Genomic DNA, 122,915 nt, shown 5'->3' on the forward strand with positions numbered 1-122,915 from the left:
TGACCTCATTCTTCTCACCTTCACTCTGACGCCTCGCAGCACTGCTGCAGAAGTCAATGCTGGCTTTAGCCCTGGGTGCAGGCACTCTGAGCGCTAGGTGAAAAGCCGCATTGCTCCCAATCTAATGTTCTCTTTTCTCCTCTGTGTACAGGACAGTTCATTAACAGCAGCAGTGGTCCTGTAACTTGCTTCGATCAAAAAATATTAGATCCCAATCTAAACCAATAAATGTTCTGATAATATGCAATTTATTGCATACGTGCATATATAAGCACAAATTATGTGTAAATAAGATTTCATAAATGTTAGCATGCATGCATGCATGCTCCTTGGTTCTTAATTGCATTTGGCATTCAAGTTCTCTCAAATTTTTGGGATGGGCAATCGTCTTGGTAGGTTTGTTTGTTGGGTGGTTGAAACTTCAATTTGGACTTCTGGCTTGCTGCCTTGTCTAAATGACTAAATGTTAAAATGATTGTTGATGCTTGTGGAGTAGGTTTTGGGATAGTTTAAGACTCGTTGGTTCACAAAAAGAGGATTGAGAAGAATGTGGTCAACAAAAAAAATAAAGAAATGCCTGATCTTTGGCTAGAGTTTTCAAATAAGAGACCTTTTTTTATAGAAATAAGATTTCCGCATTTCATAGAAAAGAAAAGTCCATATGAGATATAAAAAAGTTCAATTTGCAGAAAGTTAGAGATTTTTTTTTTTCAAAAATGCCCTTAAGCTTTTAGATGAAATAGGATAAGATTTTTTTCTTTATTAAGAGCATAGCAGTTATTTTACATAATTTTTCTTAAAAAGTAGATGCTCAACCAAAGTTAAGCCATTCTAGATTATGCTACTTTTTTACGGTCAACCAAATATGTAAAAAAAACTAGTTAGGCATCATATACCAAGTATCAATATCTTAGGTAAAATATTTTAGTGAGAGAATTCTTCTGGCAAACCAAATAAGTTCTTAATAGTTATGGACTACTTTAATCACTGAGAGAGTGCAATAAAATTTTAAAAAAAAGTTTAAAAACAAATAGTTGTACAAAAGACCATGATAATTGATTTTGAATATTAATTATATAATTAGATGGAAACTATATACAATTATGTCAGAAGAAATAAAAATGAACTACTAATAGATTATATTCTTGTGAAAAAATTGATTAGCTTCACTAATACCGGTCTAGTATATATTGATAAGAGAAATATCAGAGTTAGATGTTGAAGATTCGGATCTAATATCAATGAATAATAATTTTTTTGAAGTATATCGTAAATATATCGAATCATAACAAATTAAAACTAGAATGAGTACACAAGAAAAAACTTGCATCAACAAATCCAAGAAAACAATAAATTTATTGGGATTTGGATTCAATATTTGCTATAGCCGACCAAATCTGATCGGGCCGATTTGCACCCTAACCCGGGGAAAACACAACCAGAACTTGACAAGGTAGGAACCAAGATCGAAAACGACCAATCAAAGGCCGGTATGCTATTTTTGCTCACGGAGGAGGCCGGGTGGCAGAGGAGGGGATAATAACCGCAAGTAGATAAAGGTGGCATGCATGCAGTACTGGTATCTAATTGTCAGCTTCTGGTGCGCTGCGAGGATAGGAACTTTTCATTGAATACATATATTGGCACATATCTATAGGTATAAAAGTTTTAGGCTTTTTATCGAGCCAGATCTAAAAATGGTTTTAGACCCCCCCCCCCCCTCTTATTATTATTATTATTATTATTATTTTTTTTTTTTGAGAGAGAGAGAGAGAGAGAGAGGGAGGGAGGGATGGAGTGACAGAGGAGAGAGAATTCGGTACCAGCGGGAGGCCATATTAAGAAAATCTAGGAGAAAGAAAATTCCTTTCGTGCATGCATTAATATGCGAAGCATCTGTGTGTATCTAGTGGGTTGGTGCAGGGGAGATTTAATGGAAGGGATCGATGCTTGGCCAGACATCCCATCAAACAGCCCTCTTTCGCTTCTGTTTCTGTTACCTTCCTCTCGTATCACCTCGGTTCCTGAGCTATTTCAAAAGGACCTCTCTCTCTCTCTCTCTTATATGAGTGAATGTATGATAGTATTTTGGCGGTAACCGTCGTGTCTGATGCTATTCTGGCGTCTGTTGGCGCTACGCAGAGGCATTGAAAGCGATCTATGGAGCTCTTCGGGAGCTATGATGTATGGTTTCTTTGGATCTGGTGCGGTTAGCGCAGTTCAAATTGAACATGCGGGATTCCAGTATGTTATAAGATGGTTTAAACCAATACTCAGTTGAATTGGTACCGAGATCCACAGGAATTGATGTTTAGTACATATCAATATCGATTCGAATCAAGTTGAATCGGTCGGAACCATTCAGTTTCTTCCGATTTTAGCCGAAACCAAACAGATTTTCGATTCGGACTGAACCAGCCGGTTTGGCTCAGTTCGGCTTTTTTTGGTTTAGACCATATTGCTAGAGAGGTATGGGCTTCGTCCTAGATCAATTAATAACTATGAAGCTCTGTTGTGGTATCTTACATATCTGCAATGCAGGCGGGAAGAGGGGCATGCATTTTTTTTTTCCTCTTCGTTCTTCTATATAAAAGGTTAACCATGAAACGCATGTTAATGCACTTGGTGTAAGTTTTTGATTAGCTCTGCTGTAAATCATTAATAGTGCCTGGGCTTCAGTATATCGAGCAGTAAACTGCTAGCTATATGCCATTGTGAACCAAAGTAATGACAGCCAAACAGTTGCTTTGGATCATCATACAAGAAAGTTGCATCCATTTGCCAGCGAGCGGACTCTTAGTGCTTGGGCTTCGGGGGCGCTTGCACTCTTCAACAATGATTTTGGGCCCAAATTCTGAATTCTTAGCATTCAAAATCTGTGCCTTCATAGTAAGAGATACCCCCCCTCCCAACTTGGAAGAATTAAAGTTGAATAGAGTAACTACAAAAAAAATTGAACATTGCCGATGCTTTTTATTATGTACACCAAAGCGTTAATTTTATTTGCAATGCTTTAAAAAGCATCGGCAATGTGAACATTAGAAAAAGAAATTGCCAACGTTTGGAGCCAAAATCACTGACACTTCTATCTAGCGTCGGCATGTATATGTTGCCATTGTCCCCATTTCTTGTAGTGAGTATGGAGAGGTTCCCACGTCTAACCTAGAAGAAGAAAGCCATGCTCTCTATATGCATAGTGAAGCACATTTCTCGATCAACTGGCTATCTAAAAGATCTCAATTTTATCCCAGTTTGGATTGTATGCTGAGTTTAGAATATGCCTATGGAGCTCCTAATTGACCTAATAGTTTTGCATTTGAGGACACGTTTAGTCGTGTTTAAACACCTAAAGTAATTAGTTAACTTAAGCTGTAACCAGGCACAGGGTTATTAGATGGAATAATGTTGGTTATATAGATAAAATCTTATAATATATTGTCAATCAAACTGAACTAAGGATGACTACAATCATCGTTCTTCACCTTCATCGGTCTGCAATTCTCGGTGTGGTATTAAGAACCATAGGTAGCCGACTACCCTTGGCTGGTAGCCCGGTCCATTTGCATCCCAAGTTCCGAGATAAGGTTGTCAAGAGACCAGGCCTAATTCCAGCCCAGCCCAATTTTTTTAGAGAACAGGCCAGGCCGAGGGCATAACGCGAGTCAACGTCGGCCAGCCAGCTCAGACCTCTCTGGGGTCTGACTTCAAATTCAAAGTCACCGCCTCCCGTTGGTGGCCATCTTGCTGGGTTCGTCTGTAATAATTTATAATTTTTTTTACATACATATCTCTCTAAATATTAAAATTTACATAAAATTTTTCTTAAAATTTATATTTACATATATATTCTTATCAAACACATGCTTGTATATATATTTTTTGTGTGTATGTATGTAGCCATACCATCTAATACTGTTAAGAAGTTAGTGGCTTAAAATTAAAATGACAAAAATATTAATAATGGGTAAACATGCAAAAAAAAAATGTTTATAAGGGTACACTTGCAAATAACAATTTTGGAGGATATTCATATAATTTCATATATTTAGGAAGGTATACACATAAAAATTTTTTGGATTTTTGCACAAATATCCTTCTAAATATTGAAATTTGTATGAATGCCCTCTATGTTAGTATTTACATGCATGTCCTTATAAAACATTATTTTTATATGAATACTTTTGATATAGCGATTCAGTTAACGTAATTAACCAAAATCATATTTATTTAAATTAAAATTTAATTAAAATTATGAAAGTAACTTTTTATTCTTGAAGTGGGTAACAAGTTAACAAGTCTCATTAGAATTAATATATTTACCTCTTTTAAGAAATTTTTCGATTTCTCTTTACCTTTTATTTACTTCTATGTTTGAAATCAAAATCATTTCTTCGACTCTTTCCTTCATCATAGACAACCCTTTATTGTATTTTTTTAATATGAAGATGGTTAGGTCCTGCTTTAGTTTTATGAATTATTTAAAAAATAGTATTGTGTGAGATCAACATTTATCTTTTAGTATATGAGATTTGCAACGTTTATCTTTTAGAGTCAGAAAATTTCTTATGTGCAGGCTAGTGGCTGATTAAAAATTACGGTGACAAGATGGACTTTATACACTAGATCTTTTCTTCTTCTAAAAAATTGAAGCTAAAAAAAAATAGCTTAAGGTACACAACGTAAGGAGTAATCTTCTACCACATAGCCACGGAGGTTGTTAATAAGTCTATAAAGGGTTTGAAGTCCTTTAATAAATTTGCTTATGAATGATTGATGCTGTTCTTCCACCCATGAGCATAGCAATAGCAAGGAAACTTCATCATTGTAATCTATCGCGTGTCTTTAAGAAACTCTAATCATTTCTTATATTCTAATGCATGCCTTCGTATATGCATCCATAACAATAAATATTATAAGCTATGTTTCGATGTGGTTGCTATAAATAAAGAAGAATAAAGTAGAATAATCTCATGGTTAGTAAAAGAATTTTCATAATTCTTTTTGTTATTTAATTGCCGAATCAATTATTTTCTTAAATAATATTTTAATGAAAAATACTAAGAAGCAGACACTAGTCAAATAAAACTTTCTAAATATAAAAAATTATATAAATATCCTCATAAAGTATTATTTACATATATATATCTTTATGAAATATTTTTTTATATATCTGTCTATTAAGAGTAGTCCAATTATTTGAAATTTTAAACCGTTAATTTTTTAGCAGCGCTGCTGCTAGTATGGGCATATATGTAAAAACACAGACACAAAAAATAAATATTATATATATAGATTAATTTCATTAAAAAGATATTTATGCAAATTTCATTAGAAGGATGTGTACGCCAAAAAAACCTAATTTATATACCGCGTTCGCCGACGCCTTTCTTTCTCTCCAGTTTCTCCTCTATTTCTTCATTTGTCTGGTTGCTGGTTGATCGGTCTGGGCCGTATGGGAACGCCGGAGACGTCGCGCGAGCCGTGCCCGGACCGGATCCTGGACGACGTCGGCGGGGCGTTCGGGATGGGGGCGGTGGGAGGGTCGGCCTTCCACTTCATCAAGGGCCTCTACAACTCCCCCAACGGCGAGCGGCTCGCCGGCGGCGCCCAGGCCGTCCGCATGAACGCCCCCCGCGTCGGCGGCAGCTTCGCCGTCTGGGGTGGCCTCTTCTCCGCCTTCGACTGCTCCATGGTCTACCTCCGCCAGAAGGAGGACCCCTGGAACTCCATTGTCGCCGGCGCCGCCACCGGCGGGTTCCTCCAGATGCGCCAGGGTGCCGGCCCCGCCGCCCGCTCCGCCCTCTTCGGAGGCATCCTACTCGCCCTCATCGAGGGCGCCGGCATCATGCTCAACCGATTCGTCAGCGCCCCCCAGAACATCCCCGACCCTGCCCTCATGATGCCGCCGCCCAACGTCCCCGCCATGGCCGGCGCTGGAGGCGGCATCCCCCAGATGGGATACCAATCTACTGTCTCGATGGCTGACGATACCACCGGCTCCTTTTCCTCCTCCTCCTCTTCTTGGTTTGGAGGGTGGTTTGGAGACGGGAAGAAGCAGGATGATGGGAAGAGTGGACGTGGAGGAAGCAAAACGGAGATTCTGGAGAGTTTTGATACGCCGAGCACTCCGATCCCGACTTTCGAGTACAAGTAGAACAAAGGAACGGGAATTATATTTGTGTATGAGGTAAAATTGAGATCTTTGTTGATACGAAGTTCTATTAGGCATATCTAATCAGTTGGTGGTAAACTTATTTTAATCCTATAAATCACTGTACGTGCAAAGCTTATCGAAGACTGAATGATGTCTTCAATTTCCGTTTCTGGCCGATGAGTTCTTTTCTTGCAATCATCTGACTGATTTGCTTTATTAAGAAGTGATGTATGTTGGAGTTGAGTACAAATATTTATCTTATGCTTTCATTTTTGCTTTTTGTTTATTCTGAACAATTTCTCATATGCGTACTGTATTGTGCTACACAAATTGTTTGCTTAACTAACATTGAAGTAATAACAATGATCAGTTGTGGCCATTGCATTTTAAGCATCCTAAAAGGCATTTATCACAGAACGAGATTAGATTCTTGGCCTCTGCAAACAATTAGTATAAATTCTTGACTATAGGATGAAACAAGTCACATAAGCTATTAGCCTGTCTTGCAAATTAGCAATAGTGGATAGACTGCTTTACGAAAAGCTTATTTTAAATATAAGGATGGGCTATTATCCCCAGAGAGCTTATCAAATAAGCTTGTCAGTGGATCGAGGTTTTTCTACATTGAAACATAGATTAGAAGACTTGAACACACTTTAGAAGGTTGCTTAGACTTGAAAAAAATAATGAACTGATGCAACTAACAAAGACATCAGCTAGGGGCATGCTTGGAACTAGTACATATTGATCTAATGCTTTATTCACATGCAGCACTAGGATGCTGTTGACCATGCGCCAACATTTGGCATGTTTCTGTGCTAGTGCATGCCAAGTGCTAGCATGACGCAATATGTATTGTGTCAGATGTGGGTCGGCACACTAGAACATGAGACTGAAATCTTTTCTTTGCCTTGCCTTTTTCATGTCATACGCGTTTTACATGGGAGTTTAGCATTAGTTCGATAACATTTTTAGGCCTTTTTGGTTACCTTAGTGTGAAGCAGGAATAGATGGATGTGAATTCAAGGGTCCAGATCTAGAAGGCTTTTTGCTCTGTAGTTTCTTCTCCTTGCAATCTCTATATAAGGAGTATTACATGGTTGGAGAGTAGGTTTAGATTTAGAAGGCCTTTTGCTCTGTAGTTTCTTCTCCTTGCAATCTCTTTATAAGGACTATTACATGGTTGGAGTAAGGAAGTAAAAAAACATTAGGCTGTGTCATTCTACCTTCTCCATGTTTTCATAGCTCAAGAGGAAAAAAATGTGTTAGCTCTTATCATTCATAATGATCTTAATTTAAAGAGGACCCATGTCCATCAAGATGAATTATTCTTCCATGCATCATAAAGTCTTCATTGGAAGAATTGCAGAAAGATGCAAGTTTCTGAGGAACATATTACAGACTTACACTGGAGAATTTCTTCAAATTTGTAGATCTATGGCAAGATTCCAAACTTGTGGTTGATGATGTCTCTTTTATGCCTTGAGACCCTTACCTTAAACTCGTATATTCCTCCTCATCGTCTAGAAGAATATAAAGACCCTTTTGATGAGGGGAATATAATGCAAGTCTCCCGTGCATCATAGACATGATCCCTTGCAAGATAACATGGTTTAATAAAGTGATGCAACTTAAAAGAGGTGTGGTGGAGGCGTAATAAATTTGTCTGATCTTCACAATGAAATGACATCAGCAAGGATCTTGGTTGTTGGAGATTAGGCCTGTCAAAGTACTGAGTTTTGACAAGATTGGATTAATACTTTTAACCTACATGATCTGATAATGACCCGATACGATAACCCAAATATTAATTTGACTGTATTTGAGTTGCAGTCAACTCGATCTAGTAATGACCCTACTTGATTTATGGTATGATTTAACAACTGCATATAATATTATTTACAAAAGGTGAAAACCCTAGTTGTCTAGTATCCACCGTCACTAGCACTCTCAAATCCCAACTAACCCTCATTTCTTTCACCTTTACCCCTCTACCCTTGGCCTCCTCTGCTGACCACTAACCACCTATATCGCCCTTTTTCTCTCACACATACATTACTTCTCTTTACCCTCACCCCAACCTTTCACCCATCCCCATTCTGCTGTAAACTCCATATGTTGCCTTCTTCTGTCTCATTCCCATCACTTACTTCTGAATCTTAAGCCTAATATGAAGTTGGATTGTCTTGGGTTTCCAAATTGATCATTCGAATCTTTAATCTAGTTGGATTTCGGTTATTCTTTAGTTGATTGGTTATCTGATTAAATTGGGTCAAGTTATCAGGAGACAATGGGTTATACTTATCGTACTCCTTAATTTTGACAAATCATTCTTTAGTTATTGTTTAGGTTGAGAAGTTATTTAGTATGGAATATGATTTTTATTTTGTTGATTCTAGGGTCTTGCAATTTCAAGGTTAGCTCGAGGCTTTTGAGGTTCTGTAGCATATTATGCAACTTTGAATACAAGAAAAATAAGCTGAGGTGAAGAAGAAGTCGCATATTAGTCTTAGGAACAACCAGCGAAAGTAGGTCATAGTTTGTCCTTAAACAAGAACTGTTGCTTCATCAAGAAGTGAATGTTTAGATATGCTGAAGATTCTAGCATTATTGGTAGCTAAAATGCTTTTCAAATTGGCTTTCCAACGTTGAATCATTTGAATCAGAGTTTAAGGAAGTATGGGAAGATTACTAAAGGTTGCATGCACCTAGACATCTACCCCAAATTCACACAAAATTTCTCTCATCTTTTAATCATCTTGCTTCCATAATGAAAAATTAAGGAAAGTTTTAAACTTTTCAGCCTTCACTAGTCCTGAGATTTTGCACATTCTCTTATAGAGTTGCAGTCCAATTAAATCCAAGAATTGATTACCTGCTTTCAGCCCTAATTCATCCATCATCTCTAGATAAGATTTATTTGAAAAATATAATAAGGTAGAAGATATTTATTTTTCCATACAATTAGGTTCTGCTACAATAATCTAAACCTCAGGCTTATCTCGGACTATACAAAATGGTTCCAAATCTTCTTGAAAATAAATACAAATATAGAGTATGCAATAATCTTTCCACGATCAGAAGATAAAAGATTGAAGGCTATGCATATTATTGTTTCCCTAGGCTTCTACTGGACACAATATGTTCCCTAAGCTTCTACTAGATAAATTCACCAAGTTGTCATTCTCTGCTGAACCTCATCTGTCTAGAAATATCTGGAACCAGAATTAGTAAGGGTCTAACAATATCATCTTTGAAGAAAAGTCTTTTTGATCTGGTATATGGAGGGGTGGGTTTGGTTTGGGTTGGTTAATGGACTTGAAAAATAAATGCAACCTCAGAGTATTTAAGAACCTTTTCCATGATTAAAAGATAACATGATTTGAAACTTGAAAGCTATGCATATAATTGTTTGCTTAAGCTTCTACTGCATGTATTTCACCAACTTGCCATGCTTTGCTAAACCTTATTTGTCTAGGAATATATGGAACTAAAATACATAAGGGTCCAATATATCTCCTTTCAAGAAAGGATCTTCACAATCTGGTATATAGAAGGGTGGGTTAATGGCACTTGAGATTTCAGAATCATATTAGAACCGTAATCTGCTGCAAATTTTAGGTTCTTACTGCCAGTTTATAAGGAAATCCCTTCACCTTTTTTTTATGGTTTTTGTAAAATTCATTAAGAAGCTCACTTTTTTTTGTGTGCAAGATTTCTACAATAATAACATTTAACAATACTTAACCCCATAAGATGTTTGATGTACTAATATAAAATTCATCAGCATCATGTTAATTCTCTTCGAGGTCATCAATGTTGGAATCTCAAGGTTTTCATATGAAGGAGGTAAGACAGTTATATCTCCATTTCTTATACAAGTCTGTAGGACTACTAAATCTTCAGGAAGAAGCCTTTTAATCATGGGAGATTGAGAAAAAGATGGCCGCACCTCATTGTTATGTGAAGAACTTTCAGAAGGCTCTGTAGCACCTCCTTACATATGAAGAGGGCTTCTTTATACAAGACTATTGATTAGCATTATTTATGATATGGTGAAATGCTTTCCAAACTACCTATCCAAATATTCTTTTTCACTTTGGCTCTATGTGTGTAGTTTGTAGAAAACATCTCTGCTTGAGCCTAATAGAACAAATTTCCATTGCTCAAAGAAACCAGATTGCTCGCCCATCCAGAAAAAAAGGCGACTTGTTCTAATAATGCAAACCATGGGATAGCAATTGTACACTTCGTAATGATAAGCTTCACGGTTCAGTATTAGTAAGTAGAAGATGATAATTAGAGAGAGAGAGAGAGAGAGAAAAAAAAGAAGAATCTGGAATGAGAACAGTGGAGGAATGATATGGAGTCTACAATTTTTTCTTATAAAAAATTTCACTCTACTTGAACCCATATTCAAGAGTCAAGACACTATGAGGAAAACAGATATTTCTTAATCCTAAAACACTTGTCAACCATCTTGCATTAATATTCAGGCACTTTGAACATGATTCAGGACTCCTAGTCACTTTAAAACATGACTAAGATTTGACCTTACACATTAATTTGACTGTAAACAAACAATATAATAGCATTTAAAAATATCAAGAGTCCAATCTGATAATAATTCTGAAACAGTAAATCTAAGAAAATGATGGATAGTGACCCATCCCTCCTCTCTCTCTCTCCCCCCCCCCCCCCCCTCTCTTCCTAATGCTTCTTTGTACTAGGCATTTGTCTAGCAAAAGAACTTGGGTTGAGTGGTTTTATTGTTTATACTCTCTCATCTCCCTTCTGGAGATGATATTCTCATCCTTTTTAAGGCTAAAAATGAATATCTCTGGAAGTTTTGATTCTGAAGCAGTTTTGGTTATGTATGTTACTGAATGCATTTTTTTCATAGGGGTTGCATGTTGAGCAGAAGCATATCCATCATCCTGGTAATTAATTGTTTTGCTTTGTCTGTACTTCTCCATGGCCTTTAATTCGTCATTCAAATGCATCAACTTTACACATGAAATAAAAGATGCCCATTAAATACTTCTTTTTTTTGATCTGCAATTAAAACTTCTCATGGGGTCAATTTAAAAACTTCTTTTTTTTTCTTTTATCTGCAATTCTTCTTTAGTGGTAGAAAAAAATCCCATTCAAAGCTTTCCCATTAAATGGGGCCTGTTGTGGGCTCCAAGTTAAGAAAGGTCCAGGGAAGGACTGAGGAGATCCTTGCAACTGGATGTCAACAAAAAGTTAGCCCCCAAACTATGTTCTGCCCTTTGAGAAAGAATATCTTGCTCTATCTTGTCCAGCAAAAATTAGTAAGGAGGGGGCATGGCAGGTTTGCTTTCTCAATTGTAGGTATCTTCAAAAGTTATATTTTGTTCATGTGGGTGGTACACGAGTTCGAGATATGCCTCTATGTGTCCCTTTTCCAGCTGGCCCTGATACCTTTGATAGAGCAAAAGGAAATCACTTGGAATTTGTTTTTAAGAACTGTTTTGAAATTGAATATAGGGGTATGCCTTCTCATTGGAAGTCCCTTCACCTTTGGGTACTTTTAAGTCTAAATTTGTTTGCTGATCTTCTAGTAAACGCCCTTTCAGCTTTAGGGGGATGATTCTGAAGCATAATTTTGGCAAATTGTGGAGATTTTAGGATGTGCTGAAGCCTCTTGTTTTGAGCCTATTATTGTAACTGGGACATGCTAAAGATGGTATACCACATTGAAACTTCATCCTGATTCTTGATTGTGGGATATTTTTAACATGGGCATGTATTTCATTTACTCATAAGGGAGGTACTGGTGTACTCCCTTGGAGCAGCAAGAGATGACGCTAACATGAGAAACACTTTATTTACTTATTGAGGTTCAACTGTCCTTACACCTATTGATACTGTCATTTGGCTTATTCATACACATCATCAAAAAGAATAATGAGACAGGCTTGACAATATAGGCCATGACTATGATTCACAAGACTGTAGAAACAAGCAGTTAATCTTGGTTAGTTAAAGCTCAAGTATTGAAAGCTTTCCCACTTTTGATTAAACTATTTTTTCAGGAGCATATATTCAAATGACAAAATTTGAACTTGCCTCCAGTATTTTTTTCTTGATATACATTTCATCTTGATATAATGCTTTCAATCAGCTAAGTGTTTTAGTTCATTACTTTCATGTCATAAAAATTTTCAATTTTAGCAACATCGGTGTAGATCTGGTTTACAAGTGCAAATAAGGGATAGTGATGACCTATTTACTGCATGTTTTTTGAGGGTTGGTTCTGCAATCTCTCTCTCTCTCTCTCGGGCAACTTCCATGAATCTCTATGATTTAGCCTTGCATTTTATTGGAATTCAAGAAACATTTTGGGATTCTGGTGGTTTAGCACAGGGCCAATAACATTCATGGTTCAAGTAATTACTAGAGCATATATATTGATGTAGATGTCTGTATTTCTTGTGGTAATTTTTTATTTCAGTTTCTGTAAGAGGAGGATTAATTGTCCTCCTGATTTCATTTATGTTGGTTTTGTAGGGCATCTGATCCAAGATAATGAAACAGCTGTATTTGTCGAGGATCAGGCATCTGAAAAGAGATATTAGAACCAGATTAACTTAATATTACATAAACTATCCAAAAACAGATAATAGAAGCACTTTAACTTAATATTAAATTACATAAAATGAGCTGCCTCCTGCATCTCTACCTCTTAATATTTGTTTGTATGGTGGCTACATTTTTAATGTCCTTAGATACTCTTTAGGTTTAGCATATGTACAACAGTTTGTTATTTGTGTTGTATACTGGGAGGATAAACTAAAATTGAAGCTTTGTTTTTGCCTGTATCTGGATCCTATATAGTTAATATTCATTAAGGGCGAGTTTGCAAGTTCATAAGAGTGGCTCTGTTGTGTTCTGACCCCTCAAGTTCAATGGAAGTACCACTGCTGCTGCAACACCAAGAAGTTGTGAGATTCATCACTATTCTTGAGCTAACTTTCTTAGTGAGCAGGGACCCTTCGCCATTGGCATCAAATCGTGGGAAACCAAAATCTTGAAGAGCTAGCCTTTGAGCATGTGTGGTTTGTTCAAAAATAAAGGCGAATCTCACTGTACTATTTATATGCTTTGCACCTTTGTTTTGCATTGAATTGCCTATATGACTTGGGAGCAGAAATCTCTATCTGAAATGATAGTGGAGTCCTGTGTCACACTTTGAGATGCTTGGGTGATGAGCTACTTTGTTCGTCTATTATTAGAAGCAATATTCAAGGGTTGAAACCTAAGTTGTACAAAGTGGTAGTGGAATCCTGAGGCAGAACTGCTATGATAGTCTCAGAAATCTTTATTAGAATGACAAGGTGATCTAAATGAGCGGATGGTTCCTGAAAATATCTTGTGTTTCTTGTGGAGATGATCTTTCAACAAGAAGTCTGGCTCTTATCATTGCTTCTTTACCTACCCTACCGTCCTTAAAAAGGTTGGCCTTAATGAGGGGCATCCAACAAAAGTTCATGGAGGATTTTGGAATGAAGTTGATTTGGTGTATTATGACCATATTGAAACCCATGTCCACCGTTTCTTTTTCATGTTGCTGAGAGGCTGACATAGCTCTAGTATACGTAACTTCATTGGAACTGTCAAATCGCATGGGTTGATGCGAATTTCTGGAAATATCTTGACACAATGGCGTTGAAGGATGCTGAAGTAGGGCCTGACTCTGTTTTTGAGACCTTGATACAGTTGGTTTGCTTGCATGCGGCGTGAGAGTTTGAAGTAAGCCATCATCTGGTATCTTCTGGAAATTTATTAACAAGAATGATTTTTATCTCTGTCATTTTTTAATTTTTTTCTTGTTTAAGAGGTCATCACTCATCAGTGACCAAACAATTACATTCATCTAGTCACTGTCATGAAAAAAAATTGCAAGAGAAGCAGGAATTGATTGAAGGTGTTGGACTGAAGGATTTGAAATCTGCATTATTGTTTATGCGAGGTATAAGCATATTAATTACTAGATCTAGATGTATCGGTTGCCTTGATTTGTCAAGATCTATGGAAGAGGCTTCTATGGCCTAAAATGATGTGATAGATATACTGGAGGCAAGCAAAATTCTAGGCTTAGATGTTCATCATGAACTTGGTTGTGTTTATGGATACTGGACATAATCAGATTAAACCAGAACTCTTAAAGAAAGATTTTTTTTTTGATATAAAACTCTTAAACAAAGATAGACCAAATGAATTATCTCATTAACATCAATGTTCTTCCGACCAGTGATTGCTTACTGGTGTCCTCATTCGAGCGAAGCTCGGCACTAACAATTCTATTAGGACATCTATGTCACACCTTTTTTTCTTCTTCTTTTTCCAATTTTTGGGCAAATATGAGGTCTGTGCCTGTAGCCGAATCTAGTTCTAAAGAATGGAAGCCTCACCTAGACAACTTTTGCACCGAAGGACAAGCAGCTAGTATCAGCTGCTGGATCTAACCACCCCATACTTTGATATGCTTGTCTCTCCATAATCTTTTGTCAGGCTACATCTCACCGCTGGGCTTATATTTTGGCCCCCGAAACTCAATCTCCACTAGCTCTTGGAATCTTCTCAGACCTCTGCCATGAGGAGGATAACACCGACCTGCTACACTTTGTCCGCATCCAACTTGTTCCATGCTACTTAGCATGCAGAGTCGGCATTTATGCTGCATGAATCATGGTTGCTGGAACCTATGCTAAATTATGGCTGAGGCACCCATTAGAGAGAAGCATATAGGTTGGATGATCTCCTTTGTAGCAACTGTGAAGATTCACATAGACTTGTGTTTAGTCCCACATCTGCTATGTACTGAATAGATTTTGGATATTTATACAGAATCAAAAAATCCAAATAACATTTTCTAGCTACTTTTTTTTGGGCGAGATTCTGTACTATTACAAATGATATTAGAGAAAACCAAACCCATGACCTGATGATACTGCAATTCATGTTTATGTGGGCTTTAAGGCTTAAATGCATGTCTATGGGGGCTTTAAGGCTTCAATGCATAGAGTACGTGAGAACTCATGCGGGTGTGTGTTTAGATATCTAAGTTCGTTTTTTTTTGTTGCACGCATGCTCGGATAGGAGAAGCAGTTGTTAGTCGCCACATATGGTAGCTATCGGTGCTCCGAACCAAGAAAGTTTGTTAGATCGATCTGTAACCTAACTGAAGCTCCTTTTTATAAGCTGATTTCCATTTCTTAATTCCATCTGGTTTAAAAAGCGAATTTAGAAGATGTTGGTACAGAGATGCTCTAGCATTCATGAGATGTCAGCATCTTCTCCTTCAATGACAAATGAAACCTAAAGTGCTACCAGAATCGGTTAATAAAGAAATGTACACTTGCACGCATGGTCCTTGAACTAGTCACTAGTCCAGTACCTACACTCACCTTTCAACATGACCTCCTTTGATCTAAAAAGGACTAATATCTGTTACTGGTCTTCTAGGCTATTGACCAAGCTAGTACTTCAAAACTTGAGATCGACGAACTGGAATTAGAATCAGACACTACTACAAATTACATGAACTCCAAGCTTGAAAAAAAAAAAAGTCTATGAAAGAACGGTTTTACAGGTAATGCCCATTAAGCAACCTCATGTTTGCTCTCATCTCTCTATAATCATTGAGATCTACAAAAAAATAATTGTACTGGTAGTACATATTTGACAACCTAGCCAGGTATGTATACTTTTATTTCTCCATAATTATTGAGAACCATTTCCACACTTGCATTCTCTACAATTATGGATTCTTTTTCTCATATATTTATTAGGGACGAGCATTTTCATCTCTCCATAATCATCATTGGCTTCTATCATTGTATAGATCTTATAGCTATTTCTAAAATTATAAGATTTGTATTTCTATCTATCACATAAATTATGGAATTTGTGTTCTATAAAATTATATATATCCAGGGAAAAACAATAGAGATGGTCGAGCAATTATTTCTCTTTGCCACTCTTAGAATTTCTTGATTATTCTATATCTATTTAATCTCTTTCTTTATCCTCTTAGTTCCATTACAATAAACGGACCTGATAGAATGACGTCAGTAAAGTCAGGACAACGTAACCATCCCCTTTGGGCCTGCCCACTGCCGACATAACCATGTCTGTGAGTCCTGATGTCATGCAAGACATCATGCCAAGGGAAGTCCTTGCAAGATGCCTACGTGGTCTGATCCATGGGGCAGAAATTTGAAGTGATTCCCGTCTGAAACCACTTAAAGGCAAGCTACTTTCTCATCATACTTTATGGGGAAGTCGTTTCTCTTTAAGGGCTACTTCCCCATCAAAAAAAAAATTATCAACCATTTCAACTAACACACTACATTATTTTGTAATTGAAGCAATTCATGATTCCATATATTCTTCTTGTTAACTTTGGATTGCTCTCAGGAAAAAAAAAATGAAAAATAGAAGGGAAGAAAAACTTCTTTGTTCTGGTGGCGATGAAGTCTATTTTAATTTCCAATGCATTCTCGCTCCAATGAAATAGATTATTTTGGTTTCCTTTCAGCCAAAGATTCTTGGGCGGACGCCTGTGGTGTTTGCATGCGCACTAACCTCCCTTCACACGAAAGCCATTACATATGCATCGATCTAAATCCCGCCCTTTGTAGTAGTTATTCTTTACGTGGCCATTTATATTTTGCTATAGTGGGATGGAGAGGTGCCAACCCTCTCCCACCATCTTAGTTTTAATTTCCTAGATATCTAAAGTTAGACTAACTTCTACCTAACAATGCTTTATTTTTATTTCGATCAATTGGAGCCTAATAGGTTCTTCCATCCTCTCATTCCACATCTAGAAGGAACCGCCTAAATCAAAATTAGTACAAGTGGAGTTGTTTTATTGTTTATCAGGTGTCTTTTATGGAGGAAGTACAAGTAGAATGTTCTCTGATTTTAGTGCTATACTTCCTCCTTAATTTTGCATCATGAAAAGGATATTGCCACAAAGCAGAAGCACTTACAAATCATGGAAAAGTCATGCCCCCCCATGACTCTAATCGTCCTTTCAATTCCTGTATTATAAGAACTTGACCCTCCGGGATCTACTCCTCTCGATCTCTTCCTTGCAAAAAGCTCACGAGAAGTGGAAGAAATGATGCAGAATGAATTCTATGTCCTACTTTTGCCATGAGGAGATATAAGAAGGGGGGGCAGAGAGAGAGAGGTAGGGATAAGAACGTTAGATTCTACTTTAAGTTTATCTGAATCTTTTCAGAATTCAGGCTCAACTTTATAAAGACTCCACACAGCTTGGTGATGTTTTACTACAACATAGCTTTCTCAACTTGACACATTGTTGAGAACAATTGATGTTCAAGGAACCTTGAAGTAATTTGATATTAGGAAAAGGTTTTAAGAAAGCTAACTTTCCACTGACTATATTGAAAGATATAACAATCATTGAAGTGATTACAGAACAATGCTTTCCTATGCATAAAACAAAAATTATTAATACAAAGGTGGGATTAGGATTTGAGGAATAATATATTTTAAATTTAACTAATGATTTCCTTAGGATAAGTGCTATAAAAAGAGATCTCCATTTAAGAAAGAGAAGGATCATTACTACTGATAATAATATTTTTCTTAATCTGTTGGGCTTGAATTGAAGTTATATTGCTTCACAAGTGGATCTAAGCATGGATAATTAATGGACTAAAGAATATGATGGCGCATTCTTGCTTCGCACCCATAGCATTCCAGTTTGGAAAGATCTGAAATTTTTTAACCTATACATATCCGACGATGAGGCAGATCAACTGCAGGGCACACTCATTTCGAGGAATGCTCATAGGGTCCTTCCAAAGAGCTTTGTTAAATCCCCTAGTAAGGCCACCTATTTATTGGTGAACATATAGATCACCACTTCTTGAGTTATATGATCAGTCCTAGTGTTAGGGGAAGAAGAATAATGCAGAGAAAAGAAGATAAGTTGGTGATTTTGAAAATTTGATAGTAATTGTTTCAACAAAAAAAATTTGATGTCTCTTTGTAAATATGAAGGTTTTTAAGTTTGCTTAATTAGGTGCTAGTCAACTTTGGGAATTGTAACTGCATGATACACCATGCAATTTTCAATTGATGCGCACATCTGCATGCGATTTTGCTTCAGTTATAAGAGTTTATGCGAGAATTCTTTTTCTGAAATCTACAGTGAGGAATTTATTTTTTTTCACTTTGCTTAGATCTCCTAAAACTGTTCCACATTCTCTTTTATCTAGAAGAGATGGAACCAAAAATTGGCTTTTGATTGAGATTAAAAATTATACATACTAATCTAGTTGAGTTTGATGTTAGCAAGAGCTATTTATTATTTGCATGTACCTATCTTATTATTATTATTATTATTTTGAAAGTTTGATGTGCATTGTTTCTTCCCTTCAAGTTTCTTTTCTTTTTTTTAATTTATTCCACGCCCATGTAAGTGCATACATACATATATAAAAGAGTAGGTCCAAATCCAATAGTTCAAATAAACATATTGCCAAATAAATATTTTGTCGTCTATATCTCGACCAAAAATGAATGCTCCAATGTCTAATATAGAATCAAACATCGACTTTTATTATTATTATTATTATTATTATTATTATTATTATTATTATGCTTTTTAATTTAAAAACATTGTCTACGGCCAACTAACTTATTGTACTTACAAAGGTCACCCACCCTATATATCCTGCAAACTAGGCCGTATACTAGCTTTGAGCTTAGCATCGGCCTCCATTTTTTAAAAAAAACTAAAGTTGGCTTCCATTACATACACGTATCATGCGTTTCACTTTTTTTAAGTGTACCGTACGAGCCTTTCTTCCAGCCAAGCAAGCACTTAAATCACCACTCTCTTATGAAACTGCATCATATCACAATATTTAAGTTCTTAGATCACGATATGGGCGATTGAGTTAATCTCTGGTTTCTGGCTACGCGATTTTATTTCAAGTTACCTCATTCTCCAGGCTACTTTGCCTGCGACTTATGTCAAGAGACGTTTAAGGAGATTGCCAGTAGTGAAAAGTACAAAAGCAAAATATGGAAGTTTGTTCAATGCAGAAAAGATAACAACTTGTTTCCAGCTGTGGTGATTTCTGCTTGTTGGCTAATTCCAATTAAGAATTTATGTTTTTATTCTATTGATGAGGCTTGGAGCAAATACTTATCTCTCTTGAATTTCCTTTGATTAGAAGATTAGTCATGTCTTTGGCGTTTAAGTCTTTCCCATCCCAATTTGAAAAGTGATAAACATTATATAATAATATCAATGTCAATTATATCACTACTGGAGGTATATTTTTGAAGTGTTGGTGTACAATAATAGTATTAATATGCTAAATAATGGCATTGTTAAATAGGGAGTATTGAGAGAATTATATAGTATAGTTTTTTCTCAAAAGCCACACACACACACACACAAATCGGCTATATTCATCGGTCAATCATTCTTGATCAGCAAATCATTTGCAGCCCATTATCTACCATCCAGACACTTTGTAAGAAAATTGACATCAAGATATGACATGTTTTCTCGATCTCACCCGGACCACTCAGTTTAAACTGCAAGAACTTTCTAAAGCTCTAGTAGTAAAAGATAAGGACTCTCTTCGATGTAAGTAAAACAAGTTTAATTTTTTTTTTAGTATAGCATTGCTACACAACTATTGTTGCTACTGCTGCTTTTATTGCTATTATTGTTACTGCTGCTGCTGCTATTGTTAAAAAAAAAAGACATTTAGATATCACCGTAAGACTTTGAATCCATTTAGATAAAGACATCAGAAGTGCACCCATCGCCGTATGAGCATGTCATTTAATGATCACTTTATGTTGTAGAAAAAAAATGGTACAACAGCAAAGTTGAAGCACCCTGCTGCAAAAGAACATACTAGCGATCCATAAGCTCCTTGAAACTTCTCTTAGCTACGAAGCACCCACCATGTCACCCGATCGGACGTGGCAATGAGATGGCATGGATGGACTCCAACGTGGCATAATCATGTCTCCATGGATTGGACCGGACGTCGGACAGGTAATTAAGTGAAGGGCGACCTGGTACGTGGGTCCTCCATAGTTTTACTTATGCAGACATGCCGGGAACAAGGATAAAGGACTCATCGGCACATCCCGCTCCGAGATGACATGCCATGCATCGCCGAGGGCTACGCTGCGGGCCACGCTTACGCCTCTGTACCTAACGCACTTGGTGCGGCTCCCCGGTAGTCCCAAAGAATGTTTTCGCTTTTGGGTAGATGCAGGGTATCTTCAAAGTTGGTCGCTTTCTTCATGCTTAAACTCGAGCATTCTAAAGCTCAAAGATTTCAAATTTTTTTGAGTTCACCCTGAACCTGAGGTTAAAAGAGAGAGAGAGAGAAAAAGGACAGACATTCTTTGGTTCGTGGTTCATCCAACCCACTCAGCCAAGTAGACAAAGGGAGTAGGCTTTTCCAAAAACCGTATATAGGTGTGGAAAGGTGCTCACTAGCCACTTCACCCTTCTATTTTACATTTCTTAGGCCACGAAGATGCTGTTGTTTAAGTCAAACATGATAACTTAGTTTGGTGGGGAGGAATGAAGAATTTGCTTTGTGATCACAGGGTGCAAAGGGGCATCTAACAAAACCCCAATAGCTCGTGGAAGTTCCTATCATAATCTAAACAAGCGCAGCTCATAGGTTGTTCAGCCTTTTCAGTCGTGGTGGCTTCTACTTCTTAAGGAGAGGGGGTGGCATTTTATAGTTGGGGAGCTTCATAGCAGATACTACCTTTTCCACTAGTGTCGGTATATCTTTGAGGGCCGGTTCAGTGCTGTCTTAGTTAAATGTTATCATATCAGTATGGCCTACACTCTTTAGTTAGGATTCGCTTTATTTGCGTAATTATTTAAATTGGTCTGAATAGTATATAAGTAAGCTTTGTTCGCTCTAGATAACTATCAATAGGGTAATGGAATGCGACTTTTTTCATCATCATCTCTCTGAAATTCACCATTTCATTCAATGAACTTACAATCTTTGGTGCTATATTTTTCACTAAACTAGTAAAAATCTAAGAAGCGCCGGACGTGCTTTAATGTGGCTGGGAACTTTTAAGCATCCAAATGGCTTTTTTTTTTTCGTTTTTTTCTTTACCTTCATTGTTTTAAACAAGATATGCAGCACCATTCTAATTTTAAAGGTTGACGTAGTGCAATTAAAAATAAAAACAATACTGGCCGATGGCCACAGATATTCTTATCAACATGATGATTATGACCCTGAAAAGCCGGCCAGGTTCCAGTTGGTGTGACAATATAAATTGAGGTTAATATTCAACTATTTAGAACTGAAGCAAGAATTTGAAGTTAATTTTACATAGAAATTGATTGTTATGCAAAAATTCGTGCAGATGTGTGTTTAGTTCCATATCAACTATATACTACATATATCTTATGTACTTATACAGGGCTAAGAAATTTAAATAATATTTTCTAGCTAGCTTTTTGAGAAGAGAACCTGCATTGTAATAAATGGTATCAGAGCAGACTTGGACCATGGCCCATGTCAACTGGGGATATTCCAACATGGATCTATTTAGGTTCACCACAAGCTGATCATGGTATTTAATTAGAATTATGCATGTACTTGTAATTGGATTTGAATAGATTTGGATTCTTAATTTGACAAGGATGCCATGGCTTAAAAAAGGAAAATATATGAGAATCAGGCATGTGTTTAGATCCACAATGGTTGTGCAGTGGATAGACTTACTTACAGTTTGGGGAAACCTGAATATCACTTTAAAAATCATGCATATACTGTAGAATGAAATGCTTAGTTCTAAGAAAAAGATGGTAACATGGAATTCTGAAAATGAGTGATGTGGCTGGAGACAAAACTAAAGAAACTCTTCTCAAAGAAATCCCTCAATCATGGATTATCTAAATTTCCAAAGTATCTCGAAACATCAAAATTCATATAATCATACACGAGATTCTAAAAAATCATGCTTTGCAATAGAGAGAAAATTGTGATTTTGCACTAGATATAAATATTGCATTTTTGGGGTCACTTTTGTGATCTATTTGCTTTTGTGGCATATTCAAAAAACCATAAATCAACATAAATAATTGACAGCTCATTTCAATGTTTCAAAACCATACTCGTTATTTAGATGGTCGCAAGATATATTTGGCTGAGATTAAAATGATGAAGGTTTTGCTTCTAGGCTCTCTTTTTTTTTTTTGATGGAAGTGGGAGGTGTGACCCACCCGGTAGTTTATTGGTGATGTAATTGTATTTGCAGAAGTTGGTAGTAGGCCATTTGACAAGGGTGGCCCCTGATATTTACAAAGGTGGTGTGACGTTACTCATGTAACATAATGAAGTTTGAGATGCATGTTTACATGCAAAGTTCTGGGTTTTTTTCTGTTTCTGTGTGAGGACTTCAGCTTCTTCTTGATTTCAGCTTGGGCTCTTTTGGTTTGTGTCTCAGCATCTCTTGTCCCCCTCTTTTTTTTTTTCATTCTTTCAGTGCATTTAGGACCTCTGATCGAAATCGGTTTCTTGCTTGCTCTGGAGTAGAGTTGTGTCCAACTCGAGAAGAGAAACAGTGCTTCCTCTAGAGCTATCATGGGAGCCCTAGCTTGGAATTGAAAAACTCTTTTGTTTCTTTCTATCCATATGCTTCAGTTTATCACGAGAATCAAGTAGTCATAAGTTGTTCTTAGTTCTTTCTCTTTTATTTGTTAATTTGATTTTTCAAAATTCTTTCTATACAGTTAGTGTCGCTCAATTCCGTTCGTGTTAGCTTTCTCGAGAGTCAATTGCATCAAAATGTCTCAAATTGTATGTCCGCGTGCGCGCGTGCAAAGAGCAAAATAATTTTTTGCTCTTATATAATAAACAACTAAAAGATCAAATAACAATACATATGGCGGCCATTCCAAGTTGAGAATTTTGCCAAAAAAAATTTGCAACTTTAGTTATAGAATGACGAGCAAATTCCAATCGTCATTAATTCTAATGCCTGTTATACATACAACTGTTATGAATTTATTAATTCAAGCCATGTTCACAATCCTAATCCAATCGTTTTCCTAAACAAAAATGAAATTCAAAATTCTGATCCGGTTGTATTGATCGTATGCCTTAGAGCAAGCGTTTATTTTGTGTGTATGTATGTGCATGAGAGAGAGAGAGAGAGAGAGAGAGAGAGAGAGAGAGAGAGAGAGAGAGAGAAACCTGCGCAAGGTGGGGTGTGACCGTGTGGGCGAGGCGCCGAGGGAGTTGGCGAGGAATTGGGGAGAAGTCGTCGAGGCCAACGGCTCTTGAAAAAAGTGCACATGCGCGCTATTAATTAGATCACGATGATCCTCTGGTGATTTATCGAGTCGTCCGTTGCTGCTTTCATGGATTTAGAGATTTTAGTTAGTTATGTCAGGCGTCTGTCTTCGCATAATAACGATCATCTGCTTCCATCCATCTTGCTCTTAATGCAATGCCATCATTGGTGACCCTTCCCATCTCTCTCTCTCTCTCTCTCTCTCCATATCTTTCTTATTAGAACTCATATCATTTGGTGGACCGCATGAATCTCCCGGACGATAGGACTCTCTCTTTTTCTCTCTCTATCCATTTCTACTGTTTCGGGGATTGGACAACTATTTCAAACTTGCTTGATTTATTTGATTTGCCAGTTTGTTGCCAAAGATTAGGGGAACAGTTTTACATGTCCCACTACTAGGGCACATAAGCATTGTGTGCACTCTAATCAAAGGACAATATTCATCAAAATTAATAGTGTTCATATATATGTAACCAACCAGAAAGAAATCTGAACATTAAAGGAAAAAATAAAGAGCAAAGATTCTCTCGGAACTCTCTTTCTCTCTCTGTCCGGCAACAAAAAAAACTTTAAAGGAATGGTTCCCGCATATGCTCGATTTTATTCATCATATAATAATAATAAGAAGAAGAATAATAGATGTCACACCTACAACTCCACTTAGTACCCATGTGTATAAAGCTAGCAGGAGGAATAATATAACTAACCCAATCCCAGTACTCACTCACTCTCGGTTGCCCCCGCGCTTTCCCTCACTTTCCCCCACCCTTGGGGCTTGGCTCGCCCCCCTCTCCGCTTCCTCCTCCGCCGGAAATCACCCAAAAGGATAAGGCTTTCTATTCCCCTCCCGTTTCCCGCAAAACTAGGAGAACTTCCATGCTTCTCTCGTACCAGCCTAATCCACTTGTGGATAAGTGTCAACCAGGAGACCAAAGAGAACATTAAAAAAAAGAAGAAGAAAGGCAATGATTTCGGGATCTCTTCCCTCTTCCTTATCCACCCTCCCGATTAATACTGCTGCAACTACTAGTGCTCCATTCTAAAGAGATTAGGAGGTACTCGAAATTGATATTTCTTCATGGACTGCTGGAGGGAGGCAGAAGGCAAGCGAGTCCATGACCCCTTGTTCTACCAATACTACTCCGCGGGCGACTCTTACTGCGTGACGATGAAGCCCGCCGCCGCCGCCAAGGTCGAGAGGTGCGTCTGGGTCCCGGTTCCCATCATCGTCGGCGCCGGGCCGTCCGGGCTGGCCGTGGCCGCCTGCCTCAAAGAGAAGGGAGTCCCCAGCCTGATCCTGGAGCGCGCCAACTGCATCGCCTCCCTGTGGCAGCTCAAGTCGTACGACCGCCTCCGCCTCCACCTCCCCAAGCAGTTCTGCGAGCTCCCGCTGATGCCGTTCCCCAGGTGGTTCCCGACGTACCCCACCAAGCAGCAGTTCATCGCCTACCTCGAGGACTACGCGAAGCGATTCGACATCCGGCCGGCCTTCAATGAGACGGTGGTCAGCGCCGAGTACGACGCCGTGCTCGGGTTTTGGAGGGTGAGGACGGCGGCGACCAACAACAAGGAGGAGAGGACGGAGTACGTGTGCCGGTGGCTGGTGGTTGCCACCGGGGAGAATGCAGAAGCCGTCCTGCCGGAGATTGACGGCGTGCGGGAGTTTAAGGGGTCCATCATGCACACAAGCATGTACAGAAGTGGCGACGTGTTCCGGGGGAAGAGGGTGCTCGTCGTCGGGTGCGGCAACTCGGGGATGGAGGTCTGCTTGGACCTCTGCAATCACAATGCCTACCCTTCCATCGTCGTAAGAGATACGGTGAGCTCTTCTTCTCTGCATCGATATACATCAATTAATACACTTTTTCTTCCTCTTTCTTTCACACATTTAGACAAATATGATTAGAAACGCAATGCGGTTTTATCCGCAAATCATTCAAAAGTGCATTCTCCTAGTGGAAGTCGGATGTAGCTTTCATTGCATGTCATTTTCGGAACCATGAGAAGAGCCCTCTATTGTTATTCTTCGATACTAGTCAAACAAAATTTTCTTTGGGTCCTAATTGCTTTCTTTTTATTTCTTTCGGGCGTAGGTAACTAACTGGATTTGCTTTTGGTCCCTGATTAGTGTCATTTGTTTAAAAAATCATCATGGTGTTATAGTTGTGATTGCTGTTTTTAGTGCTAGTGCCATGACCACTCGTTAGGAGCAAAGCAAAACGATAGGTCGGCTCACGTGTTGCACTTCCCCTTGTATTTAAACTTGAAACGCAGTATTTTAAAATTTAAGGGAGAAAGCAAGGTTTTGGCATGCGAGGAAAGATAGATTCGCCATGGAAGTTGTCTTTTTCTTGTGAAAATGTCCACTACCATTCATTTCCAAGCCACAAATTCCAGTCGACCTTCCCTTTCTTGGGACTCATTCCCCGCGAGGAGCACTATTCCTCGATCAGAAACCACTCTATCTGCTCTCATCTTTTTCTTTCCGAAAGTTGATGCAAAAGCTGTACAAAATATCATGAAACATATATGCACAAATGCATGGGCCCCCATTGCCACAAGCAAAGCAACCTTTGTCATTTCAAATCCTAATAAATAAGAAGAACAAATTTCAAGCCATCATACTGGGTATCATAAAGAATGTGTTGGAGATAAGGGCATGAGTAGGCTGCACCAAAGTTGCATCCCAAAGATGTGCTACTGCTAGCAATAAGACCAGGCCAGAGGTTGAGGTCAGGGTCCAGTTCATGCCCCAACTCTGATCTGTCCATCATATATATCCTTCGACAGCTCATTCGATCTCATCTCCATGCCCCTTTTTTGATCTCTTTCCCGTTATTTTATTGCCGCCAGGTGCACGTTCTCCCTCGGGAGATGCTCGGCGGCTCCACCTTCGGGTTGTCCATGCGGCTTCTCAAGTGGTTCCCAGTGCAGATGGTGGATCGCTTGCTCCTGCTCGTCGCCCGCCTCATGCTCGGCAACACAGCTCGCTTCGGTCTTGAGCGGCCCCAGGTTGGACCCCTCGAACTCAAGTCGCTCTCCGGCAAGACTCCCGTCCTCGACGTCGGCACCCTCGGGAAGATCAAATCCGGAGATGTCAAGGTCCATAGCAATGCCTCTCATGGGTTACTGATCCCTCCCCTCCAATTACATCATTGGCTTTTGCTCACGATTGCCGGGACTTCTCTTTCTTGCACCACAGGTCTGCCCTGCGATAAAGAGATTCACAGGACATGGAGTGGAATTTGTAGATGGGAGATCGTCGGAGTTCGATGCTGTCGTCTTAGCCACCGGCTACAAGAGCAATGTGCCATCTTGGTTAAAGGTATACATCACAACGTCCTGCTGCATTTTATCGGCCTGGGTTACCCCTTTCTTTATAAAAGGAAGGATTTAAGATTTAGTTTATCATGAGGATACCGAAGGCTAATTTCCCTTTAAAAAATATTTTTAGATCAAGACTTTGGTGCTTTTTAACTTACAGTGTGATTGATATACCTGTGCCGCAGTTGATATTCACTGTTCTATTGATCAAAATTTCTATGGCTGTTTCTTTTATCAAATTCAGTATTGCTGTTTTATCTCGTATACTGGCCTAATTAGTTTGGTTCGGTCGGTTAAAATCAGTAGGCTTGTGCTGATGAACCTGCTATAAGTTTCTACTGTATATCTGCTCACTTGGGATATTGGTTTGGTTCGGCAGGAGAGGGAGTTCTTCTCGGAGAAGGATGGGCTACCGAGGAGGCCCTTTCCTAATGGATGGAAAGGGGAACGTGGGCTGTATGCTGTGGGGTTCACAAAACGTGGAATTCTTGGGGCGTCAATGGACGCAATGAGGATTGCTCAAGACGTTGAACAAAGGTGGAAAACAGAGGCTAAGCAGCTCATGGCTTTCCATCGCCCCTCGGAACCGAAGTGACGGCAGGAGAGTCTTATAGATTGAAGGAGAACACTGGGCGCCATTTCCTTTTTCCCCATCAAATCACCTTGGAGACATAGTGTCTCATCTCTGATGATGAGACAAGCAAGCTGGCTAGCCGCAGAATGGGAGTGAGTGGGGTTTGGCTTTTTTACTAGTAATTTGTATATGCTGTATATTGCCATTTTCCTAATTGGATTGACTGACGTAGAGAGAGAGAGAGAGAGAGAGAGAGAGAGAGAGAGAGAGAGAGAGAGAGGTGGGGCGTGCTTGTGGCTGGGGTTTGACACACTATCTATCAAAGCGAGAGTTATCTCAAATTTGTTCGTTTTCTAAGTGGTGATGCACCAAGTTAGGTGTGGGGGTGAGGGCGAGGAGCGAGCACAAGTTTGATCTCTTCCTTGCCCTCTCTCTATTTTGTTGTCTTCTTCTCATTTCTTATTGAAAGGGTCATGTGATACATTTTCTCCATTTGACATTGACCATTTGATAATGCTGCTTTTAGTCTAAGAGATAAATTGGAATGGAACAATGCTCCGATGACAAATTAATATTTGGCACTTGCTAACAAGGCATATCCGGTGGAATTCATGACATCCTTATCAATTCCAAATCAGTCTCTTGTCCATATCCGCCACTAAGGACCGCCACTACTCTCCTCGAGGATGATAGAAGGATCTATAGCCCACCTTTGAATCAATTCAAACGATAAGATTATAGCTCAAATGGTCAATTTCAATGACTACATGCATACACACTTGCAACTCTCTCTCTCCATGCCGATGAGTTGCCTGCTCCATTGAAAGCCTCTCGATTCCTCGTTCCTAGAAGCACTTTCTTCGGTGGCGAGGAAGGCAAGGAGACAAGCCTGGAAAAAGGAAAAGGACTGTTGCCCGCCATGTGCCACCTTTCCGAAGTTTTGTGTGCGCGAGGTGGGTGTTGTATTCTCTACCAAACGACACTTTGGACTCTTCCATGCCGGAGTTTGAGACAGGAATAGTCAGTCCCATACTTGGAGTTGGAGTCTTGGAGATGGAGAGAGAGAGCTAGGTTTGAAAATTTAATCTTGGTTTCATATTTTTTTCGTCATGTTTTTTCTTTATTAATTAGTTTTGAGAGAGAAAAAGAGAGAGACGTATCTTGACCTGCTGCATCCGCCATGGAATCAATTAATACCGCGTGAGCACAGGAAGCTGAATGATTGAGGAAAGAAGCTGGCATGGTCAAGTTGCGAGTGGCGGTCCCAAAGTACATGATATGTCACCCTTGGCTTGATGTTTATGCACATGCGTCCACTACACCATGAATTGGGTTACCTGACTCAGTTTGGGTGGGATCACGTTGTCAATTGGGTCCATGAGTGGTCCAATGGGCCCGTCAGGTTGTCTACGTTAACACGACTTTGTTGATCCTGTGACCCTCGTGGAAGCTATTCGTACATAGGACAAACCTAGGAACATAATGCATAGGAATTAACAGATATATAGGAAGGAATGACCACATAGGGGAATCCATCTAGGGGCCTTCTTGCATCGTAACCTAACGTTTCCATCTTCACCTCCACATGGAGAGAAGATCATCAAGCAGCTACAAGTTTGCTATAGAACCCCATTATTACCCATTAATTAGCAACAAAGTATCTCCGCGAACAGCGGCAAAATAGCCCTGACAGCCACGTAACACACACTAAGCCATGCAATGACTCGAGAGTGCGCACATGTGGCTGCATTAAGCCAAAAGTTTAGCCCAATAACCTCCATCTTTTTTAAATGGCCGGGTGGAATCATAATGTCCTCCATCCTTTTTCTAATGCGTGGAATCATGAGGCGGCTTGTCTTCTTTCTTGATCTCCTCTGATGAGGAAAAGAGTGTTTGGAAGTTTCTCTCCACTCCCAGTCACTCTCACCGCTTATCATTGCCCATCACTTCCCACATTCCTTGCTTTCCCTGTTCAACTATTATAACAATAGTTCAAGGTATGACCGAGGCCTAAAGTTTAGCGATGCCTGTGGAAGCCCACGGGGCCCGACCAGTGCAATTATTCGTGGCATCCTTGGTTGCCCTGATTGAGAGATCGGGCGGTCTCTCTCTTCTAACTCGTGCTCTCATCGCAACCAAGGAAGAAAGAAAGGAGAGTAGCCACTTTCATCTATTATTGTCTTTAGCCACTTTAGCTGTTTCCCATCTTATTCCCCCTTCCCCGGAGATGGAGGAATCTCGAAGGAATCCAGGATCTTCCCAATGATGAAGCCCTGCCGCCCATTGATTTGCACTCGGTTGTCCTGGATCTTACGCTTGGCCTTTTTCTCTCCCTCCCCGGTCTTTCACTATATCAGTCACTATCTGGCGACAAAAACCAAGCCCAACGGCTATCTACTTGATTTGCTGAAGAAAGCAAGCCAAGCTTTCGGAGTCTCCATGGCTTTCTCCCCTCCACTGGAATTGGCTTGGATCTTTTGGGGGTCCGACTCCGGATGAGGGACATGTGTCCGCATCCAGTGGTAGATCCTTGGGCCACTTTTGGCTTCGGCTTTCCCATTTTGGGGGTGTCACCAACCCCTGGTGGTCGGGCCAGAGCTCACTTAGGTGGAGATGGATAGGTCATGGGCTCTTGCCCGCTTTAAACATCATTTTGGGCCCCCTTACATGATCACGATGTTTTATATTATGCTGTCACAAAGTTTTGGTTGGCCTCCTGATGCTTTGAGAATTTTTGCATGAGGTCACGAACTTTAGGCTCTATTCCTTGCTTCTTGATCATGAACAATTGTATTATTGATAATCTTATGTTATTTATGGTTGCTATCATTGTTGGTTACTGCTATCATGCCTTTTGTATGAGGATCCGTGCGAGCATATGTTTAGTCCCATATTGGTTATTCGCTAATGCTAGGAGATTTTGGGTACTTATTATACGACTAAGAAACCTAAAAATTAAATACCTTCCAAGAAACATTTTTGGATGAAGTTTTGATCAGTTATGACATTTTGTATATTTGCATTTAGCACATTAATAATACATATTTTTCTTTTACTTTGTTGGTATTTTTTTTTTCATTAGTTTTCAATCTTTTGTCACGTTTTTTAAATTTAAACATTCAATCTTATAGCAGATCCGATACAGAGTTGATGGCATCCATGTAGACTCTAGGTTATTAATATGTAAATTTCATTGGACGAACTTAGGATAAGAAGAGGGGTTTCCCTCGATCTACCTCGACCCAACAAGGTAACTGTTGCTGGAAATTGGACCCGGGGGCCGTCACGAAGCCAGGGGAAGGAGGGGCTCCGCCGCAGGGACGGTGGATGACCGTGCGCCGGCTGGTGGCGTCCTCCTGGAGGGGTGCAAGTCCGCCGTAGGAGCGGTGGTCGATGGCGTGCCGGCGGGTGGCGTCCTCCTGGGAGGCGTAAGTCCTGCAAGAAAATCGGTGGCCGGGCTCCCCGGCGCCGGCCCTCCGATGCTTAAGTCAGAGGGGGGCTTAACTTTGAAAAAGAGAGAGGGATTGTATGTAGAAGTCCGAAAAAATCTCCTTGGGAGGAAGAGGCCTCTTTCCTTTTAGAGGGAGAAGCTCCCCTTTTATAGGGAGAGTGGCAGGGTTACCTGTGATGTGACTGGGCGAATTAATGGATTACCGTCACTGTCAGGGAGCTGTCACGATTGATCGGACCCGTTGGGGTGGTTGAACCGCCGGCCGTGGTGGGCCTGGGGTCCGTAGATGACAAGTGCATTGATTGCTGAGTGAACCGGTGGTCAGAAAGAGCCATACGCTTTGATGGTTCAGTGATCCGGAGATCATCTTGAGCCGTGTTCATTTAATGACTGAGTGCATCGGAGGCCTGAGGGTGTGCCGAATGCCTGCGGAGATCTTGTGCCTTAATGACTTGGGAATGGTGGCAGATTGAAGTGGAGTCATATATTTAGTTGTCAGATCCTTTGGAGGGTTAGGCGGAGATTGGATATTTGGCTAAGGCATGGGCTCGGCGGGGTTGCCTTTCTGGTCGGCGCTCTCTGGTCTCGGCCTTCTGGCCTCGGCTCTCTGGTCTCGGCTCTCTGGTCTCGGCCTTCTGTGCTCGGCCTTAGTCATATATTTAGTTGTCAGATCCTTTGGAGGGTTAGGCGGAGATTGGATATTTGGCTAAGGCATGGGCTCGGCGGGGTTGCCTTTCTGGTCGGCGCTCTCTGGTCTCGGCCTTCTGGCCTCGGCTCTCTAGTCTCGGCTCTCTGGTCTCGGCCTTCTGTGCTCGGCCTTCTGTGCTCGGCAGCCTTCTGTGCTCGGCAGCCTTCTGTGCTCGGCCTTCTGTGCTCGGCTCGGCCTATGAACTCGATCACTTAGATGAGCTCGAGAGCGGAAGAGCTCGATCACTTGGATGAGCTCGAGAGCGGAAGAGCCCGATCACTTGATGAGCTCGAGAGCGGAAGAGCTCGATCACTTGGATGAGCTCGAGAGCGGAAGAGCCCGATCACTTGATGAGCTCGAGAGCGGAAGAGCCCGATCACTTGGATGAGCTCGAGAGCGGAAGAGCCCGATCACTTGATGAGCTCGAGAGCGGAAGAGCTCGATCACTTGGATGAGCTCGAGAGCGGAAGAGCCCGATCACTTGGATGAGCTCGAGAGCGGACGGATTTGGGTGCTATAATTGCATTTGTGGGGTGGTCCATTTTTCCACCAACACTACCCCCCGACTTCCGAGTTCGAGCTGCCTTTTGGCTCGGATGAAGGAAGTAGTCCAGTCGTCAATCATCCTGCAATATAGCCAAATATATATGGAGATGTGCGTGCCAAGCAGGATGTACCTTTCATGCAGTTAGAGTTATAGTGCTTTAGGTCGACTCAGCGGCCTTCTTTGGCTTGTGGTCAACTCAGCAGGGTGCCCCCACTCAGATCGGGGCGTGTTGTCGTAGGAGGCGTCGAATGGCGTTGAAAGGCGTCGAATGGCGTTGAATGTCGTCGAGTGGCGTCGAAGTGTCGTCGAATGGCGTCGAAGTGTCGTCGAAGTGTCGTCGAATGGCGTCGAAGTGTCGTCGAATGGCGTCGAATGGCGTCGAATGGCGTCGAAGTGTCGTCGAATGTCGTCGAATGTCGTCGAATGGCGTCGAATGGCGTCAAATCGGCGTCCCGAGCTTAGCTAGAGCATCATTGGAGACGCATACAGGAGACGGACTTCGTCCGTTGGCGATCGTGCGCCCTTTTGGAGATATTTTGATGGCTTCCGAGCTTCGAAGTCCCTTAGGACTTAGCTTGGCACTAGCTTTCTTTGGCTCGATTTTCTGGGGGAGGTGTTCTGCATTCGGGCTTCTGAGCTCGGGCTTCGGAGCTTGGCAGCCTTCTAAGCTCGGCGGCCTTTGGTGCTCGGCCTTCTGAGCTCGGCGGCCTTCGGAGCTCGGCCTTCTGAGCTCGGCAGCCTTCTGGACCATGAAAGGATTTAGCTTCATAGTACTTTCTTGGGGTAGAATCTCCTATGAATCTAGCCAGAGGAGCGCTCATCCTTTGGAAGGCAGACAAAATAAGGTATCAGCCGAGCTTTCATGATGTACTAAAATCCTTTTTTAAAACCTTGCAATGATGAGGGAAATAGCTACAGCGTCGTCATAAAGAGGGCTCAACACCCTTTTGGTCTTCATCAGAAAAGGAGATGTGACTTTCACAGAGCACGGATGCTTTGAGGAAGCTCTTTTTTCCGAGCTCGGAGCTTCTGGTGCCTCTAGTTGCCCGCCCTCTGATGGTATTGATGATGCCCGTGAGAGGTCAGTTGTCATTCTGCTCCTTATGCGGCACTGGATTTTGTTCCTCGGGCTCTCTCCTGTAGGCATGATCACGGACAAAATAACTCAACCGACCTCGGCGGACAAGTGCCTCGATCCCATCACGAAGCTCGTAGCAATCCTCCGTATCATTGCCGCGATCTCGGTGGAAGCGGCATTACTTTTTCGAGTGCTTCCGCGACTCTGTCGGACGCATTCTCAATGGAGGTCGGAGGTAGCCCCGACCCTCAATCTCCATGAGAATTTCTGCTCGGGTGGATGTGAGAGGAGTGTACGTCTGAAATTTTTGGAGGGGAGACCCCGGGCGAGCTAGGCTCTTGGGCCAAGGAGGCTCTTTCTCATGCCAGGGGAATCTGCTACTTGGCTGGGAGTGCTCCTGGTGCTTCTTCTGCATCTTGGCAGGTTGTTCGGCTTCCTCCCGCCGAGAGGCCATGGCTTCCTCAGCCTTGGCGTACTTGCGAGCTCGGGCCAACATTTCGGTGAGGTCCGCAGGGAAGTTCTTCTCGATAGAGAAGAGGAACCTGTAAGACCGGGCTCCCGTCTTTAGTGCCGACATGGCGATTGACTGGTCCAGCTCCCGGACTTCCCATGTTGCGGCAGTAAACCGATCCAAGTACTCCTTGAAGGACTCTCCCTCCTCTTGTTTGATGTCAAGGAGGGAGTCCGACGTCCGCCGCTGGGGCTGGCTAGCGGCAAAATTACTGGCAAACTGCCTGCCGAGCTGCTCAAAGGAGGAGACAGTACTCGGCTTCAGCCCGGTGAACCAAAGCCGGGCCGGTCCTCGGAGCGTTGCTGGAAAGGCTTTGCACATCATGGCCTCCGAGGCTCCTTGTAGGGCCATTAAGACCCGATAACTTTCCAAGTGGTCAAGGGGGTCGGCCCTGCCGTTGTAAGGCTCCACCTGGGGCATCTTGAACCGCGGCGGGACTAGTTCGTCATCAATTTGCTGGGAGAAGGGGGACTTTGTGGTGAACTCAAAGTCACCATCACGTCCCGGTTTCCTTCCATGGAGTGCCTGGATCTGGCGCTCCAGCTCCTCGACCTTCTTGTCGAGTTCATCATTCTGGGGGATCGCTGCAGCGGTCCGTTCTGGTACAAGTTGCCCTGGAACTGACTCGGCCTCTGAGGGTTGGGGCCAGCCACTAGGGCCTCTAGCTGGGTGTTCTCTCCAGAGGGAGGCCTGGACTTGAGAGTCCTGACCTCGAAAGGGAAGTCCGCTTGTAGGAGGCTCCGGTTAAACTGGGGCCGGAGGGGGCGGTACCGTCGGGGCGCCCCTAGGTTGCAAGCCTTGGACAACGGTAGCCAAGGCCTGCACCTGTTGCACCAGGGCATGAAACTGCTCCGGTCGAACTTGAGGCGCTGACTCGGCCGGAGGTGGTGAGTTCCGAATGGAACGTTCTGGACTTGGTGGAGGACGTCGGGAGGCGTTGGAAGCCCCTTTGCTTCTTAGCTTCATGGCAGCGAACTCGGTCCCTTCCTCTAGCGCCAACTGTTGCTGGAAATTGGACCCGGGGGCCGTCACGAAGCCAGGGGAAGGAGGGGCTCCGCCGCAGGGACGGTGGATGACCGTGCGCCGGCTGGTGGCGTCCTCCTGGAGGGGTGCAAGTCCGCCGTAGGAGCGGTGGTCGATGGCGTGCCGGCGGGTGGCGTCCTCCTGGGAGGCGTAAGTCCTGCAAGAAAATCGGTGGCCGGGCTCTCCGGCGCCGGCCCTCCGATGCTTAAGTCAGAGGGGGGCTTAACTTTGAAAAAGAGAGAGGGATTGTATGTAGAAGTCCGAAAAAATCTCCTTGGGAGGAAGAGGCCTCTTTCCTTTTAGAGGGAGAAGCTCCCCTTTTATAGGGAGAGTGGCAGGGTTACCTGTGATGTGACTGGGCGAATTAATGGGTTACCGTCACTGTCAGGGAGCTGTCACGATTGATCGGACCCGTTGGGGTGGTTGAACCGCCGGCCGTGGTGGGCCTGGGGTCCGTAGATGACAAGTGCATTGATTGCTGAGTGAACCGGTGGTCAGAAAGAGCCATACGCTTTGATGGTTCAGTGATCCGGAGATCATCTTGAGCCGTGTTCATTTAATGACTGAGTGCATCGGAGGCCTGAGGGTGTGCCGAATGCCTGCGGAGATCTTGTGCCTTAATGACTTGGGAATGGTGGCAGATTGAAGTGGAGTCATATATTTAGTTGTCAGATCCTTTGGAGGGTTAGGCGGAGATTGGATATTTGGCTAAGGCATGGGCTCGGCGGGGTTGCCTTTCTGGTCGGCGCTCTCTGGTCTCGGCCTTCTGGCCTCGGCTCTCTGGTCTCGGCTCTCTGGTCTCGGCCTTCTATGCTCGGCCTTAGTCATATATTTAGTTGTCAGATCCTTTGGAGGGTTAAGCGGAGATTGGATATTTGGCTAAGGCATGGGCTCGGCGGGGTTGCCTTTCTGGTCGGCGCTCTCTGGTCTCGGCCTTCTGGCCTCGGCTCTCTAGTCTCGGCTCTCTGGTCTCGGCCTTCTGTGCTCGGCCTTCTGTGCTCGGCCTTCTGTGCTCGGCAGCCTTCTGTGCTCGGCCTTCTGTGCTCGGCTCGGCCTATGAACTCGATCACTTAGATGAGCTCGAGAGCGGAAGAGCCCGATCACTTGATGAGCTCGAGAGCGGAAGAGCTCGATCACTTGGATGAGCTCGAGAGCGGAAGAGCCCGATCACTTGGATGAGCTCGAGAGCGGAAGAGCCCGATCACTTGATGAGCTCGAGAGCGGAAGAGCTCGATCACTTGGATGAGCTCGAGAGCGGAAGAGCCCGATCACTTGGATGAGCTCGAGAGCGGACGGATTTGGGTGCTATAATTGCATTTGTGGGGTGGTCCATTTTTCCACCAACAGTAACCTTTCCTCCTACCCAACCCTCAATGGTGTCTGACCCCCACGCCACACCTAGATGATTATTGGCCCATCGAGTTTGCTGAACTAGCTGGGTCAGTTCAAGTGTCCTCCAGACGTGATCAAACTAGGACTGGACTACTAGAGAAAATCTTTTTTTTTTTTTTTTTTGAGAAGTAATGGTAGATGTGAAGAAACACTTCCCCCAAAATTTATTAATGATAAAGATTATGTACTAGGTACGTATAAAAAGTACAATAGGATGATTAATTAAGGAGAAAACGTCAGTAGCGAGAGAGTGGATATGAGCTTCTTGTGGCCGGCCATATATCCCGCCACTTGACTTGGTCGATATTTTTCAAAGCCTAGAAGTGCGGAAATCTTCCAACAAAATGCAATCATTAGCTGATCCCAAGCTCTTCTGGTTGAGAGCTAGATTTTTCTTAATTCTCTAAGATCACCAAAGAGATTGAAGGCTAGCTGACCATCCTCTTAATTTGAGATAGATTTTAAGGAAGTAAAGAAATATTTGAGGAATAAATGATTTGTATTCTCCGTTTTGTGCTCCATGCTATGGGCATCCTGTGCTTAATTACTACCCAACTTCCTTGCTAATATTCTTCGGCATGTAATCTATTTTTTCAGAGCCAACCATATGAAGACTCTAGCCTTTTCGGTACTTCAACTTTCTAAATAAGATCATAAAATGGACGTAAATGCCTCCATTTTTAATGAATTTGTAATATTATTTCAGTGTAAAGGCTCTAGCTCTACTTTTAGTGAGCTTCACACCGGCTGATCTGCATTCTTGTCCCACTAGAGAAAATCACACAATAGGTTTAGAAATCATTATGACCTGGTCCACGGGCCCGTTCTAGAATCTAAATGATATATATATATATATATATATATCGTTGAGAGACAGGCCTGATTTCTCAAGTCAAACGGTAGGATGTCAGGTCAAGCAACACAAAGAACTTCCAATTATAAAAGAAACGGTAAAATAAAATGATACCGGTATTGTAGGCTAGATTCTGTAAAATTTGATCTCGGTAGGAGCCTGACAGAATCGACATAGACACAAACCGGATCCTGATTTGCAAAGTCTATATATAATATATATGAGTGACGCGGCTCTCACGACGCATGCGATTAGGACGAGTAAATCCTTATCCAACCTGTACTAAACAACTCCACTCCTGAGTCATGCATGAAGTGAAGACCCTTGCGTCATGCTGTGCTCTCAAATGAAGACTTGACTTCCAATAAGCCTTCTTTCTTGAGCTGCCTGCTCGCCCAACCGAAAGGAGACTCGGCTTGACTAAACCTGCCAAGTGAAGGACCAGCTCTAACTTCAACCATGAGCTCTAGAGCCAACTTTAGAGGCCCACTTGTGGCCCTGCCATTTCCTTCCCCGAGGAGGAACTGTGCCATGAGGTCGGACCCTCGTGCCAAAGACCTTTTATAACCCGCCAGCATGACAAGTGGCACCAGGTACGAGAGTTGGGCCACGCAGCACTACGCTGATATTTAGTTCCTCTTCAACCGCCACATGATTGTTTTGTTTGGTAATCGAGTGAAAAGTGCCGGGTGCCACATTGTCCTTGTCCCGAAACAATGGTATCCAAAAGCCTCCAATCTGATACGGTATTGGATTGAAACCTTTTAGTATATTCCATTTTCCAGGATCTCATTCTTCCAGTCGATCGAGACAGTAGTACAATGTTGGAGATCTGCACTAATGATGGGGCTCATTCATTCGAATCCACTGGCCATTTGGCTTTCACTCTCCATGGCAAAGGTGGCGACGCATAGCTTTCCAACACCAACAGTCCCTCCAGTTGCTTCCAAGTTGCACCCGGCTGTAGTCTTGGAGGACAGCATGCTTGCCTCTGCCCACATGACCAGGTACCCCAGCTATTATGATGGCTTCACTTCAGTATTGCTCTTCCTCTCTCAGCCACTGCCACTCCCACTCCCAGCCTGTATTCCACAGCCATCAATAAGAGGGAATGGAATCTTTGGACATGGGAGCTCCATTGACCACCCGGGATCCCAAAGATCATCCACAAAAGGTGTTCTTCTTCTTGCCATGCATGTGGGCTGCTCCAGCTGCAAGCTCACACATGGGGGCCGTGTGCCAATGCCGGCCCTTGCTGGAATCCCGAAAAGCTAGCGTTGGATCTCGGATGGTGGTCGAGGACGAATCTTGGTGCCTGGATTTGCTTCTCCAGGATTGGAAGACACGGGACTTTTCAGAAGGGGAGGGATGACTTCTCCTCCTCGGGGGGATGTCATCACTTCCAACTCTCCGGAATCTCAGGGGCTCGTGGAAATGTTTCAGTGGCGATGCCACTCCCGTTGCTTTCGATCCATAATGGTGAATCACCGCCCGGACCGGAAGGAAACCATGTGGGTCGCCAGGCCCCACCAGGGTTCTGAAATCGAACGAGCGAACAGTGATGCAGGGGTCGTTTTGCTCGCGGATGCTTTGTCCTAGGTCAACCCAGCCGGTGGGTGGGCGGCTCGGGTAGGTCGGGACCGGGGAAGACTGGGTGGACCCATCGCCGGACGATTCGTTGGAGCAGGCCTGGGCCTTGTAGTATCTGGCCCATAGCATATAGGCATTGTGGGCCTTGTCCTTGGGCGGATCCTAATGTGTTCCGAGGAGGGTACCATGGGGGCATACCTAGCCTACCATATATGGTTGGATAGGAATGCCCGTCTCTTCAAGGATAGTGGGTTGGCTCCGAAGACAGTGGTGGACACGGCCTTTCGCCATGCTGTTGAGGTCACCACAACAGTTGCGTTAAGTTCCTCTGGGATGGCTTGGAACATGTAGGACACCCGCTCCGCTATTTTAGCGCTCAGATTTACCCTTTTCTCTTGGGTGCCCCCACCCCTCGGTCATCTCAAAGTTAACTTCGATGACAGCATGTCGGCGGATGGAGCATATGGAGGAGTGGAATTTGTAATCAGAGACCACCACGGCAAAGTGCAAACTGATTGGGGTAGGAGGTCGGTGATCCCCCGGCTTGACTATCATTGAGACAGAGCTTTGGGAAGCATAGGAGGGTACTTGATGTAGACATGATATACCTCGAGGGGGATTCTTCTACGGTGATCGATTGGATAAGGGGAGTTGGTCGATATGGAGATGGTTATTCACTTATTCTTAAGATTTATAGACTGGTTAGAAGGTTGGCTTCCTTCCAAGCAGCATATGTGTATCGGAAGACGAGCAGAGTCGCAGACTGAGTCGCCTCCTATGTTGCTTGGCACACTAGAGAGTTTTTTTGCATAGTGCCTCAGGAATTTCCTCTCCTTTGTATCATTTTATAGTTTCTAACTTGACAGGCTGTACTCGTGTAAGAGCTATATGAATACTGTTTTTTAACCACACAAAAAAAAAAAAAAAATGTTCCAACTTCTAAGGCGCATCGATGCTGTTTTGACCTGGATTGTTTTGTTAGGTGGGGCAGTGGTATTATAAGCTTAGATGCAAAATTCTTGGTCTTAAATGTCGCATATAGACATTGACAATTTTCAGAGAAAGACAGTAGACAATCATTTGTAACCTTGTCTCTTTATAAATCGTTTGTAGCCTGGAGTACGGTTGCTTGTAAAACAGCCAGTGGGAACTCCAAGCATGCTTTATTAACTTGATTCTTAGGGACTCCAATACGACCCTGAATGGCTCGGCAAAAGCCGGCCAAGTCGTCGGTGCGGTTTTATAGTTTGGATTAGGTATTCAGGATCCAAACTGTTATCAGTATAACCTATAAGACCTGTTTATGATCAAATGAAGGAAAAACTACGATTCTCCTGCTTCTATGGGAAAGGTCGGTCGGCATCCACGGTGGTGGGGCAAGTCAAGGATGAAGAGTGCAACAGTTGACTAGGTGGGAGCTAGATGTGTATACTGGCTGCAACTTGCTATGACTCCTGGTAGTCGGTCATTCTTGCTTCTTGATCAAGGATATTTTATATGGGCCAAAAACCCGGCTAAATTTTGAAACAGCTATGGGCCAGCCCGTTTACATTGCTGTTCTCAAGGATGGATAGTTGCAACAGCTAAAGCCCAGATGAGAGTTGCCCTGTTTTTAGCCCAGTTGTTGCATTTGGCTACTTGGCCTACTCTGCCCAGATGGGCTTGAATCGGAGCTTCCGAGGCTAGAAAACAGTAGATTATAAAATATAAAATTTGAGCCGAGAGAGAACTCAACAAATACCCATATAACACAGGCCAGATTTAGGATGGATTCCGGAGGCAAGTTGAATGCTCCAAGCCCATAAAATAATCAAGTTTAGTGTCAAGTTTTCCATATATATCTTTTGACCTATCAATATATATGCCGAATCAGCTGGAAATAGTAGATCATATCCAATGACTTGAATTATTAACATCAGATCTTTATTGTTCTAATAAGATTGACTATATCCGACTTTAAATATGGTTGGCTGAATTTAATTAAATCCTAGCTAGACAGTGGGAGTCCAATATCGACGATCCAATTATCGGATGTGATTAATAATTTCTATGCTTCTTACAGACTAAAATTCATACAGTCTAGAACCCTAGTCAATATATTAAGTGGTCAACAAATGGTAGTTTAATCAGATTTTATACCTCTGTAATAAGTATGAGAAGGATCAATGAGCTTTCAATTTGTAAATTATTGATATTTATCATTAGCATGAAGCAACAAAACTTTGGGATGGTGGTCTCTCAAATTATTCTTTTTAAGGGGTTAGGGTTCAATAAAAAATTTACTACGTTGCGTTGAAGTCAGGTGTATGAAGCGGTCCATCCGTCCGGTCTGAGAACAGAATTTGCTCTCTTGCAAAGATAATATGGGTTACTTTGTTGCTCAACTGATTGCAGGAATGAATACAAATTTGGTGGAGCCCAATTGCCTGGTCATTTAAAGAACCTAACCCTACCAAGTCATGGTTGATAGAATCAGTGCCTCATGATTAAAGCTAAGACACGCCATTCTTGTTCCAGAAAACAAAGACTTGCACTCTAGCTCACGGGGCTTGTCCCAATTGACGTTAAAATATGGTTGCCTATAGTTTCATGAGGAGCGGTCATGCAGTAAAGAAAATTCAAATTAACAAAAAGGTTGCACAGCTGACTGCTACCCTCTCATTGTCACCATTTTAGTTGGCACCAAAAGATCAACACATTAGCTATAGTTGATAGGGAAGAGAATCAATAACAAGGTCGGCATGCCATCGGTCCATCCTCGAGATAGGCAAGTTTAACTTTGAAATGGGCAACATGTCGCCCATTCAAGCAGCACTGGCTTTGGTGGTGCACGTGTTTAGAAGGGCTCAAGTTGTATCTCTCGTGAGAAAGAATAATTAATTGATCTTCTTTTACAACATCATTAACATTGAATCAATATTTTATGCCAGAAAGAAGGTGCATGATTCTTTTGCGTGAGTATACAACCCGAACACTATTTAGGATCTCGACTCGAATAAATAATTAGATGGAGAGAATTCGATCGAGCTTGCAATCTCCCCACAGTTGAACTTTGTTACCGTGCTGAGTAACCAATTTACCCCAAAAATTGATGAGGAAAGGATCAAAAATATATGTACCAAACTTGACACTAACTTTGTACGTGAGATCGTGTGTTATGCCGACACTGCTCGTTCAGGAAATAGACGTGGCATGGGGAAGAAGAAGATATCCATGTGATAACCCAAGCCACCTAACACTAAACGCTATCCACAACCAGCAGCGATTGTGGGGGCCGGCAAGGGCAGCCGGGCAGCAGAATAATTGGATCTCGGGCCATACAATGCTCGCCACGTAACGCTCCATGCTATCCAGAAGCGGCAGCAACTGTGGGAGCAAGGGCAGTCGGGCAGCAGAATAATTGGATCTCAGCAGTGTAATTGGATCTCCTCCATGCCCTTGGATAGTTGGATCTCCTCCATAAATCCTTGCCAAAACTGCCGTTTCATGTGCACCAGCCTTCTCTACCTTCTCAGCTTTAGTGTTCAACTACTCTTGGTTTCCTCATCGATACATGCATGGCTCGCCTCCTAGTTTTTCTTTCTTTCTTTTTGGTGAGCGTAGCAGCTTTGGTTTCGTAGCTATCCGTTCCCTTGTTATCTATTTCTTACTTTATCCATGGTGTTCTAATCCAGGGAACAAAATTTTGTTTCAGCTTGCAGTTGGAGCATGTCATGCTGCTTTGCCCGCAGATCTCTACTGGAACGTAGTCTTTCCCAGCACTCCCATGCCAAGTGCCATCCGCGACGTGCTACGTCCTGGTCTCGATCTCTCATAATTCTACTCATCATAGTAGGATTGCCATTGATGACAAGAGCCTCATTAATGAACTAATGAAACTAAGATCGTGGCTCAAAATAATTTCAGCTGAGATGAAGAAATGTCTAACTGAAGCCTAACCTGACTAACTCCTTTATATTTATTTTTATAAAACTCAATTTTATTTATCAGTTAGCAAAAGTTTATTATGTCGTAGCTAGTTTTTTCATATCTCTACCAATCTAACAATTATGGAGTGTTTATTAACGATTTTCCTAGGACAGAAATATAAAGGAAGCGCTTAAACAACTAGTACATATTATGACAGCCCTTAAACTGGTATCTTATAATGGTTGATATTGATTAGAATCACATATCTAGAGAGAAGGGCAATGGATTATCCCAGCATAATCCCTTTCATTAAGTACATGAAAGTACAGCAGCAAAACATCACATACGCACAAAAGACAGATACTAGACAAAAGGAGACGAGAGAAGAAAAAGAGATAAGAAAAGAAACAGGGGAGATAGGACTGATTAGGAAGTGTGAAACAATACCAACCATATTTTAAAGAGGCTCAATCTTCAACTTAACAGCATCCAAGCATTGATAAGTCCAGTCCTTGAGCAAAAAGAGAATAGAGTTCAGGAGCATATCTGCTTCACTATCAAAATGGTGCATGGTTGAAGAGCCTGCACTTTCTGCAACCCCAAAAACCAACATATCACGAACATCCCAATCGCCACTCTGCTTTCATTATGGAGAAAGACCGATCGAACCGTATTTGCTGAACAGAAATAACAAGTTTCTCCAATATTTATTCTTGCTAAAAACAAAACATACGTGTCATTAATTTAATCTGTGGGGCAGGTTATGTTTCATTTAATTTTTAGTTCCAGTTGCGTATATTTTAGAGACGCTCTTACCTGTTTGGTCTATGTTCTTTCTTTCTTGCTTTATACATGGGCAGCGACTCGAAATTAAATGACCATGGACCATAAAATTTTGGTTAAATTAGAAGTCCTTTTTTGGCTAAATTAAAAGTCAGGCCAGGTAATAGAAATTAATCTCCCCTTTAAAAAGAAGAAGAAAAAAATTCTGGGTACCTCATACTCTTGTCCGACCATCTAATCTAGTCGTTCACGAGCAGCTTAAGCTCAGCTGAAAGCCTGAAATCTAGTTTAGCTAAGCTCAAATTTTGCTCCAAATGTACACTTAATTAACAATTTCTACGTACTAACTGCATGCAGATGTGATAGCTAATGAAAAGAACGCTGCTGCGGAGCCCCAAGTCCAAGATGACCCTGCCGCTGCCCTCTTCTTCATAGAGAAGGACTTGCGCCCCGGAGCCAGGATGACGTTGCACTTCACCCGAACCACCTCGGCCGCCAACTTTCTTCCTCGCAAAGCAGCTGACTCCATCCCTTTCTCCTCCGCCAAGCTCCCGGCGGTCCTTGCCCGCCTCTCCATCGACCCCAACTCCGAGAAAGCCCAGGCGATGAAGAAGACCCTCCAAGAGTGCGAGGAGCAGGCCATCGACGGGGAGACCAAGCGCTGCGCCACCTCGCTCGAGTCCATGGTGGAATTCAGCACGTCGAGCCTCGGGACTCAAGATGTCCGGGCCCTGTCAACGACGGTGGAGAAGAAGAGCACGCCGAAGCAGCAGTACACCATCGCCAGCGTACAGAAGGTGGCCGGGCCTACTCTGGTGGCCTGCCATGCCGAGAGCTATGCGTATGCCGTGTTCCTCTGCCACACCACCGACGCTCGGGCATACACGGTGTCGATGGTGGGGAAGGACGGGACGAAGGTGGAGGCGGTGGCCGCATGCCATGCCGATGCTGCAGCACTCAGCCCGAAGGCCTTCGAGGTGCTCAAGGTGAAGCCCGGCACTGTTCCGGTCTGCCACTTCCTGCCCCAGAACGACCTCGTCTGGGGACCCAACAAGTAGAGGGCATGGCAGTCCTTTGGGTCGATGAAGCTTTGGTGGCCTACACAAAGCTTCTGCGATGGACATCCATGGCTAGCCTACACTATTCCAGTATTATCCTTGCATGCTTTTGTCTGGTGTGCTATAATAATGAGGTCGCTGTCCTTGTTTAGTGGCACCTTCCTGATGTTATGGCGATCTAAGCCAAATAAGCTACTCTGTTCTCCGGTTAAATCTCGTGCTTGTCCGAGTTTTTTTCATTTTGAGAACCAGGATGGGAAGAAAGTCTGCCAAAATTTAGGATGAGGATAGGATCCTTGGTACCCAACACCCAGAGACATATGGAAAAGGTAGTGGCAGCCACAAAATTGCCATGGCCTAAACAAATTAACAATCTTAGAAGAGTGGACCGGCAAAATCAAGCATCTATGTATGCATGCAGGAAAAGGGAGCATAGTTAAGAATGAAGGAAGAAGTTTTTATTATTAATCACGGAATAAATACTGTAAAATTTATTTCTCACTGAATTTTATTTTTTGACTATATGATCAAATAATCAAATTAATGCACAAAAAGGCCCATAAACAGCAAGTGTACCGAGCCTGACACAATAGCAACGGACAAGGTGAGAATAAAATACCCATCAATGGACTATAATATAACTTGAGCTGTCATCTTACCTCTGCATGACACTATTAGGATTTTGAATAGAAATGCAGACAATCTGTTATATGTTTCCGTTTTATTTGCACTTCAGAAGAAGGAAACAGGACAGCCAAAATAGAGTCATGAGTCTTGATTCCAACAAGCATTATAACAAGAAAAAAGAGGAAAGATTAATTGAACCAATCCCAAGTCCTAGAGCTTCCTCTAGACAGCAGAGTATATTTCACAGGTGACAGAAATTTGATCCAACTGAATTCAAAGTCCTTCTTTTGTAAAATTGAAGTCCGGATACCTGAATCTCTTCAATTTTGTGCTACGGTAGGACATGCAGGAAGGCAGTTTGACCCACATATTGGAAGTAGAGCACGTGCAACCTTGACCTAACCTCATGCCTGCACTTATCAACATGATTCATGGTTCATGATTCAGGACTAGAGCCTATCTAAGTAGCCATAGGTCTCATTTGGCATTGCTTTTTGGAAGGCCAAAATATATTTCTTGGAAAGCTGGAAGTTCTTTTGGATAATTTTGATGTGTTTGATAAAAATTTTGAAATAAATTTTTAGCTTCTCCAAAAGTTTGAAAAATGTCTGGTAGAAAAAAGCTCTACTTAACATGCCATAAACTAATAGCTATTGATAGTTAAATATTATAATAATATAATATAATAATATTTTAATATAATATTATATTATTATAGTATAATAATTATATTATTTTTATCATATAATACTAGTACAACAATATTATATTATTATATTTTTATAATAGATTTAAAATTTATTATCTATTATGTTATTTGGGTTAAATAATACTTTATAAATTAGGAATACAATAATAATATTTTCGGTAACACAAACAGTCGGACAATTGAAAGCACTATATAATTTTATAATAATAGTTTTCGATAATACAAACAGTCGGACAATTGGAAGCACTATATAATGTTCTTTATTATATTTTCTAATACTAAAAGCATTTTTTCATCTGGTCATCATTGACGGATGTTAAGTTCTAGTTACAAAATTAAAAAAATATATATATATCAAAAGCTCTACTTAGGGGACTTTGAACAGTCTAAAATTTATAGATAAAAATTTTGCTACTTATAACAATGCCAAACAGAATCTTACAACAGAGAATGGGCCTGGATCAGCTCAGCTATGTCTGCTCACCCATCTTGGATGCAAGGAGGCCCGCACCAAGCAATCCATGATGTAAGGTGCGAATGGCATCAGTCAGATAAGACGTTCTAAAAGACTTAGAAAATTCTTATCATGCTTGCATGCAACTAATCTAATGTCAGTCCATGCGGATCGCACGAATGGACATAGATTCAAACTGATTGCCTTCGTATCGCCCCCATGACTAGCTTCAGTGTGGCAAGTGATCACACTCCAGTCTGGGGACGAACCTCTTCCAGTTTGCTCCGGCCTCGTTCCACACGCTTCCATAGCCCAATTAAATCTTCTTATTCCTTCTTTCAGAAATGCTGAGCCAATTAACATTAAACGTACCATACTATGAAAATGATGAACCCGTGGCTCTACCAGCCAGTTAGCTCCTACCACGTCCAACCCTAGAACGATGCTGACGACACGAGATAGCAGAGCCGCCAGCATACCAGTTTCAGAGACCAAGACATTAATTTGATCGATCGATGTAAACTTTATGATCCATTAGATTGTAACCACGTTTTCGGTCATTCGAGCAGAGTAATGAGAGAGCGAACCGATAATGCTCGTTAGCAGCAGCGGTGTACATCGAATGACAGCACCGGATAACCAAAACACTGTGACAGGTGCGACCAACATTTAATAGTGGAAGGATGGGCAGTTGGGCAGTGACTTCCGTGCCCATTTTCGTGTCAGAATCCGAATCCATCATGGTACTAAGAAAAATTTAAATGTTCAATATATGTTCAAATTTATAAAAAAATAAATATAAATATGAAACTATCTTGATTTATCATCAACTTAATAATATTTTTGATTCTATGACCGTAAATTTTATTAAATCTGATTTATATCCGTATTTATATATATAATTTTAGTATCTGTGTTGTATCTGTTTCTATTTAAAATAAATATGGATATATTTTTTTACATCAAAATAATATCCTAATCTACATGTACATTCGTCAAATAAAATAAATATAGATACAGCTACTTTTATTTGTTTTGGTTTCAGTTGTACGGAGCAGTAGAGGCAATGTGGGTCCTCCTAAGCCCACCGCCCATCTTCTATAAATACACTTGTTTGTATTGTTGCTTTGTGCAACTGAGTTCTAACCCCTCGAGATCCGAATATCCAACTCTCTGGTTCTTGCATCCATGGGACCTTTCCTGCCTCTCCTCCTCTTTGCGGTGAGAAAATTATTAGCCAATTTCAGATTCTTTTAAGTCTATCATATTGCGGGCTCTTAGGTTATATATATATATATATATATATATATATATATATATATATATCTATCTCTGACCCAAATAGGTATTTTGTTTCAGCTTGCACTTGGAGCAAGCCATGCGTCTTCGCCTGCCGAGGACTACTGGCACAAAGTGCTGCCCAACACTCCCATGCCAAGCGCCGTCACTGACCTCTTGCTCCATGGTCTCTCTCTCTCTCTCTCTCACATACATCTCTAACAGTAGGGTTGTCAATAGAGCAAGGCAACAAGCCCTCGATGACGGCTTCTTTTCAGCTTAAATGACTTTTAAGATCTCATCTCAAGATAGCTCAGATCTGAGCCTAAGAAGTCTCTGCTCAACTCACCGTGCATGGAATATTGCTTGAGCTCGATATAATAATTAACTAATAAATTTATTATTCATGAGTAAGAAATCCCTTTTTTATAGTTATTTGTTTGATCCGTTACTTATCTAGTCGAACTGATGTCTAACAATTGAGAGCAACTTAAAGTTCATTATTTTCATGAAAATGAGTTAATCACCTTGTGCCTAGATTTCCCTAATAATAAAGAGAGGAGTTCAAATTATATACGTAGAAGATCTCGTGGGAACACGACCTCCCTGCAATTTCTCAAGCTAATTAAGCCATTCTAAAAACAACATGAGCTCTGCTTGAAATTAACAAGGCTGGCTCAAGCTCTGGAATTATAATCCAACCAAGCCTAACCATGATTGCATGCCTCCTTAACAATTCCTGCTGGCTGTGCCCTTCTTTTACTTAAATAATTTGATAATGGATTACCCATGCATCGTCGCGTACTAACATGAATGATTACAATAATTCCTACTTAATTGTAGCTGTGGTGGCTGATGAGAAGTCGGGCACAGCCGCGAACGTCGGGAAGGGAGGGGTCAACGTTACGGGCAAGGACACCAGCGTGAGTGTCGGCTACCATGGGAGGCCGGTGAACGTCAACGTAAATCCCTACTACTCCGGCCCCTTCCTCTACAACTACGCCGCCACGAAGAGCCAAATCCAGGATCCCTCCGTAACCCTCTTCTTCCTGGAGGAGGACTTGCACCCGGGTGCCAAGATGACGTTGCACTTCATCCGGACCACCATCGGCGCTACCCTTCTTCCACGCCGAGCGGCCGACTCCATCCCGTTCTCCTCCGCGAAGCTCCCGGCGATCCTCTCCCGCCTCTCCATCGCGCCCAACTCCATCGAAGCCAAGGTCATGAACAAGACCCTTCACGAGTGCGAGGAGCCGGCGATTGACGGAGAGACCAAATACTGCGCCACCTCGGTCGAGTCCATGGTGGATTTCAGCACGTCGAGCCTTGGGACTCGTAACGTCCGAGCCCTGTCGACGGCAGTCGGTAGGGAGGGTACACCGAAACAAGTTTACGCCATATCCGACGTGCAGGAGCTGCCTAGCTCCAAGTTGGTGGTTTGCCACGGTGAGAATTACGCATACGCGGTGTTCTACTGCCACACGACGAGCGCAGTGGCGTACAAGGTGTCGCTGGTCGGGAAGGATGGGACCAAGGTGGAGGCGGTGGCTACGTGCCACACCAACACCACCGGATTCAACCCCGAGCACGTTGCCTTCAAGGTGCTCGACGTCAAGCCCGGGACGGTGCCGGTCTGCCACTTCCTACCGCAGAACGATATTGTTTGGTCCCGCAACAAATAGAAGCATCTCGCCGTCGGAGATGAAGGTGCGATCGCCCCTAGAAAGCTTCTGTAGAAGATTTCTTTGCCTAGCCTATCCTACGTACATTCCTACTACAGTTTCCAGTTTCCAGTTTCCGTTGTCCGGTGGCGCCTATCAGATGTTATGGTGATGTATAAAGTATCCATGTTGTATAAATAGAAGTAGAATTTTCTTTGTATATCGAGGCGCCGAACTCTTTCTGTGCCTTCTATCGTGATGTATATGTATGCCTCTTATATAAATAAAAGTAGAATTTGCATTGTAAGTATGTTAAGGGTGAACTTCTTTTTTATGGCTTTTATTTATTTGATGGAGCTCAAGTCGTTAGCATTTGGACAGAGGCGGACTCGCGTTGGCATAAACTTCTGCCGATCGTAAATGAACTTTGCCCACGCTTTCGAAGCTTGCTGGGCTTTGCGAGGGCTTTCCAACTACCTTTTTTTTTTTGGGACGAGGTCTTGAATTGTTACATGAATGGTCATAGATAACTACTGTATTCTTTATTCTTAAAAAAAACAGAAAGCCAAATTTTGAGAGGAGGTTGCCGCATGAGTTCAGCGGATCAGATTATATATTATTATACTTTTTCTGAATCAGCACACTGCTTAAACACGCCTGGTTAGTGGGGTGCAATGGATGAAAGTCACTTTTCCAAGCTTCACAAGGCAGGCCTTTGCCACAAATTTCGCACTTGTGTCTAATAGCCTATCTTATCTCTCTGCGTCACACAATTTGGGAGAGCAACCGACAAACATATTGCATGCTAGCCTCTCGCCTATCACTCTCCTTTGATTATCCCTCTTCTTCTTCTTTTAGTTCGTTGTTTTTTGCTTACTCTTGTGGTTGCACTTACGAAAGACTTTGAGGTCTCCCTCCCATTTATCCAAAAAAAGTCACTTTCCTAAAAGTGTTTTTGGTCCCATTGCGAGCATTTCACTAAAAGATGAAAGATGATATCTAATTAATCCCTAAAGAGACTTTATTTCAAAAAAAAAAAAAAACCAAGAAAGAGTTAAAGCAATGACTTTAAAACCACTCGAATCCAAAGTCACATGAAAGTGGAAAGGTCGATAAAAAAAAAAAGTCTTTCACTTTGTCCCTCCTTTTTTTCATATTCTCAATTACATTTACAGTTTTAATAACAATAATATTAATATCCATTATCTACTTTTAATAATATATAATATTCAATGATTAATAATATTTACATGTAAATATTATTCAATTTTAATAATGCAATTTTATTCAATCATAGCTAATATTACTAATAATATATTATTATTTGTTATCTATGTACTATTACCAAGCAATCTATTAATGGTGGTATTACTAATTATTCAAATATTGTAATTAATAAAAAACAATATTATACACTTAACAATAAAATAAATATTATATTAAATAATGATTAGAACTTGATAAAAAATAATAAGTTATTAAGAAAAGTAGTAATGCTATATATGTAATAACAGGTATTATTCATCTACTGCCATGTGAGGTTATCATGAGGTTGATAGGAGATAAAATTATTGCAATGATTTTCAGCATTTTGTAAAAATGGTTGCTTTAAACTTTGATGTATGTGAAAAATGTTTTAAACTTTGATATGGCTAAATAGTCGAAGAATAAATTATCTATTTATTTGCAAAATAAACTTTGAACTATATTTATAAAATAGAAATAATTTATGCATACATGATTTGCTTTTGACTTGTTGATTATACTGTATTATGAAATACTTATTTTAAAATATCTATTATTTTTCTAAAATGATGCATTAACATAAAAACACTTATACTTGATTTAGTAAAGTATTAAAAGATTTACTTACTGAGCTATCTCACTCATTAACCTTTCTTTTTATTTTTCTCTCTCCAAACAAATAAAGTCGATAAAAACAAAAAATAGTCTAGACATAAAATTCGCACTAGCAAGCTTGGTGATCTATGTAACAGAACAAAATTTTAGTTCTACAAATGATTATGAAATTATAATTAGGGATTTTTCTGAATAGTAAGAATTATGGATTTTTGGTATTTAAATTTGGATTTAGATGCTCTGAACCAAAATTAATTTTTATTTAATAAATAATAAAATTAGACTCATATTTATTTTATTATATTTGAGATAGATTTGAAAACTAAATGTAATATTAGCTTCGTATTATCTTGGGTTGTACCTCTTGATAGTACGGCCATATCATGCTTCGAATCTAGAACACTCGGTCGTGAAATTTTTAATTCTATTGTATGCTCCACCATATTGCAAGCATTTCAACCAATATAGTAATTCTAAACAGAACCCATGCTCCAGTATCAACCACCAACATGTAGTTTATGCCAGCAGTTTCCATCTTTTCCAGAAAACCCAGTCAAATGGTTTTCCAAACTGCTTCAATATCTCTGCTTATGAAAAACGAAGTTTGTTAAGAGTTCATGTCTCAATTAGAACTTCTCCAAGCCACAAGTTTTCTGCAGCTACCATCGCAATCCCAAAAACGTTCTGACCAACTTCCCTCAAAATATGAAGCCGCTTCTTTTCTCTGTCCAGCATAACCAACAGCTAAGCGGTAAAGTGTTACTACAGGCATTGACATCCATGAAACACTAGCCATTTTTACATCTATCATAAGGCATTACTCGTCACTGCTACAAAAACAATTAAATGGAGCTAGAGCATCACAGCAATTATGCCAAAAAAAAAAAAAATCCCACAAGTTGCACACTGCTGATTGTCAAACACAATATCATTTTCGCTGCTAGCTTGCTATTGAGTGCACTTTGCCGTGCAACCAAAGTTTGTTTAGTTTTGGCTTCTCTACAATTTCTGATGTAGCCCGAGATCTTTCCCTATTCCCATTCAAACTACCTATAAACTTCAGCAGTCTTCCCTACACTCAACATGCAGAATTCAACTAGCTTGGATTTGGTTGCAAACACTTGAATACTGAAGACAATCAACTGAAAAGAACCTATGTCCATGAACATGCATCCATAAGATATAAACTTTTGCAAAATTCAGTTCTCCACACACATGAAACAAAATGGTTGGAGCTATATCTTGATTTCTTTCTTCATCAACTTGCCCTTTTGGCCCAAGTCTCACAATGATCTGCAATATCTGATTATATGATCCAACCTGGTTACCTCCCTCCCACACCACTACCCGATCAGTCATCTGTTTTGACATGGCGCACAGAATGGCTGAACGATGCTCAGGCCCACCTGAGAACCACCCACCCCGCATCCATTGCACCAATCATGGCTGCCACATGGGCCTCAGTAAACAAACAGGGAGGAGCAGTATTCTTATCAAAATTGCATGATGAAACACTTGTAGGCCCGTCAAAGAGAGTATTAAATTCACTAACCTTTTACCTCTCCTGTAAAACAGTATTGGGATGTGCTGCAGTGTGGCTCTTTGACTGATAGTCTGTGACTCAACATGAACGCAATTCCTATATCAGACCTTGCCTTCTTCCATCTTCCGGTAGGCACTTTCCAAGTGTAGGGAAAATTGGACCATTGTCTCCCAACATGAGCTTATGGGTAGGTCTACCTACCTGCCAACCAGTCTTATACGTTTCATGGCAGAACCTTTCTTAACCACAGCATTCCTTTGCCACAAAATTCAGAACCATTTAGAAGGTTGATGTCAGAATAAGAGCCAATTGCAGCACTTCCTTAAATTATGGTATAGCATATCTTGAAATTTGAAGCAAAGCACCCAGACAGATGGTCTAAGTGAGATGAGATTGTACCATGAGATAAGGCTGCAGGAGAAATCATCGACAATAAAACTATGGTCTCTACAAAATCCGAGGGGCGAAAAAAGGAGCTTTATGAGGTTATAATGTTTCAAGGGATATACCTTGAAATATAAACAGAATGCACATACATTTTATTGAAATTGATTTAGCCCAGATGGAAGCTTTTGTCGACATCTGAAAGCTCACAGGATCTTGTAGAAATGAGGTCAGTGGAACTTCTCCTGGACCAGGCATATAACATTCTGATGATCAGAACAAGTGTATGAGCCTTTCTTGCAAAGGTTACAATAATCATATCACTCAAAACATACTAAAGCATGTGAGCTCTAAAATAAATATAAGCAGTTAGAATAAAAGACAGAAGAAGAATTTAGTATACTTTCCATTGATAAACAACCTGTAAAATGATATAGCACTGTCCTTTAATGTAGAAAAATTTTGCTGGAATTCCAGTGTCCAGATTAAGTGGCTCATTTCCTTAGGCAATCACAGAATGGATGATTATCGTAGTGAGTCGGCAGCAGAGCCCTAGGAAAGCGCCATGTGATTCTTTTAAATCATGGAAAGCACAATTAAAATGCAAACTAAATGCTCTTCTGCTAGCTGACAAATTGAGTTTACAGCTCGCCTCTGACATTTAGCCTCCTATTTGCGGTTTCCAAACTCTATTTTTGATAAAAAGGCATTTCTTCCCATCAATGTTTCCATGTACCTGTAGTTAATATGTCAATGTAAAATAAAATTTATCTAATTCATGGCAAGCAAAGAAACATAAGTATAACAATTTGATGAAAGATGCTTGTAGTTCTGATAGGATATAATGAAAATGATGCCATAATAATACAAATAATAATAATAACTATTGTTATTTAAAAACATCGAGCAATATGTTATTAATAATTATTTATGTAAAATATAACAATAACAATATTAAATGCCATGTACACAAATTTCACCTTGAAAAAGCAAAAATGAAAAAACAAGTAGCAACGGATATCGAGGAGGCAGTCAAAAAATAATATTTAATAGGAAAGCAAAATAATCTACAAATAAAGCTTCCCATGAGTTAGAATGAGATGCTATCAAAGGCTTATAGCCCATATTTACTTCAGAAACCAACTCATGTTTTTTGTTATTGCAACAAATTTCTAGCTTCTTCATGGTCCATATTCAGAATTTCATAAATCATTTGTTGCATGACGAACTCCATCTAAGAAGGATAAATATAAGTTCCACCCCATGACCAAACTTGAGATCATATTTTTTATTTTCCTTATGGGTTCAACCTAGCTTGGTTTTGTTTTTCATTCATAAGTTGTTTTTCATTTCTTAATAAAGAACTATAAATATGATAAATCATGGCTCCCTACATTGTTAAGTCTGGAGGAGCACAATATTTTATCGTAATTTTTAAATTTTATAGCTATCTTATGGTGAAGCCAAGAGAATTCAATTTCTAGATTAGACTATTGAACATATTCATAAATATACAGTGCTGATATACTTAATAGTGACCAGTGTGAAAGTGGAATACCACAAGCTAACAATGACAAGAAAATATTGAATGACTAGCACCAACAGAAGTGCAGATGAGCTAACACTTTAGGGTGACAAGATGCAACTGCTTCATGGAGCCAAGCAGAAACGCTAGGAAAAGATGCTTTGAGGCTTTGATTTTTCTTCTGCAGCTTCTTGTGAGCTGCATTCTAGTTGCCTCGCAAGGGATTTAGCTCCCATCCCGTACATGTTGCCATATATTGACCCTTTCATGTGCACCATCTCCTGAGAGCTAATGGCAGACTCCAGCTTACTTGTCCCTCTTGCAGCTATCATGATGAAAACATCACCATCTGGCTTGCTTAGAGGTTCAAGCAATGCAGAATCTTTGGAGAAATGAATCATCAATTGCAGTTCTATTTGGGAGTAGTCAGCTGTTAGCAGCAACCAGTTGTTCTGCCACAATGTAACAAAATATAATCCATACTTGTCCCATAGATTGATATAAATAGAAGTGGTGCTGATAAAAAAAAGTAAAGGAAGCATTACTTTTGTAGGGATAAAGAAGTGATGAGCATTAATCTGATGACGACTGACATCCAATACACTCAAGCTGTTTCCATCATAATGTTGGGTTGTGAAGATTACTAAATGCTCAACGTACTACAGAATCATCAATAAAAGATAAATATACATTTTAATCAATAAATTATTCATGTAGAACAGCAAAATAAACATATAAAACTATTAATAGAACAACCTGGAAAAAGGACGTCCTGTAGCTGTTGAGGTCTGAAAACAATGCCACTGTATTGTATGTTTTGGAACTTCATACACAACTGAGCCAGCTAACAAATTGATCCTGGTGTCCTGTTTAAAAGCTTTGTGAAGGTTCTGTGCTCTTTGATTACTGAAACGATTGAAACGATAAGCATATCTTAAGTTTGATAATAGTCAGGAAGGAGGATCAAAAGAGAGTTAAATACTGCGAATATCATTATTTTTCTGACCCCATCTTGTCCCATAATTTTAGCTATCCTTTTCCATTACTTGTAGCAACCACCCAGATGTCACATATATTTAGTTTGCCAGAAGTCCCCAGATCCTCTAAAAAATTGACATGGTGAATTTTCACAAAAGATGGCCAAGCCAACAACTCAGAACATGATGGAAGGTTGCAGTTCCAGTCATTTAAAGAAATGATCATCAAAACAAAATTCTCCAACAGCACCGCATTGACCTAAAAAGGAATCAAATCCTCCAGTAAAATTACTGGCATTAGCAGGGCCTTTATCAGATGTCTCCACTATTGTAGTTGGATTCATTTACTCTGCCCTTGTCTGCTCCCTCTGGATCATAACCTAAAGCTGCATCAGGAGCACCATTTTCACGGCCAGCTGCTGATTCTCGAATTGGAGAATCTCCTGACGTTCCCATATCATGTTGACTTAATTTATGAGAACCACTGGTTGCAGCAGAAGCTTTTACTAACTCTCAGGATCAATGCTGCTACAGTTATGTACAATCACAACTAATACTTGTGTTATCTGCATCTGGCTAAGCAGCAAGATGAGTGTCCCTCTCAGCTTCTGTTCCATCAAAGCATGATAAAGCATCTTAACCAGAAGAGGTAAAGTTATCTTGTCCAAAACTATCCTCATGATGGTAGAAATTAGAGGTCATGAAAACTAGGAAACATGAACTCCAAGTGATTTGAAAACAGAAAAGGCAGCAACTCTTGCTTCTTCTGCTTGATCAAGAATAATTTTACATGCACCATTTTTTATCTTCTTAGCTACTCCCAAATGCATGCGACGAAAGGCTGAATCATCTAGACATCCATCAGCAAATACTTAATTAGCCAAACAAGCTTATACAGGAACAAGCAAATGAGAAACTAAAATGAAACAACAGTACTGTCACTAAGGAAAACACAAATAAACTAAGATACTATCATGCAGAAAAGCAGAAAGCTTTAAAATCAATATTAGCTAGCACAGAAGGCTTCAGAATCAATTGTAGTTCGTCTATGTTGATAGCAATAATGTGCCTGCATAGAATAAATCAAGAAATATATATATGCACTAAAAAACATAAAAACGTCTGTCTAACTCACAATCCAAAGCCATGTGCTCGGATATTTCCAAATCTTTATGCCCGAGAGTTGGGCATGTTGCTGCAAATGTTAAATACCTAACTACAAAGTATTAACATATAAACGAAAACTATCATAACCTACATTATCAAGATACAAATATGAAGGAAAGCACCATACAAGAGCTGTCATATTCATTGATAGACTCACACAACAAGTAGGATTTAATGTCAAGATAGATTGAACCATTGGAGTGGAGTTTTTTCCCAGAACACCCAGTATTACCTCTCACTTTAGACCTCCCTTCCCGACCAAACTCGACACCATTCCACTCCCCTCTTTCTTCAATATCCTCCTTCCCCTCCCAACATTCCTCCTCCCTTCTTACCCACCATTCTTGTTGTCTCAAACATGGAGGAAGAGGGCAACAATGGAAGCAAGAGAGAGAGAAAGAGAGGGGCAGGATGTGAAAGATTGTAAGGAGAGGGGTGACTGAGAAGCATTGTTTTGGTTAAGAGATCCAACAAATTTGACCTTTTTAGACCCTGTAGGGCAATATGAAAAGATTTCTTCTCCACTAAAGAGAAGCACAGTTTCTCTCTCCCTCTCTCACTCACATAACCCTAGTAAATAATTCAGGATTTCGTCAAAAAAAAAAATATGCATCGATTAATTAGCATATTATGCATTGACAGCTATTGATGATGAGAAGAAAGAAAGAAAAGAACATAAGTGATGTAAATCAGAGAGAGAGAGAACCTTGACCAGCTATTGATAAATGAGAAGAATGAAAGAAAAAAATATAAGTCATGTAAATCACAGAGAGAGAGAACCTTGACCAGCCCATGCAGATGATTCAAAAAGAGCTTTTGCAATCTCAGAAATAGTTGCTTCAGCAATGGCAAGAGGAGTGCGCAAACCAGCCTTATAAAGTGCCCTTGCCCGTGAACCCTGTATCACAAGAAAGGCAAAAAAATGGCAAATTGCAAATATCAGCCAAACTGACGATCTAAAGTAAACATCAATCTGCAATGACATAAACCATACAATGAAACAATGGGAGGCAATATTACCTTAACATATGGAATCATAGTAAGCTCCGCAATCTCTGCTCTCACTCCAAATGAGACCCGATTTTGAAACTTGGCAACAAGGCCTTCTAAATCATACCAACCAAGTCTTTCGCAAAATAATGACACCATCAAAGCAAACCTGCCAGCATTTTCTTGTAAGGCCTGAATCATGCCTCTAGCAACTTTGAAAGCTTCACAAACATCAGGAATGGGGACCTCCTACAAAGAATAAGCATCAGAAATCCATATATAACTGTACAAATCAAAACAATGTACAATAAAAAATCAACAAGCTTGTATATAACTATAGTAAGCAGCAATGCAATAATATAAATTAATAACAAGACCAATAACAACAGCACAAATAAGACAGGAGAATTTGAAAGCATTCCGAAACCCACCAGCTGAGAGCATACACGCAGTTACACAAGTATTTCAGCTTAGATGATTTTCATAACCCTAAAGCAACCAACTCCTGAGTCTATTCAGTAATATATAGACTAAGTTTCCACCTGCTAACGCTTCATTAGCACACCCTTAAACATAGTATCCCCGACACTCCTCACTGCTATGATAACATAAGCCAGACTTCTTTCTTGTCTATTTTCATCGGCCTACTTCCCATCTTTGTAAGCTCTTTCAAATTAGTGAAATGTTATCCCGTTATTTCATCAATCAATTGGAAAAAAAAGAGATAAGATTTAAAATTTAAAAAGAGAAGGCCAGAAGTTTTCTTTACACATGAGGACACAAAGGTAATCTACATGCCATGATTGGCAGCAAGGTGAAATATTTGAATAGTATAGTACTTGCAGAGAAGAACTAATACTATCAATCAGCAAATAAATGATTTCACAAAAGCAGGAAAAAAGACACCAGGTTATATAGTCAGTCCAAACTTACAAATTAAGATAACCAAAAAAACAAACATATTTGGTTCATGTACTAAAATCACAGCATCATATGAACAAAAAATATTTTAGCGGTATTATTTAGAACAAGATGACCAAAAGTGTTAGCTGAGCAGAGTATCTGCTTTTTTATAGCTAAAAAATAACTGAATATGGACGCATCCCTCACGTGTAAAGTGGAAAAAGAAGAGAGAGAGGAACAGGGAGAGAGAAAAGTAGAACAGTAAGCAAAACTATATATAGCTAGAAGATAAGGATGACACCTGCACAAGTCTTGACAACATTAGCGCAACATAAAAGCGTTTGGAGACACGAAGTGTCTGTTCATTCAAAATTATGCTTGTGTCAGCGGCTACAGTCTGCGTTTGCCTTCTGCCATGCAGCACACTCTTTCTCCCCCTCAGTTTTTCTTGAAAAGCCATAGGTGCACCATGGGCCATGCGCATCAAGAAAGGTTCCACTACCCCAACTCGATTGCCAACTGACTGCAATTATCAGGTTTTAGAGAAAGTGTTAATGTCTCTTAGAAACACTGTGGACTTAGCAGTTATTAAAATCAACCAAATCAAATCAAATGCTAACACACATGTTTTAAGCTCAATAGAAGTCAGATTTGTGCTTCTGTCACGTGATAACAAGTAACAGGGACCAAATATTCCTCCTTGATCAAGAGTTTCAAAAATTTTCTTGGTCATTTAATGGTTTTTAGGGTAATTTGTAGATTGGTGGTACATCAGAATTCATCCTTAAAAGTTGAATATTTATAAAATTTAAGAATGATATGTTGCAGCATGATAACAAAACAAACAGCAAGTTAAATGCACTTCTACAATAACTCCACACATTATGGCCCTGTTTGGGATTGCTATTAGCAGTAAAACTTTCAGAAAATAGAGCTTTTAGAAGTAAAGTTTTTATTAAAAGCCACTTGCTGTTTGGTAACTACATTTCTAAAGTACTGTAAAACTTTAATATATGTTTGGTAACCAAAATGAGAAAATGCTTTTGGTATGATAAAATGATAATAAAAAATATTACATAATAGAGTATAATACAATATAATATTATATATTATTATATTATTATATATTAAAATATTATTATTTTGTATATTATTATTATAATATAGTGTAATATAATATTGAATACTACAGCATAATAATATAACATAATATGATATGATATGATATCGTAATGTATTATTAGTAGAACAATATTACTACAATGTAATACAATATTATTATAATTATAACATAATATATAATATAATATTATTATAATAAAGCATATAATAGAATATAATATAATGTGTTATAATCTAATATATTGTTTTTATATTATTAGTCGTATTATAATATTATTATTATAACAATATCGTATATTAACATAATATAACTATTATTATTATTATATAAAATTATGATTGTAATAATATATATATATGTCCATATATACATATATGGACATATATGTATATAAATATATATATATATATATATATAAATATACATCCATACATAGATATATATCTATACATATATATAGATATATGTATGTACAAATATATTGATATATATATATATATATATCTATGTATAATACCTATATATACGTATATATATCTATGTATAATACATATATATACGTATATATATCTGTATATATATATGTATGTATGTGTATATATATATGCGCGCGCGCACAGAAAGATATCTATATGGACACACACATATATATAAATATTATTACTATTATTAGTATTATTACTATTATTAGTATTATTATTATTTTTAGTATTATTTAATTTTTTAGTAATATTACTAATATTAGTATTAATACAATTATTAGTATTATTAGTATGATTACTATTTTTAGTATTATATAATTTTTTTAAATTATTATAATTTTTAGTATTATTACTACTTTTAGAACTATTACTATTATTAGTATTATTACTATTTTGTCATTATTACTATGATTAGTACTATTACTATTATTAGTAGTATTACTATTTTAGTATTATTGCTATGTTAGTATTATTTCTATAATTAGTATTATTACTATTATTACTATTATTAGTGCTATTACTATTATTAGTATTATTACTAGTATTGGTACTATTACTATTATTAGTATTATTACTATATTTAATATTATTTCTATTTTAGAATTATTAGTATTATTACTATTTTTAGTATTATTACTATTTTTAGTATTATTACAATTATTACTGTTTTTAATATTATTATTGTTATTAGTACTATTACTATTATTAGAATTGTTACTATTATTAATATTATTATTATTATTAGTTTTATTATTATTATCAGCACTATTACTATTATTAGTATTATTACTAATATTGGTACTACTAATATTATCAGTATTATTGCTATTTTTAGTATTATTTCTATTTTAGAATTATTAGCGTTATTACTATTTTTAGTATTATTACTATTATTACAATTATTACTATTTTTAGTATTATTATTGTTATTAGTACTGTTACTATTACTAGTATTATTATTATCAATAATACGATATTACTACAATATAATATAATATTACTATAATTATAACATAATATATAATATAATTTAATAGAATAATAATCTAATATAATACAACAATAGAATATAGTATAACAGATTAGAATCTAATCTAATGACAGATTATATTATATTATTATTAAATATTATTATATATATTTAATAATAATAGAATATTATTATAATATAATCATATAATAGAATATAATGTAATGTAATATAATCTAATATATTATCTTTTATATTATTAATCGTATATTATAATCTTATTATAATAATAATATTGTATATTATGATAATATAAATATTATTATTATAATAACAATGTAAAGTTATGAATGTAATAAGATGTTATATTATGCTTATAATAAAATATAAGAATATGTTATATTATAAGTATGTATTACTACAATAATATAATATATTATACCATTATAATATAATAATATAATATAATACAATATAATATATTATTAATTCATTATTAATATTATAGTATAGTATATTTATAGTAATAATAATATATTATAATATGATATGATATAAGATATAATAATGAGATTTGTTGGTGGGCATTCTGATCCTCAAAAAAATCATTAAAATCAAAACAACTTCCGATATTGGTCAGAAAGCACTTTTTGAGAGAAGCTCCCAAAAAGAGCTTTTCCCAAATAGACCTTTTCAGCTTTGTGGCAAAGCCAAAATAGCTTTCTGATTTTTTACCAAACGCAACTATATCATCCAAAAGTATTTTTGGGAGGCCAAAAAGTGCTTTCTAGCCCTCCAAGAGCTTTACCAAACGGGGCTATATATGCATAATGGTATAGTCTAAAAGTTATAATGTAATGTGGAAGCATGGATTGGAATGCTATAAAAATGCACTGAATCATTGACAAATATCAGTGGTCCAGCACATAAAAGATGAAGGCTATTACAGTGAATAAGAACAAGCTGGATTCGCAGAAACAATACAAAGATTCAGAGCCATGTGCATGGTGATATAATTAACTTCCTCATTCTCAAAGGAAATGAAACAATAGAGCCAGTGAACACATCTCATCTGTAAACATGACAACAGGTCATCATTACCGTAGCACACAGTACAGGGAATTACATGCTAGTACTTAAAACACAACCATTATTTACCTAATCCCCACCACTCCAACCATGCTAGCCACATCCAGAACAATAAAGTGTTTTGATAAAGGGCTTGAATATCCGTACCCAGCCCAATACTGGTTTGTCCCAGGATGGTGCAGTATCAGTATGTTGGGACAGATCAAAACAGTCAGTATTGACAAAAATAGGCTGTAGGTTTACAGCTGGTATGCACCAGTATGAACCAGTTCAAGAGAGACTTGGTATCCCGAACAAATATTGGTACCATTCTTATGTCGGAATGGTACAGTACTGGTGGTACCATACTGAACTGATGGTATTTAAATCCTTGGTTTTGATATCTTACATATGCAATTTTGGGGGAAAGAAAGACCATTTATTAAACTCTTTCCTGTTTTATTTTTCCACAGAATAGCTTTTTGATCACATCTGAATTTCGTGTAATAGAGTTTTAATTCTAAGTGAATAAAAGCTAATGAAGGAAAAGGATAGGGGGAAGGGAAAGTGAGGATCCTCACGAAATACTACCAAGCACCAGCCCTACCCAGGAGCAGAAATTAGTTTCAAAGTTTCATCCTAAAGACAAGCCAAATGAAAGATTACAGTGACTTATCAACACTTTATACAACTTTCATGGTATATATGCGAGAAAGAATGCACGCATGCAACCTTGGTAAGCTAGCAGAATATCAGGCTCTGAATCCACTCTAAAAATTACAAAGCAAGGTATGTAGAGTGAGATGATATAATTACTTGGTCAAGCGCAGATAATTCTATAAACCTTTCACAGTATAAAACCCAATCTGGTTCAACTTCAACATTCATGGGTGTTACCAGGTAAACTAAATGCAAATCAGATGCAAGAACAAATCCTTCTCTTGCTCTTGAAAGATCATCTAGGACGACCTACAGAAAAATAATATGCAAAGTCAAGCAAAAAAAAGAAGTAAATAAAGGAGATATTATACTATAAAATTGGAGAAAATACAAAACAAGATGAGTTGCACAATCCCTACAAGGGATTCTTCAGGTGTGAGAGAGCTGCCAAAAGCTGCACGCCCAAGAGGAGTTGTGCTGTACAACTTAGTCTCTTCATTCCATTCAAGAAATTTTTTATGGCATAACCACCGAAGGGAATCTTGAGCTGATTTTACAACTTTTTGAAATGGAACAGTAGAATTGAGGAGAGTGCATCTAACATATCGATGAATATCACTTGCAGTTTGAACAATCCCACCAGCAACAACCTCCAAGATTGCATGAGTCATCCCATTCTTATCTTCAGAAAGACAAGACTGCAAGGGGGGGCAGCTATCATTAAGAATAGCAGATATTCTTTTGACCTCATCAGGCTTGCATATAAGAATCTGATGATGGTGAAATTTAAAAGGAATTAGAAGATCAATGCTTTCAAACTCTTTATAGTCAACTTCCAGAAGAGCTTATAAAACTGCCAATCTTGTTTTGTCAATTCAACATCAAATTAATATTTACTTTATGTACATTGAGAAATAACTTGGAAACAAGAACAGCTTACACTCTCTCCTCTTGTGTCTATTCCAGTTCGACCTGCACGACCTGACATCTGTCTATAGCGTGTTCCATCAATGAAATCACGACCAATCTTTGGTTGTCGAAATATCACCCTCCTAGCAGGCAAATTAACTCCGGCAGCTAAGGTAGATGTAGCAGTCAAAACACGTACAAGTCCTTTGCGATAGCATGTTTCAATGATCTCTCTCTCCTCAACCTGTAAGAAATTACACAAATAGTTCACTAAAGATGAAGGAAGCAAATTGGCATCTTTTATGGGATTTGCATTTAGCCATTTATGGGTTGCATCACATTCATCAAAATTATTATGATGAAACTCAGATTTGTGATTATACAGGGAAAAAGGGCGAAAGGAATGAATGTAAAGTGAATTGATGTTTACAAATAACATGGCAGGAATATGGGCACACGTATCCGATTGCAATGCAAATTCAAGCTACAGAGTTGGCAAACCTCAAGGATATGTGAGCTTTAAACAAAGTTTATAAACCTAAATACCTCAATCTTCAAATGCTATTTGTATAGTATATTAGGGGGGCCAAAGAAAATAAGTTTACTGAAATCCAGTTTTTTCTCAAGCAATAGCATGTATATATAGAGAGACATAGTACATGAATAGAGTCATAAATAAAATAATGGGCTGCAAGAGATGAACAATTATAAATGGGCATGATAAATATCTAACTCTCTGTCATAGGCTCTCCCGTAAGGCCAGCATGATGATAGGCAACACCCAAAGGCAGCGTTACTTCTAATATAGGATCTAAGCCAGCAGGACACCTCTGCAAGGCCTCAATGGCAGAGGAAGCGTCATTGAACTCACAGTCAACTTCATTTCCGCCAAGAGAAAATTTCTTTAAGAACCTAGAGACATGCCTTGCCGTTGATTCACATCCTTTTCGACTGGAACAAAATAATAGCACTGAGTGACCTTCTCGAACAACCTAGATCAAGGTGAATATAGAACAGTAAAATGATGTCATCAACAAATTAAGAAATAAGATTCAACAATTTTATGCAGCAAGAGACCTCAACAATATGCACTTAAATTTTCTACATCTCATACAAAATTGTGAAGTACCTCATTGCACAGTTCCACAATGTGATCTGGGTCTTTACCCCCAAGATCAGCAGTTGGTGGAATTTTTCGGACAATATTCATTTTTTTGTCAAAAATGGTATTTCCAACTTTGATATACTCCTCTAGCGGAACTGGTCGGAAATCAGTCTGGTAAAGTGCAGCCTACAAATTCAAAACAAGACCTTGGTCACAGGAAATCAGGCCAGCTGACTGCAGCAAAGTCCCGAGAAGAGGTTTTAGAAGCAGAAAAAAAAGAAAATAATCCATAAAGCCAACCGTGCATAGTTGGACAAGCTTAGCTATAGCATTCTTTTGCTTTCTTTTGTTATGTTGATAAATATTATTTTTCAAAAAATAATATATTGGACATCCTGGATTTCTAGATTTCTTTTTGAGAAATCCTAGTACTTCAGTAGAGACAAGAACAACTAATCTTCACTAACTTGTAGCCAATCAGCTACAGCAGCGACATTCGGCATGGTAGCACTCATTCCAACAATCTGAAAACCACGAGCAGGGTCAGCCTTCCTGCTACTAGAACCTGAACTTTCTCCACTAGATGATTCTGAGTTTCCTTCACCAGATGCATAACGAAGCTTTGTCAACATTAGCTCCAGCAGATAACCTCTGTGTTGATCACCAACCTATGATGGCAACTAATTGCTTATAAATAACTATGAGCAATAAGTGTTATCTGCCAGGTAACAATGTATGATAACAAAAACAAAAGACATAACAAAGTATTACGAGGCAAAAGGAGAACAACAAAATTACAGTAAGCTACATACTATAAACAGAATGAGTATAGTAAAATCATTTATTACTTCTTTGAGCCAATAGACATTCTGGAGACGAACTAAATTACAGTCAGCTACACACTATAAACAGAATGAGTATAGTGAAATTATTTATTAATTCTTAAAATTTCAATAGAGATTCTGGCATGAAGTGAATATTTTTTCACAAATGTCTTATTTAATTATTTAATGAGTATCATGTTCTTCTAAATGGTACAAAAGAAAACATAAATTTAGAGAGAGAGAGAGAGAGAGAGCTTCAGATTTGGCCTACCAGTGTGATCTAGAGGCAAGAGAGCTGTAAAGAAGAAATGCTGCTGCACAAGACTTATGTATGAAACTATAAATGGCATACCTACAATTTCATGTAAATTATGAATTCTCATAATAGTTCAAAGATATGCGATCACAATGCAAAGGTCACAACTATAATAATTGGCACAAGTGAACCACTTATGTTGATTCTATTCTCAAGTAATGAGATGCAATCACACCTCTAAGATAATGGATGAAATAACTCATAAATGGCATAGGAGAACCAATTATGGAGATTCTAATGTTCTATACTCAATATTCCCTCATTTACGAATAAAATGACAAAGCCGGACCCAACTTTAAAGTGAAAATGGACCTGATTTATCAAAAAAAAATGCAAAAAGAAGTATAGCAGCAAACGATTATGAGAAAGAGAGAGAGTGCAAAACAGCCAAGCAATTGTCATATCATATAACTCGTTGTTGGAAACAGTCTTAAAAGGATTATGATTGTTCCTTAGGGTACGATTAGATATACGAAGTGTCTGGGGATTTTCTGGGGTCACTTAGGCAACGTTGTTCAGATACATATTTTGACGAAGTATACCATTGAAATGTCCCATTTCAGACGTACAAAGTGTTTGAGGTTTAAAGATCTTTAAATGTCCTTACATGGGACCTCATGGGAAACTTTTAACATTAATAGTTATAGGCTTGCAAATTGAAAATACTCTTTTCAGAAGCAGATAAGTTCTGCCGAACACCCATCCTGAGCTAGCAAGAAAGGGATGTCAATAAATGAAAGTTGATTGTTTTGAAAGAGAAATTCATCCAATGTTTGAGGATCAAAGAAATTTAAGCAAGTTATGTTTTATTTATCCATCAAATTTTCTTTCTACTCTTTCTTATGTTCCGTTACATTCTATCTCAGCATGTTTCAAGCAATCCAGACATGCACTGAAAATCTTGGTCTCCAAATGCTTTGGTTTTTTAGCATGCTCTGCCATGACAGAACAGAAGCACTTGCAGCTATACACAGGTAAAGTAAAGTAATCATCAATGAGACACATGGTTGGCAAATTCAAATAGCTAAGGAGTCAAACCCAAAAATAGGATAAATATTTTGAGACAAAAATCTGCTTCAAACTATACAACCTGCAACAATATCTGCTCTACTTCGAAGAAGTATTGCACATGACAGAAAATAATTGTAAATAGATATAAATGTCTTGCATTAAAAAGTAAATTTGAAAACCAAATACAATTAAAAAATGATGAAAATGAAAAGTTAAGGTAAAATTCAAAATTTGGAAAATTTTGATAATTATATACAAGGAAACAGATAAATAGCAAGGTTAAACTGATCTATCTGGGGTTAGTTTTATGCATGATGTTGCCCGATTATCTTATCCAAGGCTAAATCCTTATCAGTTGTACCTTGCCTGAATTATCCTTTTGTAATACACCCTCACTCTGAACCCTTCATACCCTCCAGATCAAGGGATTGATGTCATACAGAAAACTTGGTCAGACCATCTCAGAAAGTTTTCGGTCATTTAATTGCTTACTAGTGATACTACTGAGGAGTAAAAATCATTAAAGAACTTTGACCCTTAACGAGTTTGATCAACTATGCACTTTAACATTTCCATTCCACTTACATTCTCCTCATATCATACTAATCTAACATAGAAAAGATATTCTTATAATTCCAAAGCTATGATTCATGAGGATTTCAGATAGAACAATTTAATGTAGATAACCAAGGAGGGAAAAATGTGACACTATTATAAAAAAGACAAACTAGAGTTGTAAAATTGCGAGGAAAAAAAAAAGTAAGAAACAAGATTCATAGAAGCTTTAATTTACCATATGAAGTTCATCTATCACAATAACTCCAAGTTCTGAAAGGCGACCTTCTTCTAACAATCTGTTAATTAAAGAGTTTGCCTTCTCTATTGTACATACAGCTACCGAAGTATCTTTTGGAAGTGATGCACCACCCTGATTTCCATAAAAACTGCGAACATGCTTGCCAAGTGGCTCAAGAAGTAGTTCCAGGTGTTCAGCCTGTAAGAAAAAGATATAGCCATAGCTATTACTAGCACATCTTACAGTTTCCAGCTTTAATGGGTCTTTAAAGAAACTAATTAGCTACAAATAAGTCAATAAAAGCACCTTTTCAGCACAAATTGACACATAAGGAAGTACGAGCAGAGCCATTTTCCCGGTTGATATAACCTGCCTCAGCATCAAAATCTCAGCTACAAAACTTTTACCAGCACTGCAGTGCAGCATAAAAGATATGTTATAAAAATGCCTCAATGTTCAGGTGCTTGAAATGAAAAGAAGCATGCTGGAGATCATAAATTGGCAAAGAATTACAGTATGTAGTTGAAGGTCTCAACATAAAAGCAAGGAAAGATGTTGATGACACATGTAATCAAATAATAAGGATGTTATAAGACACAAGAAACAGCAGATAACAAATTAAATGATGTTGCTTACCAATCTTAACTTTGTTAAGGCCAACAGCATAAAAAAAGAGTACATATTACCTGTTAAACCAGTTCTGACACCATTTATTGGTAGATTATAGAGGTGAAAGTAGATTGGATAATGTCCATCCTGATTTGTTTTCGTATCCAAAAACTATCCAGATATGGATAGAAATTTGAGTATCTGAGTAATATTTGTATCTGTATCCATATCCATCAAAGAAAATCGGATATAGACAACTACTTGATCCATATCCAATATCCAATTCTATTTGTGACCCTATTTAATTTTATAAAACGCTCATGAAATAAATGACCATATTAACATGCTACTGAGTTGATTTATCATCCACTTAGTAATATCTTTGAATTTGTGGTCATAAAGTTTAATTATCCAACTTGCATTTGTATTTATATTCATATGTCCAGTATCCGATTTGTATCTATATCCGTTTAAAACAAATATAGACATAAATTTATGTATCCGACTAACATCCATATCTGTATTTGTATTCATCAAACAAAACAAATATGGATATGGATATACTAGTGTCTGATCGGTATCCGATCCGATTTCAGCCCTAGTAGATCAACATAACCATCGTCACACATAGAATAAGATTTTTAAAAATAAAACCATATATTCTTAAAGTCAAACCTTTTGTGACCATATAGAGCCTGAGCATAAGAAAATACATCATTAAAACAATGCACCAATATGTTGGATTTCCAATTACCAACTATTTATAATGCATTACATGTTTCGGAGGTTGATATGTTTTGCTCAAGCAAGTTAAAAAAATAAAAAAAAACTCAACCATGCTAATTTTACTTTATTGTGTCTAGATCATATCAACAATCCAACTTTAGGGCAAAAGTGTTGATTCAAACCATGAAATCATTGACTAAATGCATGAATTTTGGAATTACATAAACTGCACAACAATCAGCACAGGTATCTAGGGTGATTTAGGACACTAGATTTTAAACCGATCAAAATTTGTTTACTTGTTCAAAACAATTGAAACACCAGCAGACAGCAGTAAAATATTGTCTTTCAAAAAACAATTGGATGGAGTGATGTATCTTAGCATGCTTAAAGGAAAGTCTTACATAAGCTTTCATATCTTTTGTGCTGGCACATGTCAAGTGTTAGCATGCAGGCATGGTAAGATATTATGCCTAAAAACAAGTACAATATATGATATTTTTAATGCTTGCATTCATCTAGGTATGCTTAACAAGTTGAAACAAGAAAACAAGAAACAATAGACAAGATGAATTCTCATAAACCTTAAAATATTTCCAACAAATACCTGGTCGATGCACAATAGACTAGATTTCTTTTCCCCAGGACGCCATCAACAAGGAGGCATTCCACCTAAAATTTCAACCAATTGAAGTTGCGAAAATTATCAATCTTCTTCTCAGTATTATCATAACTTGAACTCTTAATGACACTTACAGATTTATTGTCCTCCATGCATCTCTCCAGAATTATTTTGTAACTATTATGAAATTTATAGAAGAAAAAAAAATATGTGACCTTACTACAGTGCCCTAGAATAAGCATGTCAAAATACAAAAGAGAGAAGCACCATGGCAAGATCAAATATTCACAATATCAAAATACAAGTAGGTCAATGTCAATACACATATACACATACATACATGTATATGCACACATAAGTACGCACTTATGCAAATGGTAAGCATCACAAAAATATTGGAAACTCCAACAACAAAATGGAAGCAAACTAGGTAAATAGTATGGTGACATAAAATTTAAATAAAAAATCCAAAATAAATTACAGGTCAATTTTGAGACCAATCGATCAATATGTATATGAGTAAATATGTGTATGAGTAACGATGTCAATAAATGTACTTTTGTGTATCTATCACACAAAGTCATGTGTACAAGCATAGTGGGACAAGCATATATATCTAAGCACAAATATAATCTAACTATAACTATCCTATTTTTCATCTCCCAATTGCCACCTTCATTCCCCTCTCTTCTCTCCCTTCCACTTGCCTCCACCACAAAGCCACACTGTAAGTGGTGCCAGCCACTTAGCACACTCCAAGATCTCAAACAAAAGGGAATAACATGAACTTGATACGGAAAGAGAGTAAATAAGCATACTCAGAATAAAGAAAAGTGAAGAAACGGAGAAAGAAGCAAAAGAACCAAACAAAATAGACAGGAGGTGAAAATGAGAGCTCGAAAAAAATGACAGAGATAAGAGGTGATGTGAAGGTAAGATAGGTTGAATTAAGCAAAATAGACGGGGAAAGAATTATTTTAACCAGAAAACCTCTACCACTAAAATCAACCACATTAATGAGTGACCAATGGCAGTACAGGTAGAGAAAAATGCCAAATCTCTACATGCACCACAAATGGGACAAGAAAGGAATGTCACATCTAGTTAATTATAATTCACTTTTGCAGAGACACAGAGTGCATATCTAAAAGCAATGTTGAGAAATTGGACATGGATAATGAAAGACCATATAAAAGGGATAATGTTACTGTATTTTCCATCAATGCTTGGTGCTCAAATTGTCAGATTTCACAATCAACATTATTCAAGTAAGAAGCAACCGAAACGGCAAGACAATTGATCAAATCAAGTGGTGGAGATCAATTACTAATGTGCCAAATTCATAAGACTCCAACATGCAAACTCAAGTTATTTGACACAATGAAACCTGAGCGAGTGTTAAATAATTGTAAAAATGTAAATCTACCTATTTGACCATGCACATTTACAACGCTCATCATCATCTCAAGAAGTATTTATGCTTCTTTAAACCTATAGAAAACAATATGTAAGGCAAGACATCATTATTTCTACCTAATCAAGACGTTGGAAATTGGTATATAAGGCATAGTCACATATGTGAGACTACCAATGTGGATGTGTAGTAAATATGAAAAATGGGTAAAAATGACTAGATAAAAAGAAATGCCAGAATTGCTCCAATTAAAGATAAATAGTATGAATTGATCCAGATTGTATAGGCACGGGTATCAATAATACTAGGGAACACAATGAGGAAGGCAACATCAATTTAATCTGTATTGATGGATCATGAAAGAGTTGAAGAACTCAAATTCCATCAATTGAAGATTTGACAAAGTATTTGAAAATAACGATACGATGCTGTTGACAGAACAAGAACCTTTAAATGTACATGTAACCTTCTCATTCTCAATCCTGCTCTCAATCTCATTAATGGCCTCTAACAGATTCTAGAGTATCCCTGCATAACTTATGCTTATAGTCAGTAGACACTAGAATATTGATCATCATACTCTGATGTCCATGTTAAGAATATATATCGTGAAATGTCAAGTGAGATAATGTTATAAGTACTAAAGATAAGAAACATAAAAACTTGCGCATTCACTGTGAAGAATAAATCCGGGAAGCCCCTTATCCTATATCAAATAAAGACAGATATTCAAAAAAATGGAGGGGGACAAAGAAGAAGTCAAGAGACATAGGGTCAATTATGTTACAAGAATATCAAAAAAACAAAAAAGAAAGGCATCCCAGTGCACAAGACTCTCGCTACTGCAGGCTCTTGGGACGGTCAGATGTACACAGCCTTCCACCTTTGTGCAAGGACACTGTTTCCACGTTTCACACCCATGACAATTAGGTCACGATGGCGCAACCTTACCATTGCGCTTAGACCTGCCTTCTGTTACACACATATCAGGAAATTCTAAAACATTAACTTATCTCAGCTGTTTTAGCTTCTTGACTGATATGCTGGAAGAAAAAGAAAATGGAAGCTCACCTGCCAGGGGTAAAGTTTTGATATGCCTTTCTTCATGTATACACTGCATACTTCAGAAGGAAGCCAATTGGTAAGCCTCAAACGATCATTCAATAGCATAGAACTGGATGGAGTTGTGGCTTTTTCATAACGGCCATGAACAATTGATCTACTCAGGGTTTCTTTCTCCATATCATAAGCATCACAACCAGGTAGTGGCAGACCACTAGATAATTTTTTGTCATTGTGCATATGCTTGGATCCGTTCACTTGAATCAGCAAACCACCGTTCCGTTCATGTACAGTTAAATCAGAACCATTCTCCACAATTTGAGGCAAATTTCTAGTTGGATAAGATGAATCACAAGGGCACATATCAGGTGACATATTTATAGAAGATTTAGGTTTTTCTTTGAAAGATGCCCTTTTTTCCAAATCTTCCCAATGATTTGGAATGTCTGAGGTCATTAGACATTTCTGCTTCGTAGAACGGCTATTCGCATGTCCACTCCCTGCATGAAAACCAGCTTCATCTATATCCACATCATGGTGATCTAAATTGTCCTCCTCGTGAGAGAAGTCAAAATGCTTCACAGGCAACGGGGATACTTCATTTTGCTGACTACCTGACAGAGATGTTTTTGGTGCTTCAATAGGCTTCTCTACTGGCTTCACACAACCTTTCAGTACCACATGTCTGGCAGCCAAATCATCACAATCCAATTTAGAAAAACATTTATCACCCTCAGGGACTGCACAAGATGATTTGTCCTGCAATAACTTATCCCCAGACCCTCGACTTCTTAAAAAACACGGGCTTTCAGGTAACTTATCAACTGGAGCAAGTAAAACATCAGCAACTTGAATAGCTTCATTCCAAAACTCATCTCCTGGTGACAACATGGAACTCCTGGATGTACATCTAGGGGTCTCACCGGCACCCAAGACATTTGCTGACAAATCAGGCATGCATAATCTTGTCTTCATTAAGCTAGAATTAGGAGTCTTACTGCATCTTCTCAAGCTTGCACCTTCACCATCACTTTCCCCATTGGGCTTACCACATGAACCCTGCATAACTTTGATTTGTTATATTTCAGTCATCAATGAAACAAAGAATTTGACAAGAAGGTTTGTCAGAACTCACATCAAGATCCTCAAAACGGACGACATCCTCAGGCTTAGAGCTTGACTCAAACTTGGAAGATTTTAGGGGCGGACTGCTCTGATCTATGATGAGTCGCTTCTTTACACAAGTTTTATTGCATGCAACTAAGAGAGATAGGCTGCTGTTTCTCTTTTGAACCTCCAACTCCTCTTCCACAGGAACATTCACAGCAGTTGGGAGATCACTGGAGAAAAGAGCCAAACGATCACATGCAAAACAACAACCAAGACATTTCAAGAAACACCAACTACACTGCCTTTCCAAGAAATCAATATGAACACACAGTGCCAAGCTACGATAATCATGCTGTCAAGCATATGATAAGAATGAAGTGCAGACTGAAAGCCTGAAGGAGAGCAAAACCATCATTACCTACAATACAGAGAAAGAAAATCACTTGCAAACCTCTTGAACTCTGAATTCCGTCTGCCAGAGCAAGAAACTAATGCCTCCTTTGAAGGATCTTGATTCGTGATACGAACATCACATGGGCCCTTAAGGGCGTGACCTTGCTCTCCAGACCCAATAACATCAGCTGATGCCTCATCCGGCACTCCTATTCGAACCCCGGACAGGCCTTCAACATTGTTCGATGGATCGCCACTTCTTGAGGAACATGTGGTCAAGATGGGCTTCTTCGCCACATCAGATGGCAAGCTGATCTCAGACAACATATTTCTTCCGACGGAATCATGCATCGACAAGGCCATGCCATCGGGAGACTTGACGAGATGGCTATCAAGATTGCATGTGGCACTCGTAGATCCATCGAGTGGCCTTTTGGGATCTTTATCAGACTTCTTCTCATCTTGCAGTACCGGAGATTTTCTCTTTCTTGAAGCAAAAAACTAATCATCGAACCAAGAAGAGGCGATGAGTTGTAAAATCCATAAGAGTTGATATAATTTTGCAGCTATCTATAGCAAGGAAAAGAAACTGTTCTTAATTTAAACGTTACTCGAAAAATAGAATCAAAAAGACATGGTGAGTAGTGAAATCGATAGAAATAGATATTATCCCGCATCTGCTTAAAAATCTCAAGAAAAGAAAGTGTACTTCATCTAAAACAAATAGATTCGCTGGCGCCATTAGAAAAAGAAAGATCTGAGAGAAGAACGGGAGGAGAGAGGGGAAGGAAGGATTGGAAAATTAGGGTTTGAGAGGGGAGGAGAATAGACCTGATCAATGCGAGCTGGAGAGGAGCCCGACGCCATCAGGGATGAGGAGAAGAGGGCCGTCGCGGCCGCGATCTTGGGAGAAAAAGGGTTTCCGGGCGGCCGCGCTGCGAAAAAAATTGGCTGCACGGCCGCTTTTTAAATTGAAGGAACCGCCAACGTCTAAACTCTAAAGCGTCGGAAGGGCATAAATAAATACGTCTACTGCGTATAGATGAGTCTGAGTGCCGACTTCAACAACCAGGACACGCATAGAAATTTCTATGCGGAAGCCAGATTGCCTTCCAACTTCCAATCCATTTGTGTCCGACCGCCATGTCGACGTCAGGCCGAAGCGTCGCTGTTCCTGGGTTGGGACAACGACAATTCCGGTTAATGGTCACCGTTGAGAAGCTTGCGAAGATGTGGTCTAGAGGACAATGTTATTTTCTAGCTATTTGCGTACAAATTGAATACAAACTTGAAATTTTGCACCACCAGGCTCATGAACCCATCTTGGTGGCCACTACTGGAAGGAACCTTTTTCTAGTTAAAAGATGGTAATTTACTTGACCCTATGGGTACTTGACCCGACCTGATCCGCAATGGATCCGAAATCATTGCAGATAATGATAAAACCAATCTTGAACCATAGGGAGAGAGAGAGCTCTTTACAAGTCCTGGCCTCACCCTTTGCACTAGTCCCTTCGCTTACACGCAGTGCTGTTTAGTTATTTATTTTTTTAATTGATTGTCTTTTTTTTATTTAAGAGATGTTTGAGTTATTAGAAATATTTTTGTTTGTTATATTTCTATTATTATTGAAAATTTGGTTTGCTATATTTTATATTTTTAATTTTTATTTTGTTTACTTATATAAAATATTAATTTTTTTATATTTTTTTATTTGTTTGATTTCTATAAAAAAAAAATTTGTAGCTTCATGTGATTCAAGCAATTCAACTAGTCCTACCTAACTCTATCCATCTCATCGCATCCCAAGACAAGTGCAGAATGGATATGGGTAATGGCTGACTCGATCCATATTCGACCCATTACCATCTCTATTTCTAATGTATAAGACTAAAGCAACAAAAATGACTTCTGCAAGACTTATAATAGTGTCACAAATCCTTCATCTATATTAGACTATATGTTCTGGCATACAAGAATTTGAAATTTACTATGCATAGTTATTCATTAAACCATGTTTCGAGCAGAAGTGAGGATAGCGCTAAGTATACCTTAAGGCATTAGGATTTAAAATATTAAAAATATATTAGGAGAAGCAATTATAACAATAACGCTGGCACCGTTTTGCATCAAATTCATTTTCTATTTTCAAGAACAAAAATAGGTTTTCTATATTTATTTTTTCTAATTTTAAAAATATAAAAATGTTTAGTACAACCAATTATTTTTATAAATAAATGTGATAGGATGCTAGAGATGATGATAGTTACAACAAAAGTAGTAGAGGCGACATTAGTGCTGGTGATAGGCCTACCATAGAGCTAATCAAACATCGGGCTAGCCAGGCTCGGGTTTGGCTCTATAGTAAAAATTATGCTCGATGTTTATGCCTAAAGCCAGCCTGACCTCGACATTGGGTCTCTCTTTTTTATCCATATAGTCTTAGATTTTTCATTATAATATATAATCAGTTAATATAATTTACAAAATATATATTAAATATATATAATTATCTCGAGTTGGACTAGGCTAATTTTTATTTTTTCCAAGCCCATTCTAATTTTTCAAGTCATGCCTTTTTTTTCTCGGGTAAGTTGACAAGCCTATTTTTAGTGTCAATGCTCCCCAAATTTTGGGCTGGGCTGGGCAAGCCGCCATTGGATCCATGATTAGCTCTAGCCCAGTGGCAGCAAAGCGGAGGTAACAATGATAGTGGTGGTGGCAAAGGTACTAATGATATGGTGGAGGCAACAACAATAAAGTGGTGTTATGTGGTGAAGGTAGCAACAACAATAATAGTGGCAACGATATTGGTGGTTGTGGAGGTGCCAATGATATAGGAGAGGTAGCGATGATGCTAGCAATTGTATGGTGACGATTAAGAGGGTAATAGCGGCCAGCGGTAGCGATAGAAGAGATGTCGGTGGCGGGTGGTCAAAAGATGATTTCTTATTTTTATAAATACTAGAGGCAAAGATTGCTTGCTTTCTTCTTTTTTTTTCAAATAATATAAATAATTTTTAAAAATAAAATATAAAAATAATACAAAATATATTTTTTATCTCAGTTTCTATAATTTTATTTTTTTAAAAACATAAACCACAAAATAGTTATCTCACCAATAATTATCGTATGGAAATTTTTAACCGTCATATTCTACTCCACGTTAGCAGCAGAGCCTGAGTTCCAACAGCATAATTACCTAGAACTCCAGTGCCAATACCAGATATACTAATGGTTTCTTTTTAATGCAGTGGCATCATTATTGCTCTTCCCTGCAGAAGGCAGCGACTAACAAAGTAGGTACCATGGCCATGCAACTTTTTTAGCTACCGTAGCTCAGTCCACCTTAATGATGGGTCCAAAGGAGTGGCTGTTTTATGATTTTTTTAATCTGAAAAACATTAATTTAGTCAAGATAAAGTTGACAAGCCTCCTAAACCGACAGCCACCCCCTTTGTGCGAACAAGACAAAACACTGACCATTACAATCTCTTAACCATGATAAAGTTGCATAAGTTTTTTTTTACGGAAAGCATAGCAGGCATTTACATAACGTCTGTTAGGTATGCATTGCACCATTATTTTGACCATTCTATGACATGAATAATGGCCAATTTTAACATTCTCAACTTCTATGTCGTTGAAGTAAAATTTATGATACTAGCTTATTTTGTAAAAAAATACATTCCGTAAACAACATCATAACCGAAAATCTATGTTATAATGTCATTATGATTTAATTTTACCGACCATTATAGCATCCTTTTTTTTTTCAGAAACTTCCAGTCAAAAGCTAGACAAATATATTCCGAGGACATCATCCATAATATTAGATTAAAGCATTATTGAACCTGGAGGAAGATTTTTGTGTCGCTTGGAGATCTAAGAAGATGGTTCCATGGTGTTAAAAGAGTTAGTGATGAAGGCATGCCCCAATTGACCATGGAGTTGTCACAAGGAAACAGAAGCATATTAGGCTGTTTAATGTAAGCGGTAGTATAGAATCTAAATTACTTCAGGTTAATAAAAAAGCTGCGCAGAGGCTCTTCATAATTCACACAGCTGTTCTGGGACGATTGCCAGTTCATACAATCTGGAAAGTGAGTGTTGCAATAGTATCTCCTGCTTAGAGTAACCCTGTTTCATAATAATAGTAACCTGTTCCTGTACAACTAGAATGCACCACAAGTCACAACATCAAGATTAGAAGCTGCATGTTTATTGAACTGTGATGGCAAGAAAAGTTGACCTTCACTCAGAGTTTTCTGATATTAGGTTTTTATTAAATTAATATGTATACAACCAATTTACAGGATCACGAACACAGGTGTTGGGTGAATACAATAAAATGGAATTGAAACAAGAAGACAGTTTCAGAAAGGCTCAAAACTGCTACAAATTTCTAAAATAAGAGTGTACCATACAAAATAGTACTGCTTTCTTATCACATAACCATTGTAGCTCCAAGAGCTTTACAAAATATCACAACAGTAAAAATAAACAGGGGCAAAGAAGGAAATAAAGAAAGAAAGAAAGAAAACAGCAACAATAAATTGCCAAAGTTACCGATTCACCCAAGGAAAAGCTGCAGCATACACAATTATCAAGAAAATGCAACCACCACAGCTTTTGACTTGCAACTGTATAAATTAGAAATAGCACGTTTTCTCACCATCATGATCTCACAGCAGGCTCTCAATTCAGTGCTACAAAGCACTAGTTCGTCCTTCTTGGTATTACCAAGCATATCATGTAACCTTACGCAATTCTGTAGGTTCCACCACTGGTATCGTTTAAAGCTTATGGGCCAAGGGATGAAACCAAAACATTGTGCTCAGTCAAACGCCTCTGAAAATGAGCTAAACGTGCCTGCAATTTTATAATTCCAGCTGCCTTTTGAGAGAGAATGGCATTCAATCTAGAGACATACTCATCTAGGTGGTTACCAGGTTGATCTGCTTCATCCAACAACTTCATCTCCTGGATAAACAAACATAACAGATTCAAATGGATAATCAAAGATTGCTAGGAAGGATTGAAGGAGATGCATGAACAGGGAGTCTAATTTAGAACCATTCAGATTCTCTCGTGTTTTATGTTGTGCTTTCTCTTTGATGTACTGGTACAGGGACCTTTACAGGGACAACAGCCTGTCAAAGGGCTGAAACCCCAGAGCCAACCAATAATATATATGATGATCAGTCCTCTTTTCAGGCTCAAACACATGAACCACTATGGTTTTTGGAGAAATCCTACATCAAGTGTTGAAGAAAGTGACCTCGGTTTTGAAACCATATACTTTGGATGATTTTTTCCTTTTCCTTTTCTCCCTTCATCTTCAGCGGAGCTTCCTCAATTGTCTTTGCCCACAGACATAAGATGAACCACATAAATCTCCCAGTCTTCGTGTTCTTTCTTGATTCTAATTTCTAGTCAACCTATATCTCTTTGCCTGAAGAACCTTAGATCTGGGTAGTTATCATAACAAAAGCCCAGAGTTGAGGCCAGATGTTCTCATAGCTAAAATCTATATATATATATATATATATATAGAGAGAGAGAGAGAGAGAGAGAGAGAGAGAGATGATCCAGTGATAGTTTCTGGGTGTCAGAACATTACCGGAATGATTGTGTTCTAAGGAATTGGTTATCAACTTTGTCATGCCTATGCTTGGAATTTTTATTACTTTATACCCAATCAATCAAAAGAAAGTTAGAACAAAATGGATTTCATGGGAAACATGGTTGAATTTCGATGAAGATAAATTCAGATGCATCACTATCCAAGGAGAAAATGAAGTGCACAAGAGATATTTGAACAAGAGAAGATGGTCATGCTACATGGGCCACTGCTGCTTTAGTGCTTTAGCAATTACTAACTGTTATAAAAGACAGGCTATTAACGGTTATTCAATCAGGCGAGGTCTGAAGAAGTTGTGAATAGAGAGTGATTAGAATTAAGTTGGGAGTTTCTGAGACAATTCATGATGCAATACTCCTTTGCTTTCCTCAACCCCCCCCCCCCCCCCCCCCCAACCCAAAAACAACAACAACAAAAAAAAACTAATAATCATTGTCATCATTATCATCATCATTTCGCATATAATTTAACATCAAATATTAGCAATTCAATGGGGCATACCTCCCTGATAATGTTTATCGTGTCCTCGACTTGTCCCCTATGAGCCATCACTAGATCCTCCTCTTCCTGGAATCATACCATTGTTTTACATATCAAATGTTGAAAAGCTGACAGAATAGAAGCATTAATAAATTCTGAAAGTGCTCCTACCTTCAAAAGGGCATTCAGATCATCATCTGAATGCAAATCACTGGCATCAACCTCAGGCACATTCTTCCACTTCGTGCATGAATCAACTCTCCTCACCCTATCCTCCAAAGGTGAAGCAGAGTATGCGTCTGACTTTCCTTTCTTCCAAGATGGTTTGTCTTGCTCATATGCCTCCTCAGAGTAATCATAATCCTCTACAGCTGTGGAACCCTTAGTCTGCTCCCTGAAATAACTAGCATATGAAGACGCAACAGTCCTCTCTTCTCTACCACTGGGTGCATGGTCTGCATTGTAAGACAGAGGTTTCTTTCTCAATTTGTCTGGACCAACCAAATCTGTGGACTTCATTAGCAGTCTCAACCATGGAATGCCGGACCGGTACGTACCGGTTGGACTTCATTAGCAGTCTCAACCATGGAATGCCGTACCGGCCGGTACGTACCGGCCGGCCGTGGACCGGTACCGGAACGGATAAAAACCGGTATTTCCCGGTTTTTTATCCGAACTGGCCGGTACGGGTGCGTACTGGCTGGTTCGGGCCCGTACCGGCCGGTTCGGAGCCCGTACCGGCCGGTACCGGCCTCGTACCGGTGCGAACTGGCCGGTTCGCACCGGTACGATTTTTTTTTTTTAAGAACCACAGCGCCGCGCGCTGTGGTTTTTGAAACCACCGCGTACCGGCCGGTACGGGACCGGTACCAGCCGGTACGTACCGGACCGGACCGGTACCGTACTGGTCCGGCCGACCACCGGTACGGCGGACCTTGGTCTCAACATTCTTACCCTCAGGGCTGGAGAAAGCGGATAGAGCATTAGACAAGGGTGCAGCAGTTGATTCTCTTAAATTGGTTGCTGTTGAAATATCCTTCTTGTTGCTCCCCTTTGAGAGGCTTTTCACCCTGAATAAAAGTAAAACCTAGAAGGTTTGAATAAACATATAAGAAATGTAATACTTGCGCACGGAAGAGACAGATTATAATATCACCTATCAGCATATCTCAATGTGTTCAGAGTGTGTTCACATGAACCAGAATTTGGAGAAATGCATGAAATCATAACAGTGCGGGAGTCTCCAATGAATGAATCCCTCAGTACTTCAGTCAATTTACTCCCTCTAAAAGGAATATGAGTTTGGTCATTATCAAGAGCTCTTATGCACTCTTTCAAGGCAAGCAAACTTTTGTTGATCTCGGCACCTTCTATTCTGCATTGTAAATTAAATTTTCAGTTTTAAGACAGCTCAGACTACATTCTTTGCTTTTTAAATAACAACAAAACTAAAATATGCTGCCACGTCAAATTGAAAAATAGAAAAAAACTACCTTGTCTGCTTATCATTATCAGTAGTATCTGCACCACGCTCACTGCCAGCAAGGTCGATGAAGGATAGCTTGCCAATTACTCGAGCAGGTTTTGATTCGCTACCATCCACTGACTTCTTGATAGCAAGCTGAAGTATGGCATGAGATCGAGAGGATTCCTCATTCGCACCAGTTGTGCCCGTACTCCTAGTTGCGTTTCCTTTCTCAATAAGCTCCTTGATGGTGTCAACATTTGACACTCTAAACTCTTGCAAACCAACAATGCATACTTGCTGTTTACCATCCTCTCTCATGCAAAGCTTCCTAAGAGAAGTCAAGCTTGGAATTTATCATTTAAAAGAATCTGGAATAATGGGAAAAAAAGAAGACTCTTAAAGAACAAAAAAGATTCTGACTAACCTCCTATCATTTAGCAGATCAAAAAGCTTCCCTCCATAAATCTCAAAGAAACTGAAAAACAATTGAAAGCCTTGATTCCGATATGTATGGTGCATTAGTCTCAGAATATCTTGAGATGCTTTAAGAGGTAAAGGTTGCATAGTGTATGTCTTTCCACTGCCTAAAAATCAGGAGGAGAATTAGCGAATCAACCCAGACATATCTAAATGCACTCTTAAATATTCAAATCAAAATTTCAGTGAAAACAATATAAGATAAAATAAATGTAATTTATACATAAACTACATTAAAGCCAGCTTACCTAACAACTTTAAAAAAAATTACTAGAATAAATGAAACAATATAAGCAATGTAAATGAAAGCTAGAATCATATCTATTGAATGCAAAAGAAATAATTCAGGTTTATGGTCAGATTAGTTGAGGTTATTCTACTGAACAAGGTGTCCTGTCAAGCCTTGCTTAATGTGGAACTTGGGGCACATTAACTGAAAGCATTTATTTCTGGAACAGTATATGCACAACTCATCTAGAAGTGCTGAAGGAACCAAGATTATTTTCTCCATGTAGAAGCCTTACAGGATGGGAGTGGTCAAAATAGTGCTGCCTGCTGCAATGAAAGACTTTTTCTAACCATCTATAAACAAATCTTCCTGTCGTATACATAAGAAAAGACTCATTTCAACTTAGAACTGTCACCAAGAATGAAGACCGAACCCAACATAGATAGTATGCACCCATCGGCCTGTGGGTCACGAGTCCAAAGATAGACCATGCTACTTCTTGGGTACAGGTTCATGTCTACTAAAAGTTTATCAAATCCAGACTCGAGACAACCTGATCATAAATTACATTGGGATATGGGCTTAATTCTTTATGAACCCAACCCAAACCAGACTTCACAGTTTACCCAGCATATAATGGGAACTTTTCTCTTATATCCCTCATGTTTCTTGCACATATCCATGGCACTTCAAAGCTATGTCATTGGTGAACAGGTTTGAGGGCATGAAGATGATTAAGCTTTCCAAATAGTGGTACCCACTTGAGATCCGGACACAGACTCAACCCACTTCTTTGATGTGTAAGATCTGGGCTAAAATGTAGGCTCAAACCCCCAACAGGTCCAGGTCCTAGTCTAAGTTAGGAGGTACCAGGACCCAACAGACCTTATTGCACCCCTATCTCAATTGTATTTGAGGGTAAAATCATGAAATTTTGATTTCCTTTAGGCAGTTTGCAAGCCAAATATGAGTTTGGATTTTTCACTTAAAATTTGGATGTTCTATTTTTTATTGCTGTAAACTTGTTCTTGTAGCTTACTACTAAATAAACTGCTTATTTCAAAATCTGTGTTGACTTAAACTTTCGAGGAGCAAAGGCTGGAATGAACAGAAATTTAATCTAAGTTAATTTAAGAAGAAATTAGACTTTTCAATCATTAAAAATTCAACAAATTCAAGTTGGCCTGAATAGATATCCTTCAAGACATTGTAATATAAACAAACAAAAGGATAAAAATCCTCAAGAGCATGCATGTTTCATTATAAGTGGAGGGCCAGAATTGCACTTCATTCAGAAGTCTGCAGTTCTGGATGAATGTTTCAGCATGACTTTGAAGTGCGGAGGTGCAGCTTAAGATTCAGCAAAAAATGCTGGACTTGACTTTAGCCTTGCTTTGTTGCAGTGGGGAGGCTCTAAAAGTCAAGTTTGGTGTAAGTGATCAGGGAAATTAAGGCTACTTTAATCCCTCCACTCACTCCTCCTTACAGAAGGGCCATTTAAGATGTATTTAAGTAACAACTATCGCTGAATATAATCTAATGATAATTTCAACATCCAAAAATTGTTCTTCCTGCGTGCAGGCTTCCTTCAAAATCAACAACAGAACTCAAGTTTAGACACTGTTAAAATATGGAAACAAGCACATCATAAAAATAATGCCAGCTTTCATATAAGAAGCAGTTAATGAATTAGTTTATTCTTAAAAGAAACTGCAGATAGAATAGAAAAGAACGATAAGGCAAGACTTTTCTTCTTGGTCTTAATCTGATTATGCATGAGTCTTTAAATAATTTGCCCAACCATTAAGACATTCATGATAGGAAACAAGGGCTTCAGAGCACATCTTTCAGAATGATAGACACTGTACATCATAACTACCAAGGGCAAGTATATTAATACTACACAAACTATGATGATAGCATTGGTGGGATGATATACCAACCAATGCGAGCAACATCTGGTTGACCAGCATGTAGATATATTCAAAGCAATGGGCTGTCATACTAACCAATAAGACCGTGTATTTATGGCAAGAGAAAAGTAGGGATAGTCATTAAAGTTAATAATACTTTACCAACCATTGAAGCATATAAACCAATGGAGAAAGGCTATTGGTCATCCTTATATTCTGTGTGGAATCAAACTACTTGAACAACTAAACTAAAATTAGATGCATCCCTTGATGCTCTAGATACCAGCTAATGTGAAAGTCAACCTTTAAATCACTGGATATGGTGTCACTGTTAAAACTAATGTGTGCCCTCAGCATCACTGATTTTGTTCAATTTTTAGCATGGACCTAAACAAAATACCATAAATGCCCAAAGTAATGCAGTAAGCAGAAAACAGGTGTTGCCTAGTACCACACTAATGCCTAGGCGACAAGTTGACTTTAGTGACAATTTCAAATCCAACTCACTGGACTGAATATATTGGCATTTTAAAAATTGTACAGGATGTTTTCTTAATTTGGAGCAAAAAGGCGTAGGAAGCCGATACCACATATACTAAACTTTAAGCAAACCTACTGAAGAGAAGCTTTTTAAGTAACAATAGCTGGATGATCTTGTTTGCACAATCCCAAACAGAAGATTTTTGAGCTACTCTTGACTATAAATTGTCTATAAATCTAGCAGGTACTAAATGATAAAAGCAATAGAGAACTTCTGTTTCATCGTATATAAACTACAAAATCTAAAAATACTAAAGCATAACACAGTGCTTGTTATAAAGTTTCCATTCTATCTCTCGCACACACACACTGAAACACTTGCCTGTTTGCCCATAGGCAAAACATGTTGCCTTTGTACGCTGAAAGATAGCAGGGACAATTGGCTCCACAGTTTCACGATATACCTAGCAAACATAGAAATATCAAAATTGTTAGAGAGATCGTTATTTTGAAACTACTGTGCACATCTTGCATTTCTATCTTGCACTCACTTCATCATTTGAAACATCCTCATCCAGCACCGCATCAAACACAAACTCATGCTTCTCAACATACTCTGTGAGGTCAACCTGAAAATGATATAATATATGAGGCTGGCAAGCATACCACCATTTGATAATGCAGTTATGCAAAACTCATGGATAAAAAACCATTTAATGAAACTCTGTATGATCTCTACATAGCAAAGATTATGTAACAAAAGAAGACATAAGTGAGGCATTTGATGGGATTCATCTTCACTTGCAGTTAAGAATTCGCCCAGGATGCAAGATATCTTGCTTTTTTGTATTTGTAGATAAGTTGTTGCTGTTTAGGAAACCCACAATTTCACGATCTAGAGGGAAGTACCTGTGCTTATAGTCATAGTACTTGCATAGCCTGGCGAGAAGAATGTAAATATTCTTTAAGCAGAGAAAATGAGGTGGGTGAGTGTATATTGACTATAAATTGGGAGCATAAACTAATTATGAGACATGTTTTAAATTACTTGAGTATCCAAGATATTTTTTGCAAAGGGGTCAAAAGAAGATGGATATAGGACCCAAAGGTTCTAGAGCTAGAAAAGGAATTGTTACAGAACATTATGAGAAACAAGTGCTGCGAATAATGAAAAAAACAGATAACCCACTTGAAACTTACCTTCAGTTTAGTCTCATGAACAGTAACAGAGTTTAAATTTTGCTCGATTGTGATGATGTCTTCCTCTTTCTTTGCTATTTCCTTTTTGTTCAGTGGCCTTTTGCGCACCTGCATTATGATCACCACAGGCATTCTTTACGACAAAGCATAACAAAACCATATTAGTGGTTAATATTTGAAAAATATGCTGATAGGAGCACATGCATCCATAGAAGCACCTTTTTCACTAAGAAAAAAAATATAAAACCCATTGTTGCAAAGTTCAATTAAAAATCCAAATTCTCACAAAGACTCCACGTAAGAAACCATAATTATGGTGGACTAATCTGCTGAATTATAAAACTTAGAAATATCAGGGCATCAAGATCATATCACTATAAAGAAAAATGTAACTGAGGAGTGTCATATGGTTGGAAGCCATACCACTACTTTGATCTTCGCTACAGAACCTGATTTTTCTTTATCAGCTGAAAAACTTTTCAAGAAATTGCTTTCTGGTACAACCCGATTGTTGTTCATCTGTTTGCTTGCAGAAAAGCTCGGTTCCAAATCATCCAAACTTCTGCCTTGAGCATAGCCAAATGGTGCAGCACTTTCATACAACCCAGGAACTGGCATCTGCCAAACCAAAAAAATAATAATAAGAAGAAGAGATGCTAAAAAATTTATTACAAAATGAAAATTCCATGAGCCAAAGATCACCTCCTATTGGATAATGCTGAACCTGGATGTGAACTGAAATCCAAAACTACCGACTACTGAACCCTAAATATTCATAAGTTATACAATAGCATACTTTTATATCATTCGATGACAAAATTAGAAATTATACGAATCAAGAAATCTTTTAACTCTTCTGGATGCTGCTTGGACCATCAAGAACCATGATTCTTGGAATCACATTAACGAGGATCTTTCAGTGCAAGAAAAGAAGACGAGGGGAACTTTCTTACTTCTGGGAGAAGCTCGGTGTCGAAGGAGTGGATATCCAAGATCCCAGGACTGAGCTCGCTCGGCGACACAACATCCCCATTCTTCCACTGGCTGGAAGACCGCGAGCTCAACGGCGGCGTCGACGGCTCCGAGGAGAGCAAGGAGTCCCCGCTCATGCCCTTCCGCATGCTCCGTAGCATCCTAGAGTATTCCACCTACCCCACCAGCAACGCCAAAAAGATTCAATCTATAGAAAGAAAACGATCCGAAATCACCTGTTTCTACTAGATCGCGATGGGTAAAGGGTGATCCGGTTACCTGCTGGGCTGAAGTGAGGCTGGAGGACTGGAGATGATGAAGGCCGGCGGACTGGAGCCACTTGTTGCCGGCGCCTCCACCGCCGGCTCCAGTGGCGACGGAGTCGAGGAAGAAGTTATCGGACGAGTACTGCCGCTGGCGGTGGCGGCCAGGTCGCTGCATCTGCCTCCCTCCAACCACCGCCGCAGCACCGTTCATTCTTCTTCCCCTCTCCCTCTCTCTCTCTCCCTCTCTTTTTCACTCAAAAAGAAACGATCAGAAGAATCTTCTTTGATCTCCTGCTCCTCCCCCTCTTCCGATGGATCCCAGAGAGGTAGCCGGCGAAGAGGGGGAACAGGAAGAGAAGAGAGATGGTCGCTGGGGTGGGAATTTATTAGTAAGACCGCCAAGGAAGATAAGCAGCAGCGACGGCAATATCTAAAGGGCCATCAGGGTTTCCCATCGCGGACTACCGCGTTCGCACTTCGCAGGCAGGTTTCTATAAACGCCATACAAGTGAACAGGCTACCGTGGCAACACCAGAAGGAACTGCGGACGCATTTACCGGCGATCACATGGAGAGTATATTAGTGTAATAATTTAATAATGTGGGGGGATTTGGATTTCAAAAGTTTGAAATGGAAGGCCGGGGGACAGCTCTCCGAACGAGCAAAAAGAAACGAATGGGAGAGTGACACGTGGATGGAAAGGGTAAGGGGAGCGACGGGCGTGGAGGGGAAGCCGGTCGGGTGTTGGATATCATCTCCAGTTGGGAAGGTGGGTGCAACAAAACGAACGTACGGATGGATGGGGCGGCTCCTTTCTGAGAGGGGACGTGGACCGTTGGTTTTTCTCGTGGCGGGGACCACCAGGTTCGGAGACAAGCCAAGGATGGGTTGCTCAATCTGGTCCGTTCGAATATTTTGAGTGGACTTTGATATAAGTATAAGAAAGAGTGGGTACATGAAAAGGTAATCCAGATTGATTCAGATTTTATTTCATCATCGAAAATGAGCCTTAGCACAACCTTTATCAAAACCTTTAAAACTAATAGAAAATTAGTATAAATTATTATTTATTTGAAATTATAAATTATCCTTGGGTATATTTCATATGATAATATTAGTAGTTTAAATACAATATCAATAGTAAACAATAATATACTACTATAGCATATTGCATATTAGTAAAATTACTATTTTCAATATAATATCAAAATAAATAAGTAATACTATATATTATAATATAAATATTGAGGTATTGTATTATATTATATTATTTAATAAATATAATACAAATAAAACATATTATAGTAAAAGCTTTATAGACAAGGCTCATTATGTACTTAACTTACGAGCTGGTGTGGTAAGCATTATGAGTCATGTCTCCATATATTGTCTCGAAATAAGCAATGTGCTTGATCGGATCATGTTGTTCATTGGGAATTAAAAAGAGGAAAACGAGCAGACAAATGATTAATTTCTATTTCTCATTATCATAGAATTCATCATCATATAACACATTATATAATATTAATTTATACTTAATATTACTAAAATATTGTTATCTAATATAGTACTTTACTACGTTAATAGGTATACATATCATATTGTAATATACTATTAGATTTTGTATAGTGATATATAACATAATATTAATATAATTTGTTATATTATTTTTATATAATATTGCTATAGAAATATAAAAATTGTATAAGAATATTTATTATGAACAGAAGATTGTAAAATAATATTTATTACTAGGTAAATATTATAATAAAAAAGTATGGCAATCCAAATCATTAATTGATAATAACACTGTCGGTATATTTTCATCCAAACTATCTGGCAGCTAATGCTTTTATTCTTTTTTTTTGGTTGAGAAGGAAAAATCTTATTTCTTTAACCAAGCAACATCTAAAGAGTTAGCACATGGGAAATCTTTGAGCCAGGTAGTATAATCGCCCACCTCCAAAGACAGCTTCTCTCTGGAATCAATGGCTTTATTAGCCAACCAATCAGCATTCCTCTTTTCCTCTCCAGGAAGTCTATGCTGTGGAGAAGAAATGAACTCCTTTCAACGATGCCAATAAAAGGTTATAAACATCAACGAGCTCACCCAAATCTGCTCTGAATGTTAAAATATAGCATTGCAGCAGCTAATGCTAATGTTAAGAACCAGTGTTATTTTGCAGCTAAAATGTTGGAGCAAGAAAGGAAATTGGAAAGCATTTGCATGAAGATTGTACGAACCAATGATTTTTTAAATCAGAACTAAACTATAGTTGGAATTAGATTAAAAAAAAATAAAGCTTATAAATTCCCATGGCAATGGATATTATCAGCGATTTTGTACTCTACACAATAAAGCAGTAATCATGGATGCAACATGGCCATGCTAGGTTCCTAATTTAGTTTAATTGTTGCCACAAATGATGAGAATTTAGCATCATCCAACCCAATTGCTGATACCAAGGACAGCATGCCCTGCTAGTCTACAGGAAAACTTGATAGTGTTTAAATAAAAATAATATCAAGCTACATAAGATAATCTAAATTAATCCAAAACATCCCCAGAATGAGAGTAATTTACAACAAAAAAAAATTACACATCATCCGATTAAGAAACATCACATTTACAGCATTCACATTTATACTCCATAGATGCGGAGATGAGGGATCGGCATGTGATAGTATGTTGGTTGTCTAGCAAGCTGCCGAAGGATAAAATGTAAGGTTAGCCAGCATTAAAAGGCATAAATGCAGATTAGAATCATAATAGTCATACATTAGCCAAACATGCAAGACCAGAATTCTCATTGTGCTGAATAGCCTGATGGACCTTCCAATATGTTCCCAAGCAAACCATTTTATGTCTTAGGGAATCCATAACTTCACTCTCCTTCTGTCAGCCTTTCTCTAGACAATGCTTAAGAATAAGGCAGACATTGACATAATGGCAGGCATAATTGTTCAAAAAAGGGGCCAACTGTGTAAAGGGACCAGACATGAAGTGCCAGCTGTGCAAGGACTAAAAGAAAAATTACAGCCAAACAAAGTACCAGGTGTAAAGCTGCACTAAGTTTCAATCCCTAAGACATTGCATGTTAATAGAAGTGCAGCTCTTATACAACCAATCCCTAAGATCACCTCCACTGAATTGACATAGCTAGCAATATTCCAAGTAAACTTGAGGGTAGGCTCTGCACCAATTATAGATCACATGGTGGATGTGTAGCAGGAATTGAAGACGTTGACAAAAGAGCAGCTTTAATATATCCTAGGGCTCAGGAAAGCTGAAGGCAAGAAAAGTTTAAAAAAAATGTTGGGTAATGTGATAAAAGATTTGACAAAAAAATGGGGAAAAAAGAAAAAGAAAAGGCAGTTGACACCGCCCTTACTTACAATGAACTAGAAATGGATGAGTAAAATCAATCCAAACTGTTCTAGCAGTGGTTGTTGTTAAGAGGTACGGTTATTTCAGCAAGGGTTGGTAAACGAATGTTATCTTGTTAATATTTCCAGCTTATTGGCTTCCACCAAGACCAGGCTTAATTAAGCTTCAAATTTACAAAGTCCAACAATTTGAAACCCAAAATCGAGCCCATCCAAAGGGCACTCTTGCATATGATTGTGACAAATAAATCAAAGTGTACTGCGAAGCTTACTTGGCCTTGCTAGTTACTTGAACCGATGGATCAAGACACCAGAACTAGACCTTGCAGATTATTTGGGTGCACTAGTTACTGTTGGGCCTGCACGCTCCAACATGACATCATAAAGCTGCTTTCCATTCTAAGGAAGCAAAATAAAGCGATAACGGTCAGCATGGTGGAAAACTTAAGAAAAGGAGAAGAAATGCATTCCTCTTACTTATCGGATCAAGGTACTCACAAAAAGTACTGGAAAAAAGTGAACTTGTCCTTCAGGTTTTGTCTGTGTCTCTTTAAAATACACCAAGACAGGAAACTGCGGCCACCAAAGCTCCCAGTTGATAAATGTTGAATACCTATGAAAAAAAATATTAGAGATACGAATTTAAACCATCACTCATTGAAAAAAAAAAAGGATAAAAAGAAAGATTGGAGTGGAACAGTGCACTCACTTCCAGCGGTTCTTGCCACCAACAAAAACATTTTCCCCTGACTCCTGAAGTTGATCCCCAGTTTTTACCTCCTGGAATCAAATATCCATCTAAACAATTAAAAGAGGTGATTTAAGAAAAATAAAGTATGTTCATGACTGGTAGCTGTACAAATAGAGAATTTAACGAAATTACTCTTTGAAGATAAATATACAATTTTTCCATCACATTTGTCAAAAACAAGTTCCGTAAGCTCCAGATAATGAGTCCAAACAATCAATTACATATGCTTCTTCTCCTTCAACATAGTCAAAATGCATTTGGAATGACAGATCAAAATCCAAGTGTGCTAGAAAGTTTTTGTGTATTGATGGTCCCTATAAGTTAGAGGCTGAATGCTACCATATCTCCTTCGTCTAGTCGAGAAGGGAAAAAGCCCAGCGGGGAACTGAACCGTAACTCTTCTAAACCATTATATTACGGAGAAGTCCATTCTTGTCATGATCGATCCACATCCTACCATAGTGCTTGGAGAACCAGGCTTGCTTAGCTTACTAAGCTAAGCGCAAAGGAATTTCTCTAAGATTGCACAAGCTAGCTAGAATGTAGCGTAGCTTGCTTCCAGAAGATTCTATAGTGATCCATTGGAATCGGCCTCGGGTGACGCCTCCCTGCTTGGAGAAAGATTTCATCCCTTGGTCGTTAAGGTGGGGTGAAAGCTGCAATTAATGTTCTTTCTCTGTTGTCAGTGTATATTGGAGAATTGATATAAAAGGCAATGTAAGATGCAAACCAGTCCTTCTAATCCATATTTAGCTTCCAACCAACATGAACCAGCTCGGGCACAACAACAGGTCTTGCTGTTTTAATACTGAACTAAGGTTATGAGGATGCTAGGGAAATTTCACTATTATGCGAACTCTAGGAGCTAGCAAAGCATACCATTCATACAACCGATTCGTTCGTATACTAAAAAGTTGTGGACCTGGTCACCTAAATTTCTCAGACTTTCTGCTAAAAAAGCACAGATGTCAAAATTCTTATTAGAGTATAACCTCTAGGAATTAGGATTAACAAAGCTTCTTGATTAACAGAAGATGTTTTTTCTTTTTGGAGGAGGGGTGGGGAGGCAGCAGTTTGGGGGGTTAAAACTAATAGAGTTAGGCTATTAGCAACCAATTCAAGTATTTTATTCATACAATCCTTCTGAAGTTTTTCCTACTTTGACTGGCAAGTATATTTTCCAGCCACAGACATCAAAGACACACATATTCTTGTAAACTCACCAAGCTAAGTTTATAAAGCTCATTGCCGGTGAATAATAATATGATCCATTAATGCAAATACTGGAGCATACGTGCAGCTGGTTAAAGACGAAGATGATCTCAATAGCCATGTTGAATTAGCTAAATCTTTGCCTCAACCGATACTAACACTGAACCACAATCATATAGTTTGTGACAGAAATTAACAGGAATGCTTAGCCATTTATATCAAAATTATATAAATCTGTATAATTTGAGAGGAAAATGTATGATTATAGCAAGAACTGTTTCATGCTTTGTTGCCGACTAGTGACTTGAAAGTTGAAACAGGCTTCTGCTATTGGAAAATCATGGTGACTCCCTCTGAGTAGTTTTGCTTTGGCAGTTCCCTTACAACATGAAAGATTTCAGATATGATCATACAAGGAATGTGAGCAACCAACATTACTTATGTGATACACATCTGCTTGAAACTTGACATAAAATATGAACTCCTGTTAGCAATTCGGAGAATGGAAAATAAATCTGTGAACAGAAAAAGGTGATGATCAAGCTAAACCTTTCCCAACATAAACTGCAACTCAATATGTCAAAAGCTAAGTCAGCATCATTTCAGGCTACCCCTATATAACTATGAAAGCAAATCTATGATGAAATACTTGCACACGTTAAATTGCATAATTGTGCTCTTTGTTGTAAAACATTAAATCCAAACAAGGGTAGAGTGAACAAACCAGGGCCTCTTCATCAAAGACGAACCTCACTCTAGTAGTCTGAAAGGAGTAAATAAATGCATTAGCTGGTTCAACAAGAACATAACATCAATAGAAGTCAAAAAACTAAAGCCTAGACAAGGTCTTGTGTTCATAAAAGCCTTAGGGGAAAGGTTCTGAAGATGATTTTTTTTTAATTCTCTAATCAAAGGGAAATAGATGCATTTGGCTTGACCCTGAACTGCAGTTTCTTATGACATATATATGCCTACAGAATTGGAAGAATGATAACTAATTCAAAAAGCAGCTAGCACTAATATGTCTACCAGTGATATTAAATCAAGAAATGCAGGATTTTGGCTACAATCACATATTTCCAACTTAACAGAAAAAATAAAAAGGATAAAACTTACAAGAAGTCTATATTTTCAATTATAATTTGCAGGTATGGCAGTATAGGAAGTCATCGATCCAAGAGCCTAGTTAACATCCCAGAGACCAGGTTGCAGATTATTTTTACAGAGTAAATGCACAACATTGTGAGCTTCTCCCACAAAGGTCCGGACAACAAAGAGGCAGGCAGAAAGCACAATTCCATACTTGCACATTTACCTGGATCAGTAGTAATAACCCAAGCAGACCTATTGGAGCAGCTGGTAGTAGATTGTTTTGGTACGCAAATCCACCTGCTATCCCTGTTTGTTTAACAGTTATAATCAGCAGCAAGAAAATCCTAATAGCCTCATATGAATTGAAATTTGTTAAAAGAATACTTCCAGCAGCATATTGAGAATATAAGCAAAACATGCTATAAAAAGTATCTGCAAATGAATCCTGTTACAACTCCTCTCTAACAAGAGTCAAGTTTATGAGCCATCTTTCCATCTCTTAACGCTAAAACCGATCCATAATCTTAAATTGTTTCCTGATAGTGGGGTTTGCCTTATTATCGAGGTTTAAACTAATTCCTAATTTGAATGTTACCTGATAGCAGAGTTGATTTCATGAAGGATACTCTTTCTTGAAGCTATTTCACCAAGATGCATAAACAAAATTATATTCCTTTTCATTTTGTTAAACAATAGTGGATTTATAAACCATAGGAATGACCTTCCTTCAAGCTTTTGTTTTCTGATATTGAGAAGCTCTCTTCCTATTTGGATTCTATGAAATGCCTCAGTTCATCAAGATCAAGAATTATCAAGGGAATGGATTTTTCAGTCTGAATATCCTTATCCTCTCTCCCTCTTTCTCTCTCTTTCTCCTCCTGAATGGAATGGAGGGGAAGGACCCCATAGAGCATCCATATCCTTTCTTAACCCCATGAGAAATAAGAGAAAATATTCATAACAGAATAAATGCCAACTCTTTTATGGACATGTCAACTTGCAAATAAACTGCAGTCCCAGGTCCAAAGTAGGCAATAGAAACAACAATAAGAAATTAACCATGCTTTGCTGGGGCTTGTTAAATACTGGCTTCCATACTTAGAGCACTTGACATGGGTGAATTTAGTAAGTTAAATTCTAATGGTTGATGCCTGCAATTTTTTATCATACTTTATGGGCCCACTAATATCTCCCTGCATAATTGGTAAATTATGTAAGTTGCATTCTCATGTTTGAAGAGATAAAAGCAGGAACAACAACACATGTAGTATTGTAGTTTCCTATGATAGCTAATAGGCCGTCCAATAATATCTAACATACCTAATTATCCAGTGTATGATGCTTTAAGCAAAATCAACAAAAGAATAGATTTAATTGCTGTTTTGAACTTAAGATATGTAATTGATGCTCAATCTGAGATCACACAGACCAAGAAAGTATATACCCCACCTTGCTTATCTTCCCAGAAGGTGTGGAAGTTAGGATTGCAATATTGTGAAAGAATATACCCCTGTAAGGCATTTTAAGATTAATTGTAACCAAAGCTCAGTCTACTAATAAGCAGACTTTCAAAATCATTTGATAAAACAAAAGCACTCTGTATTCAGCTGTCTCAAATAGGAGCAAGCTTCCTCCTTGATAACTCAATGTATTTTTTTTTTCTACTGATAATATGCGAAAGGAAGCATGCATAATGAGGCTTCAGATCAACTAAAATAACCAACGCATTATGTTGATATAATCTGCTTACTGACTCAAAACTCACCAAGTAAGACAACTGGTATCCGATAGTCTGGGTCAGGGACTACAACTTCCTTTTTCTTGGCCTTTCTTCCAACCTATCAAACAAGCAAAGAAATCATCCACCAATTGAAGACTTCAACTAAACTGAAAATAATTAAAAGCTATTTAGCTTGTGAAACCTTGCTATCAGCAAGCTCCAACTACCATGCCTCAACTTTAAAACCACCTAATGTTTATTTTAAAATCATGCTTATAGATATGAAAGCATGATTTTTTTTTTTTTTTTTTGTTTTTTTTTTGGGGGGGGGGGGGGGGTTAAATCGGGAGGGGACCCTCAAATTCTATAACCATCTGATGTTGATTGAGAGGAAGATTTTTTTTTTTTCTTTATGAAGTTGTTTGAAGATGATATGATATTTGACAGACAAAAGTGACTATGACTGAAGTGAAAACAGAAAATATGAAAATACTTTGGAGGATAACAGTTCAAGACTCTTCGAAACTAAATGAAAGAATATCAAATGAATTTTAGTGAATACCAAATGAAAATGAAGCCTATTGGAACATTTATAGCAAAACTGTACATTAGTGTTGTCATTTTGATTAGTTCTATATTAAAAGGAAAAAAACAAGCTATTGATAGAAAGATGTAGAACAATTAGATATTAAAGCATATCTCACAAAATTATTGCAAGGTAAATGAAATGAAAAGGTCCTTGGAAGTGGTGCAACTGCCTAACGCATTTTGAATCTTGAAAGAAAAATTAATATCACAATTATAAGGCCTGCAGTTTTGTATGGGTTAAAATATTGGACTAATGGATGCTAATTATTTTGTTAAAATAAGACTTGCACCTATAGAGCATAAAGCAGATGGAAGTTAACTAAGATGATATGATCATGTCTAACAAAAAAACAAGGCCAGGTAAGTGGAGCAACCTAGAGCTGTTTATGGATGTCAAGAAAAAGATGACAAAATCATAACATGGAAAGAAGTGAAAGGATTTGGGAAAGCCAATAGTGATGTTGGATGCATCCCTTAGCAAGAACGGCAAAGAATCATTTCATAAAACTGAGCCTGAAGAATTGATTATGGCTTGATCATGTTAGTTACGGCACTACTATCATTTCTGCCACTATTCTTATGACCTGCTACATTATACCTAACAAAGTTTCATCCCATTCATAAATCTCAAACTTTGCATCTAGCGTCAATTTTCAACAATGTGAGATATCTAAAATTTATCCAAGATCTTACTTATGTAACAAATAATATATGCCTTGTTAGCCTCCATTATTATTCTGGGCAAATTGAAAAGGCAAAAAAAAGAAGAAATGAGAGGACTGTTACAGCTGGAACTAAAATAGTTAAGACTGGTCCTTCAAAGGAACTGTTTGCCCAAAGCACACGTAAGTTTTGGTGAGATGGTACTGGTAACATGTACAAATGGTTTTGAGTCAGATCTGAGTTGGATGATATATGGGTACCCAATTTTTTTACCAATAAGGCTGTGGAGATATGAAATGAAATGTAATATGATCCAGATGTAGCTGAATCCAGATTCTGGTCCCAACAAGAAAGTTCTGAATATGCTCCAAATCCAAATCCAGGTGCAACATACAATCTGATCTTTTTCTAGCCACTATGCCATTAAAACATGAGTGTAAGGATGTGGGATCTAAATTAAATACAGTAATGAAGCTAATGTAGCTGAATTCGGAGTCTGGTCCTGACGAGAGAGTCCTAAATCTGCTCCAATCAAAATCCAAGTCCATCTGACATAAAATCTGATCATATCATGCGTGTTATGTCATTAACAAATATGACATATATGACAGCATATAATGAGATGTCTTGTAATTACATTTTTATAAACCAGATCTGAAACCAATTCATAAGGAACCTGATTTTATTTTTTTAATGCTGGGGAGCTGACAAAGTTATCATCCTAAATTGCTGTCCATAATAACCACCCCTCCTTTCTCCTTTTCTTTTTTCTGTTTGATCTCAGTGGCTGCTCCCATATTAATTGGAAAGAAGCTTGTGTTGGTGAAGTAGTAAAAACCATATATAATTCACAGAATCTGGTTATTAAAGAGACTGGAACCACATTAGCAGTGGTCTACTTCGTGAGGAGGATTCCCAAAGCAATGGTGCATCAGAGGAGAGAATAATTCCTTTAGTAAATTGAAAAAAATATGAAGATAACTATTGAGATTCCATGGTTCAAAATTCTTCAATGATGAATAGAGAAGGGAACAATGTATGAGTAGAGATCACAAGGAAATAACCATGCAACAGCTATACAATTCTAAGATTGTACTGATACATTGTCTGTAACTTGATCTTCCACATGGCTCATATAATTTACTTCTTCAAGTAAACGTCTGATTTGTTAAAGATAATATAGAAACCATAGCCATCAATCACAACACCCTATATTGCGAGTCAACTTTATAAATTATATTGAACTAAGAAGATGACTACCTGTATGAAAAGAAATAAGGATGATAAACAATATGAAATAAAGTAAAATTATCAAGAAAAGAAACCATTGATGCAATTGCAGCATAGCTTCCATGATTGGAGGCATTTTTCCTTGTAATGAAGATTTTGGTCCATGGATCTGTTCTGCACAATGAATTATGGATATTGTGTCCATAAGGTACTGTTCCTCTAGCTGCATAGGAAACAGAAATATTTAAGGGAAAAAAAAGCATCAACAAAAGCATGTGCAATACCACCCTTCAAGTATTCAGAAAAAGATAAGAACAGAAGACTGCTGCATATTATAACCTTACAGTGTCATTTTCTCATGTCACTTTGTAAGGTTACAAATGATCATTCTTGTGTCTGATAAAAAGCTTATTTTAATTTAATATATTTTTCTTTACACTAAAATATTACGTTCACAAAACAGGTTGACAAGTTGAATATCCAAATGTCAACCTGAACTCAGAATCCAGCCAAGAACCACATGTTCAATCAAGCAAGATCATATCAGTTTATTGGCAATCTGAGGCATAATTTACACTTTCCCAAGCTTTTGATTGTTAATGCAATCATAGATGATGTCAGACCAAGAATCAGGAGGCCACTAGGATTTTAGCTTGTATATTTTCTGGTTGGACATTCATGGGGCTTTGACATTGAGTTCTTAAGCCTTGAAGAAAGTGTCAGCGCCACTTATGCATGAAACAAGATGAGGGAACTGCTGGTACAGTTCAGGAGCAAGGGTTGTCAAACCCATGAAAGCTCTAAACACCAGCATAGAATTCCTGAAAGAAAAGTCGATGCAGCTGGCTAAATTGAGGCCAGCTTTCATGGATAGCTGCATGATGTGCTCTGTCGATGGGCAATTTAGCCACAGACATGCAGTGGCAGATCTAAGCGAGCAAGAAGGCAAGTCAAACTTGTGTAAGGAAAGCTCTTGCTTAGGGCAGTTAGCTAACCACTTTGTACTTTATGATTTTTTTAAAAATTGGGACAGCGGCAATCATAAATTAGGTAGGCCACCTAGTTTCTTTATTACCCCCAAGTACAGAAAGATATTACCAATTTTTGCCTCAGACAAGTGAAGCTTGAAAGATACAGAAAACTAATTTTAAACAAAAGTCCAGAAATTCATGCTGCATGATTTCTGTTCTTGGCTCATCATATTGGAGCTAGACACTGACCAAATACCAGATCCATCTTTGATCCTAAATATTCTCAATGACATGCAAACATCCGAAAGCTAAGTATTTCAAATTCAAACTGCAAAGCTAAATTGTGCAATAGCATAAGTAGGCACCTTACGGTCCTGCATGAAACAATCTTGAAATAAGGGGTTCATAGGTCTCTACCTGAAGGACAAGTGTACTTCGAGTTCCTCCTTGGTGTGTGATTTAATTAAAGATTTTCATGGACTGAAGCATCTTACTAGATCTGGTCTGTTAGAATTTTCAAATATGCTGCTGATTCTACCAAGTATATGATTTGGTATTCATGAACCTTCTTTACATATTAATCTTTTCACATACACTGAAAATTAAATTCGTCACTCCACCTCTTTGCATGAGAGATATTGGTTCTATGACCTATTGCCTTGAAAAAGACAAAATAATGAATCACCTGATAGTCAACTTGTTCTATTTTTTTCTCTTATCATGCAGTTATCAGTGAAAACAAGTTGAGGACCTACTCAACAGGCTCTCATTTATTTGAAGCTGAACTCCTATTCATGTTCAATACCAGTAGTTGGTTCATGGCACGTAAACTCCCAAGCTTTCGAGGTCCAAAATATCTCCTATTCTAAACTTTAGGCAACACGAATGTGAAAATCTAATTGCAGCCACGACCAGTCTTCCACGAATGCACTGAGATTATGCGCATCATTTGTTCAGAGAAAAGACTCAGCTAAGCCATATTTGTCGATATCTTGATGAAGGCTATGACTCATAGCCTCCCTATTCTCTAACTCTCAAACTGGTTCTACCCACAACATTTAATATGGATCATTGTGCACGATAGATTTGTTCCTTTGCTCTTGGATACCAGTGCAAATTGCCATAATTTTGTGCAGCTTCAAGTGGGAATCATCGGAATGAAGTGAAAAAATTTCATCAAATCCACTATGCTAAAATTAACTGACAAAAGAAACTTCAATTCAACGAGTTCCATGAGCAAAAGCCAAAAATTTAGAAGTCGGCCTCTCTTACTCTCAACTCAATTGTTCTACCGGAAAAAAGTTCAGATCGCACAGTACTACTCATTACAAAAGAAAGAAAAAGATAACAATAGGATCATCAGAAAAAAAAAAGACGAGGAGGATACGCCCTTACTGGGACGATGAAGAAGATATCGTGGAGGCGATAAGAGGGCGCTCGCCATTTTACCACCGCTTTTCTTCCCAAGACTTCTATCTTAATCTACTGGTGGAACGGCGAGGTGCGTGGTTTGGGACGAAGTTCCCACTTTGGCCCCCGGAGAACCGGACCTCGCCCGGTTTTTTTCCCACCACTCGAACCTCTTACTTGCTCGAAACCTAAAGTCGTTGAATGCAAAGCCGACTATATTTAAGTACCTGTATTTTTAACGGACATACCATGATTAGTTTAATTCTTACCCTAAGGTGGAGAAACAAGAGGTGTAACTAGCCAATATAAGGAAAGCATCTATCAATCTCACATGGTATCTTGCACGTGGCCAAGCATCCTACCGTCGGCAAAATGTACCTCGTTGTTTAAAGACTCCATCTTTTAATAAATCATCCCAAATCAACATGAGAAATACCAAATCATTACAACGGGAAGAATGATATCAAAGGATGATGAAAACAACGATGTCTAAGAATGATACTGTAAAAGAATACTGACGGATGATACCGAAGAATGATAGGGGCGAATAATGAGGAGAGATAATTATGAAAACCGATTGGATATTTCGGATGAGAAAGAAATGTTTTTGAATCCAAAAAAAATCTTTTTTTCAAATAGAGAAAAAGAAAAAAAAAGCTAGAAAATTAGGGTAGAGAGGGAAAGTTAGATATGTGATAAGTAGTGCATGCCATATCTTTACTAGCCAACCACAAATTTATATATCTAAGCCATTTATGTGATGTAAGCAGTTAGATAATTAGTAGAGATTTTTGATAAAAGAAATGATTGGGATAGTAATAAATAGGGATTGAATTTAATTTTTTGAAGTTTAAAAATTTATAAAAATATTTGATCAAAATCTGGTGGTCTAAAAATATAATATATTTACCACCAAGGTGGTAGCCCAGTTGGAACGGGGCGTTTGCTTCTAACCAAGTGGTTCCAGGTTCGAAACGCACGGGCGTCGATTAAATCTGGGACCGGATGCCCCGCGCCTGGACACGGGGTTTGGAAGTGCTACTGGTCGGCTGGTAGCCTGGGTGGTGCCAGGTGTGACGTACTCACACGGGGTACTCGTGCCAGGGCCCAGTGGGGTAACTGAGCCGGGGCCACGGGTGGAGAGGGTATGAGTAAAATATGGCTGGGGTCTGGTGAGCTGGGTCTATACCAAACGGTCATTCTGCCCGCATCGAACATGCTCCTGGCGGGGTGGGGGCCCAGTGTGGGGCTGCTACGCGGGGTGGGCTTGCCCTTCCCCCCTCTTCCCCTATTTTATTAGCAAAAAAAAAAAATATATATATATAATATATTTTAAAAAATTAATTTGTCTGAGAAGAGGTGACGAGACTGGCAACGATTGAGCACCACCGAACCGATGCTACACGTGGACGGTGGCTAGCTGGTCCAGGCGAAGGCTGCGCACACGTGGCTTAATCACAGTCACAATAACACCAAACAAATACGAGAGTTAATGTTCAAGGAGGCAAAGGCACGGCCTGTCCACGGGTGGCTTCGGCAGTCCCAGTTATTCCTTGCGACCGAAACAATATAAATAATTAACTTGTATTTCCCCGCAACGCCCTAGTAACGTACTCCTTTGCTTTTGACCCTAGATTTCGTATATTAAGCCCACGCCTCAAAGCACACAAGCCAAAAAAAAGAAATAAAAAATATTATATGAAATACCCTTATCGGACATTAGTGCCCACATAATATTACGCGGTATCATATTTGTTCGCCTTCCAGAATCAAGAAAACTTGGGGAGGCCGCGTCGGCATCCTACGGAGACTCTGGTGGCATCTGATGAATCCCCACTCTTCTTGATTCCGGCGACGACGGCGGCGATGTCCCCTTCCTTCCCCCTCTCCCCCTCATCGTCCTTCTCGGAGAAAGCCCGAGACGGTGATGGCCCCCCGTTCCTGCACTCCGCCGGTCGCTCCTTGCAATCTCTCACCGCCAATATCCTTTCTTTCCTCCCTTTCCCTCCACTCAACCCCAGTCGCAACACCACCAAAAAGTCGCCACCGCCGCCGCTGGGGGCGGCGGCGCCGCCGGTGTGCCCGTCTCTTTGCACCTCCTCATCGCCGCCTTGCTCCTCCGCCGTGACGGTGCCGCTCCTCCTCCCTTTCTCCTCGGCCTCCTGTTCGTCCTCCTCCGATTACCAGAGCCAGAGCCGGAGCTCGGCCACGGCCTCGCCGTCGTCGGCCATCAGGAGCCTGTCGCCGGGCGTGAAGATAGAGGGGCTCAGCTCGAGCTCCAAGGGCGGCGGGGGCCCCGCCTTTGTGGGGCAGGTATTCAGCATGCTGGATCCCTCCGGCAACGGTCTCATGGCTGTCACCACCCACTTCGACATCCCCTTCCTCTCCAAGAGGTCGCCCCTTTTTCTGTTCTATTTTATTTCTGGTCGAAAGATTTCATTTTCACTCTTGAAGTCCTCATATTTTCTTTTCCGAACAGAAGGAAGTAGAAGTGAAAAGATTCACATTGTAATTTTAGTTTTTAGGTCGAATCCTGGAGAAATAAAAAAAGATTGTTTCTGGTAAGGATTATTGTGTTAAGCCTGTGAAATTTTGAGCAATCTTTGAGGGAGGAGGAGTTGGATTCTTCATTTCATCACAATATCCATAGACTTCTTGTAATTTTCGGACTACAACCATGAGATTTTTCCTTTGGTAACGCAGGAATGTATTTTGTTTTATAAAATTTACGTTTTTCATTGTTGATTTCTATAGATTTAATTTGCCATATCCGAGGCAAGTCCTCCATTATGATAAGTATACTATCACATCCGACCATCCAGTCGTAATCTGGTAATACTTTCTAAGGGACTTCGTTGCTTAGAACAATCAATGGTGAAGCAAGAAGAATATGTTAAATGGGAAGCTATGGATCCACGCCCTGGTATCCCATGCTAAATCACCCCGCCCTCTGATTGGGAGAGATCAGTTGTTGTGATTGCCGAAAATTCTAAAATTGCCCATCTTAACTTGTTCTCTATTTCTTGTATTTTCTCTCCCCAGGCCCTCCGGTCCTCCTGTGGCTCGTTCCCCTTTTCTGATCCATTAACTGCGAGCCACTTTTTTTTTTCCAGCATCAATGCTAAGCTTGACGGGTTGTTGTTGCAATTTTAGAGCTCACATATTTAAAAAGATATTACTATTTATCAAGCTGGATGAACCTGGTACCTTTTAAGGGGATAAAAAACTTCAATCCATAGTTAATGGGAGAAATCCCTCCTTTGCTCTTCTCCTCCAGCTCATCCACTGCCTTCCAATGGAAAATACCATGAGGAAGGTGCTGAAATCCCCTCTTATCTCTCAAAGGCAGTGGCGCCCCTTGATTTCCTTTTCACTGCTTTATGTACGAGTGGAGTCATTTTGTTCAGTAGAGAACGAAACATAGGCATGTTCATGGTGCCATAAGGGAATAATGAAGGAACTATAATTGTTTGACAGAAAAATGCAAGGTCAGGATGAACAAAGGAGCTTTGCCAATTGAAGTAGAAGCTATTTAGGCTTAGAAGACCCCACAAGCAGAAGGCAACACAAAAGATGGATCACAAGAAGAAATTAGAGGAACAGATGCCTGTGGGAGTACTAGCAAACCTTGATATTGAGTGAACGATGAGGAACTCCTAACCAAGTGATGGAGGAGAAGTGCAGCATTCTTCTTGTCTCTTATTTTTAAGATCTTATTTCCTAATTTGCCCTTTAAAAAGAATTCTCCTTGCCTAAGAACAGCAGGTGTAAGAGGGGAATAGATATAAAATGAATTTCCAAGGAAAGAAAAGATAATAACGATGCAGCGGTAGCACTAATAACAATGGGTAGTTTTAAAATTCTGTTAATTACAGTTTCTAATCGAAATCCAACAGGCCTCTGCCAATCAGAAGGTGAGGCAATGTGGCATGGGATGCTAGGGCATGGCTCCCTTGCATCCATCATAACTTAATTCAATAAGCATTGCCATTTACATCCATGTTTATTGATTCAACTTTGCTGTCAAATCCTTTCCAAGGCCAGGTTCTCCAAAACAAAAGGTAATATCAAATGCAAGGGTTGAACATGGACTATAGTGCGCATAGTTAGATCATCTCATACCATGCACAAGGTAGTTATCATGATCTTTGAGAAGTTGATGCATTTTATTTGATTAGGATAGAGGTTCATGGCTTGCATAGTTTCAAGATCTTCCAATCTAGGTTGGTTTGTCCATTTTGACAGTTTCTTGGGTCTAATTCCCCAAAGGAATGGGGCGCCATCTAAAGTTATGCTTAGCTTTGAGATGGCCTGGTTAATTTAAAGACAAAGACCTTGAAGAGTGATAATGAGCTTGATGAGCATGGATTTTTGTTATGATGAAACCTTCATATTTGGTTTATGTAGATTTTTTGTTTATCTATTATGTGTAATCAATATATTCCATGGAGTCCTTGGTGTTACAGAGGGTTGATAAGTGGCCTTTGGGATGTAGAAAATGTGATGATGCTTTATCCTTGTCCTACTATCAAAATTTGAATGTAAGCATCAGAGATAAAGGATGGAGGACCAACCTATGAGTTCAAAAGAGTATCCAAATTTTATTTGTTATCTCAAAGATTGTAGTAATCTTTTATTTTGACATATTAACAGAGAACATGTTCTGTTCAATAGGTATTTTTGAGAGCTGAGACATTTGGAGGGAATTGATAGGAGTGAAAATTCGGAATTGTTGTCTGATATAGGCCAATATTTCCCCTCCCTCCTCCTCTTCTTCTTCTGAATTGTTATCTTATGTAGGCCAATATTTTCCCTACCCCCTCCTCCTCCTCTTCTTCTTTCAGCTTCAGGTTCCTTGCTCTGTAAATTTTTCATTTTTTTGGATGCATATGTCTCAATGACTTCAAATTTTGTTAATCTCTTGAGAATTATGGGATCTAGATATTGAGATAGAGGAACAAATAATTGAATGTTATTTTTGTAGTCAAAATTTGTAATTTTCTGAACAATTCTTCTGGTCGTTCCGGTTTTTCATTTGGGACTATTCTTTTTGTTTACAGAACACCTGAGTGGATCAAAAAGATGCTTGCAACAGTTACCAAGAGCGAACGGAAAGGTCCTGTTTTTCGCTTTTTCATGGATTTAAGTGATGCAGGTATGTCTTATGCTTTTGTTCAAGTTTTGCTTCACATTAAAATTTGCTGAATCAATGCACGTGTAATGATGTAAACACTTGCAAGCGAGAAGATTGTCTGTTCTTCTTCCTTGTCTTCTTATTCAGTTGGGGGGGGGGGGGGGGGAAGAGGAAGCTTATATACTGTAAGTGCAATCAATGCATGGAATAATAGGGAAAAAATAAAATAATTTTACAAAAAAGAATCTGCAGAATTATACTTCTCAAAATGATAAGTCCTAGCTATACAAAATTTGTTCCATTCCAGCTAATTATGTTTTTCTCCTTTATCCATCTGTGTCTGATTACAAAACTTCTTTTCACTGTGTTTTTTATCATTCACATTACTTTTTATTTTACCGATGATTGTGCTGTATTTACTTGACAGCATGTGTGTTGATGTTTTGAAAATTCTATCTGTAAAAATTTGTCGGATGTGAAAATTTGTTTCTTCTATAATTTGTAACTCACCTAACCTTATAATTTTTGCTGAATTGACAGAAATACCAAATTTCTGCAAGGCAGAGTATGGATTTTGAATGCTATAACTGTGTACTTTAAGAACTTTATATACATATCCTGGATGTTCAAAATACCTTGTCTATGGGTCACTAAATTATCTATTTAACTTAACAGCAGATTGAAGATTTTTATTATCTTCGTTATTTTGTCAAATACTGTACTACTTCAATTAAGTAATCAATTGAAGATGATTATGTCCTAATTTATTTCATGAGAACATGATGCTTGTCTTACAATATGATTAACCAAAACTTATAATTTCTTTGCACAACAAATATGTTCATTTTTTATTATTTCTATTAGTTCATAACATTTCATTTAGTGAATATAGTGGTACTGCATCGTCATAACAACTGTATGAAGGCATTATTGGATGCTTTATGGATAATGTTTTATTTCATGAATGAGGAACTGCAGTCTGACTTATATTTTGCTATCTCAGTTGCACATGTTAAACGACTGAATATTCCAACTGGTATGGTCGGTGCTTGCCGACTTGATGTAGCTTATGAACATTTCAAGGTATGGCTATGCTATCATTAGATTTTGCAAAACTTTAGATTTTAATTTTGGATTTTTTGCCTCTTTAAAAAAAAAAGAATAGTATTCAATTCTAGAAAGCATATGTATATTATTGTCATCAAGGTTCACTGTCTCGGTACCGGACCCTGTACCGGTGCCACACTGCTATAGTATCGGTACGGTATGATACAAAATTTTTTGGCATACCGAGTGTCGGTACGCCATTCATACTGGGTATCGGTACTGAATTGAAACGGTACGATACGCCCCATGCCATCCGGTTCGGCCGGTACGGCATACCTTCGTTGTCATGATATTACCACTATGGGTATAGTGATTCTTGTTTGTATTAGTGTCTTCTTAAAGCTATATGCGCTATCACTATGGTGAAAGATAGCTTTGAGATTTGTATCTAGAGCACAAATAAGTTAAGATTGTCTTTTAATTTAAATATGAATTTTAATTTTGTTCATAAGATTAATTTAGCTACCCACGTATCTCAAATTTAGTAGCTTGAATTTAACTCTCTGCCTAAACTCATGCATATTTCTATTATCCGACATACTTATCTTGATCAACCCCCACAACATTCTTAGTCTAGTACTTCATTAGTTTTACTGGTGCTACACTTGTAAATGACACCCATCGTCAGTTGTGCCACCTGTGACTAGCTTTCCAACATTTGTCATTCTGCTACCTGTATTGGGCTACTGTATCTATGGTCATAATAAGCGTAAAGTTACTATCAGGAGAGTGAGATGGTTACATAAAAGGATCCTTCAAGTATCGGAAAGCAATCTTAGTGTCTGTATTCTCAAGTGTTGGACATAGCAACCTCCAAAACCCTATGCACATGACCACAATGTCTGTGTCTTCAAGAGTTTTCAAGTGTAGTTGGATTACACACTTTTGAGTTAATAATTCAAAATTAATAATGGACTATCTAAATTCAAGATCCAAACTATTGAACATAATCTATACTACAAAAAGGCCTAGAAACTAAAATTCATGTATTTTGGTAGTCTCTAACCTAATCATCAAGTAGGTGTCAAAATGGATGATTTAAATAGCATGACACTATGTTTTACTATTTGATCATGAAAACCTATTTTTTAAATCTATTCATATTTTAAAATATGTAGATCATTATCCAATAAAAATAGATTTCAATTTATGTGCTCTATCATGTATTTTACCATACTAGTCGATCAATATCGTGTATTTTTGTATTGATTTGATGCATAGGTTAGAGACCACCAAAATATATAAATTTTAGTTTCTAATATCTTTTGAAATGAAGATCATGTTTAGTATCTTGGATATTCAATTTGAATGTCTTATCATTGGCTTTAAAATTGTTAACTCCTTGTACAAGGAGTTAATTGAAAGTGCAGTCCAACTCTATATATGTGTGTGTACACACACATGTATTTGTTTTTTGATGCTTATTTGAAAATGGAGAAACTCATAATTATAAATGCTATCTAGAAAATAAATTCAATGGAATATCTTAATATCCATGAGTTTGCAAATTGTTTAATTTATCCCTCCGGAGGTAAAGGAAAGGTCCTTCCCTTTTTGGAAGGTTGTGAGCGAGGAGGGATTTGAACCCTTGATATCAGGGTTCATGGCCACATGTTCTAATCCTCTAAGCTACAAGCCCTACCTCATCTCCCTGGATCTGTTCCTGAAAGTATCCTAAAAAACGACCGTTTTCTCTCTTCAGTCATTTCGGGTTAAAAAGATGTGAAAGCGTGTTTCTTTTTATAAGAACAGTGAGTTTTGAGGTGTTAAGTGGGAGAGAAGAGGTAATTGGGGTTTTGAATAAGACGGCCTTTGTATTTTGGATTTTTATCTTTTTTCTGTTTAAAAATATTTTAATAACTAAATAAGAGGTGTTAAGCTTTTTATCATTCTGGCATTCAATAGGTTTATTTGAAGTTATTTAAGAAGTGTTGAGATACTTAAATTGATAACCAACTATGATGCATTTATATTTAAACATAATTGCGTTTCACTTAAAATGTTCGAGTACCTTTGACAACTTTATATAAAAAATATAATGACACTTTGTGGAAATTGTCCATAGACTTGATAACTTCATATTAAAAACCACAAGTACACTGACTTTTTATGTCTAGAATACCTTCAGGACACCTCACTTAAAAGTGTCCAATACTTCTAACTAAGAGTCCCTTGCATGACACTCCAAAGAAAGTGTCATGTCAGGAACTTTTTACTGACATGAGCAGGACATTTCAAAGAAGTGTCTAGCCACGTCATGTTGCATCATGCCACAGCCAAGTGGCTAAAAGTGTTGGCATTTCCAAACGGCTCAACAATGGAGTGTCCATGTAATGTAGTTAGAGAGTAGTGATTGAAATAGTATTTTTGAAATTCCTTGTAAATTATGATAAAGAATCCTCACTTTATGATCGAATGCCTAGGCATATAGCAGTGATTCAATATGAAAATGGGAATGATGATATTAAACTTAAATGGCCTTGCTTGGGTTGCTAAATGTAATTGATCAAGTCAATCAATGCTATTGATTCCTTTTTGTTATTTTTTAAAAATTGTTTTGAAAAATTAATTTCAAATTTACGTACTTGTTGTAGTTTATACATGAAGAGTATTTGTCTCCCATAGAAACCCATGTAAAACATTTATGTGTATGTAATTATATATTTATTGCCAACTGAGGAATTGATGCAATGTACCTACAACCTACTGGTATCAGTTCTCCACTAGAAACTAACTGCCATCATGAATACCTTCAGCATTAATAATTTATTTATTCTCCGCTGATGTTGCCAGAGAGTATTGATATGTTTATGCAACTTGTATTGACTCTTTTAGGGGACTTGCACTTGCTTAGCACATAGTTTCGTTCGTTAAACTAGCCTTTCTGTCTTCTAATTTCTTTCAGTTGCCTCTTTTGTCTTACTAAACTTCCATATGCTCACTTGTCCTTATATTGTAATCGATTAGTCATAGTATTTCTACAAACCTTTCAGATTTCTCCTTATAAGAGAGAGAAAATTAAATTGTCTTCACCTGTTGCAAATCACAACTAAACTTCTTACCAAGGTTTGCTGTACCGATCGGTACCAGTCGGTACCGAGCGTACCGTATCCGTACCGATGGGTACCGGTATCGGTACACCAATGTCGGTATGCCTGGCGTACCGCATACCGTACCGTACCGACACTCAGTATGCCTATACTAGTGCGGCACCGGTACGGAGTTCGGTACCGGTACGGCGAACCTTGCTTCTTACTATCTTAAGCATCATTACCTGTTGAAAATCATGCAATGTTTCTGTATAAAAATGTTTAAAATTGATACTGGTGCTAAAATCTATATATTTTTTACCCCTTTCGAGATGATGATGCTCTATCCTTAAGTTCTCTGAATTTGACATTTAGGTTCCACTAATGCATAGCTATATGTGAAGGATTTAATTAGATTTTTTTTTTATTTCTTTTACCCAATATGACCCAATCTCCCTTGTGTATTTGATTTTTGCAGCAATTATGTTTGTCTGTCGATTATCCTGGTTAAGGGTTAATGTTGCCCCATCATGCTGCATCTCTAGGCTCTCTACTTTGCTGAGTTTTATTTTAAAGTCTTATCTGGGGTTTGGATTTAGATATTCCACTATCCTTTTTGCAGGAAAAGCCTCATATGTTCCAATTCGTTCCAAATGAAAAACAGGTGCATAAAAATGATCTTGTTATTTTCAGTGGTTATAAGCATTTCAGTGCAATGATTTCCTACTCATGCAGGTTAAGGCAGCCAATAAACTTCTTAGGAGAATCCCACAAAAACGTGGGAAAAGAAAGATTGGTGGTGTTCCTGTATTCACAGCTCGGAATTTAAATATTGCAATAGCAACAAATGATGGAATAAAGTGGTATGCAGTTCTGTATATATGGGTGTCATGGCCTTTACATTTTAAATTGGAACATTTTTTTCTCTAGATTATGGCTTGTTTGTTATTTATTTCTGCTTTAACAGTAATGTTCATTATGTTTTTTGTGCATCTTGTCCAATCCTTCTTAGAAACTCATACTTAGATTATGAGAAAAAGAGCTGCTGAGGTTTCCCTTTCTTCCCTCATGCAGTTAAAAGACGAGGAAAAAGGAAGAATCATCCTCAGCGAAGATTTGAGAATCTAATAAGTTTAACAATAGGTGTTGGTTAAAATAAAAGCAACAAACTTGCCTTCAACTTCCTTGTAACTTCAGCAAGCATTTTTAGAGAACAATGTTGTTTCTGGTAGATCAAAAAAGAGAAAAAAAGGAGGATAGATGTGGCCTTAGGTTAAGGTGAAGACTTTTACTATTATGCATATAAATGCTGCTTATGCAAACTTTTTTTTCCTGGATACATAATAATAACTTGCTGAGAGCAGCACTAGATGAGCATTTAACAAATGAATTAAAGTAGAAGCTGCATTCCTACTTCCACTGTTTTTTCATATTTTGAACTTTTTCTTTCCTTTTTAATTGCCATGTATTGCCCTTCTCTGTTATCTGGACTTGTTCTGTTATTTCTCTGGTGTTGCACTAATAATTTTTTTACTGGTAGAAGGAAACGAGAACATAAAAAGTAGTCTGCAACACACTCCTATTGCACTTCATAGGGGTAGTAGGATCATAAGCTGATGCTCAATGCTTGGCTGACTGCAGTGTACACTCTTCTTAACATGGAAAATTCTTTTTGATAGGGTATGTTTTTGGTAATTAGATAGGTGTTGTGGAAGTAAAAAATTAAAAGGTTTATTTGATCTTGAGCAGAAGTGATGATTATGATAGGTAGCTGTGACAAGAATAGTGTTTGTAGGTGCATTGAGCCTCATGAGCTATGTTCTTTTTAAAGAGTGCGGAACATGAAGCTGTTGTAGATAAACTAGAAATAGGCCTAGACTAAGCTCAACATGATAGTTATCTATCAGAATATTCATTTTTCATCTTGCTTAAACAGTAAATGCAATGTGTTTTGTGGACTACTAAATACACAGCACGTTCAAAACAATTCTGATTCCTGCTTTCAGCTCAAGTACCCGCACTTGAATTCTTAATGCACTAGTAGTTACCTCTCCAATGTGTTTCTACCTAATATCTATCTTAATGGGAAATTGGAGTTCTAACTTCGCCTCTGAACCTTCATCCCTAGCAAAATAATTTTAATTGTTAATAGTGTTTAATGTGTTTGTCATTCCAGGTATACACCTTATTTTTTTGATAAAAGCTTGCTAGACAATATTCTTGAGGCTTCAGTCGATCAGCACTTTCACACATTGATCCAAAATAGACACAGACAACGACGGCGAGATGTAATAGATGATGGCCTGGCTGCAGAAGTTGTTGAGGAAAATGGGGACAGCTTGTTTGAACCTCCAGAGGTATTCTTCATAACTTAGTTTTTACAGCTGCATTTAGAAATATTACTGTCGCTGCTTATAGATAGACTGTCTAGTCCTTTTTTTGCCATGCTTTATTATGTAGTCTTTGCTCAAACTATTACTTTACCTATTGTGATTGCTATTATCTTGGAAATCTTGGCTTTTGATGCATTGCAGGTTCAAGAAGTGCTTGATGAATTGGGTCATTCTGGAATACCACTTAGTGTGATATCAAAAGCTGCTGAGATTCAGCTCCTTGATGTTGCTGACAAAATACTTCTTGGTAATAAGTGGTTGAGAAAAGCCACTGGGATCCAACCGAAGTTTCCTTATATGGTAGACACATTTGAAGAAAGGTATATACACACTGTACATGCAATAGTACAATAATATTCAGATTCTGATGGCTTGTTGGAAATGCTAGTTTATTTGTATTTTACACTTGAATCACATCCGGTCATGCGGCTGTGTCACCTAAATAGGCTGTTCTTTGGCCAAGTTCTACCCGAACCTGGCTTGAGACATGAACCACCAAGGCCTGGGTAAGGCCCAAACCTTAGATAGGCCTAAACTTATTAGGCTTGAATCTGGATTAAAAACCATTTAAAATCATCAGTCTGTGTCAGTCTCAGAATTGGTCCTATCTCTATTTCTTCAAAGCCCCATGCCAAGGCCCAAGTTAAGCCTTGTTCCAAGATATGACCAAGTAGGGCCAGGTATAGCTTGTGTCTTTAATTTTCGAGTGTTGTCCAGAAGCTTCTGTGCGAGTTTGGTTCTTGGTGCCAGTCTCAGAATGGAAGGAAGGTACCTTTTTGGTTGACGAATAAAGAGTATTTTGACATGTCAACCGGTTCCTTTGGAATCCTAACTGGTGGTGTTCGCAAAAATCCTTAGCAAGGTACACCGTACCGGCCCGAACCAGGTGGTATGGGACGTACTATACTAGTTTGGTACCGGTACTCAATACGGATGGCATATCGATGCTCGGTATGTTACAAAAAAAAATTTGTACCATACTATACCGATACTATGCTAGTGTAGCACCAGTACATGGTGTAGTACGAAGACGGCGAAACTTGATCCTTATAGTATATGTCGTCCTAGTCAACAAAATGGACAACGAGAAGTTGCTTTTCATACATTATGATCTTTGCTGGCCTGTTAGCGTCTTCTTATAGATGTGTCTTACTCCTGGTATTTGCGGGCATCTTTTTAACCGCCTTCTGTGGCACACATATCATGGCAATTGATGGAAAGGTCTTAATAGATAGCTGAGTTCTAGAATTCTCTTGCTCCATTTGCTTTGATATTTCCTAAGTGAGATGCATCTTGTGCTTTTGTTATTGAAAGCATTGTTCCCTATGTTCTTGTAAGCATTTCAATCTTGTATTGGATTAGATTAGAGATCACACTTTGTTTTTCTGTATTTATTCATGCTGGCACCTTAGTTTCTTGTGCTATTCTTTTTGTGGATGATGATGATTTCAGGAGTGCCGCTTCATTTTCAAAGGCAACCGTGTCCATCCGTGGCACTGCTAACTTGGAAGGTGCTGATAATGGCCAGCCCGATCAGCAACGTGGTGCTTCAGGGCTCAGTTTAAGTGAAAATGCTGAAGGAGACCATGGCCAGTCAACAAGTCACACTGATTTTCAGTTCCCTCCCGGCAGCTGGTTTTCAAATCCATGGTCAAAAAAGCATGGAAAACAGCAAATACCAGACAATAAGATCAAGTCGGGCACAAGGTGTGCTATTTCTGTCCTTATTGCTAGTGTGTGGAATTTATTTTGATTTGGACATGATTATTTATCTTCATGCAGCATGGATGGAGATGGTATCAATGAAATTCCGCTGAATCCCCTACTCCCAAAGATTACGATGGTTGGCATCTCGGTGGGTGATGGGGGGCAGATGAGCAGAGCCAGCTTGAAGAAGACAATGGAAGACCTGACAAAGGAGCTTGAGCAAGCAAGTCAGAAACCAACAGAACTTAATGAAGACAAGGATCCCCTGTTTGTTGCAAATGTGGGTGACTACTCTACTATCACAAGGATGGCCTCTTCATGACAGGCATTTCTTGGGAGAGAATCAGCCAGAATCTCCACCTTACATCGTGTTCTGTGAAGGACCAATGACATGCATGCACCAGCTCCTTTAGGAATGCTTCTCATTCTTTGGATCGCACCATACATTGAATCTTACACAAGAATCACATTTTGATCAGAAAGATCCACTACGATCCTACTTACAACAGGTGGTTTCATATAGATTTGAATTCGTTGGAACCACCAAGTCTGCTATTTCTTCAGCCAATTCAGGAAGTCTTGGTGGGAGTGATGGGAATAGCTCGAAATAATTCCACCGTTCATTTGTAGTGTGATTTGGTAGTGCTATAGCACAGTGTAGCCACATTCAGGTGCCTGCAACTTGGTGGGCTCCAAAACAGTGTTAGTGCGTTATGGAATCATTAGTGCAGGTGGTATTTGGTCCGGTTACTTTTATGTTTCCAGGTCCCTTAAGTGCATCTGTAACGCTTGCTTTCCTTTCCCTGGAATGGTTAAGCGGTTGTTTTTATTTTCTTTTTTTGTATGAAAAGGGGAGGCCAGAAGCCATCTGAGATTAAGCGGTTATTAACGGTTGCGAAGTGTCACAAGTATCTGGCCTTTCGAAATGTTCATTGGGTCCCCTTCTTTTTAATACACAGGCAAGGCATATACGGTATCTGTTCGCGGCTTTTAAGCGTCGTCATGAAGGATTAATAGGTTATTGCACTACCCTCAGATTCCTCTTCTTTTCCTCTCTTTTTTGTTCTTTTGTAGTGCAATGATTCTAATTCCCATCATTGTCACGATGCTGTCAGCACAGCACAACATGGATCAATTTAGAAGAGAAATACTATATGTTGGATTCTGAGAGGATCTTGGAGTTCATGGCCGCCCACAACCTGTGTGGGGAGACAATGGGGAGTGGGGTGCTGGTACCGCTGGAGTGGAACCTTCCTTCCCCTCCCTTTTGGCCACAATTCCACTAGAAAGTGGTGTGCACTTTTTTGATGAATGTATGGATTAGAAAGTGAATGGCTGGTTGTACATGCATCACATTGAGAGGAAGAGGAAGCCCCATGTTTGAGTCTGACGAGTGCCAAGCTTCAACTTTTCTACTTTTCAAACTTTTCTATTGTTATATATCTGTAGTCCGGTAGGTTAAAATGTTGGGGCGCTTTGTAGGTAGACCGAGAGCAGACTGGATTAAGTTGAATCCAGAAAAAGCACGTCCGAAGATAATTAATTCCAGTATGTACTGTTTCCAATTGCAAAAGAATTAACCAACTCCAGCTCATGTTAAACAAGCTATCAGTCCAGCGCGCTGCCTCTTGCAGTACATCCACATGGACATGACATGGATAAGATATAATTTAGTAATGTTCTCTCACGTGGTAGCAGAATTTTGTTACAGTTCACAGGAAATTGGTGAGAGTAGTAGGAATCAAATCTAACATTGGCTTTAGTCATAAGAAATTTGAGACATCATATGTGATGTATTGGAAAGATATCCTGCTAATGTAACTCCCAATATAACAGTGCACTAAAGGCTAAAGCATTTACTATATCCAACTCAGCTGAAGTACCTTCGATCTCACTCAAAAAACAATTGTAATAATAATTCAGAGTGCATGACTTGGTCCAGCCTGCTTGAAGGGGTTATATTTTTTCATCAACTTGGTTAACAAATTCTTCTACGTGATTAGTTAGGCCGAGATAATTCTTCGCACCTGCCCGACCGGCTTACAGTCCTAGAAGTTCTAGACTCGACTAGGTTGGGCAGACATTGGCACGTTGGTGTCTGCTTTGACCGCGAGAACGTCGGCTGCCAAAACCTATTCATGGAAAAGACCAGGATATGTACCCTAAAAGATTTGAAAGGAAGAGACCGGAACCAGAACAGAGCCCTCCCCGAGGAGGAGTGCTGTGCTCTGCGCGAGATCTTAGCGCCACCCCAACACGTAAACAAGTACAGCATTAGAGTATATGCCACAAGTGGTGTGTGGATCTGCCCTTGTTCTACCCCCAAAGAAGCCCGGCCGCAGGAGCCTGTGGAGCCTGGAGCTACGCCGCGCTGAACTCCTGAAGGAGGGGGGGGGGGGGCGCGGGGCGCGTGGGGCCCGGACAGGGAGGAGGAGAATGGGCGAGGAACGAGGCGGTCTTATCAGTTGGCAGCGTCGGTGGCACCGCCTTAGGTTTGGATAGCGCTTGTCGTTTCCATGGTTACGCTAACGATGTACGGCATGCACATATTTTTCTTCTAAAATGACTTTTCTCCTTTAAACTATGGAAACTGGTAGGCATGCTGATGGGGCAAGCGGTGGCCAAAGTCTATTTGTTTGACTTGACTTGGTCTTGTATTCTGGAATCCTGACGTGATAAGTGTGACATATCCACGTCCGGTGGTATTAACATTTCAGACACAGCTGGCAGCAATAGTTAAAGAATGATGATGATATGGTGCCAATTTTGAGAATAGAATAGATGAATGATCTAGATGGGAGTCGTAATGGGTGGAGAATGGCCTACTGGTCGAGATGATCCGATCTTTTGGGGTGTGGGATAGGATTGTTTGTTCGTAGAGGAGGGAGGAAGGGCCCCCGGTTTATCCTAATAGAGAAATTATTAGGTGAATCAGAATAAACCATAGATTTAAGATAAAATCATCCTAAATTATTGCTAGTTCATATTAAAAAGTAAATGGAGAGTGAAAAATAAAATGATTTTATTCTGAGTCTACGATATATCTGATCTATCTAATAATTTTTCATCCTAACGTATTTATTATACCTGTCGTTTTGTCATTATCCTTGTTCGTGCGTATGCCACGGTGCTGCATCGTATGCGCTCGAGCTTGTTTTATCAACCCATACACCATCTTTCATCTCCACGTGGGAGCCAAAATTATACAACACTTTTAAGGCTTGAGCTATTTCTTATGCTGTATCTATTTCGCTATGGAGAGAAAGAGTAAGTAACCTAAACGCATGTATTTAACTTGTCAAACAAACTGTGCTACGTGTCTTGAGTAAGGATGGTGTCGCATGTGGAGATTTTTTTTTTATTTTTTTTGTTGATAAGAGCAATGCATGATGCATATAAAGTTGTTTATTGAAGGTAGTGCATAGGCCTAAGTACAAGTTTGCTATATAAAATTTATCTTTGAGGTGGAACATAGATCGAGTCTAACAAAAATTCTGCCTTCATGATGAACATTGAAATATTTGAGTTATTATTTTTCTATAATAGCCTACATATATATGATCTTTTAATATTTTATCATTACACCGAAGAGGGTTTGTTTGTGAGGACTTGGCTGGTGGCTTCTCATTCAGTGTACATATACACCGGAATTTGGTCACGCGAACTAGCTCCAAGTTGGACAATGGAAATCAGTGGGCAAGGATAAAATGTTGGTTCTCGTCAACAATTATGATGCAATTTGTACAAAAAAAATAGTTGACAATCAAATTATAAAAGATTTCAACACGAGTACACAACACCAGTAAATATTGCACAAAAATCACCGGTGTATCAAAAAATATTGAAAGCAAGCCCCTATGAGATTTTAATGATCACGCGCAATACTAAACCTAAATCAAAGCCAAAAATAATTGTCTTTCTAACTTTATTTCCCTCCTATTTATGAAAGTGCTTACGAGAATTAAATACATCGATCTGTTCGCCGAAAAGCAAATGTGTAGCTCTTAGACATCTATTAAAATTCAACCATGATGATGTTTAGCATGGAATGCATCTTGCTATCAATGCATGCTTATATTAATGGATGGTCATTTAAAAACCTGGTTTGCTTTAGTTTTTGTAAGCAATTTATGGTGCAACATTTAAAGAGCATGGATACAACCATTTTTGGGATACTAATTGATAAAACGACGACTGCTTGATGCTACTCGGCTACGCTTCTATTATTATGATTATTAATTATAGCATCTTCCCCCTATTTAAAACAATTTGCATCAATCTGGGTCAAAAGCCTCCTTCACCCTCTCCCTAGAAGGCATAATTCAGATTTAAGTGCACATGTATTATTGATTATAATAATAGTATAAAATGTTTTAAAATATCAAATTTTGAATATTTTGGTGTAAACTTAATTCAAGCTTTTACGTTGTTGACCCATTTCCTTTCCCCCCAATGGATGGATGTGAATTCAAATGATAGCTTCTTTTTTTTTTTCCCTTATCAGACACTTAATTTTGCATGAATACATCTGCACATGTCATAATCTAATGATTTATCCTAACTGATAATTAATATCATGCATCAAAAAATAAAATTCCAATCATAGAAAAATTATCTTCTCTCGTACCGTCAGCACATCCATCCTATGATCTTGCAGCCCATGTGCACATGATTTGGCATAAGCCTTTCCATCAAAAATTCATGGGAATCATTATAATTGGGCCCACCGATCTTGAATGTTTACCGCCAGCTGTTCGTTTTTCCCCCCAAAGAACCGTTACCTGGGGCCCACTAGCTGGCCGGCCCACGTGCGGTGCACGTGTCCAGATCCCCGTTAACCACCCTCCCTCCCTCGCCCCCGCGTCACTGTAGCCGCGGGGCTTGCTGCCACCGCGGCCTCCGCAGCCGGGTCTTCGAAATATTAAATTAGCGTCCGAATATCACTGTCAGACTTATTAACTAAATGTTATCTTTTTCTAGAGGACGAGGACCGCTCGCGTGGAAAGTGGGGTGGAAGCGACGACTTTTTTTTTTATTATTTTTCTCTTCTCAGAGGCACAGCTCTATCCCACTCTCTCTCTCTCTCTCTTCTCACCCCTTTGACATTTTTGGCCAAAGTCAAGTGGGAAACGCAAACCCGGTTTCCGGGCCTTTGAAAAAAGACCGGCCGGTTTTTGGCGACTTTAGGGGGATCCAATGCCCACCTCCACCTTACTACCGAGCCCCACTCTTCCCCTTTTGCCCCTCCCCCGTATAAATTCAACACCACTCTCTCTCTAAGAAAGTCAGCGCCGCTCCTTCCTCCCCTTCTGCCTTCCAAGACCTCTTCTCTCTTCTCCTCTTCGACGCGGCCGCTTTCGTCCGTGAGATGGTTATATAGCTGGACTCCGAGGGTCACATCTCGGGCCAAGCGCGAGTTCCAAGGGCACCGGCTTCTTTGTTTGATTTGGTTTGTTCTCTGCGGGTGGCGATGGGATGACGACAACTGGATCTCCATGCGGTGGTGCGGAGCTGCAGGTTTACGGGGCCGGCGGCGACGACGGACCCGTTCTCTTCTTTCCCTCCGCCTCGACATCAAGGTGGAGGGAGGACGGGGCCGCTGGATGAGGAGAGGGCTGCGGCGGCGGCTTCCCTTTGTGCTTCCGGATATGCTGGAGTCCCGGAGCGTGCTCCAGGAGCTGGAGGAGCTCTGCAAGCCCTTCTTCTCCAAAGCGAGCAGCAACCGCAGCGAAGCGGCCCTTCCTCGCCGCCGTTCCTCCGCATCGCTCGCCGTCACCGGCGCCGGTTCCCTGGTCCCCGCCGTGGGGGCCACCCCAGCAGCAGCACAGCAGGCAGCCCCACCGTCCCCCATCCCAGACCTCCCGCTCCAAAAGAAGGTAAGTGCTCCAAAAAGAAGGTAATAAAATTCATTCGTCTAAAAAAGAGAAAAATGGGATCTTGGGCTTAAAAATCGGATCTTGATGTGAATTTCAGAAAGAACCAGCAGAAGAGGGTGGGTGTGTCATGTCCCCGCCGACGGCCTCTCCTCCGATATGTGGGCCTGGCGGAATATGGCCAGAAACCCATAAAGGGGCTCGCCTTACCCCCGGTTAGTGCTGCATCCCATCCTCCCTCCCTGATTCCTTCTTCTAGTCTTTCTTGCTCCAAAGAGAAGGGAAGTGCCAACTTTGCGGTGCGTCTTCTCTTGAAACAGGGGATACTATAGGTGCAGCAGTTCCAAGGGATGCTTGGCCCGGAAGCAGGTGGAACGAAGCCGGACGGACCCGGACATGTTCGTCATCACCTACACCGGCCGAGCACAACCACCCGCTGCCCACCCACCGGCAACTCCCTCGGCCGGCAGCACCCGCCAAAAGTTCCCCCCTCCTCCCTCCTCCTCCACCGCCACCCCGCCGCCCGCTGCCGGCGACGGCGAGCACCTCCCTCCCGTCAATCCATCCTCAAGTCCACCGTCGTCCTCCACCGCCGCGGGCCTCTCCCCCACCACCCCTCTCACGGCCTCCATGGAGGATGAGCTCCTCCGCCGCGAACGCCCGCCCGGCAAGAGGGAGGACGGCGACGAGGTAGACGACGACGAGGAAGAAGAGGAAGAGGGAATGCTACTGGTTAGAAGACATGGAAGTGATGGGCGAGGACAGCTTGCTCCTCATGGGCTTAGATGTGCCTTCCGGTGCCCGACCGCCTCGGCTCCCATCTCCACGGCGCGACGGAGGCCGTCGCCTCCACCTTCTTCGACGATGAACGGCGACTTGGAGGAGCACTTCTTCCCTCCGCCATGGCTGTCCACCAGCAACAACAACGCGGGCGGCCGCCGCGGGCGGTAGCTGATCACAACCCTCTGCTCCTCCTGCCATCAGACAGCACACACACAGAGAGAGAGAGAAGAGAGAGAGAGTGTGCAAGAGAAGCATCTGATCCGTCCGTTTATATTTATCAATCCCCTACCCATGCCTAGCGTTTTTTTAGTTTAATTAAACTACATACAGAAAAAAGGCCAGAATTCCATGATTTCATGCTCTCTCTCTCTTTCCTCTCTCTCTGGAGCTAGAACGGGCAAAGCTTGTAATTTTGTTGACCTTTTTTTCTTTTGGTAAATTGTTCCTGGTGTAACATTACTTCTGTGATGATTCGGTCGCTCTTGTCCGATTGCTTTCCTTGGCTGTATTTCGGTTTAATTTTTATATTTCTCTGTGTTTGACTTTTGGTGTTGTCATGGATTCCCTGTGGGGGGAGTTTGGGGTTGAGGGGGAGGGCATGGCCGGTCAACGCGGATCTGTGAAGCGGTTGTTTGTCCGTTTGTTAGTCTCCCAGCGCGGCTTTGAACCCACTGTTTTTAATGTTCTCGAAGAAATTACATAATTGTTTTAATTGACTTGAGTTATCAATAAAGAAGAAAAAAAAGTCTTGCAAGACAGTTGTCGCTGTGGGCCCCACGCATAAAGGACTGCCTCGTGTTGCCACGTAGAGACTCAGATGGAGGGATGGGGACGGGACGGGAGGCCGGCCCGCCTTCACAGTTTTCTTTTTGGCAATCTCGCTGCCAACGGTTTTGCATTAATCTTCCGGTCATTGATTAGGAGATGACTAATTTAGTACTCAAATCGTTTGGTTTTGCTCGAAGATTCCATCACTCGCGGCTATATGACCGTTAACATAATTTAAATATCAGCTTTCGCATATTAGAATAATTTGATCGACAATCGTGATTGTATTAAACGATGCACATTCTGATCTCACTCTTGATCTATTCAAATTGCCATTCTCTGTGATTCCAAGCCAAATGCGCCAAACTCAACTTGTTGCCATGTAGCCATGTAGGCAAGCACCCACACATCTCTTAATTCTATCTCCATAAGGGAAAAAACTTATGCCTGCAAGCATGTATTTCAAGAATAGCCTGTATGAAGCTCACCCATGGCCAAACCACATTCATTGCACAATTTATGCAAGCACGTAAGCATTGCAACACTCTTCACCAAAAATTACACCCATGGCAACAGTTTTGCTTGGATTCATGCATTGTCCGCATATAAAAGAAATGGTTAGATAAAATTACTTTTTTTCCTTTTTATCCTCACCAAATTTCGCAATTACGTAGGATTTTGCCCTAGATTCTCATGTTATATTATTATGTTAACATTAGAGCCACCTAGTCTGACTACTCAAGCTCCATGCATGGTTAAATGTGAAAGATTTGCATTAAAAGAAACAAGCAAAGAATGTATGATCCACATGCTCGAGCAAATAAAGAAGGGGAAAAAACACTCTAAACAAGTGTGGGTTACCAAGATGTAAGTCAAATATGAAAATTTGGAAATATGCAATGACTCATTTTAAAAAAATTTCAATTCTAGTTTTTATATTTTAAAAATCAAATTGATATTTTCTCTCCTCTTGCCTAGAAGAAAAAGGGCATGACAACTTTATTTAGTGGATAGTATTTTCCCATTCATTTCCAACAAAAAAATATTTCTATTCTCGATAAATAAACCTTCTTGGTTCTTTTTTACTCTTTTTTCCGAACTAGAATAATATATGTTTATGCGGGTGAAAACAAAAGTGAATGCTGGACACTTTTTGAAAGCAGCGCTAATTTGGAAAAGTTGGAAATTTTTACTTTTATTTTGTTGAGAAAGTAAACATTGATAAAGTGCACTTTTGTCATTTGAATATTTAGCTGTAAGTGAAAAAGCCACTTTAAATATGTATTGAATGAATAATATATACTTGTTTTATTATCAATTTATTCTATTAATATTTAAATAGTATCATTTACAGTGTAAGATTAATAATATCATCAATATTTATTATCATAATTAACAATCATAGTTAAATAAAATAATTAATAATATAAGTTAACAACAAATAGCGATTAACCATTATAATAAATAATGCTAAAATAATAATATAAATTTATCATATTATAATATAACATCTATAATAATATTATGAATAGTAATTATTATAATATAATATTTATCAATAGTAAAATAATCCTCTCCCTTCTTTTTTCCAAAATTGCTGAAATTCATTTTAGGCCCCAAAGTGATTTTTGGATCTCATTTTTGCAGCCAAGTGACTGCAGGTGGTTGAAAATTCACTTTGTAAAATGACTCCAACATTCTCAGGCTAGCCAAATACACCCTAAGAATTAAAGCACACCTACCTAATGTGATTGTATGCTAATCAAGTCTTGTACATGAACCAAAAAAATTCTTTAATTATTTAGAAGATCCCAGCTATCAATCTCGCTCTTGCATTTTTGCACAGGTCTCACGCTAGCATATGTATTGGAGGGATGGAATGCCTTTTCGAAGAAGATGGGCTCTACGCCATCATGCATCCCATCACCCATGGATGTCTCCTGTTAGCCGACACCGGCGTCCTTTGCTCGTACGTAACAGAATTCTTTGCTCTTACTCGTCGCTTTTTTTTTAAAAAAAAAAAAAATATTGGGCTGCTCATATTACTCGCGCGTGATCACAACAATTACATCACTAATAAGGAAGACTACATAAAGCAAAAAGAATGCTCACATCTAACACTTATTTGTTCAATTACATTCTAAAGCCTGAATTCACATGCTCCCTGTGCTTTGTTGACACGCTTGAGCTGACGATCCGCACGTATTTTGCACGCAGGCACCATGCACCGCGCCCGTTTCGCACAAGCCGCATTAGATGGCGGTTAGCCTGCATGCCATGCGGACCAAACATGAGGTGCATTCGAAGTGTACGGGAATCCATGCGGAAAAGTCTAAGCTCACAAGCCTGCGACACCTTGTAAGTTGTACAGAT

General features: G+C 39.1%; 9 protein-coding genes across 12 annotated transcripts; 6 read left to right on the top strand and 3 right to left on the bottom strand.

Annotated features, from left to right (window-relative positions):
• Positions 1-5,363: 5,363 nt before the first annotated feature.
• On the top strand, positions 5,364-14,104 carry LOC103713066 (mitochondrial import inner membrane translocase subunit TIM17-2-like). Of its 3 annotated transcripts, XR_005513396.1 has the most exons (3): positions 5,364-6,187; positions 11,058-11,094; positions 12,689-12,999. XR_005513396.1 is itself a non-coding variant. In XM_039130267.1 (2 exons), the coding sequence occupies exon 1, from the start codon at positions 5,453-5,455 to the stop codon at positions 6,152-6,154; it is 702 nt and encodes a 233-aa protein (XP_038986195.1). In that variant the 5' UTR covers positions 5,364-5,452; the 3' UTR covers positions 6,155-6,187; positions 13,016-14,104. The 3 variants fall into 3 exon arrangements, 2 of the variants coding, with proteins under 2 accessions (XP_038986195.1, XP_008798094.2); XM_039130267.1 differs by lacking the exons at positions 11,058-11,094; positions 12,689-12,999 and adding an exon at positions 13,016-14,104; XM_008799872.4 differs by lacking the exon at positions 11,058-11,094 and having other exon boundaries at positions 12,689-13,373.
• A 10,151-nt stretch (positions 14,105-24,255) lies between these two features.
• LOC103701421 (indole-3-pyruvate monooxygenase YUCCA2-like) lies at positions 24,256-27,960 on the top strand. Its single transcript, XM_008783457.4, has 4 exons — positions 24,256-25,355; positions 26,390-26,638; positions 26,739-26,861; positions 27,240-27,960. Exons 1-4 carry the CDS (start codon positions 24,615-24,617, stop codon positions 27,453-27,455), a joined length of 1,329 nt encoding a protein of 442 aa, XP_008781679.1. The 5' UTR covers positions 24,256-24,614; the 3' UTR covers positions 27,456-27,960.
• A 14,034-nt stretch (positions 27,961-41,994) lies between these two features.
• On the top strand, positions 41,995-44,556 carry LOC103712986 (BURP domain-containing protein 3-like). Its single transcript, XM_008799761.4, has 3 exons — positions 41,995-42,160; positions 42,262-42,367; positions 43,617-44,556. The coding sequence occupies exons 1-3, from the start codon at positions 42,125-42,127 to the stop codon at positions 44,315-44,317; spliced, it is 843 nt and encodes a 280-aa protein (XP_008797983.1). The 5' UTR covers positions 41,995-42,124; the 3' UTR covers positions 44,318-44,556.
• A 2,686-nt stretch (positions 44,557-47,242) lies between these two features.
• Positions 47,243-49,356, top strand: LOC103701411 (BURP domain-containing protein 6-like). The gene is made up of 3 exons (XM_039130268.1): positions 47,243-47,328; positions 47,467-47,572; positions 48,229-49,356. The coding sequence occupies exons 1-3, from the start codon at positions 47,296-47,298 to the stop codon at positions 49,065-49,067; spliced, it is 978 nt and encodes a 325-aa protein (XP_038986196.1). The 5' UTR covers positions 47,243-47,295; the 3' UTR covers positions 49,068-49,356.
• A 3,764-nt stretch (positions 49,357-53,120) lies between these two features.
• Positions 53,121-74,569, bottom strand: LOC103712928 (helicase and polymerase-containing protein TEBICHI-like). Of its 2 annotated transcripts, none has more exons than XM_039130270.1 (20): positions 74,427-74,569; positions 73,621-74,096; positions 73,228-73,432; positions 72,102-73,151; positions 69,602-69,666; positions 67,966-68,071; positions 67,657-67,857; positions 65,180-65,380; positions 64,737-64,898; positions 64,360-64,599; positions 63,639-63,851; positions 63,118-63,396; positions 62,855-63,007; positions 58,697-58,918; positions 57,523-57,741; positions 57,283-57,400; positions 55,115-56,185; positions 54,904-55,017; positions 54,457-54,810; positions 53,121-53,569 (listed from the first exon to the last, which is right to left on the bottom strand). In XM_039130270.1, exons 1-17 carry the CDS (start codon positions 74,460-74,462, stop codon positions 56,043-56,045), a joined length of 4,089 nt encoding a protein of 1,362 aa, XP_038986198.1. In that variant the 5' UTR covers positions 74,463-74,569; the 3' UTR covers positions 53,121-53,569; positions 54,457-54,810; positions 54,904-55,017; positions 55,115-56,042. The 2 variants fall into 2 exon arrangements, with proteins under 2 accessions (XP_038986198.1, XP_038986197.1); XM_039130269.1 differs by having other exon boundaries at positions 63,118-63,468.
• A 3,400-nt stretch (positions 74,570-77,969) lies between these two features.
• LOC103712847 (kinesin-like protein KIN-13B) lies at positions 77,970-87,118 on the bottom strand. Its single transcript, XM_008799561.4, has 13 exons — positions 86,738-87,118; positions 86,440-86,634; positions 85,910-86,104; positions 85,487-85,594; positions 84,838-84,915; positions 84,669-84,750; positions 81,612-81,771; positions 81,213-81,515; positions 80,876-81,094; positions 80,674-80,789; positions 79,891-80,174; positions 79,741-79,806; positions 77,970-78,578 (listed from the first exon to the last, which is right to left on the bottom strand). Exons 1-13 carry the CDS (start codon positions 86,933-86,935, stop codon positions 78,399-78,401), a joined length of 2,184 nt encoding a protein of 727 aa, XP_008797783.3. The 5' UTR covers positions 86,936-87,118; the 3' UTR covers positions 77,970-78,398.
• Positions 87,119-89,206: 2,088 nt separating this feature from the next.
• LOC103712782 lies at positions 89,207-99,835 on the bottom strand. The gene is made up of 9 exons (XM_039130271.1): positions 99,734-99,835; positions 97,463-97,590; positions 94,932-95,004; positions 93,390-93,472; positions 92,799-92,837; positions 90,821-90,891; positions 90,610-90,724; positions 90,384-90,510; positions 89,207-89,429 (listed from the first exon to the last, which is right to left on the bottom strand). Exons 1-8 carry the CDS (start codon positions 99,780-99,782, stop codon positions 90,442-90,444), a joined length of 627 nt encoding a protein of 208 aa, XP_038986199.1. The 5' UTR covers positions 99,783-99,835; the 3' UTR covers positions 89,207-89,429; positions 90,384-90,441.
• Positions 99,836-101,487: 1,652 nt separating this feature from the next.
• LOC103712700 lies at positions 101,488-114,017 on the top strand. The gene is made up of 9 exons (XM_008799328.3): positions 101,488-102,141; positions 104,809-104,903; positions 105,886-105,965; positions 109,641-109,682; positions 109,754-109,881; positions 111,195-111,375; positions 111,553-111,731; positions 112,864-113,118; positions 113,194-114,017. The coding sequence occupies exons 1-9, from the start codon at positions 101,615-101,617 to the stop codon at positions 113,438-113,440; spliced, it is 1,734 nt and encodes a 577-aa protein (XP_008797550.2). The 5' UTR covers positions 101,488-101,614; the 3' UTR covers positions 113,441-114,017.
• Positions 114,018-118,378: 4,361 nt separating this feature from the next.
• On the top strand, positions 118,379-120,272 carry LOC103712469 (vegetative cell wall protein gp1-like). Its single transcript, XM_026805235.2, has 3 exons — positions 118,379-118,994; positions 119,092-119,206; positions 119,312-120,272. The coding sequence occupies exons 1-3, from the start codon at positions 118,614-118,616 to the stop codon at positions 119,683-119,685; spliced, it is 870 nt and encodes a 289-aa protein (XP_026661036.2). The 5' UTR covers positions 118,379-118,613; the 3' UTR covers positions 119,686-120,272.
• The last annotated feature ends 2,643 nt before the right edge of the window (positions 120,273-122,915 follow it).

This window comes from Phoenix dactylifera, chromosome 9, assembly GCF_009389715.1.
Source record: "Phoenix dactylifera cultivar Barhee BC4 chromosome 9, palm_55x_up_171113_PBpolish2nd_filt_p, whole genome shotgun sequence".
Classification (NCBI taxonomy): Eukaryota; Viridiplantae; Streptophyta; class Magnoliopsida; order Arecales; family Arecaceae; genus Phoenix; species Phoenix dactylifera.

Bases quoted from the DNA above. Each gene is read 5' to 3' on its own strand.
- LOC103713066 (XM_039130267.1), top strand. From the start codon at position 5,453: ATGGGAACGCCGGAGACGTCGCGCGAGCCGTGCCCGGACCGGATCCTG.
- LOC103712847 (XM_008799561.4), bottom strand. From the start codon at position 86,935: ATGAACGGTGCTGCGGCGGTGGTTGGAGGGAGGCAGATGCAGCGACCT. The intron at 80,790-80,875 runs GTGATATTATAA...ACTTTTATTCAG, and splicing joins ACATTGAGATATGCTGATAG to GGTGAAAAGCCTCTCAAAGG. The intron at 79,807-79,890 runs GTAGGAGCACTT...GTATGATTCCAG, and splicing joins ATCTGAATGCCCTTTTGAAG to GAAGAGGAGGATCTAGTGAT.
- LOC103712782 (XM_039130271.1), bottom strand. From the start codon at position 99,782: ATGGCGAGCGCCCTCTTATCGCCTCCACGATATCTTCTTCATCGTCCC. The intron at 97,591-99,733 runs GTAAGGGCGTAT...TTTCCTATGCAG, and splicing joins ATATCTTCTTCATCGTCCCA to CTAGAGGAACAGTACCTTAT. The intron at 95,005-97,462 runs GTTTCTTTTCTT...CTTGTTTGATAG, and splicing joins ATGCTGCAATTGCATCAATG to GTTGGAAGAAAGGCCAAGAA.
- LOC103712700 (XM_008799328.3), top strand. From the start codon at position 101,615: ATGTCCCCTTCCTTCCCCCTCTCCCCCTCATCGTCCTTCTCGGAGAAA. The intron at 109,683-109,753 runs GTGCATAAAAAT...CTACTCATGCAG, and splicing joins TCGTTCCAAATGAAAAACAG to GTTAAGGCAGCCAATAAACT. The intron at 111,732-112,863 runs GTATATACACAC...TGATGATTTCAG, and splicing joins GTAGACACATTTGAAGAAAG to GAGTGCCGCTTCATTTTCAA.
- LOC103712469 (XM_026805235.2), top strand. From the start codon at position 118,614: ATGCGGTGGTGCGGAGCTGCAGGTTTACGGGGCCGGCGGCGACGACGG. The intron at 118,995-119,091 runs GTAAGTGCTCCA...TGTGAATTTCAG, and splicing joins ACCTCCCGCTCCAAAAGAAG to AAAGAACCAGCAGAAGAGGG. The intron at 119,207-119,311 runs GTTAGTGCTGCA...CTCTTGAAACAG, and splicing joins AGGGGCTCGCCTTACCCCCG to GGGATACTATAGGTGCAGCA.
- LOC103712928 (XM_039130269.1), bottom strand. From the start codon at position 74,462: ATGGCGTCGGGCTCCTCTCCAGCTCGCATTGATCAG. The intron at 64,899-65,179 runs GTTAGTGAAGAT...TTGAATTTGTAG, and splicing joins CTGTAGCTGATTGGCTACAA to GCTGCACTTTACCAGACTGA. The intron at 63,008-63,117 runs GTAGGGATTGTG...ATTTTTCTGTAG, and splicing joins TCACACCTGAAGAATCCCTT to GTCGTCCTAGATGATCTTTC.
- LOC103712986 (XM_008799761.4), top strand. From the start codon at position 42,125: ATGGCTCGCCTCCTAGTTTTTCTTTCTTTCTTTTTG. The intron at 42,161-42,261 runs GTGAGCGTAGCA...ATTTTGTTTCAG, and splicing joins TTTTTCTTTCTTTCTTTTTG to CTTGCAGTTGGAGCATGTCA. The intron at 42,368-43,616 runs GTCTCGATCTCT...AACTGCATGCAG, and splicing joins CCGCGACGTGCTACGTCCTG to ATGTGATAGCTAATGAAAAG.
- LOC103701421 (XM_008783457.4), top strand. From the start codon at position 24,615: ATGGACTGCTGGAGGGAGGCAGAAGGCAAGCGAGTCCATGACCCCTTG. The intron at 25,356-26,389 runs GTGAGCTCTTCT...TATTGCCGCCAG, and splicing joins CCATCGTCGTAAGAGATACG to GTGCACGTTCTCCCTCGGGA. The intron at 26,862-27,239 runs GTATACATCACA...TTGGTTCGGCAG, and splicing joins ATGTGCCATCTTGGTTAAAG to GAGAGGGAGTTCTTCTCGGA.
- LOC103701411 (XM_039130268.1), top strand. From the start codon at position 47,296: ATGGGACCTTTCCTGCCTCTCCTCCTCTTTGCG. The intron at 47,329-47,466 runs GTGAGAAAATTA...ATTTTGTTTCAG, and splicing joins TGCCTCTCCTCCTCTTTGCG to CTTGCACTTGGAGCAAGCCA. The intron at 47,573-48,228 runs GTCTCTCTCTCT...ACTTAATTGTAG, and splicing joins CACTGACCTCTTGCTCCATG to CTGTGGTGGCTGATGAGAAG.